Source organism: Megascapheus bottae, chromosome 5 (genome assembly GCF_031878675.1).
Source record: "Megascapheus bottae isolate mThoBot1 chromosome 5, mThoBot2.hap1, whole genome shotgun sequence".
In the NCBI taxonomy this organism is placed as follows: Eukaryota; Metazoa; Chordata; class Mammalia; order Rodentia; family Geomyidae; genus Megascapheus; species Megascapheus bottae.
Genome location: NC_143513.1, coordinates 59,598,709 through 59,742,887, shown reverse-complemented (window position 1 = coordinate 59,742,887; position 144,179 = coordinate 59,598,709). Strand labels below are relative to the sequence as shown.

Genomic DNA, 144,179 nt, shown 5'->3' with positions numbered 1-144,179 from the left:
ATAGACTATTTTAGGGACAGTGCCCAGGCTCAGAGTTCAAGCCCCATGATGCCCCCCCATAGACTATTTTTAAAATACTTTTACATTTATAAAAATGGCAGAGATTACATAGATTATTTCCACAGGCCCCGTACCTACTTTCTCACATTATTAACATGTTACAGTCTTATATTAGCATACTACTTTTGTTTACCAGTTAATAAACTGGTATCAATATAGGATTGTTAACTAAAATTAATACTTTATTCAGAATTCCTCATTTCCTTGCCACTCCCATTATTACTGAGGTTTGATCTCTATGCTTTGTATTTGCTTGACAAGCATTCCATCACTTGAGCAATGCCCCCAGTCCTTGTTTGCTTTTTTATACATATTTTTAGATTGGCTTTGATACATTTGCCTGGGGCTACCTTTAGCCTGTGATCCTCTTTTATTTGCTTCCCAAATAGCTGAAATTATAGGTATGTACTACTATGCTCAGTCCCTCCTCAGCTTTTATTTTAGCTCCTTTTCTGTTCCAAAATGTGCCTAGGATACCACATTCTACTTAGTCCTCATCTTTCCTTAGGTTTCCTTGGTTGTTTAGCTTTTGTAGACTTCCCTTGTTCATTTTGTAGACTGTCTTTCAAATAATGTTTGATATGTTTCCCATGGCTATATGGTAGCAAAGAGTTTTAGGAAGGACAATTATAGAATTCAAGAGTCATTTTGCTATATCATATCAATGGTACATGCTGTCAATATTACCTTTTTCATATATTTTTATTGTAATTAATAGAAGTGTTACATTATATTCACCAGATAGAAGGTGCATTACTTCACATACATTGATACCCTTTCTCATGTCTTGGTCTCCATTTCCCTCCCCCCCTACCCAGCTCCGCTCATGTTGTTTTCCCCCCTTCCCTATCCAATTTCAAATAACCAATCAAGCATATATACAATATATCAGATAACAAGGTAAATACTATAGCAATATGAGATAACCAAGGGACAGCAAAAGAGATGAGAGATAACAGTACATTAAGGACAGCAATCACTCAGTATATGGCTTTTGTTTCTATATCCTGGAGGTCCTGACATTTAGTGTCATACTATATGGCCTATGTATCTAGGTTTTGTTCTATTGTAAATCTCTGCTAGGAGAGCTCAAGGTTTCTACTGATTATGACAAATGAGGGAAACCATTGAGCCTATGTTCCTTTTGAGTCTGGCTTCATTTAATTTGATTTTTTTCTAAGTCTTTCCATTTCCTTACAAATGGGGCAATGTATTCTTTCTGACAGCAGCATATAATTCCATTGTGTATAAATACCACATCTTGTTGATCCACTCATCAACTGAATTTACTTTTTTTTTTTTTGCCAGTACTGGGCTTGAGCTCAGGGGCTGAGCACTGTCCTTGGGTTTTCTCAAGGGTAGAGCTCTACCACTTGAGCCACAGCACCACTTCTGGCTTTTTCTATATACATGGTACCAAGGATTCAAACTCAGTTCTTCATGCATGCTAGGGAAGCACTCTACTGCTAAGCTAAACTCCCAGCCTGACCATTGTTAATGTTGATCTTTTCACCTGGCTGAAATAATGTTAACAGATTTCTTCACTGCAAGTTTCTTGTTCTTTCATCTTTGAAGAAAGTCACTATGCTCAGATTACACTTAGGGAGTGGGGAGTTAAATTCTACTTCCTTGAGCGATGAACACTTACATAAATTATTTGGAGTGGGAAATTTGTCATTCTTTCCTTCCTTCCACTCTTCTTCCTACTCTTTCCTTGCGTCTTTCTCTTATTCTTTTTCCTCTCTCTCTCTCTCTCTCTCTCTCTCTCTCTCTCTCTCTCTCTCTCTCTCTCTCTCTCTCTTCTCTTTCTGTATTGATATTTACACATATTTAGTTTATATCTTAAATTATAGTACAATACTCCTCTGTTTATTGGTCTAATTATTCTACTTTTGGTCACTTGGAACCCTAGCTGGCTCTTACATTTTATATATTGTGTCTATATGAGCATGTATTTTTCATTTTCTTACTTTTGTATCTTTTTAAAACTTTTTGGTATTACACAATGCGCCTCTTGTTTAGTGGATGTTTTAATGACCCATTTCTTCCCCAAATAAATGAAGAATCTTCCTTCTGGCATCTGTTCATTTCCAAAGATTATCTTGTTTATTTCCTCTCACAATTGTAAATACATCAGTCAAAGAACTTCAAAAATTCACAGTACTGACATAGACAAACGATGAAACATTTCCTTCCTAAAAAGTAGAAACAAAGAGGAGTGTGGAACTGCCTAGGCTTGCTACCTCAAAGCAAGTAGAGAATCCATAGACAACAGACTCCAGAAAGACCAACATGAAATGGATGAGAAATGATGCAAGTTCAATATGGTATGCATATTAGAATTGGCCACTGATGGTCAGTCACTTCTGAAACAAGGGGCAGTGTAGGATGCAGAAAGTGAATAAAGGCTGACAAGCAAAAGTTGCTATATTAAATAAAGATCGCTTAGCAGGACAGGTTCTAATACAGGTATCAAGTATAGTCATTTACTGAAACTTCTATTTTACAAAGGGCATTGGGTAATTTCCTCTTTAGTTCTGTTTTATGAGTGTTTCTTAGTTTCTTTATGAGTTTTCTTAATTTCTAGTGTTTTTATGAGTTTTTCATAAAAAGGCAGGTGTAATAGAGAAGACATGGAACAAACCTACATGCCCTTTAGTTGATGACTGGATCATCAAGATATAGTATTTATACACAATGGAATTCTACGCAGCCATCAGAAAGAACGATATTGCCCCATTTATAAGGAAATGGAAAGACTTAGAAAAAATCATATTAAGTGAAGTAAGCCAGACTCAAAGGAACACAGGCTCAATGGTTTCCCTCATTTGTCATAATTAGTATAAATTTTTGAGTCTTTTAGCAGAGTTTTACAATAGGACAAAACCTAGATACCTAAGGCCATATAGGAGGAGGCTAAATGAAAGGATATAGAAAGAAGAGCCATATAAGGTGTGACTGTTGTTCTTAATGCACTGTTATTTCTCATCTCTTTGGTTGTCCCTTGGTTATCTCATATTGTTACAGTATTTTACCTTGTTATCTGATATATTGTATATATGTTTATTTGCTTATTTGAAATAGGATAGGGAAGGGGGAAAACAAAATGAGAGGAGGGAGTGGGGGAGGGAAATGGGGACAAAAACATGATTGCTAAGGAATGAAATTTCTATCTGGCAAATATAATGTAACACTTCTATTAATTACAATAAAATGTTTTTAAAAAGGCAGGTGTAGTCTGGTCTTAGACTGGGTCTCATATAAAACAATATAAAAAAAATCTCTCCCACCCCCTAAACTAGAAACCCTGTTTATTACTTTTACTCTTTAATAGTTTTGTTGGTCATTAACTTAAGTCATTGTAAGAGAAGCACAAAGCAATGATTGCCTTTACTTGGAAGACTGAAAATTTTTATGAGCTCTAGAGACTCTTGAAGCTGACTCTTAACCCTAACCAGAGGCTATGATGACGAGTTTCTTATGCAATTTTCCTGGTCACATTCTCGTGTAAAACTCAAGACCTGCCTGAGTCAAAAGTAGACTGAGTGTTTCTTCCTATCTTATGCTTCTCTTCCCTTTTTAGGCTTCCTTTTGCAGTTTCAATTTCCTGTTTTTTATCCTTCTAATATCCTGGATGCTGGCTTATCTTGAAAATGTAATAGACAAATGAAGCCAACAGAGTAATGAGAATTATTTTCTTGCATGAAAGAAATCTTCTGGATGCTTTTGTTTATGTGTGTGTATGTGCTGGTCCAGGAGCCTGAAATCAGGGTGTCCAGTCCTGGGTACTGTTCCTGAGCTTTATTGCTCAAGGCTAGTGCTCTACCACTTGTGTCACAGCTCCACTTACTTCCTAGATGATTTTAAACAAGAATTTTATAAAGATATATGTAACTTCAATGGAAAAAAACAAGTCTTCAGAGAAGAAAGGTAGATTTGTTTGGAGAAAAAGAAGGTATAGTTAAAATGTATATTCCAATTTAGTCTTTTAGATATTTTTAGGAAATGAAAACTTCCTCCCTTAAAATACAGAATCTTGTATTTATAGTGCTCTTCTCTTAACATAGGTACTCCAACAGTTCTTGCACTTATCCGCATTGAAGGTATTGTTAAACTCTCACTGAAGGCCAGCCAGCCTTGACCTTCCTTTTAGCATCTCAGTTGCTTACTGCATATTTCCAAGGACTATTGAAAGAGCTGAGCTGAGGGTTTTCAGAGCATCTAATAGTTACTTTTTTGGTAGGAAGGAGTGATGGTGATGGAATTTAGATAAAAGATATGCAAAATATTTCTGAGCCATGCATCCAACATTATTTTTCACAGTTATTTTAAAGATAGGGTCTTGCTTCCTGCTTTATGTACCTTAAAGCTTCCCATTATTGCTGGAAGATAATGCTACTGCTTCCAACTTCTGTTCTGGAAGCAGGAGCCTTACAGACTTTTTTGTCTAGAGGGCCAAGCTCCTCTGTCTTCTCAATCTCAGCTTCCCGTGAAGCATAGGATGACAGGCATGTGATACTGCATCTATCTATGGAGTGAGAATGAGCTTTACGAACTTTTGTACCCAGGCTTCTCTTGAACTTTGAACTGTCTCTTTTTCATCCTCTCAAGCAGCTACAATTACAGGTGTGAGTCACCAGCAACTGGCTGTCTTCATCATTTTTTTAATGGTAACATGATGGTGAAAGTGTGGCTTATATGTCTTTCATTGATACTTTTTAAAGGATGATCTGGATCCTTAACTTAGTTTATAGTACATATGTGGTGAGTGAGTAAATGCATTTATCTTTAGCCTTTTTATTTCTCTACATTAACAAATGTTTATTGGACTGCTTGATATGCAAGAATGTAATATAGTTCTTGTCATGACTGGAGCTCATACTCAGATATTGAACTAATAAATAATGATATATAGCATGTGAGGTAAACTGATCTATTAGAGAGACAGCAGAGAAAAAGAACCAAGTTAGTATTCAGGAGATGGTTTTATAAGAGAAGAGACCCTAGAATAGGGTACTGGAAGAGTGTAACTTTCCCATGAATAGGTGGGGGTGTAAACTAATAAGAAGACATTTACAAGCTAGGCACTGGTGCCTCACACTTAGTGTATAAACCTAGCTACTCAGAAGGCTGAAGTCTGAGGATTGTGGTTTGAAGCCAACCCAGCCAGAAAAGTCCCCAAGTCCCTGTGAGATTTTAAGTGGGGCTGTGTCTCAACATGGTAAAGTGGTAGAATGCTAGCCTTGAGCTAAAGAGCCTAGGAACAGCACCTAGGCCCCGAGTTCAAGCCTCACAACTGACAAACAACAACAACAATAACACCAGCAGCAGGAGCAGCAGCAGCAGCAGCAGGAGGAGGAAGGGGAGGAAGAGGAGGAGGAGGAGGAGGAGGAGGAGGAGGAGCAGGAAGAGGAGGAGAAGGAGAAGGAGAGGAAGAAGAAGAAGAAGAAGAAGAAGAAGAAGAAGAAGAAGAAGAAGAAGAAGAAGAAGAAGAAGAAGAAGAAGAAGAAGAAGAAGACGTGGAGGAGGAGGAGGAGGAGAAGGAGGAGGAGGAGGAAGGAAGGAAGAGGAGGAGGAGGAAGGAGAGGAAGAAGACATTTACAGCTAAAGGAACACTTAGTATCATAGAAAGGAGGTGAAAGCAAAAGAATATTTGAAGGTCATTTTTAAAAGGCTGAAGCAGAAGAGGATGAGAAGAATCTATGAACTGTACTGATCACAGACACAGGGAACTAGTCACAGAAGGCCTATTTCCCATGGTATTGTATAAAAACAGAACTTTGATGGTGAGCTAGAAATCTATGTATTAGATAATTTGGATATTGGATTTAGAAATGCTGAAACTGAAGAAAAGGAGGCCAATTAGAGACTATTTAAAATGTAAGACAGTAGGTAGGACAGAGGAGAAAGAGTAAAAGGTAAATGATATTTAGGACAGAGAGTTTCAGTATGTAGTTAAACCTTGAGCAGCACCTATATTTTAAATGTGGGTAGAAACTGATAAGCAGAAGAAAATCTGGCAAAATGCAAGGAACAGAACCAAACTGAGGCAGAGCTGTGCCTCTACAAAACTGAGAGATGGGAACTACGCATTTTCTTTCTCCTCTTTCTCCCCTTTCTCCTCCTCCTCCCTCCTCCTCCTCCTTCTCCTCCTCCTCCTCCTCCTCCTCCTCCTTCTCCTCCTTCTTCTTCTTCTTTTGCCAGTCCTGGGCTTGAGCTCAGGGCCTGAGCACTGTTCTTGGACTTTTTCAAGGCTAGAGCTCTACCACCTGAGCCTCAGCACTACTTCTGGCCTTTTCTATATATGTGGTACTGAGGAATTGAACCTAGGTCTTCATGCATGCTAGGCAAGCACTTTAACCACTAGGCCAAACTCCCGGCCACTTTCTATAAACTTTTATACATAAGGATTTCACTCATTTCTCAAAAATGATCCAGGGAAATAGGCGAAGCAAGTTTTATTATCCCCACATTACAGATAGATTATCTAAAGCCTTGGGAAGGAATGAAACTAGGGTTACTCATTTATAGAACTTTGATTAAGAGTAAGTTCTTAAGAGAAACACTACTTGTGTTTAATACCTGGTCTAGTTATTTAATAGAAATATCATCTTAGACAATTTGGAGAATTCTCTGTTCTTAGTTTCCTCAGGTATACAATGAGAACAACAGTAATGTGTGCTTACCAGAGTATTTTGACGATTCTATCTTTAAATTCATATGTGGCATGTTTATAATGTTTGATACAAAACAATCTCTCCGAAAAAGTTAGCTGCCAAATAATTACTAATCTAAACCTTGTACCTAGTCCATGGTTTCAAGTTTGTTACCTATTTAGAAGAGCAAGTTGAAATAAATTTATTTTGAAATGGTCTTTTCAAGAGCATATGAAGATAAGGATATCTTGCTTAGAGTTTTACTTAACTCCTAATTAATTGCAGAGTAAAGAAATCAGTATTTATTGTTGCTAAATCTTATGAAATAGAATCTTGGCAGAGAATTTGTTGAAGATTATAGTATCAGCATAAAGAACACTTCTTTTTTAATGTATATTTTCATTATCTTTAAACTGTTGATACAAAGTGGTTTCAACATGTCAGTTTCTGAGTACAATGCATTTTGATGAATGACTCCACTTTCATAATTCTCCCTTATTAATTTTCTTCTAGAATCTCGGTTCTTGAGCAAATCTGGCCAAGTGTTTTTGTTATAACACATGTTCAGACTTATTATGCGTTACAGAAGAAAGCATTTCTGTCAGCTGTAGATATTTAACGAGATATCAGAGACGGCATCAATTGTTATTACTTTTTCTGTCTCTTTCAGTTTCTGCACAGAATGTGTTATTCTGACATGTAGATTAATTGAGTCAACATATATGCAAAACAAAACAAAGCAAAGAAAAAAAAAGGGGAATGATATCAAACCTAAAGCCACCCTCCTGACACTCAAGAACTTATAGGTTATTGGGCTGTAATATTGTATTTATGTGTGTTGAGTTATTGTTATAAGTTATTGGGCTGTAGTTACAAGTACACACAAATAGAATGAATTTTTTTCTTTTTTTTGCCAGTCGTGGGCTTCTGCCCAGGGCCTGAGCACTGTCCTTGGACTTTCTCAAGGTTAGAGCTCTACCACTTGAGTCTCAGCACCATGTCTGGCTTTTTTTTTTCTATGTATGTGTTACCGAAGAATCGAACCTGGGTCTTCGTGAATGTTAGGCAAGCACTCTACCACTAGGCCAAACTCCCGGCCTAGAATGAATTCTTATAATGAAGTATTATATCTATACGATTTGTTCTTAAAGGGCTGCCTCCTTGAAATACAACATCTTAATTGGACAGACTCATCTTTCATCCAGTTTCATGTTTGCCAAATCTTTGCCACAGTTTTCACTTTCATGGAAAGATAGAAGTGAGATTCTTTTCACAAAGGAGCTTCATTGGTAGCTATTCTACTTAATTTGTGTTTATTTATTTGCAATCTCCATAGCTTAGTTGGGCATGCATCTTTCTAATTATTTCCTAGGGGATTGAGAAGTTAAAGGGAAAGTCATGTTTCTTAAAAGAAGTCATGAGTTGGCATTGGTTAATTTTGAGGTTTGATGAGGTTGATAAAACCACCAAGAAGTGAGGAGTGATACTGGAGAAAGCTGTGTCATTCTCCTATTTCTCCAAATGGAAAATCTTCCCAGGTGTGCAGTGATAGTTATAATTCTCAGTTTAATCCTGGATTATGTAGCAGTATTTGACTTGTAGAAGAATCTGATTGATTTGGAAATCAACAATTCAATATTTCACACAATCTGGAATTTTCCCCTAAGATCTTTTGGTCTATTCTCTAAAAATAGGAAATACATAATATCCCCTTCCACTTAGGAATTAGATGAGAATTGTAACATGATAATGTGACTATTCTATTTTTTTTGTGTGTGTGTGTGTGGGTCATGGGGCTTGAACTCTGGGCCTGGATGCAGTCCCTGAGCTTTTCAACTCTAGGCTACCGCCTTACTCCTTGAGCTATAGCCCCATTTCTCGTATTTTTAGTGGTTAATTGGAGAAAGAATCTCATGTTCTTTAGTGTCTGGGCTGGCTTTGAATGCGCTCCTCAGATCTCAGCCTCCTGAGTAGTTAGGATTACAGGCATGAGTCACCATGACGAAGAAATGTGAGTTGAAATCTTAACTCTGTTTCTGTCTGAGTGCATGTTTAATGCATTCTCAGTTTTAGTCTTCTCACTGTGAAGACAGGCATACAATTACCTATACTATGTAGTAAGATATTTTGATAATTACAATGATGCATACATGCTTGACACATGGCAATAGTTCAATAAAACCTTGAGCCTTTTGTGCTATTAGAAACTGAACTTTGCAGCAAAGATTCAAAAACTCATACTGTCTATCCTGAACAAGTTAACATATATGAAATTGAGATACTTCATGTAAAAATGTGGTTGGCCAGTTTTTCTTAGAGTAAGAGATAAAGGACAGAGTAACAATACTGGGCTTGAAATTATCAATAAGCCAATTTTGACTGAAGTTAAGTACTGTCTACTTCCTTTCCACCAGGTATGCAGTTTTATTACAGCTTTCCAAAGATTTGTATTTTTCTTATTTGATTGTTTCATCACTTACTAGTACTTGCTGGATTCTGGTGGGATGTGTGTGCACCGGGGCGTGCATGGGTGCATATGTGTGTGTGTGTGTGTGTGTGTGTGTGTGTGTGTGTGTGTATTTTGGAACTGTGTCTTGAAATCAAGGCCTGGGTATTGTCCCTTAGCTTTTATGATCAAGGCTGGTACTCTACCACTTGAGCATCAGCTCTACTTGCGCTTTTTGCTGGTTAACCAAGATAAGAGTCTTATGGATTCTTGCCCAGGGTGGCTTTGAACTGCAATCCTTAGATCTCAGCCTCCTGAGTGACTGAGATTACATTTGTGAGGCATTGCCTTCTGACTGACAGGTAATATTTTTTTAAAAAAAGATTACTGTGTTTTGGATCCTTAATGTTAAGAACCTGCCATCACTAAGTATGTATTTAAAATTGCAGTGTATTATAGAAGCATGGTGGCTCTCCAATCTTTAAGGGTAGAGGAGACAAGAAACCATACCACCAGAAAAGACAGATACATTAGACTGCATACAAATTAAACTTTTTCATTAAAGAATTTATTAACATTGATTTTTACATCATTTTTCAAATGACGTATTTAACAAACAAGTATTCAAGAAGGAAATCTCTATATACAATCACTGGCACTTAGATTTCAAAACATAATTGAAATTAGGCTGAGGGTTTGTATGTCATAGATACGTATTAATCTATGTAATAAAACATATCTATAGAATCATATATTTTTATGTCTATGTAGTTGTGTTTATATTTCCAATACTATGTCCATAGCATTGGGTATGCAAATATTGAGTCCTCGCTCTTTGTATTGTTAAGGATACCATGCGCCTTTTGCAGGGAAGTAGATGAATCTAAAGTGAATCATGTTGAGTGAGACAAGTCAGATTTTACATTTTTATTTAAATATTTTTCTTATTTATTGACAATTTTTTTCTATTCCTGGGGCAAATTAAACTTTTTATGTGGAAAAAATTATTAATAGATGACAATCAAAAGACAATCGATCAGGTGGGAAAATAATTTGTGATAAAATTAAGTTATTATTTGTAATATGCATAAAGGCTGGACAGTTAGGATGGAGCAGAGGCTCTAAAAATACTGTATTTGGGGGTGCTCAGAATGGAATTAATAGCTAACTGACACATAAAGTCAACATTCTTGGTAATTATGGAAAGGTAAATTATTACAATATTTACTTACTAAATTGGCAATAATTAAAAGAGCACTATCTCACGATGGCAGGGAATGCATAGCTACTCTTGTGCATTGTTGGGAGTTTACTTTCATGCTCTTTTGGAGGAGAATAATTTGCCTGCATTTAGGCAAACTCTGCATTTGATTTAACCAGCTTGCTTTGGGAACTCTGCTGCAGAAGAATAAAAGGACTGTGTATTATACTATAGATCAAAGGTACTTCTGCAGCACTGCTTATAATGGCAAATATAACAAAATAGACTAAAGAAGTGGGAGCAACCTGAATGCTGTTGAAGAGGCACTGTTTTTTTTTTTTTAACCAGATTTTAAGGCACCAATAAAAGAGAATGACTTATAAACTAGAATACTTGTGAGACTCTGTGAACAAAAACTTGTGAATTTGTGTACAGAATGATTTTATTTATTGAAAAAATTATAAAAATCAGCATAGATGTAGATATCCCCATTAGTATGAGACCAAGGACAGAGCTCAGACCATGGGTTCAAGTCCCAGAACTGGCAAAAAAAAAAAAAAAAAGATAATAATGATCTCCAAAATTATTTTATGCTTAGAAACACATACCATATACTAAAAAATCCAAAAACAGTGACTTTGATCATGATATATGTTTTATCATAACTGCTGCATTAAAAGACAAATTCTTTGTACAACTACTTAAAGATAATTTTAAATTTTTTAAAGAAGAAAAAGAAAGGAGAGAATATTTACAGTGGTCATTTCATATTTCTTCTCTTAAAATACTGGTTTGATAAAGTTGATAAGATGTCTTAAACTTTCCAACCCTGAAGCTTGTCAGTCTTGTTTCAGCAGTCAAACCTTTGACCTTGATCCCAACAGTACAAAGTTCAACTGGAACAAATACTCCCTGTTTGCACATTATCATGGCTAACTCAGAGACTGCCTGCAAATTATGCGAACACACCCTGGAACACATACCTTCTTAATTAACTTTGAGTTACTAGTATATCAGCCTTTTAATTCACCAAAATATTAAAATACTTAGTGAGAAGTGAAAACCATAACATCTGAGCTTCAGATACAATACATTTCATTCTTCTTTTCCCATTCACTTGCCTAGTGTTCTCCAAAATGTGTGTTTGATCATCCTTCAGAACCATACCTACTACAGTCACAACTGCATATAGGTTTTAGATTAGTAAGTCTTTGAAATGTGAGTCTCCTCAGCAGAATGGAATCTGCAGCACTGGCATAAAGATGATAATCTTTGGCCTTCCTGTGCAAGATTTACAGCTATGACCTTAGGCTCAATTTCTTGCAGAGGGCAGTCACTTTAAGTTACCAGTGATAATTGCTCAGTTGCTAGGTCAGTGTGAATTGCCTAATATAATGTCAGATTCGTGCTTCCCAAGGGATGGACAGCATTAGGGACATGAAATAAAGTGAGTTTTAATATCTGCAGAAGGCAGAACTCTGAAACTCTGATATATGATCCACCCAGTAACAATTTCTTTTCTTTTCTTCCTCCTCTTCCTCCTCCTCCTTTTCCTCCTCCTCCTCCTCCTCCTCCTCCTATTCCTCCTTCTTCTTCCTCCTCCTCCTCCTCCTTTCTCCTCCTCCTTTCTCCTCTTCCCTCCTCCTCCTTCTCCTCCTCTTCCTCCTCCTCCTCCTCCTCCTCCTCCTCCTCCTCCTCCTCCTCCTCCTCCTCCTCCTCCTCCTCCTCCTTCTCCTCCTCAGCCTCCTCCTCCTCTTCTTCTTCCTCCTCCTCCTCCTCCTCCTCCTCCTCCTCCTCCTCCTCCTCCTCCTCCTCCTCTCTCCTCCTCCTTCTTCTTCCATGGGGCTTGAACTTTGAGCCACAACTCCGGGGATTAAAATTGAAAATAAAAGTCTCACAAACGCTCTTGCCTGGGCTGGGTTTGAACAATGGTCCTCAGATCTCAGGCTCCTGAGTAGCTAGGATTATAGGTGTGAGCCACTGGTGCTCGGCTTCCCAGTAACAATTTCCTTGGCACATTTCAGTGCTAGTGCCAAACTTACTATTAATTAATGAAATACTATGGATTCAATTTTACTTGAATGAAATAATTGGAAACTACCTACTTAAAGAGATAAGTAGAGCTAGAAGCTAGATTTACCTTAACCAATTGGTTCCCATAAAAATGAACAAGAGGGGGCCGGGAGTTTGGCCTAGTGGTTAAAGTGCTTGCCTAGCATGCATAAAGACCCGGGTTCGATTCCTCGGTACCACATACATAGAAAAAAGCCAGAAGTGGTGCTGAGGCTCAAGTGGTAGAGCTCTAGCCTTGAGAAAGTCCAAGGACAGGGCTCAGGCCCTGAGCTCAAGCCCAGGACTGGCAAAAAACAAAAACAAAAACAAAAACAAAAAAAATGAACAAGAGTTAGATAAGGCAAAGGTGGGGGAGGGGAATTGGCAACGAATACTCTAATTCTGTTTATTCATTATGACTGAAAAGTTGAACCGGAATCATCTCCCTGCTTCCGACAAAGAGCGAACAATTTTTTTAATTAGTATTTATAATCAGATGGAAAATAAGAAAAGCAATTTGAAGTCTGGATTGTACTATGCAAGACATTGTGCAGAATGAATGGGAGTTCTCAGCATGTGAAAGCAGACCCTTCTTTCAACACAAGATGGCACTCTAGGGTTGCTTTTCCCATGTCCTCCACCAGGTCTCTTTCAATGTTAATTTCCTCCCTTAAAAAGAGCAAACATGCTGTTTAAACAAAGAGTCCCAGTAGTTGCTCTATAATTCTGATTTGATATTTATAGTCATTTAATCAATATGTTGGAAGAGTAATTAATTTTTAACTTCAATCCATGGGGAGATCAAATGTTAGTGGAATTAATGGATAGAACAGGCTTCATTATTCTAAAGTAACAGGAATGATACGGCTAAGAAGAAAGTTGAGGGTTATAAACAATTGTGTCATACAAGACAATAGTGCAACATGATGGGGACTGCTAACTTCTTGTCCCTATGGTGCAGCTGTAGTTTCTTCCATTGTAGTCAACCAGACCCAGGAATGATTGAAATCAAATCTTCTTTAAGTGACTTTTTAAGGACATTTTCACTTCTAACTCATGCTGCTGGAGTTATTATTCCAAATAATGATCCTGATTCCCCCCCCCCCTCGTTAGAAAGCCTTTCATCATTCATGCCTCCCTCAGTCTAGACTGTGTGTTGTGTTCCTCCACCACAGGTAACCATCTGAGTAGTCTGGGCACTGCATCATGCATGTGAGCCCTGGGACGTGAAATATGTTAGTGTTCCCAGAGCTAAGGGACAGAGGCCAAAAATATATTCTCCCATCACCTAATGTGATCTTCCAAACTCACTTCCAGATCATGAAGAAAGAAGAGATTTTGTTATAAGAGAAGGCTTACAGTCAATTACACACCAAGGTTCCTGATTTTCAGACATAGTACAACCCAGCCCCCCCAGGGTAGTAACTTATTCATGTTAAGCAACCTTGTTTCTAATCTGTTCTTGGTGCTTCCTTGATTCTTTTGCTGTCAGGATTCTGTCCTTGGAGAGAATCCCCACCCCTTCTACAGTAATGACTTGTTAAACATATGGTACTGCTTATATTTGTAAATTGTTTAGCCATTGTACAATTGTTAGACAAGATTCTCTCCCTCTCTCTCTCTCTCTCTCTCTCTCTCTCTCTCTCTCTCTCTCTCTCTCTCTCTCTCTCTCTCTCTCCTCTTTTCTCTTTTTCTCCCTTTTTGGTGTCAGAACTGGGGCTTTTATCTAAGGACCACCCACTCTCCCTCATCCTTCTTCTTTTGCTCAAGGTTGGTGCTCTACCACTTGAGACACACATTCAGTCCTAATTTTGCTGGCTAACTTTTCTGCTTGGACTGACCTCAAACCACCATCGATCGCTTAGGTTTCAGTCTTCTTAGTAACCAGGGTTGCAGGTATGAGCCTGATTGCCCAGCTGAGTCTTAATAGTTTTTAGGGAGGCACTTTAAATATTCTGGCTCAGCCTTTCTTCTTTTTCTTTAAAACTTAGAAAATGATCAGAACCATAAGATGACCCTGAGGATAGAAACTCTGTGTGTGTGTGTGTGTGTGTGTGTGTGTGTGTGTGTGTGTGTGTGTGTGTGTGTGTGTGTGTGTGGTGTTTGTATGTGTGTATACAGTTTGCATTTTCTAAAAAGCTAATGTTGGAAACTTAATCCCCTGTCCAAAAACAGTCATAGAAAAATTTTTGTCTAATAAACTGGGCACGGTGGCTCACGCCTGTAATACTAGCTACTCAGGAGTGTGAGATCTGAGGATCAAGGTTCAAAGCCAGCCTGGGCACAAAAGGATCTGAGACTCTTGTCTTCAATTAACTGCTAGAAAACAGGAAGTGGGGCTTGGCTCAAGGGTAGCCTTGAACTGAAGAGCTCAGGGACAGCGCCCAAGCCGAGCTCAAACCCCATGACCCACAAAAAATGAAAGAAAGAAGGAAAAGAAAGAAAGAAAAGAAAGAAAGAAAGAAAGAAAAAAAGAAAGTCAAATAAAAGACTAGGCCTGCCTTCATAAAAACATTAATCCCATCACCCAGGGAAAAGGCTCATTACTATGGGGATAGATTCTTTCCTTCTTTTACCTTCCCTCCACTTCCCTTCCTCTTCCCTCCTCTCCTCTGCCTTGCTCTGCCCTTCCTTTACTTTGCCTTCTATGGTAAGCAAGCACTTTACCAGAGATCTACACCCCCCAAACACTTCTCAATCTGAATTCGTAGTATTTAGTACTCAGATTGTAGATTATTTTGGATCACTATTTTCAAGAGACTATCTACGTTTGTAATTATATAAGCAGGAAAAGAGGAGAATGCAGCATGCAAAAATTTCCACATTAAATTCGAAGGCAATCTTAGGTATACTTTATGTCAAATTAGTGGTACAAACCTTAGAAGGATTTGAATGGAATGGAATTCTTTAGAGGAAAGGACGAGACCTGGGATTATTTTTGTGCACAATTGCTTGCTAATGTTTGTTCTTTGTTCATCTATTATATTTATGGGAGGGGTGTTAGATAAACTGAGCTAAAAAGAAGTGTGACTTTTTATTTCTTAAGGCAGCTAATAGTCTCTCTCTCCCTTTCTCTTCTCCAGGGTTAGTTATATGTACACAATAGGAATAGGTGAGAAGGAAGAAATGTTTTAAGGGAAGAAATTAACTTACATTTGCGTAATTTCTTTATCTTTCCAGATATTAATCTTATATTTCATTATGAGTTAAATAACTTTTTCTGGACCTCACCTCCAGGATCTTTAAATAGTGCCCTGGGATTATATCCTTGGCTCCCTCTAACACTGTCCCTAGGTGATCTCATTCTGGTCCCATAAATCACCAGACATTGATATTTCTCTGTCCATCTTTTATCTAACTATTTAAAGACAAAACGGAACATGTATTTTGGAGTATGTACCTCATGGAATCAATAGACATGGTTAGTGTCGTACCAAGACATGTGAAAGGGTATCAATGTATGTGAATTAATACTCCTTCTATCTGGCAAATATCATGTAACCCTTTTATTAATTACAATTAAAAAATAAACAACAACAACAAAAAAACATGGTTAGTGTCTTCCCTTATAATTATCCTTCCTTAGAACAGGCTTATCATATAGAACATTTTTAAACTAAATAAATGAGAAATCGAATGTGGCTGGGTGAACTGTCTCAAGTCTGTAATCCTAGCTAAAACCTCTGTCATCCCAAGATTCAAAGGGAAGCACAATGGCAGGATGTATTGGCCTGCACCTGTTATCTCAGAGACAAGGAGAAGCACTAATAGGATCTAAGTTCAGGCTGTTCTGGGGCATAAAATGAGACTCCTCCTGAAAATTATCTATCCAAGAAGAAGTTGTCAGAGTGGCTCAAGTGTCAGGGCACCTGTTTAACAAGCATAATACCTTGAGTTCCAAACCCCAGTATCACCAAAAAATCAACAAACTCATCTCCACAAAAGACTAAGTTTGTTTATATGCCAATGACAAATAGGTAGGAGAGCTGTGCTGGAACTTTAATCTTATGTAGATTCTAGATTCAACACTCACTGCCTCCCCTCCAGTTTAACTCACCAAAGGTATTTTCTTTTCATTCAAACTATGATCCTCACATCTCAGCCTCCTAAGTAGCTAAGACTACAGGTATGAACCACCAATGCCTGGCCTACATTATTTAAATAATTGTCTCAATCCTCATTTCCCTTTGCTTATTATTCTTTCTATATATGAAGAACCATTTCCTAAAAAAAATAACATTACTCATAACCTTTTGAACCAGTTAATTTTCTTTCCGAAGTTTTCTGTTGGCACATGTAGGTGTGACCCAATAGTTACTGCAATAATGCTGTTGTTTTAAAGCATAAAGACATTTTCTCTAATAAAAAATGAATGAGAAAAAATTTTAAAGTTCACCTCATACAATGTGAGAATGTCCGTTTTTGTTGGTAATATTTCATTTCCTCAGCAAGAATGTTTTCTTCTGCCTTTCATTGTGATCAGACAAAAAAGGTACAATTAGATCAAGGAAACCTGGCAGGGCTGATTTTTGGAAAATAAAATGAATTCAGTTTCTGATTTGAACAAAGAACAATTTATTATATTGGAAAAACACTGCCCTGATGAGATTCAAATTTCACATACCTCTGTTAGAGAGAACACCACCTCTGGTCTGCATTTCTGTTTGTCTTTGAGAATGACCAGCAATTTCACCCCAAACTTTGAACTCTGAAGCACACACAGGCTGTTTAAGGGTCAGGTAGAAATGAGCCCCAGAACCCTGGGACAAGGGTAATGTTGGATCAAGGCCTTCTCCAGCTGGCACTGTGGATTTGTGAGCTCAGAGGTATAGAAACAATTCTAGCCATTGTATTGGAACAAATGATGTGCTAGGGTTGATTAGAGGGAAATTTGTGAATCAGATGTGTTATGAAGAGAATTTTGAATTTTTAGTTTGATTACTTAATCCTAAAGGGAGGTGTACAGCATAGTATCAGCACTTCACAGGCAGCAGAGGATTCTTTGCACCTATAAGGTCATAGGAAAATCTGGGCAACAGAGCAAGACATTGACTCAAACAAACAAAAATCAAGGCAACACCTTATCAAAATATTTTCAGTCTACACTATGAGATAGCTTCCATTTTATTGTTGTTGTTTTTCTTTTGTTTGGAGATGAGGAAAGAACAACTTTAAAAAGATGAAGTGACAGGTCAGAAAGCTAAGCTTCACTTCGGGGCCTGTTGCAATGTCATATGGGTACTACTAAGAAGTGTAAAGAGAAGTGATGTTTCATCTCAAGACTTTTACCTTCATTCTTTCTTGGATGATGCCAAACTTGGAATCTATGAGGAAGCATTTTTTTTTGTAATTTTAGAGTCTTTCACACTGTTTTGTAGAACAAGGCAGATTATAATGGATTTTTTTAAAAAGAAAACTTAAGGAAAGAATGACTGCTATGTAGCTATTCCATCTTTGCAATTCTGTGAGGAAAGTCCCTGTTGTGTTTCCATATTGCAAAATGGAGACACTGAGACATAAAAAAGCCAAACAACTGTCAAGTGACAGAATCATTTGAAACTGAGTGTGTCTCATTCTGAAATATGTCCACTTAACTTCTGTGCTCAGCACATCTATCCAGAGAGACAGCAAAGGGGTGGGCCTGCCAGTCAGGTTACTTTGGGCACTGACTTAAGACAGGATAAGGTTAGTAATATGAAGGCAGACGATTCATGTTTCCCCATGTGACTTCTTATATAATGGATGAAATTAGGCGAGGTGTGTTCCTTGCCAAAAAGACACTTGGAGTGAAAGGAAGAAACTTGCCACACCAAATGACCCATCTTGGTGGTGTTTGCCACACGTTAAGTAGAGTTCCAGTCAGGGAAGAGTCATCCGTCAGCTGAAGTTCTGAAATAGTCTCTCATGGAATGCTGTTTATTAGCTACATTTAAAACCCTGTATAACTTCCAAACTGTCTGGAAACTTCTATGCAAATGAGAATGAGAGTATTAAGAGAGTGTATTGTTTTGCCTTTTCTGCAAATTTATTCTGGAAAATGTAAATAAGTAAATCTGTTTCTTTCTCTTTTTTAACCAAGAGAAAATAATTGCAGTTTTCTCTCTACTTAAAAGATTAATTGAGCAAATAATTTAAAGAATGCTGGTTTGAAGGAAAAGTAAATTATCAGCTATTGGGGGTGGGGAGAGATGATTCAAATACTTTGATCTAGGTCTGTTTAAACAGCTTCTATCCTGAAGGGGAAGTTTAGTGGTGAGAATTTGAAGTGAAGAGACTCCCCTCAAATGGGGACTCATGCCAAGCAATAGTTTAGTCAAAAAGATGCAGGCTATTGAAAGATGCTTTGACATGTCTGACTTTAGGCCCTTTCAGGGGAGACATTGCTGGAATACATAAGAGAATTTAGAGAAGAGAGAGAGAGAGAGAGAGAGAGAGAGAGAGAGAGAGAGAGAGAGAGAGAGAGAGAGAGAGAGAGAGGAGAGATTTTTCTGTCCACTTTATAGCTTTTTTACCTAGCTTAAAAAAATTTCCATGAGTATAAGTTTTATAATAGAAATAAACAAGATAAAATGATACTAAGTGATACAGGAAATTGGTAGGTATAAGTTTTGAAGCAGGTATATGACTTTGATGTCTGTTTTTATGTTATAAGGAGGTGGTGATGCAAAGAACAGAATCAAGAGGTCAGCTATAGAATAATCTTGGAAAAAGATATACAATAATACAATATTCTAAAACCAGTATAATTGGGAGTCAGTATTCTAGAGTCCATATGGGTTACATCTTGTTCAAATCACGATATTTAGGATAAAAGGACCAAAGTAAACATAGTTTTTGGAAATTCAATGTGCTTACACTAGAGGGAGTTGTGATTTTATTAACAGGTTGAGTTCTCTGTCGATTAAGCAATCTAAAGTGAACATTTTCTTAAAATAAAAATAGGGGACAGATGTGTGAAAGATAACTTAAAAATGATATACACTTTTAGAATCACACATAAATAAAAAAATAAGTAAGAACCTTACATGACACATTATTGCATTAGTTTTTTCCCCCTGTGAATCAACCAGTCATGACTTTTTTCTTTTCTGGCATTTTAGGTGTTTGTTTACTAAACTAACAGCATTTCAGTAAGCAAGACTAATCCCCGAGAGTATTACCTTAGCCCATTAGTTTCAGACAATCACTAATTCTCATGACTTGTGTTAGGATGAGATTATTGTTAAAATTATTCTTTTTTTATCAATTAAGCTCCTTTTTAGAAAAAATATCTGTGTATTTTTAACACATATTTTCCTTCTGATACTGGAGCAGAGATTTGCTTCTTCTAGGGAGAATTTCCTTAGATCCTGTAAGGACCACTGCTGCTACTTCAAATACTCTGATAACATTCAGTTTAACAACAAATTGAAGCCAGCCTTACAACAGTGACAACAGTGTCACAATAGGATTTTTGAGGGCTTTTTTTTTTTTTTAAACAGCTACAGAGAACATCTGAAATTATCTGAAAATCACATGACTGCAATACTGTCTCTGGAGGCAGGATTTCACAAAGGCTCTGCATTAGGGCACTTCTTGTTTACCAGAATTGTTGCTACTGGTGAAGATGAGGGCTATTTAGTCACAGATTTTCAGAAGGAAAGCCCCTGCCCGACTATAATGGAAAGAGCAGATGTCCCAGAACAAAGTGGCAAACTGCGAATTGAGGGCTCCAGCTGGCAAAATCCATTGTCATTCCCCAAACACTCAGTATCGGAGGGATGAGGAAGTAGCACAGTGATGGAGGGCTTGGGAAGCATGTGCCAAGTCCTGGGTTTATCCTTAGACACTGCGTGCGCGCGCGCGCGCGCGCTCGCACACACACACACACACACACACACACACACACACACACACTCACACACACACACACACACACACACAGATCGAAAACTCAAAACCATTGTGAGAATTATCAATAATTACAAAAAAGCTAATAAAAATGAAAAAGAAAACCCAGGCTTCCCAATAGAAATAGGAACTAATATTACAGATGCTATGAATCATAAATGAGGAATACAAATGGGCTGAGGAGAAAAACAGTTCTGACAAGTTTGGATGCCAAAGATTTTAGAACTGATCTCTTTTGGCCTGGTAAGATTTTATGCATTTTTGTCATTCCAGCCAAGAGGTCCAAGGATTACTGATGTTATTGCCAGCCTGCAATTCATATGATGAGAAGAATGCACTTATGTGACAGTGAATTAAGGCAAATGCATAGACAAATGAGCTCTTTTCAAGAAAGAGGTAACAATCAATTACCATTTATTGCAGTTTGGATCCAGTGCTCCAAAATAATGCAACGATGCTAAATTCATAATTTGTTTCAGTGTATTTATGCATCTGAAATATGATCCTCTTCTCTTCCTCTTCCTCCTCGTGCTAGTATTGATAAAGAAAAGCAGCCTGGACACTGTCTCTTATTTTATTTTGCTCATGGCTGGCACTCTACCACTTGAGTCTCAGCTCTACTTTTGGCTTTTTTGCTTGTTAATTTGAGAATAAGACTCTCATAGACTTTTGACCCAGGTTGGATTTGAACATGTCTCAGCTTCCTGAGTGTCTGGGATTATGGTCATGAGCCACCACTGTTGGGCTTCAGAATTACTTCTTCATAATATCTGGTTTTCATAATGCTGACCAGATAGATAGAACTTAATTTTTTAGGAGAGTAGTGTTTCACAAGTATTCTCAGTGATTCCATATAGGAAACTCTAGCTTTTTTTTTTGTTTTTTTGCCAGTCCTGGGCTTAAATTCAGGGTCTAAGCCCTGTCCTTGGATTTTTCTTAAGGCTAGAACTCTACCACTTGAGCCTCACCCCACTTCTGGCTTTTTTCTATGTATGTGGTACTGAGGAATCGAACCTGGGTCTTCATTCGTGCCAGGTAAGCACTCTACCATTAGGCCAAACTCCTGGCCCTGGAAACTCTAACTCTTTACAGAAATAATAAAAGACAGATTTGATGCTGTTTAGATGCTCAATTTTATATGCTGAATAATTCATTTTCAAGCCTATGGATTTTAGTGCTATAGTAGGAAATACATTAATCAGAGCAACTCAAGAGCATTCAAGAAAGAAAATGAAACTTGATTGTGTTTCTAGTATTTGCTTTGCTCTTAAGCCAGTACTAGCAGGAAAACGGGACAGTAACTCCTATTTCCTATTAATGATGGACTTTTCATTACTGTGGGTATGCTTTTGCAATTTTCCTAGATTTCTGCTCCAGGGTCACATGGTAAGTCAATAGTAGTTATAAACCTCTCAGCTGTGTGATCAATACCTTTGGCTGACGTAATCTAGACCTTTGGTATAATTTACAACAAAGGACAGCATGGACAAGGCTCCATTTTATTACCTTCAATTCACCAACTGAAATATTTTACTTGTTTATGACTGAAATTCTTTCCAGGTTTTTGATAGATGGGAAATTGAATTAGCACTGAGGGATAAAAAAGGTCAACTTTGAACAGGAAAAAAAACCCCAAAACATAACAAAAACAACCCAGGAATAAGTGTTTTCTTCCTTTGGGGTATAATGTCTACATATATATAAATACTTAGAAATGGTCTGAATGTCTCAATCTACATATTTCCCCATGTAGATCCAGTCCTCTGAGTAGATGAGAATATTTATGCAGCACTCCTTATCTTCCAAGCATAAAGCATGAATTAAAATAGTATAGAACTTAGCTTTTGTCTGAACCTGAATTGTCACTGAACACTTATTTGAGCAGAGTGAAGAACACTAATAATCTCTAGATGATTACATCAGCATCAAGTGGCGCCATCACTCCTGTCACTGCTCATTTATACAGAAAGAACTATGGCTGGCTGTTCTTTTCCCTATCTGTAGATTCTAGTTCTGAGAATAGAAAAGAAATAAAAGGAAATGAATCACTGGAAAAGCAACTAAAAGTATGGTAGAGAATTACAAGAAGAAAAAGCTAGAAGTACAGCTGGAGCTAGAGCTTTAGATATGTTGTACTCAAAGGAAAAGTGCAAATGTCATGTCACTGTCACTCTTCCCAATAGCCCCCTCCTGTCTCACCCATCAAGGATGAGGTAGATGTAAGAAAGGTAAAGAATTGGTTTTGAACATCTACTAGACCCTATTTTAGGATAAGCTGTCTTCGTGTGGGCTTCTCTTTTCCAAAACTACTAATGATAATAATAATAATGATGTCATTGAGGCACTGGGCTAATCCTGGTGCTGTACACATTGCCCACCCTCAACAGTGTGAGAGAAGCTGGGTTAGCCTGAATGACACAGGTAAGGAATTAGCTTTGGGGAGGTTCAATGTTGTCCAAAGTGAGTCAGAACTTGGTCTGTTTGCCAAAGACTACACTTTTTAATTTTATTGTAAAGTGATGTATAGAGGGGTTACAAGTTACATAAATAAGGTAATGAATACATTTCTTGTTAAACTACACTTTTTTTTGGCCAATACTGGGCTTGAGCTCAGGGCCTGAGCACTGTCCTTGGACTTTCTCAAGGCTAGAGCTCTACCAGCTGAGCCTCAGCACCACTTCTGGCTTTTTTTCTATGTAGGTGGTACCAAGGAATTGAACCCGGGTCTTCATGTATGCTAGACAAGCACTCTACCACTATGCCAAACTCCCGGTCCTAAACTAAACTTTTATATTTAAATTGTGGTACTTCCTCAAGATAGAAATCCAAGAAATGCAAAGTTCTAACATTTACTGATGATGTGATTTTATCTTTTTTTTTTTTTAAATTAACTTCCTTGAAGATGGTTTTACGCACCCACTATCTAGCACAGTATCTGGCTGGTATAGCTCCTTGATAAATATTTAGTGAAGTAAATATTAGTTTTGGGGTAAAATACCTTATATTTTCTGAACTAAATTGGGTAGGTTAACCATGCAAGATGGCACTATTAAAAGATTTGTTGTATTTTATAGGTTTTGTACCTCTTCACTTTATTTAAAGATAGAATATGCCCCCTAGTAAAAACATAAATAATACCTATGTCATATAATGAAAAATTCATTTTCACAAGATCATTAAAATGAAATAATGGGAATTCTATGTTGCCATCAGAAAAAATGACATCACCTCATCTGTGAGGATATGGAAACACTTGGAAACCTTGATACATAAGGCCATATAGTATGAAGCTAACTGAAAGGACCTCCAGGATATTGAAACAAAAGCCATATAATGAATGATTGTTGTCCTTAATGTACTATGTTATCTCTCATCTCCTTTGCTGTCCCTTAGGTATCTCATATTGTTACAGTATCTCACTTTGTTATCTGATATATTGAATTTATTTGTATTCGGTTATTTGAAGTTTGATAGGGAAGGGGGGAAAACCAAGATGGGTGGTGGGTGGTGGGTAGGGGGGAGGGTAATGGATACCAAGACATGTGAAAGTGTATCAATGTATATGAATTAATGCACCTTCTATCTGGCAAATATCATGTAACCCTTTTATTAATTACAATAAAAAATATTTAAAAAATCATATTAAGTGAAGTAAGCCAGACCCAAAGAAAAATAGGCTCCATGGTTTCCCTCATTTGTAACAATTAGTATATGTCTAGGATTCTCCTAGCAGAGGATCACAATAGCTCAAAAGCTATGTACATATGGCCATATAGGATGAGGTTAAGTGAAATGAAATCCAGGATATGGAAACAAGAGGTTTATCTTTTTGATTACTATCCTTAGTGTATTATGTGAAGTTATTTCTCTTCTCTCTTCTTTTCCGTTATGGTTCATCTGATATTGTTTCTGTATCTGACTTTGGAACCTGGTATGTTGTATATATATTTGTTTATTTGAAATAGGGAAGGGAAGGGGAACAACAAGATGATTGGGAGGGGTTAGGGGAGGAAAATTGGGAGAAAAACATGGGAAGGGTATCAATGTTCAAGAAGTAATGTATCCACTACCTGACGAATGTAACTATAACCCCTCTATACATCACCCTGACAATAAAATACAATTTAAAAAATCAAATAATCAAAAAAATATTGTAAAGGATATATATATATAATTTATTTATTTGTTTGTTTATTTATTTATTTATTTATTTTTTGGCCAGTCCAGTCCAGGGGCTTGAAATCAGGACCGAGACACTGTCCCTGAGCTTTTCTTGCTCAGGCCTACCACTGTACCACTTGAACCACAGCGCCACTTCTGGCTGTTTCTGTGTATGTGATACTGAGGAATCAAACCCAGGGCTTCACACATGCTAGGCAAGTACTCACTAAACCACATGCCCAGCCTGAAAAGGATATCTTTATAACCCTCTTTTCCTGGAAGATTCTTACCCCCTACTCATGTCAGTGTTTATCAAAATGTCATGTAGGCAGGCATTTTTCCTGTGGTTTTTCAGAGTGGTTGGTAGAAGAAATTAAACTGTTATTTCAGTTCAGGAATTATCTGAGCATTTTAATTGTCAGATATAGGAATACAAAGATGATGGGCTTCTTGTGTCTGTAAAGCATATAATACTGATCGAACTCCCTATGCAATGCATGCCTTAGCTGAGAGAGAGTTTGACCATGTAAAGTGGTTGCTCCATTGTATTTTGAAGTCTTGAATTTAAAAATCAAAGTTCTACCAATTCTTAGATGACTAAAATGTCATTTTTGAATTTACAATGCAAAATAATATATAGAAACCATATTGTCACTGGTGGTTCAGAAGTGCAGGCATTTGTGTAGATGAAAAGGGAAGTGTGTGTGTGTGTGTGTGTGTGTGTGTGTGTGTGTGTGTGTGTGTGTTGGTGGGGGATGGTATGGAGCTTGAACTCAGGACCTTTAGCATTATTGCTCAAGGCTGGCATTCTACTACTGCACTGCAGTTGTAAATCCAACATTTTTGATGGTTAATTGGAGATAAAATTATCATGGACTTTCCTGATCTGATTGGTTTTGAACCATAATCCTCAGATTTCAGCTTCCTGAGTAGCTAGGATTATAGATGTGAATCACCTGCAGTCAGCCAAAAAGGGGTAATTTTGAGGGGCAAGACTGATACTGCCTGATACCTCTGTGTTAATCCAGGATGCAGCTACACTTATATTTTTATACTCCAAGGTTATAACCTACTGGAAAAGCTAACTAAGTTAAAATAGAGACTGTTTTAACAGTTGAAAGATTGTCAGAAAAATACAGGAAGTTCAGTAACTCAAGACACTCCCTCCCTGTCCTATAAGAGGGAGATTTCCAGACACTCAGGGATGCAAATTCCTTTCAATACTGCTAGTGCATTAACCTAGCTAAGCTTGTCATCTATAGATGAGTTCCATGGAGCTGGGCAAAATCAATCTTAGGCTTCCTCTGTCATTATGGAAATGGGGTAAGCAATCAAGCATGACTAGCAATAACCAACTCTCCATCTACAAGACATCATATCACTTTATTTTATCTGTATGATTTTTCAGAACAACAACTATTAACATACAAAGTACCATTCAGCTCAACTGCAGGTATAGGCAGTGACAACTAATACTTAGAAGAATGACTCCCACAATCTGTCCAGACTCATTAACCTAGAAAAGTTCATAAATAGAAAACATGAAATTTCACATTGCAGCACTCTGGAACATGTATATACAGGTATGCAGTTCTGTTAGTGGGCTGTCTCCAGATTGGGTTTTTGTGTTCCTGTGTTGTATTTTGAGATGGAGTCTTCCCATATGGCTCAGTATTTACAATTATTCTGCTTCTGCTTCCTGAGTGCCGAGATTATAAGGAGACCACCATGCTTGACCTCCTTCTATTCTTGATGTGTTTTCTTTTCTTTCATTTTTTTGTTAGTTGTAGGGCTTGAACTCTGGGCCTGAGCTCTGTCCCTGAGCTCTTTTGCTCAAGGAATGTGCTCCACTACTTTGAGCCACAGTACCACTTCTGGTTTTCTAGTGGTTAATTGGAGACTTTCCTGCCTTGGTTTGATATGAACTGCAATCCTCAGACCTCAGCCTTCTGAGAAGCCAGGATTATAGGCATGAGCAACTAGCACCCAGCCTTGATGTGTTTTCTTATAGACAGTTATTTCTTTCTGCAGAGGAGTGAGTGTTTTTTTCCATCCATCAATACTATTGTCTCCAAATTAGTATTACTCTTCATAATTACAAGGTAGTAAAATTGCAATTCACATTGCAATACCTTTGCAATAAAATTCCTTGCATCTTCCTGATAAGTCCTACCATTGTCAAAGAGCTTTGGTTGGAATCATTTTCCTATAACTAGAGCCAGCTCAACTACTGGATTTCAGCATAACACACACTGGTCATAGAGTAAGCTCTATTAACCCTTGGCTTCAAGTCCTGGTGATGTAATGAGGGTGGGGTGTTCTGGCAATTAGGACATTTCCTTATCACTATTTACATCCATTTGAAATTATGCCACTATTAATCCCAGTCTGACATACCTTTTCTGAGATGTTCACAGTGCACCATTTTGTATGTGTGGCCTAACAAAATTTTATCTTATATCATAAAAAATAAACATTTCTATAAAAATATAATACTTTCACTGTTTACATTGGAAAAACTAGTTAGAGTAATCTATACCACATGCACTGTACAGTAGTAAGCACAAAGTCCACAGAATAAAACATCCCCAAATTTCTGTTCAGAATAACTACAATCCAGATTTCCATTTGTCCTTTAGTTGCGTGTGTGTGTGTGTGTGTGTGTATGTGTACTAGGGGCTTGAACTCAGAGCCTGGGCTCTGTCCCTTAGCTTTCTTACCCATGGCTGGTGCTCTTTTAGGTAGTTAATTGGAGATGAGTCTTATACTTTCTTGCCTAGACTGGCTTCAAACTGATATCCTCAGGTTTCAGCCTCCTGAGTAGCTAGGATTACAGGTGTGAGACACCAGGTGCCTAGCTAGTATGATTAGCTTAACAAAAAGCACAACCTGATACACAGTGGGACTCCCTAAAAGACTTGTTTCCAATTGCTTATGAAGTGGGTACCTGCCACCTGAGACAGTTACAGTGCATTAACCTTTTTCTTGTTCTACATACGAACCTTGCCTGGAACAATAATCCTTTTAGTTAGATGTAGTCTACTTTAGAAACATGCTGAGTTATCTTTAAAAATATTTGTCATCACAAATTGCCTATTTATTTTCAAAGTTGTCATTTATGAAAAACAAAACATCCACAGTGACAATATGTAAATGGCCACATTCATCCCACTGGGACAGTATCATTCTACAATGGTTGATTTTTAAATGACAAGCAAAGATTTGAGTAGACAAAACTGCTCCCAGCTATTTTATGAGCTTTTTAATGTCATCTATGTACAATACATAAATATCCCTGTTAATTTATAAGCACACTTGGGTCATGCTAGTTTGAAACTTTGAGTACATTGGCTATGGAAGGTCCTCCAAAGGAATGTGTATATAAAAATTTAAAAAGGAATGTCTGATAAATGGGTAAATGAAAACATTCATAAAGTAAAGGTTCATGACAATATAACCCATAAAAGTTATTTGAAACACTGGAATTCTGAATGAGTGTTCTGGTGGTAGGGCTGCCACATCTATCCTGGGTGAGATCAGCTTTTCTGCATTTTCTGAAACCATCATATCAGCTCCTCACATGAAATCAAGCAGGATTCTGATGTATAAAAAATCACACCCCAGAATTCAGATTTTGGACTCCAAATCTGACAGGAGTGTTCTCAAAGCTGTCGGTCACTCACCCAAGGACAAGGCCTCCTGTAGTTCTGAGGCTTTGTCAGATTCAAAGTTCCTTAGAATGACCATTATCAAGTCCCACACAAGTGCCATTTTTGGCAAAAATGAAGTACAATGGATGACCTTTCAAAGGCCAGGCAGTGAAGAATGTTGAACAAAGCATGACTGGTGGTTCACGCTTATACAAGGATGTTTCTCCAAGGTTGGGGGGGAGGAGCTGGTGGAGTGCCCATCCATCATGTGTCTACCTCTCCATCAACGTTATCTTCTGATGACAGCAGAGAAGGATAGGGAGCAACACATTTTATGTTCACATAAGTAGCATTCACATGGACATAGTGCTCGCCAATGAAAGTGGAGAAGATTGCTGATATCCTGGAGACCAGCTCAGAAAAGGATGGACGCATTTCAGCTTTAGGATGCCAGCATTTTAGCATTACTTCATACCTGTTTTGGGGCGGGGGGGAGAAAAAAATGTGATGAAAGACTTCTGAAAAGCAAGCACTTCTGCTAAAGTACAGCATATAAAAAAGAGACAGAGGATCTTATGAGGAATCCTACTCACAAAGGGTCTGGGCAGTATTCAGGTTGTAAGAGCCTTCTGCCTTGCAGCAAGTAAATGGTGATATCAAAGGTGTTCACATCGGGATAAGGGGGAGCTCCTCTTGTCATCAGCTCCCAGAGAAGCACACCAAAGGACCACTAGCAAAGGAAGAAGGAAAAGAATCGAGGTGAGGAGAGTGTGAGCATGCACGGATGAGAAGAAATCATTAGGTATTCACAGCTAAACTTCAATACTATTGTTATTGCAGGCAAAAATTTCCTGAAGGTCGTGCTTGAGTTACATATTTCATGGCTTATTTAAACCAGAACTGGAAAGGTTTGGATCACAAGTCAAGGTATGTTTTTTTCTTTTTCTTTTTTTTTTAAAGAATATGTTAAATCTACATGATGATTAAGATTTTATTTCTAGTTACTGGAGTACATTTTCCAAGTTTCCTTTTGTAGGGGCAAAGCCCTAACATGCTACTATCCTCTCCTTCAGTAGTTTCACTATGACTTTAGATTATTAGTAAGAGAGACCCATAAGGAAGCCTTCCAGAACATAAATTTGTGGGATTTCAAAAGGAATATATACTCTTTAAGAAAGGCAATCAAAACTAAACATAAATGTTAAAAAACTAAGACATAATCCATGTAAGTAAAAACCCATCATAAAAATAAGAAATAATAAAATTTCTAGGCTCCCTACAGAGTCAATTTAAATAAAATTATAATTTTATGTTAAAGTTACTAGATTACATAAATCACCCATATTAGTACTTTATAAGCAGGCATAAAAACAGGACAAGGTTAATTGATTTGCTAAAACTCCCTAGTATATTTGAATTCACACTGGGATAAACATTTAAGTGTTCTTGACCCTGAGGTCTTGTTAGGTCTACTGAACTTCACTAAGTATGCATTTTCTTGATTTAAAGCACTCTACTCAGAACAGATCAGGTCCTATACATTATCTCTCCCTGGACAAGTGCCAAGGGAGTGCAACAAGGACCGGAAGTCAGCATACACAGATCACCCTGTGCAGAAGATTCAAGAAGTCAGTTCTTTGGCTACACCTTTGTGCCACTCCAAGACTGAGAAGCACAGAGGGAGGACATGAGGCTCTGAAAAATAAAAAGCTTTAAGAGAAGGGGGTTAAAAAAAAAGGCAGATTGGCAGGAGATGTAGGAAAACAAAAGAGAAGCAAATGTAGCTCTCAATATTAACTCTTGGCTAGAAGAATATTGCAGGTAGATTCCATAGTTGATACAAATCTCCATTCACAGCTCTTTCTCTGTGGCCAAGTTGTAAAAAATAAAAAGCCCTTTGAGACAACTAAATGTAGAACTCAAAGTCCTTCCCTAGGTAGGAACTAGATAACTGTGTTGTCTAATCCAGTCTTTCAAAATTAAGTCTTTAGAGCCGGAGAATCTTATAAGTAATTCTGACAACTTTATTATATTAACGTTTAATTCCAGAATTTGCTTTAAAATTTAACTTAACAAATATCTATTGACCTTTGTTCATGTATAACAATTAGGTTAAGGTCCAAATTCCCAAGAGAGCCCAGGGCTAATTAAACAGAGTTGAGTGTTGTGCAGATAACTCACACAGAAAATAAGATAATGACTGTGTAAAAGGGCAATGAAACCAAAGAGATGAATTTTTTTGAAGAGTCTAAGAGATAATTGTTAGCATTGAAAAGTTTCAGAAAGAGTGATGGCCATCTGAGGAAGACCGAATTTGTTTTATAGGTTCATGTAAGATAACAGCAGCTACTCAGCTGGCTAGAACAAATGGGAAGTGAATAAAGATATTAATAAAAGAACTTGTGCTAAGTGTGAAGCACAGTTCAATGCTAGGTATGAGTAATTTCAAGAGCAGTCACTTGAATTTTATGGATTTAAAAAATCCCGAGAGATTAGTTGAACTCCTCTTGGGCTTTTGCCCAAGAAAGAATCTATCTTCAAGCAGGCAAGTTTTCACTTGCAGATTTCAACACAGGCACACAGCTTATTACAGGCTGTTGGGAGTGTTCCACGTCAACATTCAAAAGATTGCACTGTCTTTGAAGCAAAACTTTGTAGATGAATGCAATCAGTAACCATTTGCCAAAGTAGCATTGTATACAAATTACTCTGGTTCTGCCTTTATGTGGTCTAGTATCATTTAGTAAAAGGGAGAGAGAAACCATATTGCCATATCTACAAAGAGGGAAATTTAAACACCTGAGCAACTATTGCGATGTGGTGTATTTCTATGTCCTATGTATGACACAATTATTTATTGACCACCTATAGTCCATTAGCTGGATTTAATCTTGACTGTCTTCTCCAACTCCTTACAGGAACAGAAACTGACATGCTTTCACTGGAAGACTCACCAGTCAGTAGGAGACACACCTATCCCTCTTGCTGACTCACAGGAAGGAAAAAAGATGATACCTCACTTCCTAATATCACACTTTTTCATGCCTCAATAGCTGCCAACCCTTCTTCTTTGAAGTTCAGATCCTTTATGACCATTATATTCTGCCCACCTGGTATTCAGATACCATAGTTGTGATCCTGAAGGATGGAAACTTCAAATGTTTCTCTCCCTCCAGGAATCACAGTTGTATGGAACTTGCTCTTCCTCTGGTTTTCATAGTAGTAGTCTTTTCTCTTGGGTTTTTCTTTGTTCATCTCCTTCACTTCATGTTTGCAGATTCTTCTCAACAATTGCTTCTGAACTCTCAAAAGCCATTTCTCTCAAAAGCTAGGAGCCTGTGGCTCATGCCTATAATTCTAGTTCCTCAAGAGGATAAGATCTGAGGATTGTAGTTCAAAGCCAAACTGGGCAGGAAAGTCCATGGGACTCTTATTCTCAATTAACCACCCAAAACTCAGAAGCGGAACTTTAGCTCGAGTGGTAGGGAGCGAGCCTGGAGTGAAAAAGCTCGGTGACTGAGGAGTAGTGCCCAGGCCCTGAATTCAAGCCTTAGGACAGGTACAAAAATTTAAAAAAAAAAAAAAAGAAGAAGAAAGAAAGGAAGAAAGGAAGCAAACAATAAAATAAAGAAAAATGAAGTTTGTTCTTAGTCTTGAATTTTGCTATATGATGCTACTGGTGATGGCGATGGTGCCTTTAAAAGGATATGAAAGCTGGTGGCTCACACCTGTAATCCTAGCTATGCAGGAGGCTGAGATCTGAGGATGGAAATTCTAAGTCTTTGAGATTCTAATCTCTGATTAAACACCATAAAACTAGAAGTGTTGCTGTGGCTCAAAGTGTTAGAACACTAGTCTTGAGGGAAAAAGTTCCGAGGTAGTGACCAGGCCCTATGTTCAAGCCCTGTGGCTGACAAAAAAAATAATGAAATCCTGAAGATGCAGCTTCAATGTGGTGCTTCAGGTTATAAGTGCTTTTGGGATTTCATGAACATATACTATGGTTACCATTAGACATTTATCTCCAGTTTCCCATAGGAAGATAACTGAAATTAATGATGTTCAATTTTTTAAAATATTATTTTGCCATGAAACTATGGGTATAAAAGAAAAAGTAGAGAAATTCAGGAATGACAAATACATTACCACATCTGATTTGGTGGTAAACTTCTGGGTTTGCAGGCTTTCCAAAGCCATCCACTTCACTGGCAGTTTTGCCCCTGTTTTATTGTGTACGCTGTAGTATTCTTTATCATACATATCTCTGGCAAGACCAAAATCAGCAACTTTGACAGTGAATTTTTCATCCAACCTACACAAAGGGAAAGCATTATTATTGGTGACTGAAAGCTAATAATTTATATCGAGGCTAAATATCTATAGATCGGAACAAGGAGCTTTATTATTTGAAATTCATAACTTCTGAAACCAGAGTTTCATCTGGCCTATTGACTAGTACTAAATTATAGTGAAGTTCTTGAATAAAAATGCTTGAAAATTACATTATAAACTCAACAGGCTGAGGAGAGACATTCTGAATGGTGCAGGATATGAAAATACTTTTTGTGCCTTAATATGTATCTGAGGAAAAGGTACAGCTCCTAGCTTTCCTTTGTTGCAAATGGAATATCCAAATGCAAACACTCCTCTTCACTTGTCAACCTATTAGCAATACACAGTGTCATGGGAGAGACATGTTGTAGGACTGTTATGTTACTCTTCCTTCTCAAATAGGCTAGGACAGTCTATAAAATCCCCACTCTTGAGATTAGGATACAAAGTAAAGCATGTGTGAAACAAATCAGGTTTAATGAAATTATTTTCTGCTAATTGGGACTGTGTATCCTTTGTTTCAGTTGGCTTATGGGATGTTGTGTGTGTGTGTGTGTTTGTGAAACTAAGGTAGCAAATTAATAGCACAGCTCCTTCATTCACACATACCATCAGTCATGCATCAGTGCTATGCAAGTGAGAAAGCACTGAATCAATTACAAACTGTTGACTGTTGTGTTATACAGCCAGGCAGACAGACACAAATAAAAGTTCTTTGTATATTCATTCTCAAATACCATTTTTGGTAAGGCTGCTGCAGGCTGACTTCAAATCTGCTCTTGGGAAGTAGTGTGCAGTGGTATTTAGCTTAGGAGCCCCTCCCCTTTCACCATAAAATGCTGAAGATCAAATTCTCCCTCCCAAGCACTAACTCAGTGTGAAACCACAACACTGGGGGTTACCAGTGGGAAGGACAAAGAAAAGCAAAAGTACACAACAGCTGTGTAAGATCCCCTATAGAGAGCAACCTTTTAAATTCTGGGCATGGTCAATTCTAAAAGCCCCGCCCACATCTCCCAAGGTTTACAGGCATGCATTTAACTGTAGAGGAAATAAAAGATTTTTACATAAGAAGAGAAAGCACTTTCACTATCCTGGAATAGTGAGAAACACACTCTCCCATGCTTAATTTGGACTCTGGACACTGGGATTCTTATACTTACATACAGTTTCTTGCAGCCAAATCTCTATGGACAAACTTTTTGCTTGCAAGATACTTCATACCTTTGGCTACTTGGAGACCAAAGCCAATAAGGTCTTTTACAGTTGGATTCTGCAATCAAAGAGAGTTGGAAAAGAATAAACTGAGCACCCATTGTTCTTGTGCTGAGCTTCTAAAGTCAGAGCTTCTTTTGAAATGTTTATGAATTACTAGTTGAGTCCCACTATGTAGCTCAGATTGGCCTTTAACTCTCCATCCTCCAGCCTCTGCCTCCCAAGGGCTGAGATTATAAACATACACCATCACACTTGGTTAATAATAATAATACTTGTTCAAATAATATCCACAGCTATTTATTAAGTATCTATTATAAACAAAGCACTAGGCTAGATATTTTGATGAATTCTGACCATCTCTGAAACATTTTTGTAATGCAGATGATATGGGTTCCATTTTTCACCTGGAGAACTAAAGGTATGTTAAAACATAGGCTTTATAATTCTGCAGGTGTGATGAAGCTAACAGTATGTGGCAATCGCCATTGAAAAAATTATTTGCTAAAATTTCCAGGAGGAAGGGGACATCAGATTTTGCAGATTCATGTGAAGCACTGGAGACAGTGAGGGGATTGAGGGGGAAAAGTATCATGGCAATCTTTGTGGTGCCCTTGAAAAGAAAAGGCGAGGCAGGTTTAAGATTGACTACTTAGTGGGGATGGAAATGGGGACAAAAACATGAGAAGGGGTATTAATGTGTGTGAAGTAATGCTCCTTCTATCTGGAGAATATAACTGTAACCCCTCTATTAATTACAATAAGAAATCAACTAAAGAAAAGATTGACCACTTAGAATATCTTCAGCAGGCTCTGGTTTGTAGAGTGCTCTGTTGGCTAATTGTTAACTATTTCTAGGAATAGCTCTGCGAGGGGACATTCTCTCGAGGGTTCCCATGGTTCCAGGTTTCAAAATACCAGGCAGACAGTGACTACTTGTGTGTTTGTTTGGCAAGAGGGGGAATAAACACTTCAAGTCACTCAGAGAATAAATGGTGGAGTTAAGATTTCAATTTAAACCTAGTGGTCTCAAACCTACATTGCAGTGAAATCAGTCACATTAGAAGTCCTCCTACTAGCAGAGATGCATCTGTTCACAGCCCCTTGGGTTCTGGACCACCACAGAGAATGGGTTTTCCCATCCTTCACAAACTCCACCTCCAAAAGTGAATGGATAAAGGAATGCTGCGAGTACTATAAGGCTTAAATCTGAAATGTCACTGTGACTGACAGCCTTGACAAGGACTTGCCCATCAGAAAGAGGATATTTCTTCTGTGTCAGCCAGTATGAAGCTTGTGAGCACAAGAGAAAGGTGCAAGAAAGGCTGAAGCCCCTGCTAATTCACAAGCTTGTGGCAAGGCTGTGTCTTGGAGTATAGGTGTGTCCTTAAGATATCAGAGTTAGGGGGCATCATCAGTATTGATTTTCTGGGTTTAAAAAGCCAAGTAATGGAGTAACAATATCCTAGGGAAGGTAATATATTTATTTATTAACTAACTGGTGATGAAATGACAGGGATTAAAGTGAGATGCCAGGGCAGCTATGTGTTTTGCCAGATGAGTTCACCTTATCTGTAAAAACTCAGTGATAGGAAATGATTTATTCTTTTGGTTGAATGCAAACTATTTCTCTGTTATTCTTGAGCATATTTTCTTTGAGAACTTGATCCCACATTTATAAACGTTTTGATCAAGAACAAAACTATTCTGTTGATTCCACTGAGACTTGGAAGGCAGGTACCAAGGAGGAACCTAAGTCGTTCAAGTAAATCCATTGTGGGAACTTCTGTCCTCTTTTGCCCTGGCCTGACCAAAACTTGCTTACTTCACCCTTTAGATGTTGACATAAATATGGTGAAGACAATTCTTACTTGCAAGAAATTATGATCTTCTTTTCTAACCTTGAACTCATTAATCTCCCAAATACCTTCTGAACTGAAAATTACTGTATGTGTTGGAGCCATAGGCATAAATAAAACACATGCAAATGTCTCCCCTCATGAGTCTGCATTCTGATTATATATGTGTATATCTAAATCTATATCCATCTGTCCATCTATACATTCATCCGCATGGAACTATGTTTTATTTGTTTGTTGGCAAATGCAGCACTTTTCAGTAGAAAGATAAAGTAAACCACACTTAAAATTTAATTTTTTAGCTGGGTGTGGTGGCTCACGCCTATAATCCTAGCTATTCAGGAGGCTGAGATCTGAAGATTTCGGTTCAAAGCCAACCTGAGCACTAAAGAATGTCAGACTCTTATCTCCAATTAACCACTAGAAAATGGGAAGTGGGGCTGAGGCTCAAGGGGTAGGGTGGTAGCCTTGAGCTGAAGAGCTCAGGGACAGCACCCAGGTCCAGAGTTCAAGCCCCATGACCACTCCCCCCCAAAATAAATAAATTTTTTCAGTAACCATATTTAAAAAGTTAAATAAAGGTGAAAATTTTACATGTTTCCAACATGCAAACAATGTTAACAATTATTTATGAGATACTTAATCATTTTGTATCCAGTATTCAAAACTGGGATGTACTCTGTGCATACTTTGATTTGATGAAGCCACTTTTCACAGGTGGTTTGTGGCCACAGCATTACAAAGCTCAGACTCGATGTGATACTAAGTGTGATGGAAGAAGGGGAGACAGACTGAAATTATGAGAATGGGATAGGCCCATTATACTTTTAAACAGCTTAAGGGTACCTAGCTTTGATGAAAACACTGGGACAAATTGCTGAAGGACACGAGAGAGTAAGAGATGTGGATATCTAAGGGAATAGTATTCCAGGCAGAGGGAATTGCAAATATGAAGGTCCAGAGGTAGGAGAGTGAATGGTAAAGAATTCATTTGTAACTAGGTCTCCTAGAGTTAAAATTCCATGTGGATTATTGTTTTCTCTGTATCTGTTCCACTTCTGCTGTGTTTATTCTCTGGAACATAACAGACATTCAAAGATGACTTTAGGATATCAAATAGATGGAGAGCAAGATGAAGCTGTTTGCTGGGCAATTAAGAATTATTGTCCCAGAGTTCAGTTCTGGAATTTCATATCTGTATTCTTAGCTACTCAAAAAACAGAGATCTGGGGAATTGTTATTCAAATCCAGGCTATACAAAAAAGTTTGCTAGACTCCATCTCCAAAACAGCAATCAATTATCAAGGTTGGTGACAAAGCTCAAGTGAGAGAGAATTAGTCTAGCAAGTGGGAGACACTGTGTTTCAGCTCCAGTAAAGATAAATACATCTGACTCAAAGCTGGCATATCTTGAAGGGATAGCTGGTTTATTTATTGTTAGCTCACCAGTTTGTAAGCTTGGGAACTACTTACATGAGTCTCATTTCGAATGAAATTTCGAAGATCTCCATGTTTCATATACGGTAGCACCACCAGTGGAGACCCTTCACTTCGAAGGCAGATTCCCAAGAGTGAGAGAACGTTGGGATGGCTGAAATCTTTCATGATGATTCCTTCAGTCAGAAACTGGGAGACTTCTCCTATGTCAGTGATTCCTGAGAAACATAGTGGTGGCAACATTAACCTCATTACAGAACAATATTTTGTCAAAATTAGATAGGAAGAGCAATGAAATACAACTGAGGTTATTCCTTGTCTTGAAACCTCAACCTCAGAGTGTTTTATTCATTTATCTTTTGAACAATATTCTGGAATGAATGGTATTGTAGAGGTGGAAAGACATGATCAGTGTCATAGCTGAGAATCTTACAGCTAAAAACAGGTAAGGAAAGGAAAGCACAATTGAGAAGCAAGACATGTGAAAGGGTATCAATGTATGTGAATTAATGCACCTTCTATCTGGCAAGTATCATGTAACCCTTCTATTAATCACAATAAAATATATGAAAAAAATCTCTTTAAGCAAAAGCTTTGCAAGACAGAACAGGTTTCAAAAATGAAGACCTAAGCATACAGGTAACACCAATTGTGTTTTTATTTTCTTGTTCTTGTGTGTGTGTGTGTGTGTGTGTGTGTGTGTGTGTGTGTGTGTGGTACTTGGGTTTGAACTCAGGGCCTCACGAGGTGGCACTCTACCATTATGACACATTTTGGATTGGATGGAGAATGGAAAAATGGTAAGCGTGATTGGACAACATGTATATGATTGAACAGTAATGGACTGAGAGGGAAATGCAGCCAAGTTTGTTTGCCTTGATTCTTTTGGCCTTGTTAGGTTACATGGTAGTGCTTTTCCCAGAGTGTAGATAGGATCTCTTTTTAAATGAGGAAATTTCTAATCTGAGGTCCCTCTACTGTCCTTTAAGTTGAACCTATTCAACATGCATTAAAGGGCCACATTTTAGGGTACTATTTGAGCCCCAATAGTCTGCATGGTTGCCTTCAAGTTATCACCCACAATCCCTTAGGTAAAATAGAGATGAGCAATCAGTTGGTCTTGTGCATGATTGTATCATACAGAAAAATGGAAGCAAGCAGGCCAGTACATTTCTGTAGTGATTTTCTAGGGCACACACTGGCAATTTTTTTCTGCATGTGTCAAATAGTAAATACATTTGGCTTCATAGCCACGTGGTATTTTTCACAAATGTTCAGTTCTACTATTGAAGCATGGGCCATGAAAAAGCCATTGACAAGTGACTGTGTCTCAAAAACCTTTCTTATGAAAACAAACAGTAAGTCATACTTTACTCTTACAGCAAGAGAATTTAAAGACCAATTACCATAAGATAAGTTGTGTGTGTGTGTGTGTGTGTGTGTGTGTGTGTGTGTATGTGTGTGTTTTATAGGCAACTAAACCCAGAGCCTTGTATATGTTAGACAAGTACTCTATCCCCAAGATACATTTCTAGCTAAGTAGTTAAATATATATATGAGTGTGTGTGTGTGTGTGTGTGTGTATATATATATATATATATATATTTATGTAGTAGTTTCTAATCATATCCAGAGAGAAATACTGAGGATTTGCTACTTAGAAAGCATTAATGAAAAAAAAAGCATTAATGAAATGTTAACAGCATTCATTTATTAATTCAACTATTATCTCTTTGGCATTTATGACAGTATTGGCATTCTTTTTTTTGTTGTTGTTGGGACTTGAACTCTGAGCCAGGGCATTGTTCCTGAACTCTTCAGTTCAAGGCTATCCACCCTACCCCTTGAGCCACAGAGCCACTTCTGGTTTTCTGGTGTTTAATTGGAGATAAGAGTCTCACAGACTTTAGTGCCTGGACTGGCTTTGAACCACAATCTTCAGATCTCAGCCTCCAGAGTAGCTAGAATTACAGGCATGAGCCATCGCACCTGGCTAGTACTGGTATTCTTTGACAAATGCAATGCATTCTGAGACTTGGAAAAGACAATAGAAGTCAGTATGGACTGAATCCATGTATACCAAGAACAGAAATATTTCTTGGTGTTAGGATTGGCAGGAAAAGAGAATTCTTGTGAGCCACATTTATTAGCTATCAGCCTGAATTACTTATAACTTCAGTTAAACTTCATGTCCTTTTAATGACTTTGTGATTGGATATCAACAAAGTTAACTCTAGAGAATGGTGCTTGGCATGGAGATTCATAATATAAAATAGATGAAATGATATAGCAATAGTGTATCTCATGGTAAATATTTCTGTCTGTTCATTTAGTTATTCTAATGTAAATCTGTAAAATGAAATGCTACCTGCCTAATGATTTTCAGGCTGCTGAATATTGTAGGTAGAAAATTAGAAATGGGAGATCAGTCAACAAAAGTGGAGTCAGAAAATTATAGTTAGACTATATTAGTTGTGCAATATTGTAATTTATGGCCATAATTGTGGTTCTGTATCATTCATTGATAAAGACTTAGTGTGTGCTTGGAATTCCCTGTTTCTTAAATGAGTATACATTTCATATAAAAAGATTTTCTCAGTAATAGCTAAAATTTTAAGAAATACCCCAGCATCAAAAGGGAGAAAATTTAATTTATATGGAACACCTCATTCCTCAAGCATGTGGAATAAATGAAGTATTATCATGCTCATAATTTTATGCCAGAATATTTTTCTTCTGCCTTATTTTTTAAATCTTCTTAGTGGAAATTGTGGTTAACAATAATTACAGTAATGCCTCTGGGTAAAATGAGTCATCATTACTGTATATGGCAGCATGCTTCCAATAGTTTCTATAAATGTTATTTTCAAAACAAATATTATAGGCCCAATATAGCTAACTGATACACAGTTCACCCCAGATCCTTATTTTGCCTATACCCGAGCTTATAAGATCTCTGAGGGGGTTGTGAGTAATTTTAGAGGGAATATCTTAATATAGGTTTAGATCAAACAAATTTTTAGGATTAGACCCATAATTGAAGCAATAACTCTTATTTTTTCTATAAGGAAAAATAGCAGTCATCACTTTTATTTTAAACTACTTATTACTTTATAGATCACAAGCTATCCTTCATTGTTTAGGAAAGTGGAACTTACTATTCAAGGATTTCACTGCACAGTGAATTTTCTTGGCATCATTGTCTAACAAAGTCCCATGATAGACACAGCCAAAATGCCCTGCGTAAAAGAAGAAACTTGATTATAGCTGGATAATGTTCAATCATTCAGTAATTATTTATTAAGATCTTTACCTGCATCTCTTTTTTCTGTATAACAAAGATGCAGGGGTGGGGAGGAAAAGTGGGACAGCTCAATGAGGGAAGAAATAATACTGTTCTAAAAGAAATGTACTCATGGACCTTACTCATGTAACTAACTGCTCTGCAGATTACCTTTACAATAAAATACAAATTAAAAAAAAATGTATTGTTTATGATACTTCAATGAACTATATCAATGTTTTTATGGAGTTCTTCTTCTTTTTTCTTTTTGGCCAGTCCTGGGCTTGAGCTAGGGCCTGAGCACTGTCCTTGGACTTTCTCAAGGCTAGAGCTCTACCACTTGAGTCTCAGCACCACTTCCAGCTTTTTTCTATGTATGTGGTACCGAGGAATCAAACCTGGGTCCTCGGGCATGTTAGATAAGCACTCTACCACTAGGTGAAACTCCTGGTTTGGAGTATGAGTATTTTTATATGCATATTTTATGTGTGTATATGTGCAAGTATTTATTTATACACATTTGTTTCAATGATCTATTCAATATCATTATTTAATATACACCAGGATCTGCAACTGATACATTGATTATGAAGGGCTATTATAATGAAGTATTGAATCACAGCAGAAATAATGAAAATAGGAATTTGAAAGTATTTTTAGGGATCAAATAATATATATATATATATTTTCTTGCCAGGCTTGGGCTTGAGCTCAGGGCCTGAGCACGGTCCTTGGTCTTTCTCAAGGCTAGAGCTCTACCACTTGAGCCTCAGCACCACTTCCAGCTTTTTTCTATGTATGTGGTGCCGAGGAATTGAACCCGGGTCCTCATGCATGCTAGGCAAGCACTCTACCACTAGGCCAAACTCCCGGTCCCGAATAATATTTTTTAAGTATGAAAATGTTTAATAAAAGAAGCTCCCTATATTCCAGTAAACTGAAATGAGAAAATATTATAAACATTAGAAATAAGATTAGTATTATAGAATAAGGATTTCCTGAATTAGTCACTGGTTAATATGTAAGCGAGGTTGGCAGAAACCAAAAAGCAGTTGCCTAAATGAAGCAAATTCACTGTGACTCATTTCATGCATTTCCCTCTGGCTTTAACCACATCATTTCCCCAATGATAGCCTTTCATCCAGTGGCAATAATTTTTTTCTTGAAGGTGCCAAATGTCTGGTTGCTGTGTAAGTCATTCAGTTAATTCTCTCATCTAGCCCAAAATGCCTCAGTGCCTAGGATGAGTGTCAGGCGTTAACCTGCCCTCTTCCAACACAAAGATGAATAAAGTAAAAGTCATGGTTATAAATGTACACATTCCCCTGAAGACAAACATAAAGTAAATGCTAGTTAATATTTTGAGGTTGTTACTGATTATTACTTCACCAGAGAAGTGATTTTTATTTTAGCACCTTTCCTGATTTAAAAAAGTTGTAATTTTACATCAGATATTATAAGTAGCAAGGCTACCCCCTCTTAAACTGGTGCAGTTATTGGAACTGTTAGGCAGATAGAACAACTGTATGTTACTTTTATGTGAGATATGGAAACAAGCTTGTGAACAGCAAAGTGTCTCTTAGAAAAGAAGCCACTTGCTCAGAATCAAACTCTGGAGTGTGAGATGGGAAATACGTGCACACAGCCACAGGAAAAGAAGATCTCCTGTTCATGTAAGGCAAATAATTCCTTCCATCTCTCCTGTATCAAGCTGGCAGATGCCTGTACAATCTCTTATAGTACATATAGAATAATGGGGATCAGGGGTCAATTGTTAGTAAGGATAAAAAATGTTTGGAAAGGGGGAAAAAAGAAGTGTGGAGTTTAGTTCTTGGCTTCTGGTTAGTTTCTTTCCCTGCTAAATATGTCCTCAAATATTGTTTATGCTAACTGTTATTGCTGCGTTGGCTGGCTATTACAAATACTCATTCCTCTTTGTATAAAGAAATTGCAGTGGATCATACAGATGATATATGTTGTTTCAGATTAGGGGAATGCTATAAATTCTTCTCTTGATGCTGTCCAGTGGTGTACACACTGGTTTATAAACCAGGGATTCAAAGAATTAAACACTGTTCGTGGGATAAAGAAAGACTACAGGGAGTTGTGAAAATGTAACTCAAAAAGGAAGTAAATGATGCATTCTATGAAATTAGAGTTCCTAGTATGAGGCAGAAGAAGACATGGTGAATTTATTTCTTATATGTGTGGGAAGGAATCCAGTTGCTTCCATATGCAAGGGCAAGTTCTTGTGGATGTGATCTGCAGGGCTGCATTTCTGCAGAACAGAAACCAAATGCACTCATTATCTGTGCTGTTATAATAACTCTCACCATTGTCTACATCCCTAATCTGCAAAGGCAGAAGATAAAATACTTACTGGACAATGGCACTTAACCCGAAGCTGAATGGAAAGACTTACCTCTTCCTATGACTTCATTGAAATGCACAATCAGACTGCTAGGCCCAATCACTACGTGTTGGACAGCTTGGACCAAGTCTGGATTTAGAGCACTGAGGTCAATGTGGACAGTGTTTTGCAGTAATGGACTGGATATATCAGAGTCCCCACTATTGAGGATGGGGGACAAGTCTGTCAGAGGATACTGTGCTTGTCTGCAGGATCCATTCTGGGAGGAGTTAGGAAATTGTTCTGCAAGATAAAGCAAATAGAAAAAACAATAGTGAAAATGCAATTGCACTTTACAAACATACTGAATTAATAGGGAAGCTAGTATTTTAAAATTAAAGAAATAATGCTTATACTATGGAAAGGGCCAGAAAGAACCTTTACAAAGAAACTGGTTGGTGAAAAATGGTAATGATTCAGGAAAAGATACTGACTTACTCATACAACCATTTTAGAAAATGTTTACAAATTTTCTTTTAAGTAAACTGACATTTTGCAATCTTGCTTACCATAATTTTTCTTAGTTTTTAAAAAATTAATAAATAAAAGGCCAAGCTTAATATTTAGTTGTGACTATAGTATATCCTTAAGACTGGAAACTAGTAAAGTTGAGACCAAATAATTGCCTAGTCTCACAACAACCCAGCTCAATGTGAGAAAATGAGAAAGATAATGTTTGAGAGACTAGTATTATGCAAAACACATATGGATTCCAAGATAAGGAAAAAATATGTCAAAATGGACATGAGTACTTATAGATCCAGCATCTTTTATTTAAAATACTTGAGACAAGAAGTGGTTTAGATTTTTGGATGATCTCAGATTTTAGAGTTTCTGCACAGGAGCCACTAGTTGAGTAGCTCTGATCTGAAATATAATTACGTAAATGGATTGAGAACATTTGATGCTCCCCCCCATCTGAGATCTGAAATGCTTCAAAACCTAAGATATTTTGAGTAACATGAGCAGCGTGTTGGACTTTTTATGTATGTGCTTGTACTGACTTTGAATTGAGGAAGGACCTCATGCTCTTACTTGGCTCTCTTGCTCATATCTGGTGCTCTGGCACATGAGCCAGATCTCCAATCTAGCATTTTGCTGCTGATTAGTTGGAGATGGAGTCTTGTAGACTTTTCAGACTGTACTTCAATGCTTTCTTATTTTTATTTCCAAAAGGTCAGGTTCTCCAAAACCACTTTGGAGGATTGAAAAGTAAAATGAGCTTCTTGATAGGAGGAAGCTTATCTTCACTTCCCAAATATTTGCACCAAGAGTTCCTAGCTAGGAATTCTCAGAGGTGCAAGAATTGATAAAAAATCCTTTGTCAGATACATGACTTACATCCTCTGGAATATTCTATTCACACCTTAGCTAAGTCCAAAAAAAGGCACAGAAACTAGTTTAGATCACCAGTATGTGATGCTGAGGTACATGAGTTTCTATGGGAAAGATTGTCAGTCTGATCTACCAGCACGAGAGAGAAAAGTTCTTCAGTTGCCTCATGGTTAGGTTCTGCCTATTAATTTTGTTATTCTTCTTTCCAGGTCACTTTCTCTCACTTTATTCACATTTCCATGATTAAAATAAGTAAGAAGAAGAGCTTGTTTTTCTTAGGCATAGTAACAGAAGTTGGGTAAGGAATTGGAAAGATTAGGACAGCTGTTGCTTTCTAAAAGAATATTTGTGAGTTTTCCTTGTCTCAAGTTAGAATGACTAATATGAATATAGAATACAGAAATTAGATCTAAATTCCAAGATAGTAATCGAGATTTTATTTGCCCATATTTTTAAAGGAATGGATTTCGGATGGCAAATGGAGCAAAGACAATAAATGTCTCTAGAAATAAGTAATCTTCAAAAATAATGAGGACACAATCATTAAAACAATGTTTAAATGTTCAGTGCTCATTACTCTTGCATTTGTTTGGATGAGCAACTTCTAACTTTCCAGTATCCAAAAGTGTCTGTGACTCATTTTATTTGTCCAAAGGTAAATATTCAACTAAGGAAATGCTTGTACTTGACTCACATCCGGTAACTTCTAAAGATAATGGAGCTGATACAATACAGACATGCTGCTTTGACCAGGAGAGTTTTAAATAAAACAATGTGAACTGCTCTGGGGAACCTGACCATTATTAGCCTTACTGTTTTACAAAGCAGATGATGTTGGCTCTTTTTTCTTTAACAGCACAACTTAAGGGTTTTCTCGAGTAAGGCTCAAAATATATTCAAGTCCCAGAATGTTATAGGTAAAAGGCTGTGTTCACAAAAAATGCTTCAAAAGATTATTAATGGTTATTTTAAATATGTGGGAGTCAATGATAAAAATGTAGCAGTTATGCATTTAAGTAAAATATAGTTTGAAACTTAACTGTTTCTGAGTTGCTGAAAAGAACTTTAGAGTTCTTCAACATCACACTTAGTAGTCCTTTGATCAAAGGGTTATAAAATTAAATTTTGTTGGTGAGAAGAGAGGTTACAGACACTAAAATTACAATACAAACATGGGTTCATTCTAAAATAAGAGCCATGCAACTCTGTGGCAAAATAAATACTTCTTTGTAGAGACAAATACTTTTCTGTTTTTATAAAACTACACAAAGCGAAAGCAAAAACAATCAAAAATGCCAATATCATGGTGGCCTAGATGTAGGTAATCAGAAGCATACCTTCTGGAAAAGTGGCTCGGTAGTCTACAGATGCATCAGAAACCATCTCTGTAGTCGGGCTTACACTTCGGGCACTTACAAGCCTATCCAAATGAGGCGTGTGGACTCTTGCATCATAGCGAACTAATTCACTGCCTAGATCTTCAAACAGAAAGAAAGAACTTGTTAAAAGACTTGGCTATCACAGTTTTAGTAGACTTTGACCCAAGGTCTAGAACTCAACATCTATCTATCTATCTATCTATCTATCTATCTATCTATCTATCTATCTATCTATCTTTCTATCTTTCTTTCTTTCTATCTATCTATCTACCTATCTATCTATATTTATTTATTTATTTTTGCCAGTCCTGGGCTTGAGCTCAGGGCCTGAGCACTGTCCTTGGACTTTCTCAACGCTAGAGCTCTACCACTTGAGCCTCAGCACCACTTCTGGCTTTTTTTTTCTATGTATGTGGTACCGAGGAATCGAACCTGGGTCCTAGTGAATGCTAGGCAAGCACTCTATCACTAGGCCAAACTCCTGGTCCCTCAACATTTATTTTTAAAATTTTATTGTTGCGATAAGGCATAGAGGGGTTGCAGTTATATTCATCATGTAGTAGGTGCATTACTTCTCGCACATTGATACCCTTTCTCATGTTTTTGTCCTCGTTTGCCTCTCTCCCCCACAATCATCTTGTTTTCCTCATTCCCTTCCATATTTCAAATAAACAAATAAATATATATGCAATATGCCAAATAACCAAGTCAGGTACAGTAATAACATGAGATTAACCATAGGGCAAAAGAAGAGAAGAGAAATAACATAGGTCATTAAAAACTTCAATCACACAAGATAAATCTCTATGACTGCATACAAGAGAGCCCACAGGAGTTTACAACAGTATTAAGCTATATTGTTCATAACTTCTTAAGACAAATAATAACACATGTGCACCTTTAATTTGTTTTCTCTTTTTCATCCACAGGAAAAGTCCGAGTACTACTAAAAGTATTATCGATATTGAGACAACACCAACGATCAATCCTGTGAAATTCTGATCTGGTTGAACTATCACTTTTCCAAGGACAGTTGAAGAGATGGCTTGTTTCCACTAGAAATAACAGATAAAGAAAAGTCAGACTTCAGCCAGGACAGATAAAAGATATGCTTTGCAGATGAAATTACAATTTCTCTGTCCCAAATCCCACCCACCAATCATCATTCTGGAAATGGGATGACTGCCTTCAGAGTAATAGAAGATTCCTCAAGTCTGCCTTAGTATTCTAACAATTAGGGAATATTGATACTCAAGGTACTTCTATGACATTTAGCTATTTATTTTTGTTCCTAGGTATTAGTTGGCAGAAAATACAAAACAGTCCCTGATCTTGAGGAACTGGGGTATATTAGTGAGATATGTAATTATGGTGCAATTTATATTGTACCACAGAATTATGAATGAATAGTAAGGTATTAATTCTGTCCCATGGCCAAGGATGGAATGACTTCTCATAAGAGACCAATAATCTTTTAATTATGTGACAATCAAGTCTCTTAATATCGTCAATTGTTTTGATATACACAAGAAATCTCTTGGGTCACTTCTAGCTCTAATATTTTGTGATGTTTAGTATATGTGGTTCATTCTGAAATATCAGTTTTGATTACACAATTCAGTCCTGAATTTTCATATGTTTTTGAACATTCCCATTTTCCAGCATCAATTTCTAGATTCCAGCATCAATTATCCTTAGATAAACAATGTACATGGTGAAACATTACTCAGGTGTAGAAAGGAAGAAATCCATGGCTACAATGGAGTTGAATCTTAGAGACATTTTGCTAAGTAATATGAACCAAATGCTAAATTACAAATATTGTAAGATTCCACTTACATGGAATACTTAGAAGGGGAAAATTATGATCATAGAGACAGAGTAGAGGTTGCCAGGGACAAGGGGAGGAAGAAAATGTGGACTTATTGATTACTAAGTTACATAACTTATGTTTTGGGCAATGGAAAAGGTTTGGGATTAGACAGTGATGATAGTTATGCAATATTATGAATGAAATTCATGCTACTGAACTGTGCATTTAAAATGATTAACATGGGACTGGGATATAGCTCAGTGGCAAAGTGCTCGCACAACATCCTGGGTTCGATCCCCAGTACCAAAAAGAAATGACAAGAAAATACAGTTAAAACCCAAATAAAATGATGAACATGGAAAATATTATAAATATATAAGTATAATTTAAATGAATCAATAATATAATATTCCAGTTGAATTATATTCTTTAATTGGGTGGTATGTGAGTTATATCACAATAAAGCTGTTAAAAATAATGAAAAAAATCATTCTGGTATTAGATTTTCTGGTTTAGTTGTCTAAATGGCAGCAGTTAGTATAAAAGGTCTAATCTTTATTTTACTTTATTTGGTGTATATGTCTTCTTTTATTTATAGGGTTTCATGTGTTTGTGATCTCTGTAGGTGCAGGAGAACCTGAGGTCCAGCCTCCTGGACTGGAGAGGGGCAGGGGAACTGACATTGTTAGATGTGTCCTGATTCCTTATGTAGGCTAGTGTGAGTAGAAAGGCCTTCTGAAACCTACCTGGGTAAGCTTGGGGAAGGAAACAGTATTTTTAAAAGTCACTATTTCTAAAATAACCGCTAGGAATTGAGGCTGAGCTGATGAGCCAAAGCCAACACACAAATGAGCTTTAATGATTTATTTTAAGCCTACAAGTGACATAATTACACTGGCACCTTTATTTACATCATGAGAGGAATTCAGGAACCCCACCTCTATATTTAGCTCACTGTTCAATTTCAGCAGGTCATTGGGGACCGTACATAAGACGGCTTCAGAATGTGAGTGTATATTCTCACAGCTCTTGTTTCCAACTTTTAACACTTCACCTTTAACTGCTTCAGGATCAATATCATTTCCCTAGAAGGAAAAAAAAACAAAGAAGTTTTTAATCTTCACACTTCTTCCAGAATGCTCACAATAGGGAAAGAATATAATATGCTGTAAACACAGACTAAATTATATGCCAAGGCATGAAGTTTTATGATACTCATTATCATGAGAATTAGGATGTCGAAAGGGAATATGACAATTTCAAGGTGTTGGTCAAGAATTATAAGATAGACTTTCTCATCAAATTGGATTTTAGAGTAAAAAAGAAGATGGCTTATGTTGTTAAGTTGGAAGACATAATATCCCTAATCATCTATTGTATTTAGTGGTTATCAAACTTGGCAAAAGGAAAGCACTTCATTCAGTGGATGTACAATCTAAAACTGTCTAATGTCATGATTCTCAACGCAAGCTCCACTTGCAGAATCACACTGAAAGTCGAAGAAATAAAAATACCCAAGACCCATCCCTAGAGATGTACATGCTGTATGTCAGTACATTTCAGTTTGAGTCGGGCAATTTTTTTAACCTTGTTGCACATTTGCATCCTATACATAAACAAATACATTTTCAAAGGAATTCCCCTAACATGCCAGATGCTCTTCATTAAGATTTGGGAGCACGATTATATTAGTTTGAACAATTATATAGTCACATAAGAACTTTTTTAAAAAATTACTCAATTTGACATATTCATTTAACAGAAGTTACCATCAGGAATTTTTAAATTATCAACATTTTATTAAAGAGACCAATCATTAGCCTTGGGAATGAAGTACAAATACAAGTACAGTTTCTCATATCAAAACTTAATGAGTATGGTTATTTATTAAACAGACCATTACCTTGACAAGAGATCTATCAAAACCTATTACTATTTTTCTTATGGACAAAGAACAGCTAGTAATAACTACTGTCCTGTTACTTTATTGTACATAATCTTTTATAGTTGGCAAATCCCCACAGATTGGTAGGGCAGACATTATTCTGGGAAAAGGAATAGGAAGAAGATACTTCTTTTTTACATGAGGCTGGGGTCTGAGAAAAAGAGTGAACATGAGTAAATCCTATTCTTATGGTATTTCTAAAGGCAGTATGAGCAATCCATTGATCCAGGTCAGCCACACAGGGCAATTCAAAATAGAAGCACATAAATCTAGAAGGTCACTTTGGGGCTTCAAATGACAACTTGTTGGGTAAGTTAGAGGAGGGCGAAGGGCTTTACTCACATATTGGAGGGAATTCAGACAATGACAGAGAGAAGAGATTAAAGAGCTGGAGCATTTGATTTATGAGTGAAGGACTAAAATGTGTCTTGCTTGCTCAGATAATAACTAAAGCTGGGGGAAGGGATGATCACATGACATTTACATCTACAGGACTCATTCTTTTCAGCTTAGGATCTCCTTGGATTCTTAAACAAAAGCAGATTTTCACAACCACCCACCAAGGAGCATGTGAGGAACACAGACTTCCAGAATAAATCACTAGCAGCTTTGTATATATCATTATTCTAAAAGATTAATAAATAAATAAAAGGTAACTGTCACTAAAGTGATGTGGCAGCCAGGACTGTATGTGTAAAACTGTAAGTATAGGTTACTTTGTGTCATGTAAAGTAGATGTAGCTTCATTGAGTGCGAAAATATATGCTCAAGACCTTTATGATTTACTTTTCACTATTATCTACTATCAACCATCATTAAATAGAAGAACATAATTACAAAATCAGCTTGGTTCTTCAGTCACTAAAACCACAAAAGATGTACATGTAAATAATACATTGTAAGGCTTTCTGATCTTTCACTCTTTACATGTGTAGAATTATAATGAATCCTGCAGAGATATCCCCCTCCTAGGTATTATTGTCATCCCTGCTTTAGATATGGGAAGCAAAGGTTCAAGGAAGGACTAGGTCATGAAGTAGAGTTTATTCTACTTGATACAAGTTAGATGTAGGTCTAGTTACAGAGAATGTATGGATTAAGAGTTTCTTCCTCTCACTGTAGTGTTCAGATGGATGCATTTCTAAAGTGAAAGCCCAAGACTTCCAATGTGTCACATCAAACTGTATGTTTCTCATCACTTTCTTCTTTCACTCTGTCTTGGCATGTCATATGTTTCTAGACAGGATTCAGGCCTGGAGATGCTGCATGTTTCAGCTGGCACTAAAACGGTTCAGCTAGGAGTAGAAGGAATTAGTCTGAAAAATGACTTTCTAATAAAAAGGCTCCAGGAAGTTCTCATATCTAAGTGGCCACCAGGTAACTCTACGAGAGGCAGTGTGACCATTCAGTCCATTGAAATTTGCAGCAGAAAATCAGTGAGTTGGCAAAGATGGTGCTAGTAGTGACAAGGCAAGGTTAACACTTCAGTTAAGGACCTAAGTCCCTCTGCTTAGAATTTAGACCAAAGGATCAGGCTTGAAAGCATTAAAAGTATCAATAGGTAATAAAAGGAAAACTTTGCTGAATATTTGGGAAAACCTTGACAGACCAAATTTAATTTGTTTTCCTTACTGTCTACTTGGAACTCTCTGCTTCTTACTTATTTAGAGAAATGTATGGAACCGCAAGTGCTATTTATGGGCCTGAGGCATATTGTTTTATAGAATGCATATTAAAATGTGCAGATTGTGCACTATTCACAACAGTCAAGCAATGGAAGCAACCCAGGCGCCCCACTACAGATGAATGGATACAAAAACTGTGGTACATATATACAATGGAATTCTACATAGCCAACAGACAAGATAAAATAGTGGCATTATCTGGGAACTAGAGCAAATCATGTTGAGTGAGATAAGTCAGGACCAAAGGGACAAAAGGCACATGGGTCTCCTTGATATGTGGATATTAGATCCAAACAGTACAAGAGCTATGACTCAATAGTTATATAAATATAACTATATAGATGAAAAATCTATGATGGGATATATACTCTATAGATATAATGTTATATAGATGGATATGTATCTATGACATACAAACTCTCAGCTTAATTTTAATTATGTTCTAAAATTTATGTGCCAGTGATTGCATAGAGAGATTGCCTTCTTGACTTCTTGTTTGTTAAACATGACATTTGAAATATGATGTAAAAATCAGTGTTCATAAAATCTTCCCATAAGAAAAAATAAAACAACAAAGTACACCAGAAAAAAAAGTGCAGCATGGAAGTGATGCTGTGGCTCAAGTGGTAGAGTGCTAGCCTTGAGCAAAAAGGAGCTGAAATAAGAAGTGCAGCACAGGGTAAGACTAGTTATGAATAAGATACGAACACGATCAGACAAGAATAAGTCTTGATGCTTAGTCAAATGATCCCTAATGATGGAATCCTTCCCTTCTATCCTAGCTGGGCTAAGAACTGAACCTAGGGTAGATGTGATTACTTTGGAGTCTTCAGTCACATGAAAATTTAAGGAGATTTAAGCTCCTTCTGAGCAACAGATGAATTGTAATGTCTCAGAACAATGTTTTTGGTGTGTAACCATTGATACCTGACTTTACAAGATCTTTTAGAAGTGTGTTCTCGCGATCACAAAGTCACACCTGAGTGTCTGATTTTCCTGCTCCCTGCTTTATCTCGTCTTCCTGCCCCCTTTTTCTATATGAGCTGAATTTACCAAACTGGATGTAGGAAACATATCTGATATGACAAATACCGACATGCTTCAGGATCAGACAACTAGTAGGGTGAGGCTAGGCAGTCCTTATTTAGGGATTAAATATTGTAATTCTTGGGCTGAGAATGTGCCTAGCATGTTTGAAACCCTGGGTTTGATTCCTTAGTACCACATAAACAGAAAATCCAGAACTGGTACTGTGGCTCAAATGGTAAAAATGCTAGCCTTGAGCAAAAGAAGCTCAGGGACAGTTCCCAGGCCCTATGTTCAAGCCTCAGGACTGGATATATATATATATATATATATATATATATATATATATACACACACACACACACATATACATATATATATATTCACACACATATATACATATATATTCTCTGCTTTTCATAAAACATGCTCATGCATAAAAGAACAAAGCAAGCAAACAAGGAGCTCATGCTCCTTTTTCCTAAGGCTAGTGAGCCATAGGATCACTTCCATGCTGCATTTTTGTCAATCCTGGGGTTTGAACTAAGGGCCTGAGCACTGTTGTTGGTCTTTCCTCAAGGCTTATGCTCTACCACTTGAGCCACAACACCTCTTCCAGCTTTTCTATGTACATGGTACCAAAAAATCAAACCCAGGTCTTCATGCATGCTAAGTAACCACTCTATGACTAGGCCAAACTTCTGGCCCAGTGCTGCACATTTTAATAGACATTCTATGAAATAATGTGCCCCAGGCCAATAAATAGCATTTGTGGTTCCATACAGTTCTCTGATACGATAGTGGGAGGGGGGTTCTTTATCTATAATCAGTTTTTGAATGTTTGTAAAAGTTTAGAGCTATTTTATTTAATGAACAGTATAGATATTGACATATAATATAATCAGTTTCCTTATTGTGAAAAGCATTTGAAAGTTAATATGAGAGTGAATATAAGATGCATTGCAGTTTACTGGAATTTGGCTTGAATGTGAGCCCTAAGTTTGTTGTTTCTTCCCTAGGTGACCCAAAGAAAGTAACATAATATTCCTAAACCTATTTATTCATCTTTAAGTGGGTATAGTCATTACTGATCTCTTAACCTCATAGAGGTTAAGAATGCAATGGATAATGCAAATGAAATAATATATGCCATTTAACTGTGTTAACTATAAAATTCCTTATGAATATAAGGAATTGATAGGATAATTGTGCACTACTAGGCTAAGGGGTATTCTCCAAAAGATGTATAAGCTGATAACCATTGGCTGCAGCTGGTTCTGGTGAACTCAAAACCTTGGTCCTAACCACATCTTATATACTTAGTGTTTCTGAAGCACTCTGAGAAGTCACTTGTCTTTGGCCCCTGTTGTCTTCATTGTATTCTCTTGTTCCAAACTTGGTTGGCTCTTATCCCCATGAAAATAGTCACTGAGCACAATTGGTCATTGAAGCTGCTCTAACAAGAGGAGCTGGAAATAACCATAACCAAGAAACCTTTTTAGCCAATAAGCCTTTATAGGTAAAGCTGATTGCAAAGCACAAACTGTTGCTGGTAGTGAAGAGAAAAGCTCACTGTAAATTTATGATTCTCTCAGCACTTTTATTGATGGAAGACAATGCTACATTCGTATTTTGAGTGATAATGGATCAAACATCATATGAAATGAAAGGACTGCATAGATTTTGATTAAAAAGGCAAAAAAGACCCCACCAAAAGTAAAAACACATGCTTGTCCATTTTTCTATCATCATGCTTCATTTTCCTTTGTTTCTGCCTCCAAAGACAGAGGTGTAGATGTGATCAACTTTTGAAATTGCTAAAAAGTTGCTGGCACAATAGTCTTTTACACTTTAAGATTTCCTCTTAAAGAATAAGAAGTATGGGAAAAGAATAAATCATGATATTAAAACGACCATTCTAAACTGTGAAATGATAGGTGTTATTTACTTGTTAGAGAAAAGCAAAAGGGTAAGATTTTAATAAAAGGAACTGCTTTGTAATGATAATTGTCTGGCCATGTGGAAAAACCATTCATTGCCTGAGATTATGTCAAATCATGATGCCTTATTTTTTTCCCAACTATTTTGCATGCTGTAGAATAATAGAATAATTTATAGAAGCTTTCTCTTCAAAACAACAATATGCTTAGAAGGTTAGATAAAGAAGCATTTATCTGTAATCAATTTATCACAGATATAGCAACCAAACAGTAGTTTCTTTGGGCATGAAACTATTTGCACATAAACCTCTGTTTTCAGTACAAACTATGTGCACATAAACCTCTGTTTTCACTAAGAAGCAGTGGAAACTTTAAAACAGCAAACACAGTCATTGTTAAAGGGAAAAGGTCACACTAGATTAGTTTTTATTCGGAGGAAAAAAAGGAAGTGATAAAAGCTCTTTCTCCTTTCTAAAACTAATTAAAGAAGCAGATGAAAGAACTTTGCTGTGGTAAACATGCTGTTCATTGAAGCAGGCCTCCATTTAATTTCATGCTGGGTTTGCTTAATTATTGTACAAATACAATGGGTGTGAATGTGTGCATGGGTTGTTTCATAGGTAAAAAGCAGATAAAAGTCCGGGGGAAACATATTCTTTGGATAGAAATGGCCTGCAGCAATCTATCTTGCATCAAATAAGGATGGGCTTATTGCATTGTGTTTATATTTATACTAACGTGATCTTTCAAGAAAACAAACCTGATTGTCTAAAGAAGAAGTATACTGATGTTTGGAGAACAGATTGTGGAAGAATAACTACATTTCTGTTTCTAATGACTAGTGCTGGAAAACTGAAGTCTTAATCATTTTGCCTCTTTTCTTATTTTTTGAAGTAGAAATGACTTAAGTGACATCAGAGCTGAATTCTAGTCCTTTTTTCCCCCTGCAATTAATCTATTGGCTTAATCACTTTGGTAAAGTTGCAATAGGCTGGCATAGAAAAGGTAATCTGTTATTATCTATGACATTATTTTTTTTACTAAGGTAGTAAAAAAATCCAGATTCATTTGTACATCAGCTTATAGATGACCATGCCTAGATGCAAAACTCCATGTGCAGAATTACAGTTGTTACATTTACTTTCATGGCCTTTGCTATTTGTCTTATAAATGAGCACATTTAGGTAAAGCATACAGGGAATGTGTAATTTCATCAGGATAAAGTGTCATTGCGAGTCTCTTCAATAAATTTGTGTCCAGAATTTGCTATTTAATATATATATATATATATATATATATACATAAAAAAAGGAGTTTTAAATGCTCCATTAAAAACAATCCAGACTTATTTTTTAGTCTTATGCCAAAAAGGATTTGCTTTTCGGAGCTTAGGTATTTGCTGATGTAGATGATACAGTGACTAAATACAATGATTCTATTCATATTGCTATGGAGTTAATAGCGTTCAAGTTGATTTAAGAGAACATTTTAAGGAATTCTTACCTTAATTTCAAGTACATTTTCATTGCCCATTGAGATCATCACTGGCTTTTCAAAAGGCTTAAACACTGGATTATGTACATAAATGAGATCAAAGTTGTTGGAAAGGATCCCATCTAACATGAAAAAGGCTTTGGTCTTCAGGGGGAGTTGCAGGTTCAGCTGCTCTAGTGAAGGAGTGGTGCAGCAGATGATCTCCAAATTAGAGCGGTGTCGACATGCCTGGAGGACAACACAATTATCCTCTGTCAGAAGGACAGAACTTGACATGATTCATCACAACTGCTGCATTTTACAGCTTCAGCCAACCATGCATATATCATATATATATAATATATAACATATAATGTCATAATAGATAATAACCATTGCTACTGCCACATTTTACAGTTTCAAAAAATCATGCATATGTCATATATAAAATATGTGTGACATACATCACATATAATATACATAGCATACTATACACACTACAGTATACACATAGCATAGTATACACACACACTATATTTATATATATATATATATATATTGAGAGAAAAGCCTATTTTTAAATCCATAAAGTTAATGACAGATGCAAAGTTTTCCACAGGACTCAATCTTCAAAGGAACATAGAGTTTCACTTGTCCAAAATGAATTCTGGTACTCTATCTTCATTCCATCATCTTACTCTCCTTAAGAAAACAAGGCAGTCACTGTGAAGAAGTGCTTTCTGGTATTGTGAAGCAGCTTTGTGGGATCCCAGCTCAGTGGGAGCTGGGCTTTGTGGGGTCAGATGCTAGTCTTAACTCATGCTGTGAGAATGAAAGCAGACATGTGATTTCCACATTTAGGAATTAAGGTTAAAGTGTTATCACAGTGTAATATACTGCATGGTAAAATGCTGTGTAAGTCATCATATGGTTAGTATTATAACTAGGTTATTTCCTTCATGTGTGTTAAGTATCTGGTGCTAGTTTTTGTGCAGAACACTACAGGGTTGGTCTCATATATTTATTTATTTTTCTGATAATCCTCCAAGTTGGTGCCATAATTATTCTCTTAAAAATGAAGAAACTGGGGCCAGGAGTTTGGCCTAGTGGTAGAGTGCTTGCCTAGCATGCACGAAGACCCGGGTTCAATTCCTTGGTACCACATACATAGAAAAAAAAAAAAGCCAGAAGTGGTTCTGAGGCTCAAGTGGTAGAGCTCTAGCCTTCAGAAAGTCCAAGGACAATGCTCGGGCCCTGAGCTAAAGCCCAGGACTGGCAAAAAAAAAAAAAAAAAAAAAAAAGAAACTGAGCTTTGCAAACATACTAGACCAGGCCATATTCTGGAGAAGAAGAGTAGGGTGCATATATCCCAAACCATTCAGTCAATACTCATGTTTTAACACCCATACTATCCTTAAAAATTTTACATTTTCTATATTGGTAAATATTTCCTATACACTCTATTTATAATAGAGATTCTCTCTATAATAATGCTCTGCTATTATTATTTCATGTCCTTTCATCTCACATTTCAAATCTTCCCCTTTGAAATTATGATTTATGGAATTTTGGAAAATGTGATTTCCTCTTTATTGTACTTAGGCTAAAACTAGCAATACAAAGTGGCACATTTACGGTTAAATGGTTGTATTTCTTCCCCCCCAAGGAAAAGACAAACAAGTAACAACATCCCTTAGATTTCCTTTTCTTTGACAAGCATACTTGGAGATAAAACAATTCTGTCTGCCCACAATAGCAAATGACCTCAGGATGTACATAAAAAGCACAAGCAGAGTTTTGTGCTTGATACTTAGAAAAAACTAAAAATTATTCTGCATTTAAGAATCTATGTTATAAAGAAACAAAATGGATGAAATTCTGGATTATTTAGTCTCACATAAAATTCATATTATAATATTAAGCAATATTTATTTTTATCACTTTTAGCACTGGAAATGAATAATTCTACTGACAATAGACTAATTCTCTATGTAACATCAAGAACTTCGAAGCCACATAAAAAGCTGTAGGATTCTGAAACCCAATGTGCAATAACAAATGAGGGCACATTTAGTGAAGAAGGCAATTATATTTTAAAAGATTTGAGTTTATTGAACTTAAAAATTATTGTGGCTTGATCTTTGTGTCTAAATCAGACCTGATCAAAGTTTGTATTTATTAAATAATAAATAATAAATTTTAAATAGTTTATTAAAATAATAGTAAACAAATATCATTTATTAAATAACAAATTCCATTCATCATGGTAAACTTCAAATTCTATAAGCAAGAAGGGGCATGGGAGAAACATACATTTCTTTACCAAGTGTTTTTCACAAATAGCAAAATAGTGAATAGTGACATAGTAAATAATAAAAAAGTTCCTTGTAATGTTCCATCCCATGCGTAGTTCTATTGTATCAGCATGTTGTGGCTAAAACAATAGAAATGTACATTTCCAGATAGGTAAACAGATAAGATTTATTCCTCCATTGTTTGACTCTTTCTGGGGAAATGCTCCTTTTATATTGGACACCTGGATGGTTCCTAATAAATATTTGACTACAAATAACTGAAATAAGCTAACTGTTGTTTTATGGATCATAAATGATGGTGAAGGAGATGAACACAAATTTAGTCATTAACTTTAATAATGGAGATTCCTTGTTAAAAAAAATAGTAACCTTTTAAACTTTTACTCTAAAAAAATCACTTGCCAAGATCAAAGAGGGTTATTTTTATTTGCTTGATGAAAAATTGTCTCTTGGTTATGGAGAACTGATTTCCTCTAAACTAATAGTAGTGGTTATTTTAACTTTGTTTGTGGCCATGTATGAGGATTGCCTTCAAAGCCCTTTACTTCATGTGGAGAGACTCCCTGGAGTACCATCTCTTAGGAATATGATATAAATCTAATAATACTCCTTAGAGGCGATGTAATGTGGCTGACTGAGAAGGTCAAGAAAAATCTCATTTGAGATGACCTTATTGTTTGGTGATTTAGCTTGACATTTTTAGCCCCAAATTGTTTTTTGTAATTAAAGAACACTGTGGTTTTATTCTTCAAGAAATATTGGATGGAGAAACTCAAAGAAGTGCTGTAATTCAATCTATCATCTGTTCAATCAAAACACTGCTTGAGCACAAGCACTTAGAACTCAGTAGTTCTAAGTTAAGTGCACACTTCCAACTAGATTATGGCATTTTACAGTAGAGAAAGCATTGGTGAGAAGTCTGACATGTTTGGAAACTCATCCAATCATCTTGAAGTCTAAAGTAAAAATATAATTTGAATGTGACTTAGTGAAATAGTTACAGTATAAAATAGGACAACTCCTTAAAAGAGTTTGCCGATAATTTTTAAGGAGCAATTAGTTAGTTAAATTCTGATGTAGAAAAATAACAAATACCATTCATATCTAAGACATGATAGTATTTGTTACTTGCTAATGTGGTAACCATGGGACATAAAGAAAGGTAAGAAGAAAGGGGATGTAAAAAGACATGTGTGCCGCTTTAGAAAGAAAAGTAGGTGGCAGAAAGATTATAGGCTTTATCCAAGAGTTTTTTTTTTGCAATAGTATCCATAGTGTACAGTACATTATAAATAGACTAGAGAAATAATATGATGTCCATTTATCTGTTGTCAGTTGACTTTTTACATAGTAAGGGGATTCATCATGACATTTACATACATGCATATTCAGTTTACTTCTCTATTACTTTTTTCACCCTTTTTATTAATGCATATTAAAAGTGCAAAGGTTTTTTTTCCTACTGTGATAATTCCATACATGCATGTAATGTATTTTTATGGAATTTACCTCTCTCTTGAGAATACTGTCAGTTCTATTCTTTTTAAAACATTGTCTCAAGTTGGTCTTTGTTTGTACTAAACATTTAGATGCTTGTATATGTTTATAACATTATCCCAAGACTCTAAGTAGTTTTTGTTTGATGTATGCCACTAAGAAGACAATGTTTAACAAACATTAAAGACAAAAACAAATGTCCTATGTGCTGTGGAAGCCACATGACAGAAGCAGAGTGACAGAAGCTCTGAGTAGGCCCATCATTTCAAGGACTTACCACTGTGTAGTTCCTTCCTGCTTCATACACACTTATTACCAGCTTTGAGATACTAACTGAATTCAGATTTTTTCCAATACCTGTTATTGTACTTCCACCACTGAAAAAAAACACAATAGAAAAAAATGAGAATACTGAGAATTTTCTCCCTGTCAAACATTTTAAAAGGCAGGTTCTATTTTTTCACATGCAATGAATTCATGTTAGAAGAAAAGTCATAAATCAAACAATTTCAGGGATAATTCTTCTTTGGATGTAGCTTAACGTGAAAATACTTTTTTATATTTCTATTTCATTAGATGAAGAGAGATCTTAGTATTTTTCTAGGGATTTTGGGTGTGTGTGTGTGTGTGTGTAGGGGAAGAGAATTGTTCATAGGGCTTGAACTCAGGGACTGGGTGCTGTCCTTGAGCTTTTGTGGTCAAGGCTGGTGTTCTGTCACTTTGAACTATAGCTCCTTTTCTGGTTTTCTGGTAGATAACTGGAGATAAAAATCTCAGAGACTTCTGCTCAGGCTGGTTTTACACTGTAATTGTCAGATCTTAGTCTCCTGAGTAGTTAGGATTACAGGCATGAGCCACTGTTGTTCAGTACCTTAGTACTCTTATTCATAAAATATACAAAAATAATCCAGCTGGGCATGGTGGCTCACACTTGTAATCCTAGTTACTCAGGAGTTTGAGATCTGAGGATCAAGGTTCAAAGCCAGCTCAGGCACAAAGGGACCCAAAACTCTTATCTCCAATTAACCTCTAGAAAATGGGAAGTGAGGCTTGGTTCAAGGGTAAGGCAGTAGCCTTGAGCGGAAGAGCTCAGGGACAACTAGCTTTGAGCTGCAGAACTCAGGGACAGCTCCCAGGCCGAGTTCAAGCACCATAACCCCCACAAAAAAATCCTTTTCTGTCTATAAAAAATAAACATAGACAATATTGTTGTTAAACTGATAGAATTAATGGAAACAGAGCAGACTGAACTTGGTCCAACACGATACGATCTCAAAGGGAATCTGGTATAGAGAAAAGTTGAATGTACAATAAACTGAACAGAAAAATATGCTGAAAAACGGGCAAGAAAAGTTCACCATTTTTTTTTTGACAAACAGTTGTATAGCATTGATATATACATCAATGAAAACCTCTATGGTAGATCATTGAATTGCTCTGTCACAATATGCTCAAAACATAACAGAATGAAATGCTGCTTATCATTAAATAACATAGATAAAATCAAATTGTATCTAGTATATAAGTACAGTTTTCTCCACTAAATTAGAAAGATAGGCTTTAGAAGAAATGCAACAGCCTCAAAGCAGGGGGTAAAAATGCAGTTCATTTGAGTATTTTATAGTGATATGATCCATTTTTTCTTATAGCTATGGGAAGTTTGTACTCACCTAACAAATGATTTGGTAGGGTGAATTTCATAGACTACAGGATCTTCCCGATAAGTGAAGCTGCTGGTCTCTCGGTTGGCTAAGTCAATTTTCAGTTTAACAGGAAATTCTGCTGAAATGGTTTGGGCTGGGGTGTAACATTCAAGAAGAGTATTTGACACACTGAACAACAACAAGAAAAGCAAGAAGAGAAAGAAAGAAAAAAAGGGCCTTAGCTATTAGAGATACACATAACTTAGAATTATATCCATAAATCAAAGAGTATAACTCAATGGCTCCTAAATCAAAATTTCCAGAGATGGTCTAGAAATAGCCTTTTAGTGCAGGCTATTTACATCTTACTGGATCTCCAACTTAGCTTGGCTGTTGAAGGACCATTCTTTACTTCAAAACATTTGACATCTTAAGCAATCTTTAAAGAACTGAGCAAGTCGAATCTTTCAAGTCTAAGAAGCAGAATCACAACTCCTTCCAAACTGTCTCCCCCCATTTCTTCCCTCCCCATGTGTGATTATAGTCTAATGTTAAACCCTGATGGAAATGTTTGATTGTTATGTATGGAAACTTACATTTGCAGTGTAGTTAGGGTACTGACATGATCATAGTAGGAAGAAAAAACTCAGAAGAGAAATTTTAACAAACATATACAGAAAGGAAGAAATAGGGAGCAGATTAATTTGGGGAATGAGAGAATCTTGTCAATAGGATAGTAAAAAATAAAGAAAAAGATTTTTCATTACAAAAGATAGTGTACTTTGATTTCCTAGATACAGACATCATTAACCCATCTCAGCAGATGCAACAAAATATAGTGTACCTTTTTGAAAATGATAAAATGAAATCCCTTTCCTATGACTAATGTATTCCAGTAGAATGCAATAAAATAACATAAATTTACAACACCTTTTTAATGTACATGTTTTTCCACCAATGGAAATGTGTCTGGAGTTCCCACTGTCCAGGTATTTTCCAGTTAAAGTAAGTAAAGTACCTCCAGCCTTGGGACCATAACTTGGAGAAATACTTGTAATTATAGGATCCTGAAAGGGAGATTAAAAAGAAAGAAACTTCTTAATTTTATCATTCTATAGGCATTAGGTAAAAATTCAATATCCTAATTTGTGGGAATAAGGATACTTGGACTTACTACATAAGTAAATGTACTGTACTGAGTTGCCCCTCGACCATTTGAAATAATTATGGACATATTGAAGTGCTCATTCATTGCAGGACCAACTGTGCATTTCAACCTGAGGGGGGAAAAAACAACATTAATATGCTACAAATCCACAAGCATTTTCTGGTTTGGCTGTTGTTTATGATGGGATATTAATTCCAGATTCTGAGCTGATGATTGAACAGTAATGAGAGCTTCATGGTAAGCATTAAGGCTGAAAATTGCCTAATTCTACTTTGTCCTGTTATGCCAAGTTTATATTGACTGTAATAGATTATTTACATAGACCCAATAGGAAACATTAAGCCTCCCCTGTGTAGACTTTTCCCAATAAGAAGAGTACAATAATCTTAGTTTATAAAATTGCAGGGACAGTATTTGACACACATAAGGTAAATAATAGCATTTTAGTAGTATTTGGAACAACAATCTAGCTACAAATAATTAAAATCTCTTCATTGAAGTATGTCAACAGGTACATTTCTATGATTGTACTTGTAATATATTTAGTAAATGACTTAAAGGCAAACAAAATTGTGATAGGCTTTGCATCAAATTGCCATTAAATCAATAATGTTATAGTTCTGAAAATTTAATTTGTAATTAAATTTGAAGAACAGAATGAATTATTTTTCATTTTCAGGTTTTAACCTTAATGCAATAATTAAGTCTTGGAAAACTGACAAGCATTATTTTCAGAAAAAAATTGTTTTGCCATTGAGCTAACAATTATAACACAAATAGATTCTTTGGTATATGTGAAATTAATACAATAAGATCTTTTATCATTCCAGAATACCAGAATATTATATTACATGCAAAATAAATTCATCCATAAAAGATTCAACCAATAAAACTTTAATCACTGTTAGCACACAGAGATCTATATTTTCTGAATCGGTTGCTCAAGATGGACCTTATAACTTTTATAAAGCACACATGGGAAGGTATTTGAATGAATATAAATATAAATTTAAGTTCATTCAAAAAGTCTCAAAATGTGACTGAGAGGCTTCATTATACTCACAGGAACTTTTAAATGAATTTGAACAGAGGATCTGTATTGAGTATCTTATTGACTTTTGCAGGGAAAACTTTTGGAGATGCATTTGAAGATAGAAAAATGGAGTGCCATTCTTTCAAATCTAGCCAATTTCTGTTGGGTTATAATGGCTGCCAAACTCTGGAAACCAAGTTTTTTTTTTTATTCTTCATCTAGGCCATGTTATTTTTCTCTTTCCCTAATTCTCATAAGTAAATCTGAACAAAACAAGTCTACAAGTGGTACATCAGGCCAAGGTCCTAACTAATTCAAGAATGAGTGTTTTGAGCATTTTAAAAAACCAATATTAATTCCAAAACAGGATCCATCTTCCTTTCCCAGCCCAACAAAGCATACACTTTAAAAGCCTTACATATTTGTGGTGCTTTCACTCAGGGTCAAGGTACAGCTCTCGTTGCCAAGGAGAACTTTGGTTTTCCTTAAATCAAATTTATTATTCCTCTTGAATCCAAAGTCCCAGCCACATATGGTCAGCATTGTTCCTCCTTCAAGGGGTGCACTAGTTGGGAAAACCTGTAAGGTCACCATAAAACTTAAAAAACAATCCAATATATCATCATCTTTCATATGAGTAGAAAGCAAAAATAACTACTAGTAAATAGTAGGAAATTCTTCCATTCTCTCACAATCTAGTAAAAGTTGAACTTTTACTAAATGAAAATGGTAAGAAATTCCAGAGCATTCACAATGAGCATTAAATCTACCTGACATGATGATACACAGCTCTTCAAGGAGCACCAGAGGTGGGATAGAGAGCCAGAGTTAGTCTGGGTGGTAAAGAGGGGCCATTGGGGCCATCCTGGAATGAAGTCACTTTTTACTTCTAGGGTTCTTTTGAGCAGGAGTAAACATTCTTTGGCTCAGACTCTTACTGGCTTGTAACAGATTGCAACTTCTCCTTCATGAGACTCTACATCAAACTCTCATCCAAATTACTCCTTAGGCCCTATAAACAAAGGTCCAGTAAATGCTCTGTTGTGTTTTCTAGCTGTGTGTGTGATATGCGTATTGCCACCCAGAGAAGAAAAAAAAAAGCCATATATACACTGATGAACATATGTGTGACTATATTTTTTTTATCTTTTTTATTGTGATTAATAGAAAGATTACAGTTATATTTGCCAGATAGAAGGTGCATTATTTCACAAACATTTATGCCACTTCTCATGGTTTTGTCCCACTTTCCTCCCCCCACCCTCTTCCCTCCTGTTTTCCCCCCTTCCCTTTCCTATTTCAAATAAATATATGTACAATATACCAGACAGCAAGTTGAGATTCTGTAACAATGTGAGAATAACCAAGGCACAACAAAAGAGATGAGAAATAACATAGTACATTAAGAACAACAATCACACATTATATAGCTCTTGTTGCCATATCCTGGAGGTCCTTTCATTTAGCTTCATCCTATATGGCCTTTGTATCTAGGTTCTGAGCTATTGTAAACCTCTGCTAGTAGAGTCCAAGGTTTGTACTAATTTTCACAAATGAGGGAAACCATTGAGCCTATGTTCCTTTGGGTCTGGCTTATTTCACTTATGATTTTTTCCAAGTCTTTCCATTTCCTTACAAATGGGGCGATGCCGTTCTTTCTGATGGCACCATAGATTTCCATTGTGTATAAATACCACATCTTGTTGATCCAGCCATCTACCGAGGGACATCTGGGTTGGTTCCATATCTTTGCTATGGTAAATAGTGCTGCAATGAACATTGTTGTGCTAGTGGCTTTAGTATGTCCTTGTTTCTTGTGCTAGTGGCTTTAGTATGTCTTTGTTTCTGGACTACTGGGTAGATGCCAAGTTATGGAATTGCTTGGTCATAGGGGAGCTCTATGTTTAGTCTTTTGAGGAACCACCATACTGCTTTTCATAGTGGTTGAATGAGTTTATGCTCCAATCAATAATGTAGTAGTGATCCCTCCTGGCCACATCTGCCTTTTGGCTAAAATCAAGTGTAGTATCTATTCTTATCAGTATATTTTTATCTTTATAAGTGGATCTATGTCTTTATATCTGTCAACTCATATTTATTAATGATGAGATCTTTCATTGTCCTTTAAATGTGGTCTGCATTTGCTGTATAGCATGTATAGGATATGTAATTAAAATTATGTAATATTTAATACATACAAAAATCCAGAAATAGACAGGATCTCACATCAATGCTGAGGCAAATTTCTTAATTTATCCATTGGCATTATATTACATTTCATTTTTTAAGATTAGCTTTCCCAGCACATGTTTGATAGTCAATCAATAATAGGTTTATTTCATTACTGCAGGCTCACTTTTGGTGTGGTAATGTGAAATTTGAGGTTTTTAATAAAATTTTATCAGCCATGATATGAGCATTAGGCACTTACCAGGTCTGTAAGACAACTGTTCTGAGGCTAAAACTATTTAAGCAGACCACATTTCCAAGTTAAAAATAAGTTTCTCCTACAGAACTGTGTGACAATTGAGAAAGGAAATGCTCTTTTTTGGGGGACATATTGTAAATTGTGCTGAAAAGTACAATGGTGGGAAAGCTTAGCATGAAGATACCGACAAGTCAGAAACTGGCAAGGGGATTTGCTAAAGCCCAACTTATGCAAGTCTTATAGAAAAGCTTTTAGCAAAATTCAAATTTACAAACTTTTCCATTTTTTCTAAGTAAATAATCACAGACCTAAGTCTTAACTTATCCTTGTTACAAAACCCATAAAGTCTTAACATAATGCTTTTCTGATAGCCATTTTACCCATAAAAATCCATTACACAGTTGTGCCTTTCATGACCATTTACCTCCTCTATGTGGAGCCAAATGAGAACTACTAGGGCAAAAATAAAATCTGTTTATTATTATACTAGAAATCCAGTAGGAGAGAACAAGACATCCAACCCTCCCAGGACACTCTTCAGCCTGAAGCTGACACACAGCTGCTGTTCCCTCTTCTAATGAGAAGACTCCCCCATCCCAAACAGCTGCCCGAGGCTGATGTGGGTCTGATCTCTCTGCCTCAGTGCTATGGAAAAACTGAAGTGTGTCCCTGGACACATGTCATTACTTTCAGTGCAAGGGCAAGGGCCTGAGAGATGACTGAAGAAAAGGCATTGAGAATTATTTACCTGATATACCAGCAATAGAGATGATGCATAGTATAAACCTCCTCTAGATTCTGAGGCTTCAGAAGGCCAGCTCTGTATAGTATTTTTCTCTTTGGGTTATTTTCCTCTCAGCTTATGGGGCGATCTTACTCTTCTATGGGAAGAGGAAGGAAGCAGTTTTGGACCACACACCCTTGAATAGCCCCAACAATGGGCTGGCGAACTCTGAGTTATCCCAAAGCTCAGAGAAACTCAGTGAGCAGGAAATGAGTGTTGGGCAGAAAGCCCCACAGAGGCTTTCTCCCACCTCTCTGGATGGGGAAGATACAGCTGTCATTCTACTATCACTGATGGAACAATTCCAGTAGTATTTAAGATCATGTCTTTTTAACTCATTAAAATAAGATAAAGATTATTTTATTTTATTTTTTTCCAGTCCTGGGCCTTAAGCTCAAGGCCTGAGCAGTGTCCTTGGGCTTTCTCAAGGTCAGAACTCTACCATTACGACCCACAGCACTAGTTCTGGCTTTTTTCTATGTATGTGGAATCAAACCTAGGTCTCTGTGCATGCTAGGCAAGCCAAACTCCTGGCCCGGAGAAAGGTTATTTTAAAGAGTCTTTGAAAGTTAAAATTCAGAATGAAAGACTCCTATATGCCTTAACAGGACAAAAACGTCACAGATGCTTTTGTGGTTGCATATAATATTGTCTTACTGGTTTGGATAACTGCAAAAAAATTTCAGCCACTGATCAGCATGTACCTTGAAAAGCAGGTTAACTATATATTGGAAACTGAAACTCTATATATGAGCTGGATTTTATGCATGTAGAGTTTAAGAGAGATAAGGAAAAGATGAATAATCTGTCCATTTTGTTGCAGTAAGAATGTTAAATGTCACGGTCTAGTGCAGCATGAAATCTTCCTAACAACTATGAACGGAGAGGGATTTATGGACTCAGCTGACTCCTTCTGACTCTGCAGCCCATGCCTTATAGATTGGGCTGGAGACAGTGCAACCTTTAAAAAAAATCTCCAAATGTATAGGGATGGTCTTAGAAGAGGTGAGAAAAGAGGAAGAATCAAACATGTAAAAGATTCTCTGGTTCCCAAATTCTCAAATATTGACTCTATCTTCACCCAATTTTGTTTTAATATAGCCCTCATGACTAGTGAACAGAAGTACACTGGCTGTTTTTTTTTGAAAAAAGAAATTGCTGTGATTTCAGTGTACACACAGACAGACAGACAGACAGGCACACACACACACACACACACACACACACACAGACATATACTCATACATTCCATATTTCTTTTTATGGAATATGAAGAGTTCAAATTTCTAGTGCCTCATGACCAAGGCTCATTGAATATGAGTTTCAAAAGTATATAAAAATACATAAATATTTAGTACATAAGTATACAGATTTAAATTTGTTTTCTTATTCTCTCTTAGCTTTTTTCCTGACCAATCAAGCTGAGTTTGGATAACTATGTCAAAGCTAATGGAAAATGATTAGACTGAAACACAGTCAGCCTCTGAAAACCTTGAGCTAACCCGTAACTAAATGAAAACAGCCACCTGCTTGGAGACAGCTCTTATCCTGATCCACATACTTTGTTTACTTAGGAATGAATCAGGTGAACAAGATCTTTACCTTAACTGTTTCACAAGAGCTATTTTCTTTCTTTCTTTCTTTTTTTTTAAACATTTCTCTAGACAATATTTATGGGAATATTTTACTTAATGTGACACTGAAATGCACTATTTTGCATTATTTCCAAGTTTAAAACCTCTTTAGTGATTAACAGAATTTTAAAAAGTGGAATCACATCATCATAAACAGCAGAAAAGCTAGATACTCACAAGTCAGTACTTTGGAAATAAACTTTATAACTTGGTGTGGGGGGGTCAGGAAGAGTGAAAGTAGGAAAAAATGAGGGAGTGGTTAATAATATCAGACAAGAAATGTACTCATTACCATACATATGCAACTATAACCCCTCTGCACATCACCTGGACCATATAATTAAATTAAAAACATGCTCCTCAAAACAAAATACAGAAAAAATAGTATATTAATAATTGGGGCATAGCACTAGTAATCTTCACAAGAACAATTTTCTAAAGTCCAACACCTGTTTTACGTGCAAGCAGAGAAAATATATAATGGGTCCTCATGTGGGAATTATTTTAAAGAAAAATAAAATCAGTCCAAGGAATTAAAGATTCTCATTGTGCCAAACACAAGCTTAGGTAAGTAAAGACATGGAGTTAGTGTGCATAACTGCAACGTTGACTGAAATCCACTGTAAAAGCTAATCCTCAACAGCAGGAGGCGCCTTTTTCTCCCTGTGGACTGAATATCCGTAGTGTCTAGGAAAGGCCAAATAGTTTATAAGTATACATATGTATAAGTATATATATATATATGCACATATATACATACACATATATACCCTGTATATATATGTAAATATGTACATATATACTTATATACTCTATAAGTATTTTGGGAGTAGTTTAAAGAATGAAATGGTCCACAAAAGATCTTAGTAATCAGGTCAATCTTTATAAATACATCCAGGTACATGGAGACAAGATTCGCAGCCACTCATGGGTGATGCCCCTTCATTACCTTCCACATTGTCTGGAAAACAATTTCTCATCTATGATGGTTCAGGGTTTCTATCAAATGGTTAAACAGGAAGACACCTTTCCTGTCTTCCCAGGGGTGGCTGGCTCATCAAGTTACATGGTGTAGCTAAGGGGCCAGGATTTACCATAAACGGATTCTCCTCATGGTGACAGAGGCTGAGGCATGAAGGAAAGGATGAGGACTCAGAATGGGTTGGTCAGGTGGGAAAAAGATACAATCCCAGGGTGAAGAAATGAGGAGCCATGCTGCTCTGTTTTACATACAGCATTACCAGAGAGCAGACTACAGAGAGTGTGCCTAGTGAATGAGAAACAAGCACTTCTAGGACAGGACTCATGAGTGTTCCAGAACTATCTTAGGGAAAAGCTAGAGTGACAGAGGGACAGGTTGCTTTGGATGATGCTTCACCCCTAAAAGATAAAAGATTAATTTGAAGTTTGGATCTTAAAAAAGATAGCTTGTACAAAATTAGGAAGAGTGAAGGAAGGAGCGGATAGGGAAGTGATGAGTGAGAATGTTGAAGGGGTGACATGGACAAAAACATGCTGTATTCATAAACTGGTTTGTTAAATGGCTACTTCTTTGTACAACTACTTAAAGAAGATCTTAAAAAATTAAAAAGGATCAATTGGTGTTTACCAAACACTTGATGGGTGACATAGACTCTGACCTTATAGATCGCTGGTAGGCAGGTCTCCTGTGTCCATGTCCCACTGGGGCATTCATCTGATCGCACACACTGATCATGGCACCAGCCACACTGCACGAAGGAAGGGGCGGATAGACACTGACTGCAGGACTGAAAATGTCCACAGCCCAAACCATTTAGGGGGATTTTGGTGATCTGTGACAAGAAAGGACAGGAAGAGTTTTGGGTTTGCTTAAGTAAAAGAATCAAGTAAAAGAATATAATATACATGTATATTTACAATTTTAGAGACTCTATTAGAGCTAGAAAATAGCAAATATGCATAAACTATGTAACAATTTTTAAGTGGTTAAAATGAAAAAAATGTAAATTCCTTCCTTTCGTCTATTGTGGGCACATATATGATCGAGGTGATATTGTTAGACACTGATGCTAGCCAAGGACAGAGGTATATGTTTGGAATTCCCAGCTACTTGGGAGGATAAGGCAGGAGAATTGCACATTCCAGGCCAGCTTGGAAGCCATCGTAAGTTCATATTTCAAAAAATCCCCAATCCATACCAACGCAAAGTATTAACATAACAGTACCGTTCAGGTACATAAGCATCATCATTAAATGTTAGAGGTCCTAGACAGTGTGAACATTTAGGTCAGCCTGAAATGCACAAGACAAAAACCACAGAAGGCTGGCTATAAATATCTCTTCAGGTTAAAAACATGTCCATGGAAACTTTGGGTAGAAACAGGGCTTACCTTCTTTCCAGTGACAACCAGAGTGTAGCCATCTTGGTTCAATGGGTGTTCTACAATCACTTCCGGAGATACAGGGTGGGAATCCAGTTGAAAATTCACATGGGGGGTGAATGATACTGTTCGAGAAACCACAACCTGAGAAGCAAAAAGGAAACATCCTCACTCCCACAAGCCCTGTTACAAATATAAAGGGAAATGTGAATGATCATGGTAATCACAGATAAGGAGAACTCATGGGTGTTTGAACTAGAGACCCAACAGTTCATCTTGCTGTAAAACAATATGACATCCTCTAAGCTCTTGCCTTGAAGCCAATTCATCTGACCTCTCAAGACAGACTTTTGCTATGATCTTTTAATGGTATCTAAGGAAGGAGATCTTCCAATCACTCAGCCAGCATCTTCATACAAATCCTCACAATTGTGTGGGGGAACTGGAGGAGCCAAAGCTCTTCTCAGAAAGAAGACACCACATAGGCTACAAGGATCCTGGATTACTTTTTTAATCTATCCCCTCAGTCCTCCCCACGGGGCAGTTTCCCTTGACGTAATGGTAAGAGTAATGGAAGGGAAGTCTGGAAACCTGGAACTGGTTCCGGCTTTATCACTTTTAAGTCCTATTTATGGGTCTTTTGAGCTCAAACAGGCCCTTTGCTACTTGGAAATGATGTAGTTACTGTATTTAAAAAAAATATACCATGGTCTCACGATATGTTATTACTGCTATTAGAAATGAAGTTCTACTTTTTGCACCAGCTTCGAAATAAGGCCTGCTGCTATAAACAATGCCAGGGAAATGGGGTTTGAGAACTGGTGTCACTGTGGCTTTCAGGTATTTCTAGTTGGGGAACTTTCCCAGCTATATAAAGTTCTTTAACCCAGGTATGAAATTCAGAGATAGCAGTCAACAACAACTGAGATAAGATCATGAGAATTATTTTAGCTGAATGCAGATTTTATGAGGGTTTAGGAGTGCTTCAGACTGTCACTCTTCAGTAGTCCATAGTTTGTATATATGCGAGGGTGTAGGAGGCTGAGGCAGATCTGGGCTTGAAATCTGCTCTGCGAAATTGCTTGACATCTCTAATAATTTACATTCTACTAAAAGTGCATCTGTTTGGCTTGGTTCTGAAATCATGGGACAGACAGAAGCATCTGAGAGAGAAGGCTTAAAAACACACTAACTTACCATGTTTGTCATTCATTTTCATAAAAGGGAGTGCAAACTAGAGGAATAACTAACTGCTTGCTTTTCTAACAAACATACAAAACATAAAAATGTTCTGAGGGGGAAACAACAGGACCCCCTCCCTCCTGAAAACAACCTGAAACAATTTAGGAAGATTTTCAAAGTACCTAATTTGTTCTCAGAGTAGACTGCGAACTGAGAAACTAACCAAGCTCACACCAAGCTGTAAAATTTTAACATCATGCCACTTTGGTTCTAACATTTGTTCTACTTCAAGCCAACACTTTCAAAACATCTCCATTAAGCAGGGTAGCTATATTTGTACAGAAGTTAAGTGATGGCTCAAAAGCCATGTGTTCAGGATGGAAAGTACTGTTACTTCCCAAATTTGGAGCCCAATAGGTACTTGTAACCTTTGCAGGCAACTGTAAAAAAATTAAGTTACAAACTCTACCTCTCTCCCTGTGCTAGTTATACATCAGGCATCAGAATTTTTTACTTTCTCACCTCAATTATCCAGATTTCAATAGTCTAGCTTTTTTTTTTTTTCTCAATTGTGGGGCTTGAACTCAGGGCCTGCGCACTGTCCTTGAGCTTTTCAGCTCAAGGCTACCACCCTACCCCTGGGCCTGAGAATTGTCCCTGAGCTCTTCAGCTCAAGGCTACTGCCTTACCTCTTGAGCCACAGCACCACTTTCCATTTTCCAATGGTTAACTGGAGATAAGAGTCTCACTGACTTTAGTGTCAGGGTTGGCTTTGAACAACAGTCCTTAGATCTCAGTCTCCTGAATAGCTAGGATTACAGGTATGAGCCACCTTGCCCAGCTGGTTTAGCTTTTTAATTTCTGATGCTTAGCCACTCCCATTTTGTCTTTCTCACTTTGCTCCACATTTCATTGTAAAGGTGAAAAAAACCTTTTCTTATGCGTAAGTCAACACAAACCCAAAACACCGGCCTGCCTTCATACTACAATTCTATTCTGCACTTGTTCTGTGTTTTCCTCTTCAATGAAGATTATTTATCATTATGAACTGCCATTTCCATGAATATTTGTGTTTTGTCTCTATCTCTTTGTTTTCTTCCATGCTATTCAAGTATCCCCAGAGTGCTTTGAAATGATGTTTTGTGGTTTGTTTTAAATGTTTTAACATGATATGTCATTTTGAAGCCTAGGTTGTCACTCTACACTTAACCTTCTTGTTTCAACCTTCTTGGTCTCCCATAATTATAACAGGTAGTTACTCTTAATTACTAAGTTACTTTCTTTGACTTTATCAAAGTCTATACCCAAATTTATTTTTCAGAAAGTGAGTAATAACTTTCTTTATTAACTCTTCTTTTACATAAACAAGCTCTTTACACCTTTTCCTCGGATTGATTGTTTTTCCCATCAAGACTTTCTGTCTGGAGATGTCATACATATGAAAATGTACTTTCAGAATAGGAAATCTAATCAAGCCAGGCTAATCTAGGCTAAGTGATTTAAGTAGAGATTGCATTGACTCCCCAGATTTACCACGCAAAGTAGATATCATTACCTGCCTTAAAGAAAATACCCAGAGAATTTGAGAGAGAAAGAGTTAAGTTTGCAAGTTACTTTATCCAGAATCCTTGTGTTTGACTTGTTCTCAGCCACTGGATTCCTGGAGCACCAGAGTAAATACCAATAAAAGGCTTCAACTCTGAACTCTAGTGAGCTGAAGCACTCAAACTACTTTCACAATATATTTGCCTTGCCAATTACTCCTTGTTTCAGTAATCTTGGCTACACAAGTTAAGTCTGCCGAAGGATAAAGCCTCTCCACCTAAATGGTTTTAGATGGCTCAAAGGAAATGTGACTAGCTCAGCAGGTGAATTTCTACTTTTAATCATGAGTGTTGCTTGGTATAGAAAACAAGCAGGGAGGGAAGACAGGAAGGCCTTGTGGAAAAGGGGATGAACCTTTGGAATGCAGAGCAGAGATTGTACCACAGATGTAAATACCTGTTCAGTTGATCATTAGCCCTTTCTCATAAAGACATCTACTGCACTAAAGTGCCAAGAATGCTGTTCTATCATTAACTCCTCTTTTTCGGTCACTGCCAGTATCCTAAATAATTGAGTAATCATTTCAGCTCTTAAAATACCCCCAAAGCAATTCTTGAAGGATTTAGGAGTTGCTTTTTGTTGTCATGGAGATATTTCTAGGGACAGAACAAAATTTGGCATGAAATTTAATTCTGAGGATAAATCACTTAGAAATCTCAAAATAATTACTGTGAAATAGTACATTGGCAATTATCTTTCAAGTTTCTATTGTGTCTTTCATGTTTAGTTCATAAACTCTCTTCCTTTACTGCTCTTAAGAGTGCAGGACAAAGACACTGTATTGGGAGAAGAGGGAGGAATGTGAATTTACTCCATTGTTGAGTCTATAATCTCGCACGGTCTCTTCCCACAAAGACAAGATGATGTGGCAAATATGTGATGTGGTCCCAAAATTTATAAGTTGAAATTCTACAAATAACTTAGAGAATAGATCTCCTTACCCTTCATAGCATTCTATTTTTAATTAAACTACTATTTTTCAAAAATTATGAACACAGTTTAAACGTACAATATTTGAATGTGGCTGTCTGTGTTCTTCAGTGGATTTTTTTTTGCTGTTGTTAAGCAAACAATCCACTGGATTTTAGTATATTTATTGATTTGTTGAATCATTATCATAAGAAGCTTTGGAACACTTTTACTACTCTCTTCCCCCTCAAACATCAGACACTCTTTAGTCATTATCCATCAATTTTTCCCAAATCCTCTAGAAATTGACACCTTCTATTTTCTATGTCTATATAGGAGTTTTTCTTTTCTAAATGTTTCATATGAACTGAATCTGGGTAGCTGGAATTCACCACCACACCCAGACCTGGTGAAAACCTTTTTGTATAAATGTATATTTTAATTTCTCTGAATGTTTATTTAGGAATAGAATAATTATCCTTATATTGTAGTAACTGTATTTGACCTTTTAAGGTAAGGGCAAACCATTTCCCACAGTGTTTTGCCAGTAGTATTTGAGGATTCTGATTTCTCCAGCAGCTCACCAACACTTGTTATTTTCCATTTTCTTGATTCTAGCGGGTATGAAGTGGTACTTCATTGTAGTTTTTGCTTGTATTTCTCTGCCAAAATGTTTTCTAAAATTAAGGGAGTTGTAGTTCTGGAAGTTCAAAGTCTCCTGTTGGAGAAGGAGTCTGACCATGAGTAAGACTGGACCTCTGTAAATGGCATCCAAGAGATAGGGCAAGGAGGAATGGGAGGATTCTCAGTAGGCGAAGAAGTCAAAGTAGGAGATGATGCACATGTCTAAAGGGCCTGTGCTTGGGAGAGGTGGTGATGGTGGGTCATAGGTAAATTATATGGTAGGCTGTGAAGGAGAGGGAGGGGCCCTCGGAAGTTACCAGAAAATAGCCAGTCTGAGGGTTTAACCTCAGTTGCTGTGCAACAAGGATATTTTATATTCCATCATAGTCTTCAGAAGGTCTGAGTGACCACTACACTTTTTGTTGGCATTTCACTTCTTTCCTTTCCTTTTCCTTTTTCTTTTGAGTTTGAATCTTAGTATATAGCCTTGTCCAGTCTCATTTGGATATTCTTGCCCAGTGCTGGTGGCTTACACATACAATCCTAGTTACTTAGGGTACTGAGATCTGAGAATCATGGTTCAAAGCCAGACAAGGCAAGAAAGTCTATATGACTCTTAAGCTGGAAGTGGACCTATAGCTCAAGTGCTAGAGTGGTAGACGTGACTTAAAAAAACAAAAACAACTCAGACAGTGCTAGGTCCTGAGTTCAGGCCCTGGGGTCGGTCGGTCTGTCTGTCTGTCTGTCTGTCTGTCTGTCTGTCTCTCTCTCTCTCTCTCTCTCTCTCTCTCACACACACACACACACACACGCACGCAAAGATAGACACACGGACACAGACACAGAAACACAACAGACACACACAGACACACACAGACACACAGACACACACACACAACTGACTATTCTGCCTCATCCTCCAAGTCCTGGGATTACAGATGTGTGTTATCATACCCAGAGGGTAGTATTATTTTCCTCCTCCTCATCCTTGTCCTCGTCTTCTTCCTTGTCCTTATCCTTCTGCTCATTCCTCCTCCTTCTCCTTGTCCTCCTCTTTCTCCTCCTCCTTCTCCTCTTCCTCCTCCTCTTCCTCCTCCTTCTCCTCTTCCTTCTCCTTCTCCTCTTTCTCCTCCTTCGCCTCTTCCTCCTCCTCCTCTTCCTCCTCCTTCTCTTTCACCTCCTCCTCCTCTTCCTCCTCCTCCTCCTCCTCCTCCTCTTCCTCCTCTTCCTCCTTTTCCTCCTTTTCCTTTTCCTCCTTCATAGCTTTGAGTTCTCAGGCAGATGCTCTAGTGCTTGAGTCACATTTTCAGCCCTTAATTTTGGAAGTTGAGACTCAAAGAGCAGAAATGTGAGAAAAGATGATCACATTACTAATAAACAAACTGGGTTATATGTGAATGTGAATGTAGAGCTTCTGAAGTGTGTCTGCTTCTCTGTGGTACCCAGAGCAGAGCACACTCTGACACACACAGATCTGCTGCATTAATGTATGAAATTGGAGGCTCACTTGAGATTTGATGAAGGCCTTGGTTAATGTTTCAATTAATCTTCAAGAACTTAAATGTTTTCAAAGTATGGTTTCTGATACTTCATGCTTCTGAACTGACTGGACTCAATATTTAATAATAACTAGTTTATGATAGAAATTTGTGATTATGTGGAAAGAAAGCAGAAATTTAAAAAAACTTACTTATTTCAGTTGACACAAACATTTACTTTTATGAAATAGGAAAAGATGAAAATAAGTAGAAATAACTCAGCTCAGATTTAAAACTCACTAATTCTAATGCTGATGGGTTTTAATTCTTTGAAATGAGCTAAAAGAGGATCTAAAAATATGAGCCTCTAGAAACTATATAAACTAGAAAAAAATCTGCAAAAATTTTAAATAACCAATGTTTGAAGTCAATTTTATTGTTATATTGACTGTAGCATACAGAAAATACCTGTTGTTAATGTGGAAAAGTTCAGTAACTATAGGTAAATACATTTCATGTCTTACACTGTCTTTTGATTTTTGAAAATGAATCCATGCAAGAAACCCTAATTCCTCCTTGTTACCCAAAAACAAAACAAAGAAAAGCTACACATTATTCTCCTGCTTTCAAATATTTATGGTGTTTTACATTTCTATGTTTGTGATAGTGTAGAAAATATATGTCCTTCATGAGCAAGTATTTAGTTGTAGATGTAACCCTGAAATTATGATTACTTACAGTAAATTTTGGCTGTTGTATTATTATTATTATTATTTTTGTCAGTTGTGGATCTTGAACTCTGGGCCTGGGCACTGTCCTTGAGCTTTTCAGCTCAAGGCTACTATCCTACCCTGGGCATGGACATTGTCCCTGAGCTCTTCAGCTCAAGGATATCGTCCTACCCTTGAGCCATAGCATCATTTCCTGTTTTCTAGTGGTTAATTGGAGATAAGAGTCTCATGGACTTTAGTGCCCAGGCTGGCTTTGAACCTTGATTCTCAGATCTCAGCCTCCTGAGTTGCTAGGATTACAGGCATGAGCCACTACGCCTGACTATTTTGTTTGTTTTTTACTTTTGTTCAGAAGAAATTTCAGAGCTCATGAGAATCTATTTTTTTCTGAAAAAGTGGATCAGCAGTGTTCCTCTGCAGGAACACAACTGATCCAGCTATGTCAACTTCTTTTTTTTAAAAGGCAGATAAAAGTTTTATCTGAATGTTTTATAAAAGAGATGGGTGAATTACCAACCCCCAAAGAGAAATGATGTTTGAGTTTAAGGTTCATTTGCCTTTGTCTCTGCCTGATACTCACAAATATTGCTGAATTCATGATCTGTGTCTACATAGTGTATAATAACAGCAATTCCAAATGTGATGTGTTTACCAGGCTTACAATGAAAATATGTCCATATTATTTTATAACTGACTTGTCATATTGGTGGCACAAACAGCAAGTCAACAGGTGCATGAATTCTTAATGGGTAGGGGTCATTTTCCTCAGGTTCATGGATTACAGGCATAATTTCTGAAGCAATGGTCAGAGAAAGGATGTCTTTTTAGTAGATTCTTATCTCTGTTTATTTCTGGTCTCTACTTGTCCAGGTAAGGGCAGAAGAGAGAGGGTATTGAATGTTAATATCTATTAAGGAATTGGGAAACAAGGAAAAAGGGAATGGAGGAAGAATGAAGAATGTACCATAGAGTCTACTGGCAGTGGTGGTTGTACCCAGGCACAGAGTGGTTGCTGGTAAATGTCTGTGAAGCTGAACTTGAAACAAGACTTAGAAAGGCTTCCAGCACTCTCGCCCCACCCCCATCCTGGACCCTTTCACTTTCTATGGCCTGATAGTCATGCACAAATATTTTAATAGCAAGGCTTTGCATTTAGAGATTAAAGGCCTTATAAGAGTTCTGTAAAGAAAGACAGAAGAAAAAAAGTCAAGCCAGCATTGTTTGGATGTAGATTAGCCAAGGAGCTCAGAAGAAGGGACCAGGCAATCCTTATGATTAGTCCTGTGATCTTCATGAGAATCCCTCCTCCCTCTCCCACATAGTCCTGCAGGCTGCTCAGCCTCGCTCATTTCTCCACTCCTTATGCTTTGCAAGAAGGCTCATTCTTACTGTTTACTCATACTATCTCAAACATCGCTCATCGTATTATTTTACTTCAAAGCATCCCAAGAGAGTGATCACATAAATCAAACCCGTTCTTGAAATCTATATTGACACAGTTCTGCAGATAGAGACTCACATGTATGTACCCTCAGTGTATTTAGAGTAGCTGCACCTGGATGAGATAAGTTACACTTGTATAAATGTTAAGAACATGTTAAAAATGTCTTCCTTGCCATGCTCACCCTATTGTTAGCTAAACAATATAATTCTTTCTAATCAAATAACCACTGTGAAATACCTGATTCACTTTGCACCCAACAGCTGGGGCTTCAGACTCTGTTCCCAGCCAGAGCTGAACTCAAGCACAATGGGAAGGGCAGAAACAGCTGCAAATCTCTTGGGGAGGGGGGTGGGGGGATACTGCAAAGCAACTTTGCCATTAGGCTGCAGCGTAGGAAGGAAGTAAAATCATTTTTCTTTTCCTTTTCATGTGTGGCAGCTGTCTTTGGAGGAGGAAAAAAATATGCTCATGCTATTTTGTAACAGAAACGCTATAGTATTTATTAAAACCAGAGTTGTAGAAATGCAGCCTGGCTGCAGACTTAGTGTTCTAACCCAGACATAACATTGACAGAACTTGGTAGGAAGTCATTGCTCTGGAAGAGCTCGCTGGAGGGTCCACTGTCTTGGCTCTATTCCTAGCCCTTCCCTATCACTATTATTTGCTGTAAACAATCTGGATTTCAGAGATGTTGACTGTCTGCTTCTTCAAGTGCTTCAGGTTTGTTTATATAAAACTTAATGGAGTACTCTAGGCAAGTGTCTGATAAATAATCCTCTGTGCTTCTCTTGTGCGCTGCCCCCCCCTTTCTTTTACAGGCACTATTGTCTATTCTGCCAGCATTTTATTTCTTTAAAGGCAGGTCCTGTGTTTCCTTTGCTTCACTTATTTAGGCCTAGTAAAGCAAAGTTCGGCTTACAAAACATATTTATGGCTTAAATGTCACCTATTTAAAAAAAATTAGTACCACCAAGACTATGAAGAAATAAAAGTCCATTTATTTTCACATTTTGTTTTAGATGCTGGTAATGATATTTTATAGCTTTTTAATATACCTGGTAGTAGACAATAATAAATTGTTCTAATAAAACTGATCTATATATCTTGGATAGAGTAGACTCTTATTTATTTAAGAAATGGGATGTTAATGAACTTTAGCATCTGGAAATAGACTAGGAACATTTGGATGTTAAAAAAATTGAACTGGGGGTGGGGAGTTTGGCCTAGTGGTAGAGTGCTTGCCTAGCATGCACAAAGACCTAGGTTCGATTCCTCAGTACCACATACATAGAAAATGCCAGAAGTGGTGCTGTGGCTCAAGTGGTAGAGCTCTAGCCTTAAGAAAGCTCAACAGTGCTCAGGCCTTGAGTTCAAGCCTCAGGACTAGCAAAAGAAAAAAACAAAGCAAAAACACACAAAAAACATTCAACCTTAGTGATTGTAGAAAGTATGTTAGCATGAATCTGAATCGGTGAGAAAAATGGACAATTTAGAAAATCAAAAGCAGAAATAAAGGGAAATAAGTCATAATTATGAGCACATTATGTAGCTAATACAAGGCAGCTTCTCTCATGTTTCTGCAAATTCTTTGTAATTGTATAGGTCATTAACTATAAACAGACAACTAACTATAAACTGACTTTTTCCTTTTACCAGAAAGTTCTTCTATTCACAGGAATCCACCATTTCCATCAATGTCATCATCATTCACTTTAAAGTACCTGCGAATGAACTTATGGAGAAAGTATCAATAACTGCTAAAGCAGTAAAATAAATCAAACACCTGAACACTTGAACTTCTGCAAAGTGCTATTTGAACTGTGTGGTTTTTTTTTTTTTTTTTTTTTTACTGTATAGAAATCATGTTGTTAGCCATGAAATATATTTCTTGATAAGACCAGGTTTTTTTTTTAAGTAGTTGAATTTTTTTTCCAGTGCTGGGCCTTGAACTCAGGGCCTGAGCACTATGCTTGGGTTTTCTCAAGGCTAAAGCTCTACCACTTGAGCCTCAGCACCACTTCTGGCTTTTTTTCTATATAGGCATCTGAGGAATTGAACCTGAAACTTTGTGCATGCTAAGCAAGCACTCTACTACTAGGTTACACTCCAGGTCATAGGTGAACTGCTTTGTGTTTGACCCTATCGCCTTGCAGAGTCAGGAGTACCAGAGTCACTATGAGATTTGGATGATCACGTCCCTTATTACTAACTCCTGCCAATGCTTCTCAATGATGTGAATGTTTCCTCTCATGGAGACGCACGGTTCATACAATAGCTCTCCTTTGATCCACAGCTTCCCTTGGAATAGGAAAACATCGCCTGGAAATGCTTTCATTGTTTCATTTTTACTTTCCAATCATGTGATACAAGTTATGAATGGAAAAAAAAATCCCAAACTATTCCAGACAAAAAAAAGTTAAAGCAACCAACCACAAACTGAAAGCTTCAAAAGCTTAGCAAAAATAAGCCATGCACATACAAGTGGATGAGGCTGTATTGTTCAGTTTTTAGACTGCATCTCTAGCTTCAGCTGTAATTTTTGTGTAAGAACATACAAACTCCGGACTGCAAAAACAAAACCAAATTAACTGTGTCATCACAAACAAAGGACAGACACCTAGAAAACACTCACCTGCATGAAACGACCCTCCGATGTCCCAAGATTGGCAATGGTGAGGTCTCCTTTAATGAAGGTCGAGATGGATGTTAAGAGCACCCGGTTGAATTGGCCCATGAATAAGTCAACGCGCTGCAAAGCTGTGGTAAACTCTGTCCGATATTCATCACTGTGCACTTCACAGCCTGACGAATTTCTCAGAAGTGTCTGGAATAAAATATGGCCATAGTATTCATGAGCGTCCAGATGCAAACAAGCTGGGAGCAAACTATTCTCTGTGTCTTTTTAGAGCTTAGAGGGGAATGGCAAACAGACAAATAGATGCGGACAGACATAAATATTTCTAGTGACTGAATTGCTTCCAGTTTTCTGAGAACTGTTGTGTATATACACACTGGAAAACTGGAGACAAACCTTACTACCACAATTTGCACTGTGGCTCAATATGTGCATATGAAAAGATGGACCATAGCAGGTGCTATTAAAACTACTTTAAATGTTTCATCCACTAATATTGATTGTAATGTTTCTAGCAGGCAGGTCTTATAAGATGAATTTCAGCTGGAATAATAAACACTAGAGTCATATGATAACCACATTTTGAAAATGTGTGCCTTGTGCATTTTCATGCAGAGAGAGCATAGGGAATGGAGATCAGTAAATAATTGATTGGTAGACAGAGAATAGCATAGACTCAAGGATTCATGTCACATCCGGGTCCCAAATGCTTAAATGCTGTGTGTCAAAGACCATACATTGAAGAGCTGTAACAAAAATTAAATGAACTTTCTTTATACAAATGTCTTACAATAGAAAAGAGCACATATTGAATGCAATTTCTATATTTGTTATCACTTAGCAAAAGACTGGCCAAAAAACAAAAGAAGTTAATCATATAATGTCTTAGTACAACCTTTTTGAAAGCCAAATAGTTCAATTTCATGTAAAAGGAGTCGAAAATACTGTTCAGTGATACACGATAATTAAACATTTCTTTAACTTGATGCTCCAGTCTTCTTTTTTTCTGTGTCTCCCTGTCAGACCGAAGTGTTTATGTCTTTTCTGCATTATTTGGCTTCCATTGTCTAAATTCATGCAGCCTTCGTGTCTCCTTGCCTGGCTATCGATGCCAGAATTTCTTTTTTTCCATATATTTTTATTGTAATTAATAGAAAGGTTACATTATATTCACCAGATAGAAGATGCATTACTTCACATACATTGATACACTTTCTCATGTCTTGGTCCCCATTTCCCTCCCCCACTCTCACCCCTCATCTTGTTTTCCCCCTTCCCTATCCGTCTTCAAATAACCAAATATGCATATATACAATATATCAGATAACAAGGTGAAATACTGTATCAACATGAGATAACCAAGGGACAGCAAAAGAGATGAGAGATAACATAGTACATTAAGGACACCAATCACTCATTATATGGCTTTTGTTTCTATATCCTGGGGATCCTTTCATTTAGTGTCATACTATATGGCCTAGATACTATATGTATCTAGGTTTTGCTCTATTGCAAATCTCTGCTAGGAGAGCCCAAGGTTTGTACTGATTATGACAAATGAGGGAAACCATTGAGCCTATGTTTCTTTGAGTCTGGCTTACTTTACTTAATAAAGTCTTTCCATTTCCTTACAAATGGTCAATGCCAGAATTTCTTTTATTTATTTCTTTTATTTTTTTCCATATATTTTTATTGTAATTAATAGAAAGGTTACATTATATTCACCAGAGAGAAGGTGCATTATTTCACAAACATTGATACCCTTTCTCCTGTCTTGGTCCCAGTTTCCCTCCCTCCACCCTACCCCTCATCTTGTTTTTAATGCCAGAATTTCTTAAAGCCACACCTAATCACCACTCCTCCACATGCTCTTCGTTCTCTCCCCTGGATTTTTCTTTCTCTCCTAAGATGTCTTCTACTTAGCCAACACACACACACACACACACACACACACACACACACACACACACACACACACACGGTATCTCCACTCATGTATCTAAGAGATTTCAGGCTCAACCTGACCAACCTTCCTCTTCTTGGTGTTATGGTTCAGGCGCACAAGTCAAAAACTAAGCGTTATCCTTTATTTTTCCTTCCACCTTAACCCCCATAAGCAGTCCATCTTCAGTTCCCATCAGTCTCATTTCCTAAATATCTCTTCCTCTACAATCTCACTACAATTATCACCTTAGATACCACCACCTTTTATTCTGGATTACAGTGCTGGCTTCCACCATCACCCCTGTCAGATGATTTGTTCTCTCCTCTGTAGTAGGACTTTTTCCCCTGCTCAGTACACATTTGATTATAGCCTTTCTACCTAAAACACTTATAATGTTTGCCATTGTTCTTAGGAAAAGCAAAAGCTGGCTAGACTTCACCTTATCTGACCTCTACCCAGCTTCTCCTGCTCTCTGAGCCTGCTTTCTGTTTTCAAAAAATGCCATGTATCCTTTTATTAAGAGCCATAGCACATGCTGTTTCCTCTTCTTGGATGAATGCTTTCATCTGCACTCACCTTATGAACCCTTACACTTCCTTTAGACTTTAGTTTACCATCTTCCAGGAACCTGCCCTGATGTTAATATCAGAGTCAAATGCTTTTTTTCTGCAGTTTTCATGATATTTTTTACTTATGTATCACAGACAGATTAGCATAGTTATGGTGAAAACTTAATATTTCTTCATACAGTTATAAGACAATGGGAAATTTCCCCTGTGATGGCTCTTTGCAATAACAGCCTCCATTCTCTCACTGTTATATAGGTAGTAGACTAAATGCCACATATTCGTAGCTAGTTTGTAGCTAATAAGTATTAACTGAATGAATAAATAAGTTATTCAATTGTAGTTTGATGAAGACAAATATAAAGATATGAGCAACATCATTTGAACTTTTAATTTTCCCCGCAGAAAACTGGGGTAGTGCTTATGAGGGACAAATAGAGTGATTTGTCTGGAGGCTATATTAAGTAAAGGAAATTTATCTCTTGGAAGGAAAGTAGAGAAAAAGTTCATTTACATACATTTTTGAATAGAGCAATAATTCTGGGAAAATAGTAAGTTACAAATTCTCCATTATTCTATTATGTTATAATAATTAAAAAAATTAACATAGTATATCTCAAGCTACCTTACTGTTTAAGAACAAACCAATTTAGCTTGTCTTCTGTACAACAACCTCATCATCTGTCACATGGTGGAATGTGACTTTCATGATTAAAAGCCACATAAAATGCTCTATTCTACATATCAACAACTATTTCTTTATTTTGAATTGCTATAATTTAGCCAATTATAAGTCTTAGAGTTGGTAAGCCTATTGACTCTTGTTAATGTTTTAGTCCTGGATATTTATTGGGATGTATTAGTGATGCCAGTTTGCTATTTAATTAGAAACTTACTTCACTGAAGTGCTATGGATTGCTCTGAGGAGCAGCAGATAACAGGGTCATATCAGCAACTCAATAGTAATTGATTAATTGATAATTAAGTTTCCAAAGGTGATCAGTGGTCCATTTTGCAGAGACAACCAGCGCCAAGGGAAACAGCTTAAAGGAGCAAAGACTGATATTAAATCTAAGGCTATCAAGTTGCTCCATGGCAGAAGTGGCCACTTACTTCAGGGCTAGGCTACTCTAGGAGCTTTACTTTGTTTCTTGTTAGTTCCTAATCTTTTCCTCTAAGTTGAGGAGGCAAACATGAAACTAGAATGTCTCAAAGTTGACTTTGGGTACAGTACCACTTGTTGGATTCACAACAAAATAAAATAATTTGCTATGATATAAAAGAATTTGTGACATAAAATAATCACTAAACCAATTATTTTAATAATAATTAAATGATAATAAAATAATTGGTGATATAAAATGATTTGCTGCAATACAAAATATTGGCTGTGTGAGAGTTGTCTTTGATTATAAAATACTGGCATGCTACTACCCAAAAGGAAGAAGCTGTCTTATCATTTTTTCTGCATGGTACCTGGCACACAGTAAATATTTACTAATACTTGTGGAAAATAAATGTATCTGCAAATGCTAATAGACATTGAGCCTATTCCCTATCTTTTTTTTTTTTCCAATCCTGGTGCTTGAACTCAGGGTCTGGGCACTGTCCTTGGACACTTTTTGCTCAAGGCTTGTGCCCTGTTAGTTGAGCCACAGTGCCACTTCTGGCTTTTGCTTTTTTTTTTTTTTTGCCAGTCCTGGGTTTGAGCTCAGGGACTGAGCACTGACCTTGGACTTTCTCAAGGCTAGAGCTCTACTACTGAGCTTCAGCACCACTTCCAGCTTTTTTCTATGTATGTGGTACCGAGGAATCGAACCTGGGTCTTCTTGCATGCTAGGCAAGCACTCTACCACTAGGCCAAACTCCCAGCCCACTTCTGGCTTTTTCTGTGTATGTGAGAAATCAGACCCAAGGCTTTGTGCATGCTAGATAAGCACTCTACCGCTAGGCCATGCTCCTATTCCCTACCTTATTTTCTTTGAGATCTGGATTGGTTTGAGGTCAAATGATGACTAAGTGTTGTGCACAGGGCCTCCAAACTCATTGATTTTTTTTTTTAACATGGGAGAGACTGATACAACTAAGGGCTTTAGTCTCTGTATAGCTCTTCCTATACAGACCAGGCCCAAATAATAGAAGTCTAAGTCAAGGTTAATGCCATAATTGTATTTTTCACTTTATGGTTTTTTTCTTTGGGAAATACAGACGTGTTCATGTAGTAATTTTTAAAGGATGAATAGGACTAGTTATGCCATTTACTTTCCAATAAAATTCTCAAGTGTGAAGGCATTGCACAATGTTGGTTAAGGATCTACTGAAATTGCTGATTTTTTTAAATTGTGCAATTTGGAGCTAAAGAAAACACACCTCATGCCAAGTTCAAGTGGCAATCATAAAGTGAGAGGTTGACATCTTTTACATTTTTATTTTCTCCACAGGAAGGTCTGCAAAGGAGAGTTTGGGAACAGTGCAGGAGAGGGGATTTTCTTAAGATCCTTCTGCTGTGAATCCTGATCAACTCAATGTTATAGGCCAGGGCAGCAAGTACTGGTTTAAATATTGCTATGCTCTTTGGGCTTCAATAATACAGTTGAATAAAATTAAGCTTTCCACATAGCAATGGTGGAGCTGTGTGCCAATATGGCTAGATCTTAGTGTGATGCACAGTATCTCTTAAAGCTACTACCATTGGTCTAGGGAAGATGCCACAGTCTAGCTTTAATACTCTAAACATAGTTGCTGGGGCTTAGCTGGAAGAAGAGACATTTGCTTGCTACTTATGCATTCTTCAAAGTCATTAGGCCTTCTGATTTGGGCACAGATGAGCATAGCTGGCAGAAAGTGGCTGGAATTGAAGTTGCTTTGGGGAACTGAAGAACTCTACAGAAATTTTGGACTAGAAGGAGGAAGGAGCCAGAGTGACTCTGTACAGTAACAAGGAGATACAGAAGGAAAGAATGGAGGACAGAGAGAAAAAGATTAGGGAGGAGTCAAGGGAGGAAGGGAATCTGTCTTTACTCCCTATATAGGACATGCTAAGAACTGAGTCAGGCATTTGCACACAGATGAATAGCAATGTATTTTTTTAAATATTATATTCAGGACTCAGTCACAGGACTCAGTTCACACTGGCCTCAGAATACACCTTCCTCTGCTTCTTAAGCTCATAAATGCCTTTTGTAAGTATTTACTATTCTGGAAGATGTTCTGAAATTTCACTATTACAAAAAAGCCCTCAAAATTATCTTATCATAGAGGCTGTGGATATAATTCACTGGTAGAGTGAACTGGTAGCATGTACAACTAGTCCCAGTGTGTGTGTGTGTGTGTGTGTGTGTGTGTGTGTCAGAAAGAGAGAGAGAGAGAGAGAGAGAGAGAGAGAGAGAGAGAGAGAGAGAGAGAGAGAGAGAGAGAGAGACTCCTCATTTTAGGACTGGAATTATCATTATTTTCTGGAAAACAGCTGAGATAATTTTGGGATATGCTAATTAGCTTGGCTCATATATCTAGCTCTCCTTATTGCATGTTTTGGTTAATGAATATGACCATGTGTGCATTCAGATTACTTTAAATTATGATCATCATTAACACATCTTTCTATGACCTTTTCCATTCCAACTAGTGGTGAATTCCTGCTGCACTCTGTCTAGCACTGCTCCCAGCAACCCTGGCCCTTGCATCCACACCCAAGCCCTGCTGAGGCTGGGATTTTCTCCTTCACTCAACTTCTGCCTCCTATTTCTTTTGCATGAAAGCTATCATGAGATGTCATTCTTTAAAAAAAATCATAATTGCTTTGCAGAACCCTGTGGTAGAAATACTTTTCCTTTTATTTTGTTTTCTTCTATGTAGCCCAGGCTGGCCTGAAACTTGCTATATAGCCCAAATTTGCTATATGGCCTCAAACATGAGGTTCTTCTGCCCCTGCCTCTGCTTTCTGAGCATGTGTGCCACCATATATGACCTATCTTCTCACTATAGCAGTCAACTCTGCTTCCATATACATTTCTTTATTAAGGTACAAGGTATAGTTGACCATCTAGTACCAAAATAGAACTCAGAGTGGTTATCCTGACCCTGGTCTGATCCCAGTCTTGTGTCTTTACATTGTACTATCTACTTGTCTTGGACACCCATTTCTTGCTCGAGTAAACCAAATTCTATCTTCTAAAATCACCTCCCCCTTTTGCTTTCAATAAAACATGTTGCCTATGTCATTTGAAATGTTTTGTAAAGAAATGTGACAAAGAATAAAATAGATAATGTAAGACCACAGGAAAACAGCATGTACCTTGAGGTATTTGAGTCATGAGGGAAAAGAAATGAGGGGAAAACCTTACTCATTCAATAAAATATATTATTTAGGCACATATATACACACAAGTGTAGTGCAGTGACAGACAAAGGGAAGATAAATGCAGAATTAACAATCATTTACCTTTTTTTCTGAGCCAAAGAGCGATTATGGTGTGATGAGATACATGGGAGGCATCAAAAAAAAAAAAGGCAAAGTTCAGCAAAATAAAATACTAGGAAGTGGGTACTTGAAAGGGGTGCAGTGGGATTAGCAGGGAAGGGGTAAGCAAATGAGGAGGAGAGTGAGCAAATGAAGTCAAGAATCAAGTATATATCCTGCAGAATTAAGAATGAGGGAAGGACACCACTCTCACCTATGGACACATCAACCAGGCAAAAACTCAACAGAGAAACCTTAGATTCGAACTGCATAGACCAACTAGAGCTAACAGACATCTGTAGATTATTCCACCCAGCAACAACACAATATACGTTTTTTTCAGCAGCACATGGAACATTTTCCAAAATAGACCACATTTTAGGGCATAAAACAAACCTGGGCAGATTCAGAAACAGTGAAATTATTCCCTGCACTCTCTCAGACCACAAGGGCATCAAATTGGAACTGAACACCTATCTCTACCAATGAAAACCCTGTAACTCATAGAGACTGAACAACATATTGTTGAATCACCAATGGGTCATCAAGATCAGAACAGAAATCCAACAGTTTATGAAATTTAACAAAAAGGAGCACACAAAATACCAGCTCCTTGGGGAGACGGCAAAGGCAGTACTCAGAGGAAAATTTACAGCTCTGAGTGCCTATAATAACAAATTAGAAAAAATCACAAACCAATAATTTAATGTGTCACCTTAAGCTCCTGGAAAAAGAGCAACAAACCAACCCTAATCCCACTAGAAGGAAGAAAATTATTAAAATCAAAGCAGAATTAAATGAATTGGAGTAAAAAAAAAACTATAGAAAGAATCAACAAAACAAGGGGTTGGTTCTTTGAAAAAATTAACAAAATTGACAGACCTTTAGCAAATCTTACCAAAAAAAGAAGGGAGCATACCGAAATAAACAAAATCACAGATGAAAATGGTAATATCACGACAGAAATTACCAAGATCCAGAGTATCATGAGGGAATACTTCTCAAACCTTTATGCCAACAAATTTGAGAATCTAGAAGAAATGGATGAATTTCTAGCCAATATTAATATACCCACACTGAACCAAGAAGAACTAAACCAACTAAACAGGCCTATTTCAAGCACTAAAATAGAAATGGCAATAAGAGACCTTCTACCTAAGAAAAGCCCAGGGTCACATGGATTCACAGCTGAATTCTATAAGGTCTTCAAAGCAGAGCTCACAACAATACTCCTCAAGCTCTTTAACAAAATTGAAAATGAAGGCTCTTTACCAAACTCATTCTATGAAGCCAGTATAACCCTCATCCCCAAACCAGACAGAGATTCATCAAAGAAAGAGAACTATTTCTTTGATGATTATCGATGCAAAACTTCTCAACAAAATACTAGCCAACCGTCTACAACAATTCATCAAAAAAATTATACACTATGATCAAACAGGATTCATTACAGGGAGGCAAAGCTGGTTCAACATACGCAAATCAATTAATATAATTCAACACATCAACAGGAGCAAGGACAAAAATCACATGATTGTCTCAATAGATGCAGAAAAGGCATTTGACAAGATCCAACACCCCTTTATGTTAAAAGCTCTGGAGAAACTAGGAATCCATGGAACATTCCTCAATATAATAAAGGCTATATATGACAAACCCACAGCTAGTATTATACTTAATGGTGAAAAGCTAAAGCCATTCCCTCTAGGGAAGCAAGCATAAAGGGGATCCAAATAGGGAAAGAGGAAGTGAAACTTTTCCTCTTTGCAGATGACATGATCCTGTATTTAAAGAATCCTATAGACTCCACTCCCAAGCTCCTTGAGCTGATTCAAAACTTTGGAAAGGTAGCAGGGTATAAAATTAGCCCTCAAAAATCAACTGCCTTCCTCTATGCCAACAGTGAGAGGAATGAGGCAACAATCAGGAAAGCAACTCCTTTTGCAATAGCCTCAAAGAAAATAAAGTATCTAGGAATTAGCTTAACTAAGAATGTAAAGGACCTTTTTGATGAAAACATTAAAACCCTGAAAAAGGAAATTAAAGCAGAACTGAGGAAATGGAAAAACCTCTCATGATCCTGGGTTGGTATCCCTTGACAATCTTGCCAAGGGATACCTACAAATTCAACACAATACCCATCAATATCCCAATGTCATTCTTTAAAGAAATAGAAGAGGCAATCCAAAATTTCATATGGAATAATAAAAGACGCCGTATAGCAAAAACACTACTTAGCAGAAAGAACAGCACAGGAGGAATTTCAATACCAAACTTTAGACTCTATTACAGAGCTATAATTATCAAAACAGCTTGGTACTGGCACAGGAACAGGCCTGAAGACCAGCGGAATAGAACTGAGGACCCAGATATTAAACCACAGACCTATGGCCACCTAATCTTTGACAAGGGAGCCAAAAAATAGAATGGAAGAAAGGCAGCCTCTTCAACAAGTGGTGCTGGCAGAACTGGTTAAGAACCTGCAGAAAACTAAAGTTGGATCCTTCTTTGTCACCCTGCACTAGAATTAACTCCAAATGGATCAAAGACCTCGAGGAAAAAGCCGACACACTGAAAACTTTACAAGAAGGAATAGGAGATACACTAGGCCTCCTTGGCACAGGTTGACGCTTTCTTAATAAGGACCAAGAATCACAACAAATCAAAGGCTGGATAAGTGGGACTGCATTAAACTGCAGAGCTTTTGTATGGCAAAGGACATAGCTAGTAAATTAATTAGGAAGCCTACAGAGTGGGAGAAGATCTTCACCAACCAAACAACGGACAAAGGCCTCATATCTAAAATATATCAACAGCTCAAAAAATTGAATCACTCCAAAACTAATCTCCAACTAACAACCATCCCATTAAAAGATCGGCCAAAAACTTAAAAAGAGTCTTCTCTGAAGAAGAAATAAAAATGGCCTATATAGACACATGAATAAATGCTCAACATCTCTGGTCATAAAAGAAATGCAAATCAAAACGACTCTAAGATTCCACCTCACTCCAGTTAGAATGGCCAGGATCAGGAAAACGAATAATAGCAGATGCTGGAGGGGATGTGGCCAGGAGGGATCACTACTACACTGTTGGTGGGAGTGCAAACTCCTTCAACCACTATGGAAAGCAGTATGGCAGTGCCTCAAAAGACTAAACATAGAGCTCCCCTATGACCCAGCAATTCCACTACTTGGCATTTACCCAAATGTCCAGAAAGAAGGACATACTAAATCCACTAGCACAACGATGTTCATTGCAGCACTATTTACCATAGCAAAGGTATGGAACTAACCCAGATGTCACTCAGTTGATGAGTGGATCAACAAGATATGGTATTTGTACACAATGGAACTCTATGCTGCTGTCAGAAAGAATGACATTGCCCCATTTGTTAGGAAATGGAAAGACTTAGAAAAATCATATTAAGTGAAGTAAGCCAGACTCAAAGGAACTTAGGCTCAATGGTTTCCCTCATTTGTCATAATCAGTAGAAACCTTGGGCTCTCCTAGCAGAGATTTGCAGTAGAGCAAAACCTAGATACATAAGGCCATATAGTATGACACTAAATGAAAGGACCTCTAGGATATAGAAACAAAAGCCATATAACGAGTGATTGTTGTCCTTAATGTACTATGTTATCTGTCATCTCTTTTGGTGTCCCTTGGTTATCTCATATTGTTACAGTATCTCACTTTGTTATCTGATATATTGGATATATTTGTATTTGGTTATTTGAATTTGGATAGGGAAGGGGGGGAAACAAGATGAGAGGTGGGGGGGAGGGAAATGGGGACCAAGAAATGAGAAAGGGTATCAATGTATGTGAAATAATGCACCTTCTATCTGGAGAATATAATGCAACCCTTCCTTTAATTACAACAAAATATATGAGAAAAAAAGAATGAGGGAAGGACTGGGCAGGGGAAGGATTGGTGAGAATGTTGGAAGGGGTAACATCAAGATATATTGTATTCAAAAACTACTTTGTTAAATGGTAACTTTTGTACATCTACTTAAAGATAATAAAAGTATTTACTAAGCATTATAATATATTCTTTAAATATGTGAGTGTTGGCTTTATACTTATCCACATATGTGTGTACATATAATCTATACTTCTTTTGCATATGTAGAGTATACATCATAAAATTTTAGAAGAAAGAAATGGGACATGAGAAAGTAGAATGAGCCATTCAAGAACTTCCCCCTTCTTCACTCCTTAATGTCCTTAGTGGTTTGAAACATTGTCATAGGGTTTCTTAGCTTAAAATAATAATGCCAATAACATTTGTGCAGTGGATTATGGTTTCTAAAGCATACTGCTTCATTTTTTGACCTTTCCACAAGTCAATGAGCTGTGTTGGTTACTGATTTCACAGCTTATATCCCTGCATTACATCCCACTTCTAACTCCTGGGTTTCTTCAGTGTTCTTGTGGCAAACTCATGATCTAGGAATGCCTTAAGCACCTGACAGAGTAGAATGGTGATACTGAGGGGACAGGATTTGACCTACCCCGTTAAGCTTTGATGGCTTGCCTGATCTTAGGCACTTGATCTCTTTGAGACTTAGTTTTAGTTCAGTGATTTCCAGCATTTACACTACATGAAACACTATTAGAAGCATTTTACAAATATTCATCTAATTACACGACAGCAAATCTAGGAGGACATCAGGCATTGAGTGGTCATGAAGCTTAACCATAGGCCTAGACTTCTATCAAACTTGGCTCCTTATCTGAACATAGATGAAACTGACTTTAGTTTTCTTCCAGTTCTACATGAAAGTTTTTCAGCCTGGTCATTTACAGTCACCAAATTTCTGACCATCCAGTGTCAAATGACATCACAGCCTGGGCTATTCAGGCTACCAAATAAGTCAACCATCATTGACCTTCAACCACCATAACCGCCTTCAAAATTTCCTATATGGAATTTTAAAATATCAGGCTTTTTACGTACTAGTCTCTCACAAAATAATTATGTAAACCTGTGAACCAATGACAAACACCCTGTTTTATTTTTAAAAGTATCTGTTGGCAAACATACTTTGACCCACAATCTTACATGTTGACAGAGTTAATAATAGGAAACATTTTATAACTTATAAGACTGTATTCAATACTTTAATTAATTTCATGAACTTTTTTCTGCCTTTTCATGAGTTTTGCCAAGTATTTTTTACCTGACTCACACATACAGTTTTTTTTCATAAAAAGAAAATAGAAGTGTTATATACTTTAATACATTTGACTCCAAGTGTTTCCTCTAATTAACACTGTGATGTATGCAGTGAATATGCAATTATATTTAATTTAGTATAATTATGGATGTGATAAATTTAAAATAGTGGTTCTTTTAATTGATCTATAGGATGGATTTAGCTCATCTATAGATAGTTTGAATCAGTCTTGCAGATAAACTTCTTTGTTTTGATTTGTTTTTGAGATAGGGCAAGTACAGTGTCACTGAGGCTGGCCTGAAATTCAGTTGGCTTCAAACTCTATATTCTCACATTCAACCTCTTCAGAGCTAGGATCACAGGCACGTATCATCATTGTGATTGCAATTTTTTTTTGTTGCATTGTTTGTCTTTGAGCTAGAGCAGGAACTACATAAACTAAGCTGGCCAGGTTGGCTTCAAAATCAAAATACTGTCTCTATCTCTTTAAGTGATAGGATTCTAGGTGTGTACTGCCAAGCCTAGCATTGCAGACAAGTGTAGTATTTTGAAATACCACTGCCAGATTGATCATGACTAAACTTGCCAGAAGAATTTTGATAGCCATGCTTTGTAATCTAGTAATGATTTTCTGGGAAATGTATACCTCAAACTAGAAGTTTTTCTGTTTGTAGAACTGTTCATATAGATGGTTAAAAACTACTTCAATAATGTTAAGAATCTCACTTAGTTTTCTTTCCTAAATGCATTCCCAAAGTCTCTTCTCTGCAGGACTGGAGAGGGGTGGTGTGGATCTGACTGAAAGCAGAGGCAAGGGGCTCTGGACTTCAGTGTTTGGTTATGTTTCCTACAAACATAATTAAATTTACTCAGTCACTCCAAGGTCTAAACTGTTGACACTAAAGCCTGGATTCTCTGTACAGTGCAGAAGGCAGTTTGGGGACAGAGTGGGCCCTTCCCTTCAGGGTTTTTAATGCCTGTGAAAGGATGGTATGATCCAGCCCTAACGATCTGACCTTGTTTTGTACTTTGAAGAGCACTCAGTCTGATGTGCTCAGGAGAAGACAAGCACTCTAGTTCTTCCACTGACTCCCATTGGTTAAGTAACCTTTGATGCAGTAACCCTGCCATGGCTTTCACAGCCCTGCGTCAGACCCACTTGAGACCTCATCTGAAGTATGAGAATTTGCTGTGGAGTGAAACTGAAGGAAGGAACTGGTAGGAAGATAGGGCTGTACGCACAACCTGGAGAGTCACGAACACAGCATAACCAGGCTTCTGGTTCAGCGTCCATGATACGCGAGGTGATGAATGTGACCGCTTCTTCCCTTGCAGCTGCATGGGGATTACCTAGATTTATACCATGAAAATTGTCCTCCTGAGGAGCAGCCCAGATCTACAACAAGGCTATGTCTGAATAGGCCATTGCTCACATCCAAACTCATTGTTTTCTTTCCCAAATTAAAATTTTTCTTCTTAAGTTCTGTTTTCCATGGTGCCCCTGACACTTCTAAGCTTGAGTCTCAGCCATTATTATTTCTTTTCCTTTGTCATTCATATTCACTCATTGATTCCTATTGAATGAAAAGGAAACATATTCTTTTGCCTCCCATAATCTAATTTCCTTGATTCTTGAATTTCCTTCCTCAGGCTCACTTTTCTGTCTTTAAGTATAATGCCCTTCAAATAACTTGTCATGGAAATCACTAATCTAAAAGAGACTAACAAGGCTCAGGAGTGGCCCTGTCTTTACTAGCTCAGTAGATTTAGAACACATAGCTCCCCAAGACTCAGTAATTCATTTGTAAAGTGGAAAACATACATGTCTATACATTTTTTTTTGTAGGTTTTGGAGCTTGAACTCTGGGTCTGGGTGTTATTCCTGAGCTCTTCAGCTCAAGGATAGTGCTCTATCACTTAGGCCACAGTACCACTTCCTGTTTTCTGGTCGTTAATTGCAGATAAGAGTCTCATAGACGTTTGTGCCTGGGCTGGCTTTGAACTACGATCCTCAGATCCCAGCCTCCTGAGTAACTAGGATTACAGGTGTATGTCACCAACGCCCAGCTTCAAAGAATTTAAATTTCAACTTGAGTGAATTCAGTACCACACATTTATTTAATAATGTATTTATGGAGAGTCCTAGTAAGTTAGTATTTGCCCAATATTCATGTCTACCTGGAATGTTAAAATGTGATCTTACTAGGAAAAAAGGCTCTTCGATATATAATTAGGATTATCTACCTAGGATCTATCCTGGATAGATCCTTAATTAATTATATGTAGTGAAATTATCCTATATTTAGTGTTGGGCCCTAGGATCAATAACTGTTCTCCTTAAAGGACACATGGTGACGTATACAGAAGATGGCCAGAAAAATGGAAGCTAGTGTGAAAGTGACACTGTACGAGGAACTCCTGAGACGTCTGAGCTATGAGAGGCAAGGAAAGCTAGGTAAGCACTCTATCGTTTGAGTCATAGGGCCATCTCCTTTTTATTCTGACTCCTTTTGTGACAGTGTATTTTTTTTGTCACCAGGATGGCTTGTTCTACAATCCTATTTATTATTCTTAATGGGATAACAGGGATACACTAGTATGCTCAACTTTTAGTGGTTGAGATGGGGTCTTGTGGACATTTTTCTTTGACTAGCCTGGAACTTTGAGCCCCTAATCTCAGCCTACAGTGCAGATGACAGACCTGAGTAACCTTGCCCAGCTTTGGGTTAACATGGAGTCTTATGACCTTTCATTTGAGTTGGTATAAATCATGGGAACTTGGCTAGATAATTTTTTAACAGATAGAAAAATAGTATAGTCTTTGTGGGCCATATGGTGCTTGTGGCATGTTTCATTTTTTTCCCTGTGGATTTGTAACCCTTTAAAAATGTAAAAGTCATGCTTACTTGCAGAAACAGATCATAGTTTCCAACTATCATACACACTTCTGCCTCAATTCCATTTTTGAAGGCACTGTGCTCACAGGGAGACAAGAGATCATCACACAGAATTCCTCATAATGCAATGACAGGTACACTCTGAAGACATTGCTCAGATAGATAGTAAATGGGACAAGATGAGAAAAATTATAAAATAGATGTGGCTGACGCAGTTGGAGCAGGCTCATGGCAGGGGAGGAAAGTTGCACCAGGTCTTGACAGAAGTTGTATTAATGAAGAGAACATATTTGGAGGAGAATATAATTTTGTGCTTGAATTTACATGCAGAAAAATATAAGTGCGTAAGTAAATATATAATCACCTTCTTCTCAAGGAATCACTAGCATTCCAAAGACTTAGAATTCCATGTTGACATTGACTTTAGACTTCCAAGTGTTAAAACATTTGTTCCTGTAGCATCATTTCCTAAGGTGAATCAGATGTAAGGCAGGCTGAGCCCATGTGGTTTCAGTTACCAGTCTTCATATTGCACTTCAATCACAGCCACGAGTGACAGTGATTCATAAAGAAAATTGTTTCAACTGAGGCAAATTTTAATGCTGACTGCAAAGAGATTTTCTGCCTATCTCTGTTTAGTTAACAGAAACCAAATTTTAATGCACTTACTCATAGAAAAATAAAGAGATATTCTGAAGATACAACATAGATCACTCTGCGCTAATTCCCCAAAAATGTTTTCTTTTTTTTTTTTTGCCAGTCTTGGGCTTGGGCTCATGGCCTGAGCACTGTCCTTGGACTTTCTCAAGGATAGAGCTCTACCACTTGAGCCTCAGCACCACTTCTGGCTTTTTTCTATGTATGTGGTGCCGAGGAATCGAACCCGGGTATTCGTGCATGCTAGGCAAGCACTCTACCACTAGGCCAAACTCCCGGCCCCCCAAAAATGTTTTCTGACCGTGGTAAGAACCATAGCTAGTTTAAGTGAATGAGTGTCAGGCTTGGTAGGAACAAGCTGATGAATGTGAGCCAACGAGAGCTACAAGAGTTCTTCACATGTATTCTAATATAGTGTTCAGGATCCACAAGTATATTCTAGAGCATCATGAGCCCAACTGTCAACTCTTATCCCTCCTTTCCATTTTACCATCATGAGACTGTTATCTCTCTGTTTCTGAGCAAAACTGCTCAGAACCTTCCATCTACAGGCAATATAGTCAAGATCTCTGAAGTCTTAGTTCACTTCTCATCTCACTGCACTGAGGTCATTGAATTGTAATCTATAGTGAAAAATGTGTGGACTTAAAAATGCAGATTTCAAAGGTGGTCCCTTCTCTTACTATGACGCTTGATGTAGTAAATACAAACCATGTTGTCGCAAGCCCCTCTTTGGGGCACTATCCCTCACTTAACATAAACTCTGGGCAAATGCTCGAGAAAGCATTGAGGAATGAAGAAGCACTCTGTCTAAAGCCTTTCAGTGGCTTTAACTTCATTTTCCTGTTTTCAGGAAAACATAAAGCTCATGAATCCTTGTCAGTCTATCCTCCGTGCTCCTATCCTTTCTTCTCCTTTATTTTTTCTTCTAATTTGTTCATTAATTTTCATTCCAAACTGATAAATGGAGGTATTTGAGGTGGAGTGGGGGAGCAAGAGGCAACTGGGAATGGAACTTTCCAGCCTTTCCTCAGAGTTAATTTAAATCTTGGAAACTTCCCAAATCTGTAAATTAGTTTTCAGAGATTTGGGGGAAGAGAATTGAATACTGTCTTATCTAAAGTATTTTTTAAACTAATTGACTTTTTATTACAGTAGTTAAAATATGGTTTCTTTATCCATCTATTTATCACTGTATTTTTCTTTTTAGTACATTGTATGGAACATCAACTAATGTTTATTCATCTGATAAATATATAGTTTGAGGTACGGTGTTAGATAATGATATATGGAAATAAGATATGTAGTCCAAACCTTTGACTGGGCTGATAATGGAAGTGGTGAATGTATTACTAATGAAGGAAGTAAGAGATATGTAGAAACACGTAGAATGCCTCTGGTATACATAGCAAAATCTACACTATGGTGGGAAGGAACCTAGAGAATATTTCCTAGAGGAGAGAAATGTTTCAGAAGAGTTTTAAAGAAGAAAGTATAAACTGTATAAACTGGACAAAAAGAGGGTTTAAAGAATTCGAGAGCAACCAAGGAACAGGCGTGGGAAGGTAGGGCTAGGTGAAGAAGATTCCTGGACTCTGGGAATTAAAAGTCCTGGGTAGGCTAGGTGCAGAGGCTCACAACTGTAGTCCTAGCTACTCAGAAGGCTGAGATCTGAGGATCCCAGTTCAAAGCCAGCCTGGGCAAAAAAAAAAAAAAAAAGAAAAGAAAAAAGAAATTCTGTGATACTCTTATCTCCAATGAACCACCAGAAAAACCAGAAGTGGCACTGTGGCTTAAGGGAGAGGGTGGTAGCCTTGAGCTGAAGAGCTCAGGGACAGTGCCCAGGCTCAGAGTTTATGTCCTATGACTGAACAAAAAAGAGTCCTGGGTTGGGAGTCAAGCATCTGTTCAATGTGCCTCAGACACCTCATACCAGTGCTCAGAGCCTCTTGTGCACATCTCTCTACAGTTGTTCAATGGCAAAACCTGTTTCAGTGACAACTCATTGACTTGCCAGAAACTGGCAAATAGAGAGAGGATGGATTCTGCCATCCTCTCTCCAAAGTTAATGATTTGCTATTATATCACTTCATGTGAGGGAGAACCAGGAATTCATCAGGGCCACAGCAAAAAACTCCTTGAATAATCATACTAGCAAGGAAGGATTTTACTCTGAAACTCTTGAGGTGATATCAAAATATTTTAAGGGATACAGTTACATAAATAGGTTTGCTTTTGAGAAAGATTAATCCAGCAATGTTCTGGAGACAAATAGACAGATGAGGACAGAGCCAGTGTTATGTGGCTCGTATTGACACTTTTTAAAAATACACTAAAAGAAACCCCTCTGATTGTAATAATAACATTTTCTGTTTCTGCTTCTTGTATATGTAAAAAAGAAAAGAAATACTTTAAAAAACATATTTACCAGGGTAAAAATAGGTTTTATCTTGAAAAACGGGTAGAAGTAGACAAGCTGAATGATTCCTTGGGACTATTAAATTTCTTGGTTAAATAGATGGTGTTTGTACCCATACCAGCAGCTGGATAAGGTGCTTAAAAAAGTCCTAAGTAAGACTACAGCATGGAATGAGAATGTCAATATGGGTTAATGAATAAGAGAGATTGTGTTAACTATTACTTAATCCCAACTGAGGGTTTCCTAAGCCACTGGGGAACTGTGTTGGGATTGGCATACAAGAATAAGGTTAGAAGGAAACAGAGCATTAAGCAAACAATAGTTCACTTTTATTTGTGATATGCCTGTAATTTAGAGTATTGGATGAAAGCCTGGCTAAAAAGCAAGAAAAGTAAAATGAAGCTATTCTATCTCTGCTGTTAAAATAATTGTCTATCTACTCATGGGAACAGAGATTTTTATTATATAATAAACAGATTTGTTTCTTAACGAGTTCTTGAGATTTCAACACACAAAGCAGTATCTAAGGCTTTGGGAGTTCTAATAGCTAGTTTTAAGGACTAAGAGAATTCAGGGAAAGCCTTAATTACTATTCATTTATGAAATATTAAGAATTTTCTTGCCAAAGAGTTCATAGTCCTTTGCTGTGAGTTGCTGTGCATTCAATTGGATTATCCCTAGAGTCATAAGGTATTCAGTTGTGCAAAGTTTAAAACATAGTGTCCTAAGATCCTATAATAATGTGGAATTCTTTTTTGTTTGCTTGTTTGTCTTATTAGGAACTTAAGTTTGTGAGGTATGATGAAATCCTGGCATACTTTTTTCTTTCTATAATCTATAGTTGTGCACCAAATTTTGAATGCGAAACCTTCAGTACTAAGATGAACATGTCTTTCTGTACAGACTTTACTGAAAGTACATTAGGAGAGAAGGCATAGCATCCACTATTAAAATGTTACACACCCTACATGAGAACACGTAATTGATGTTCCCATTTTCAAAAAACTTTTTATTCTAAGACAGAAAATATTAGAATTAGTAGAGTCTATCATAAATACGATATCATTTTAAGGGAAGCATATATTTTAGTCCTCTTTGTGTATACAAGACATATACTTTCACCTATTAATTTTAATTGTATTTTAAAACTGCTTGCAGTTGCATATTGCTCAGTATTTTATGAATACTAACATCCTCAATATTAAGCCAATACCAGAGTTGACATTGCATGTTATATGTCCAATCTGACTTGAATCAATAGTTGATAACTAATCTGAAAATGAGTGTTCATTTGAGAGGAAGAAACATGCTTATATATTTTTGACATGATCTCTAGATAAACCCAGTATAAATGGTGTTTCCAAAGCTATTAATACTTTTCAATTTGCTCTTGCTAATGAAGTTACTGATTCTTGTTTATCATGATGCTGGAAACACAAACAAGCTTATATTTAATCAATCATCAGACATTATATTCTATTAAAAATTCCTCTTTACTTAATTCAGTTCTGTAAGCCCAGGGTCATCTAATTTGACCTCAGATTCACCTCTACAATTGCACTTCAGGACATTCCCAGAGTCTTGAATCCTCTGTTACTAATGAAAATATGAAGGAAAGCAATCTTTCTTTCTTCTTTTTTCCCCTGGAGATTTTGTATATATGGTATATACACTACACTTTTATAAAAAATTGGTTACAGTCACGATTCTGGTTGCTTTACTGGAAAATAAAGTCCTTTACCTGTAATTATAGCCTTCAGGAAGAGGCAAGCATGACCTCTCTGACTTGTAGGCACAGAACAAGCTCTGAAGATTGAATGCCTTCTATTCCCTTGGCAAACACCACTTCTTTCTTAGCCAAACAAAAGTAAACAGTGAACACACACAAAAAGGATGAAGATTTCTTTCTGCTCTGTTAATATATTTTTACACCTGCATTTCAAATCTTTAGAATTTGTGGTGATGACAAAAACAATATTGTTTATGACCCATTCATAGAAGTACATTTGAAAACTTTACCAGGAATTTTTAGCCAAAAACTCTCATGATTCAGATGTTTCCTGTGCAAGTACATAGATTTCTTGTGGGTTTTTTTTATATGAAATAAAATCAGCACAATTTATTGTCTAAAGATCTATAAAGCATATGCTTTGGTATAAAAAAGCATGGCAAAAGGCCTGTACTTTGACAATTGAAAATCATTTAGATATTTGCATAATGAAATAAATGTGAATGAATATGATTAATGCAAAAAAGAAAGACAAATGTGTATGGCTAGAGATGAAGACTTCCAACAAGATACAGAGCACATACTTGCACACTTACTTAGTGAGCCCTGAAAACACTTGTCTCCCATTTGGCCTCTGAGCCACATGATTATCATGAGAAGGAAATGGACTATAAATGGATCCAATTGTGGAGAGTACACTGTACAGATACAGAAAGATAATGTGGCTTGAGGCATTGCATTCTCTTGCTATCTTATGATAATCATGGTTTCAAAAGGACTTGTTTTGTGTATTTTCTGATTTGTATAATTATTTCTCCTAGGATTTACAGATAACAGGATGATTCCTGCTACTCCCAAGAAAAACAGATTCTGACAAACAGGTTGATGGTGCTGATACAGAAGAAAGAGGCAAGGAAGAAAAAACTTGGCCTAGTAGAACAAACAGCTGTTTTCAAAGAAGCCAGTTAACTTGATGGTCTAAAAGAGGCAATGATGTTAGGAAATGATGTTCTAGCTTCTACCAACCTATCTATTATACTAAATATCTATCTATTTATACTAAATATCACTTAATGGAAGTAAATTAGTTCATTTAGAAACCAGACAAGCAAAGTTTAACACACAAAACTATTTTTTAAACATGTTTAATATGTTAAAAATGATAGGTTCTCCCACATAGTACTTCTTGTGTGTTTTTCCAAAATGCTATAACCCATTCTAGAAAGCAAAAGGTAAATACAGCAGCTTGTACTTAAAGTATAAAATTTATAAAATGGGTAATGAGTGCTAGTGTATCCAATATTTGCCCACATATTAAACATATATTACTTCTAAAATATTAAGCTCCATGTATAAGCTAACTCACACCTACTGAAGGCAGTCTTTTATGATTAAGCTACAAAATTTAGATACTGCTTCTCATCTTTCTTTCCCTCACAGTGTGTGAGCTATCATGATGCTGTTTGTTTATCTATGTGGCTACTGTCATTTCCAATATTCCATCTGCTTCGTAAAGACAAATAACATCCATGTTTTGTTGGTTCACCATTGTCATACCAGTATGGTTAAGTAGTCAATAAATAGCTGTTGAGTTTTTTGTTGGGTCTTGGTTGCATAAATTAATCCTTTCATCTGTCTCATGCTGAAAACAATGATTATAAGTAGTTTTATGCATTAAATAAAATGGTTAGGCTTCTGGCACTCAGCTTAAACTAATAAGATGAAAGAACAAATCTGTAATGTAATTAGCTTAAAATAAATGGAAAATATTGCACATTTTATTGTCAAGATAATTTTTAGAGATGTTCATTCTTGCTATTGACGGCCACTGCATTAGTGCTTGTAATCTGTTTAGTGCATTAGTGCTAAATACTATTGATTCACTCAGAGCAACCAGACCAATTTAATTTGCATTTTCCTATTTTCTGAGTGCCACACTTCACCTATAGTTTTATTAGCAGTCTGGCTGCAAGATGCCAAGTGTTAATCAGGTATTTTAAACTTAAAATATCACAAGAAAATTAAATCTGTAGATAGACACTTTTTTGCAATGTAGGCATAAATTCTAGATAATCATAAAAACTATATTTTGAGACAACAACAGAGCAAACTTAATTTTCTTAAATATCAGCTCTTGAAAAGAATGCTTTTAAAATATTTTACTATCTTTAAGTAGTTGTACACAGGAGCTGTCATTCAACAAATCAATTTATGAGCACAATGCATCTTGATTAATGTCAGCTTTTTCAGCATTCCCACCCATCCCTCCCAATCTACTCATTCCTCATTTTCCTTAATTTTGGAGGAGGCATTGGATTTTGACTTCAATATCCTTCCCATTCTTTTTAAATCCAAACTGACCTTAATTCATTCATTTTATCCAGGGAAAACTTGAAGCAATACCATTTCAATGTCTTTGGATTGGTAAGTGTTTTAGTGATTTGTGCAAACAAGAAAATTGAAGTCAGATATTAGTCTGAATTCACAATATATCTTCCTGTGCTATATTATTCCTAAACCATCTTTCCTAGGTGTGAACATGAAGAATGGTTAAAACAAACCTTATCTTAGACTATCATGCATTTTTAAAAGACAGTTTCTTTCTTCTTATTAAAGTACTGAGGAGCATTAATAAACTGTCTTTGGAAAGACACTTTGCCCACTTCAACATGAGCTTAGTTTTGGGGTGAGGTGCAATAAAATGCTTCTCTGAGGCAGCCCTTGGCTTTTAGAATAAGGAGTCAACATTGCTCAGTCAATTATTCAAATGCAAATGTGAAATATTTTAGCTAGGAAAATATATAATTAGCAAATTGAAATATATCCAGGAATTGAGAGTCACTTAACATCCTTTCTCACACTCAAATCTCCCCACCCAAAAAAACAAGGGAATTTTAATGGAAAAAGTAGTTAAGCTTTTGGTTTCATTCATTTCTCCAATAAATGAAAACTTCATCAGTCTTACTGGACAACGGAGAAGTGCCTTAGAGCACGTATATGGGCACTTAGTCACTCTAGACTACATGCATGTGAGTCATTATCTGTGCCAATTCATGCATAAGCAACTGCAGAAATTCCTGGGGGGTTGCCTATTTCATTTTAACACATCCTTATTTTTTGTGTGCGAGCAAGGAGATTAGAACATAGGCCACTGATAAGACTGAAATCTGAAGGAAGGATGTCAATGCCCCAAATCCGAAATATTACTTTGAGTAAAAAAATGCATTATTACAGTTTTATCAAAATGTAGGATCCCACAAATCTCTAATGGTGGAGTATATCTATGAAAATACGTGTCTGTGATTAAAGTTTTGTTAGCACTTGGGCTTTCCAAAAGGTAACAGGAATTGGTATGTTTTTTGCACAAACTCCTCACCATTTGCATCAGTTTTACCTATGAATCTCCATGTAGAAATCAGTAAGTTAAATAAAACATAGGTCATATGGCCTGCTTTAAAAGACACTAAGAGGGTTGAGATATAGCTTAGTGGCAAAGCCTAGTAAGTGCAATGTCCTGGGTTTGATTTCCACAAAAGAAAATACAAAAAATATACAGTTTAAAAAACCCAAACAAATAAAAGACACTAGGAAAAATGAAGGTCTCATCTAAAATGTGGCATGGTTAACTTTTAAGTATTTTCACAATGGGACATACTGTCAATTGCATATTGAACTAACAGAATCCACAGGTAAACCCCACCTATATTTTTGGTGAGTTTTATCTTTGACTACACTTTTAGCTTATAAAAATATTCATTGTCCCTTTGCTCTCATCTTTCTTGGGATGGACCTATGAATGAGCCATGTAAGTGCTGACAAGAGTTAGCAGGAGGAAGGTTAAATTAAGGCCAGAGGTACTCAAGCATTCTCATTGTGCAATGTGTTTTCTACAAATCTTAGGGCGGGTTTAGTGATCTCAGAGAGTATTACAAAACTGTGGAAAGAAATGGATTTTAAATTTCTCTTAACATAATCAATGCAACAGGGATGGATAGCATGGAGAATTCAAATAAGTCTCAGCCAAAGGTGAAAATAAAGTCCATAAAGGAAAAAAATTCAAATGAAAATTAATAAATTTCTACTCAGATTTTTCTTTTGGTGTAGAACTGTATCAAATTCTCCTCCCATCCTTTTTCTCTCCTCCCATCCTTTTTCTCTTTGGTGAGAATTCACTTTTCCTAGCAATTGTATTTGTCATAGCCCAACATAATTAGTGTATGGAAGTCTCATATCAAGAACAAAGACCCCTAACATTCTTCATATTAATTCCAGTCCTGAGCTTGAACTCAGGGCCTGGGCCCTGTCCCTGAGCTTCTTTTGCTCAAGGCTAGCACTGTACCACTTGAGTCACAGCACTACTTCTAGCCTTTTCTGTTTCTGTGGTACTGAGGAATTGAACCCAGGGCTTCATGCATGCTAGGAAAGTGCTCTGCCACCAAGCCACACTTTTTTCATTTCTGAGCCCAGGAACAATAATAAAAACAAATACCTTGCAACTTGATTTCACATTTTTCCTCTCTAATACAAAATACAATCTCTTGAGAGTGCTAGATTATTTAAATAAGACATACCTAATCAGTCAAACATCAAGGATTTATTTGTAACATTGATTCCACATTTGCAGTTTAAAGAATGTGGGAAATTATAGATATATGGCCTATAAAAGGTTATAAATCTCTTCTTATTCTGTTAAATACTACAAGGCATTCCCTAAAGATGACAGATCAATAGTGATCCTTGTGGTTTCCCAATGGAAGGCTGCAATTATTTTCTTCCATTACAACTTAAATGTAACTCAATTTTACTCATCTATAATCATTATAGTAGTAATAAAGTCATATCATTCCATGTTACTTTTCTGCCTATTTCTATTATTCCTTGTTTGCATCTTATTTGGAATTTTGTTCTTATTGGGAAATTGCTCTAATCACTCTGCTTTCTTACTTTCATAACTGTTAATCTTGTAATTCTGAAATGGAAATAGAAAATTATTACTTTAAGTTTCCTTTATTTTGAGAATCACTTGGCTACTCTTTGAATTTGAGATTAGATGATACTTAAAAGCAAGGAAGCTTGATCCAAGCAACCTATTAGGTTGATTTCTTCTAAAGCTGCATTTTCTTAATACAAAGTTTGCATTTAAAGTACATAACCCTAACTTCTTATAGTGCTACAGACAGTTGGACTTTTCAATCAGGACATGAAATAGAATATCTTTCTTTTTGACCATAGTATAATTTTTATTTGATTGTCTTCTTCCCCTGCCTCTGACCTTTTAAATGAATCCATCTTTCTTTTTGGAAATATTATATCTTGAGAAGTATTAACAAAAATTAATCTCCCAGCCCTCATGACCAGTAGAACCAGAATATGCTCCTTGTAGGAAACAATCAGAATTGTTTTTGTTTTTAAACACAAGAATTCCTTATAATATTAGCTGATATTTATTAAGTACCAAGGACTAAATTAGGAATTTCTGTATTACTCCTCACATCTACAGAAAAATGAAAGAAGAGGGATTAATAACATAACTAATGCTCTCATGACCACCTAGGTTGAAAATGGTACAATGTACAATGGAACCTAGATCTCACACTAGGTTTACATTTAATGGAACAAGTGAACATCCAAAGAGCTAAATGTAGAGTTACATATTCTACCATATACTTCATAATCATCATCTCACATTTTTGCAATCCTTATAGGTAGTTTTCTGCATGTCACATATGAAAACCAGTGCCCAAAAGTTGGATTATTATGGCAGAAATCACATAATAGGTATGCAGCATCCTGGCCTTATGTCTTAGAGTGTCTGATTCCAAATGCCATTCTTTTCAATCTCAGTTGATCCATCATTGGTCATTAAGATGACCAAAACGTAAAAATACATGCTACAACTTTGTTTTTCTTTCAAATAGCTACACAGTACAGAAAATTTTTGATAACAAGACTGCAAGAAAATAACATTATTTGTTAACTATATTTTATTTATTTCTTTTCCAGTCATGGGTCTTGAAATCTGAGCCTGAGTGCTGTCCCTGAGCTTTATCAGCTCAAGGCTAGCACTTGAACACTTGAGCCACAGCACTAGTTGGTTACCTGGAGATGAGTGTCATGGACTTTCATGCCTGGGGTTGGTTTTTTGAACCACTATCCTCAGATCTCAGCCTCCTGAGTAACTAGGATTACAGATGTGAGCACTGGATCTTGAGTCATTTCAACTTTGATGTAAACTTACAGACTATAGTAAATATTCTATAATGTAGGGAACAATCTCCTGGAAAATTGGGGTTTAAAAATTCCCATGTTAACATATTGGATCAATATTGATTCTTTGTGTGAGGTTGATCAATGTGTTATTTTTTTTTCCCTTGGACTTACATCTGACTTGGAAATTGCAGTCAATCTTAAGAAAATTAATTGACTAGTTAACACCTGTCCATGAATAAAATGAGTGATTATTTATTCACTTATTTCTCCTCTGTCTCTCCAAAATTAAGTCTTTACAAAATTTCTATATCATAGGGGTATTTTTCAACTGTTTTATTTTGCATAATAATGTGCTGGATAGGCAACACAGATTATCCTCAAGACAAACTCCAATCAGTACTAATTTAGGATGTCTATGGAGATTCACAATGAATGGGTAAAGTCAGGGAAGAGGCTAAAAATAAATGTAACAACTATTATGAGTGTATGATTTTACAATACTTATAAGTTATTCTTTTAACGATCAAAGCAACATGGAGAATACCCCCAATGTGAAAATCAAGAGTATATTTTTACAGAAGTACTAATATATTGAACAATTGTATAACATAGATGGGCACCCATAGCTTAAATTTTATAAAAAGCACATATAACATACAGTGTGGATGATGCTGTCTGGAAATTATCATATGATTCAAAAGAGAGACCTATGTACTGTCATTAATGTAAGTTGAAACAGATAAGAGTTTGCATACATTCATGAAGTGCTGAGGGTAGAAAAAACAAAAAATAATCAGACCTAAGTAAGGCAGGCCTACCTGAGATACCTGTTGGCCCTTTACAATGTAAAGTACCTTCTCTTGGCACTCAGTGATCCTAGAAAGAAACCCATTTCGGATAGGGTAAAGAGCTTAAAGGCTGTTAGAAAGCTCCTCTTGGGGAGTTGTGCTCATACATTGAGCTAAGGTAGAAGCCCAAGACAAATATATTGCCAAAAAGTTCTTAAGCTTATCCAAAAAACACAAGCTTCTCTATGCATGTGTTAGAGAAGTTAATAACAAAACTGCAGCATTAGAGTTTAGTCTCCCAACTTCACTCCCAAATAAAACTCAGTTCCAGGTTATTATTAGAAGGGCCATCTGATAGGAAGCCAAGTTAATCTGCCAAGACAAAATGGAGCCATTCTCACTGCTTAGAAACCTTGTAACAGGTTCAGTCTTGTAAATCATTTTGTTTTTGTGTGATGAATGTTCTCGTTGCTTTTATTTTAAGACAAAGTGGAAAAGGTCATATACTGATTATTGAAACATGTCTAGATCTTCCTGTGGATCTGTTATAGGAAAAGGAGGCTAGACATTGTCTCCTTCCCAGAAGAATGTTGATCTTCAGTAACTAGAGAAGACAAACAGGCAAAGAAAGAAAGGACGTTTGGAGGTATTTGTCTTTATGGAATTTGGCCAGTGCACAATTTGGCTTCCCTTATAAGAATACTGGGTTGGCAAGTTTCATCTTGTTTCCCACAAGAATTTTTGTGATTGGAGTGATAATGGTTTCAGGTGTGGCAGTTTGGGCATTTTTCCCCCTCTCCTGATGGATACAACTGGCCTGTGATTTACTGAATAATCCTGCCCCTTTGTTTCTCTTTGGAAAACTAAGAAAGTCAAAGGGGTAAGATAGAGTTCACACAGGTTTTGAGGGTTTCTAGAGTCAACAAGAACTTCTACATCTGTGAGCTGAAATATATAAAATAAAACAGTGATTTAAGGTATCAAAAAGCCTTTGTAAAGCCAAATCTTCTTCTCATGTTTTGTACATGTAAAGAGCAATGTCATGTATTCAGGATGCTGTGGTAGAACTTCTGATGGGCTTTTTTGAAGTCAGTGTTCCAGAAGTAGCTTACTGGTTTCAGGAAAAATGTTTTCCATAAAATGCTATTAATATTACACTTTTGTTTCCTAATCTCAAATTTATGAAGGTCATTTTGCTTCCTTTCATTCTTTTCTATTTTCTAATGAAGAAGGGGATAGTTTAATGCAGAACTCTACTGCATTTTTGCAGTTTGTAGCAAACATAGGCAGGGAAAGGTCTTAGTTGAGATATATGTGAATGGATGCTATGTATATTCATAGAGTTTGCAGGGGAATAGGAAAGTTTTGTGTTTAGTTTATCAAAAAATATATTGATGCTCAGAAGTACTTTCTTAGCTTCACAAAAACATTAATTGACATTTCATTTTGGGGAAAAACTCCAGATATTTCATCAAAAGTCAACCACATTTTTCTGAATTTATATGCCCTTGAGATGTCTCAGAAAAAAAATACACACTTTATCTTATGGAGGGAATTTTTAAAGCTGGGTTTAATGTTTCATACTTGTATTGTCAGCTACTTGGGAAGAGGAGGCAAGAGAATCATGAAATTGAGGCCAGTCTAGGCAAAATTAATAGGGAACAAGGTTGATGGTACAACTCAAGTGACAGAATATTAGCTTGTGCAAAGTCCTGGGCTCAACTTACAGTATTGGTGTTTTTTTTTAAAGCATACTTTTTCCTGCTGGTAATATTAACCGTTATTTCTTAGATTAGAAACTGCTAAGGTGAGACACATTTCCAAAGTCAAATCATCTTTGTAAAAGTGGCAGTGTTTCTTCATTTAGAATCACCAAAGGTATAGACCTTAGGATAGACATTAGGAAACACAGCCTGACCCAAATGTGTTAATCTGGGTTCAAGATAACAATACTCAAGGCCACAATGGAGTATACAGATTGCTGCTTTTCCTCTGGTACCAGTGATCAAATGATAAACAAGAGAAAAACATCCTTTGGATCTAGATGGTAGACTTTCCTACATTTAATTCAAAGCACCAAGAGTTTCCCTAACACTTCCTGTGGAAATAATATTTCATATAAGTGCAAACAATCATCAGTCCCATAAGGTAAAAATGTACATCGCAGATACGCAGATTCAGATTGTAAAAATACTTGTTTTTTGTTACCATATTAATTTCCTAGAATACAATTTTAGTAGTGAATATAAATCCAATCGCTTATTTTCTTACTCCTGATCTCTTTGAACTTCATAGCTTGTAACTGGAGAACAGTGTGACTTACCCTATTAAAGCAGTGCTCATGGTTGGGTCCATAAAAATGCTGGAGACATCTCACATTGTTTTTGTTGACAATCTTGTTGAAGAATTCATTGACATATTTGATAGGAAATGCACAGACGGCAGATCGATTCATTGGTTCAGCAGAATCTGGCTTGCTTTGTGCAAACACGCCATACAGAATGTCATCATTGGGGTTGGCTCCTATTTGCTTTGCAAGATTGGCTCCAGGTTTACTAATATATGCAGCTTGAAGGATATTAAACACTTCCTCCCTTGTGGATCTCTTTCTCCTCTTTTCTGTGAGAATGCACTCCAGAGGCATCTCCATGTAGGAGTGCAATCCCGAGTCTACAGAACAGAACCTGATTATTCTTGTGTGAAAAGTCTGAGCATCCAGGGTTTCCTTTTGCACAGTCAGAAAGTAAATAAAATGGTTACTTTCGAAGGCATGTACATACTTAATGGGATAAGAATCTCGAAACTCAGGCAAAACATCAATATAGGACTGGTCTGTCAAAAACTTAAAACCATCTTGAGTTTCTTTTAGTCTTCTAACTGATATAGAATGCAACAAATGATTGGGAAGGAAAGAAGAATTTAAAGTATTGCCCACAAAGAAGTTGATGAACCTTTCCTTTACAGACAGGAGGACTTTGGCTCCCAAGGGGCTCACCACACAGTCTGGACACTTGCTGGGCTCTTCAGCCCCTTGTGGGGAGAACATGCAATGGACCTGGGATTGTATGTCGGCAGTATTCTTGGGTGGAAGGACATGTCTCTGGCAGGTCCCTCTGTGGACACTACCACAGCTAATGAGTTGGTCATCATAGTATGTGTCCACAAGCAAAGCCATGTTGATGTTATCTTTCCAAATGCCCCCTGATAAATTGGTTTGGCTGCTGCAGTCTTGACAAGGAAAACAATCTGGGTGCTCCAACACAGGCCCAGTTTTGTATTCAGCCACCTTCTGAAGGTCTTTGTCATTCAAAACATAAATGTAGTTAGTGGCCCCAAGGTAAATATGATGCCCATGCAGAACAACATTCTGTATGGACATTTCTGTCGTGAAGTTGGGAAGCTGGTACTTCATGTTCACATTCATCTCAGACTTGACTAGGGCCTCTTTACACTCCCCAGTGCTCCTCTGCACCAACGTAACCAGCAGCACAAGGATGCCAGGTGCAAGCACAGCAAGGGTCTTCATTGTGACAAGTTGATCTGCCAAAACACGCACAAGGTGAGAGCAGTTTAGTTACTTGTCATTAGAAACAAAGAAGAAAATATGGAAAGAACCACTCCAGTGAAACTCTCAGAAGTAACACTTCCTAATTGGAAGTTTTATACAGAATGCAAACAACAACTTCTAGCTAGCTTCACATAAAGATGCATTGTGTGGCTGGGCATGACTCTACATAGTTTAATTTTAGAAGTCAAGCCATGAACGAGTAATTTTAGAGAACCATTATGAGATGCAAACAATGTTCTGTATTAAGGTCTATGAAGCCACTAAGTGAGACTCATTCAGCAATGAAATAAGAAACTTAGCAGGGAACAATAGAAATAAGAAACATAGCATAGAAAGAAATTCTTAACCCCTTGCTGATTGTTTAATGTGGATTCATATCTGTGGTTAATGACTGGGTTGATATTTAAAGTTTCTTGGTTAGTCAAGTAAAGGAACTGTGGATCAGATTCATTTATTCTAGAAATCACAGCAGGCATTGTTTCCTTGGGAGCATGTAGAATTACCAGGCTAAATTTAGCTTGCTTTTGGAAGAAAACAATCATAAATTCTAGAAGCAATATGATCACATGCTGTTTATAGGATTTTGTATGCAGAGGAAAGGTATGGTTATGATTTGGCCATAGTTAACCTATTGTTTCAGATGGACAAATGCCTAATGAAAAATTACCAGGACTTCAACCAGCAGGCTCAAAAAGATATAAAAAATATGTAAACTTCAGAACTAAAGTCTTAGACATACTTCTCAGTAAAAAAACAACATATTGTTGATTACCATTACTATTAGTGAAAAGAACATTAGTATAACATTCCATTGTATGAACATGGACAATGTTTCTACTAGGAAACATGATGTTATTCTGCTTTAAAAAAATTTAGGAGAGGGGACAAGAGTTGGGTCTAGTGGTAGAGTGCTTGCTTAGCATGCACGAAGACCCAGGTTCGATTCCTTGATACCACGTACATAGAAAAAAGCTGGAAGTGGTGCTGTGGCTCAAATGGTAAGCTCTACCTTTGAGAAAGTCCAAGGACAGTCAGTGCTCAGGCCCTGAGCTCAAGTCCAGGACTGGCAAAAAAAATTCATGAGAAAGAGTAGCAATGTTTGTGAAGTAATGCACTTTCTATCTGGCGAATATAATATAACCCTTCAATTAATTACAATTAAAATATATGAAAAAAATTCACGTGTACCGAGTTCTAAATAGGTGAGTTCTTCTAAGGAGTGGCACACAGGGTAGTATGTTGAAAAAGAGAGATCTGAGAAGGAAGGGAAATAGCTCTTCTTTGTTTTCTTTTTTCTTCCTTCCTTTCCTTCCTTCCTTACTCCCTGCCTCCCTTTTTTCCTTCCCTCTCTCCCTTCCTCCTTCCCTCCCTGCTTCCTTCTTGCCTTCCTTTTCTTCATGAAAATCATTTTGTTGTCAGTCCTGGGGCTTGAACTCAGAGCATGGGCACTGTCCCTGAGATTCTTTTGCCCAAGGCTACCACTTGAGCCTCAGAACTACTTCTGATTTTTTCTGTTTATGTGGTACTGAGGAATTGAACCCAGAGGTTCATGAATGCTAGGTAATCACTATCACTAAGCCACATTTCCAGCTCCATGAAAATCATTCTGTTAGGACAAAGTGATCCTCTAAAATCATAGTAAGCATCAGGAGGCTACTGGCCCACTCTGTAATCTTAGCTACCAAGGGAGCTGAGATATGAGGGTTAAAGTTCAAAGAGAGCCTGGAAGGAAAAGTCCTGGGGACTACAACTAACAAAAAAACAGGGTTAGGAACATGGCTCAAGTAGTAGAGCACCAGCTGAGAAATCAAGCTCAGCAAGTGTGAGGCCCTGAGTTCAAACCCTGGTGCCTACCAAACTCACGTGCCCTAAAAACTGAACATGTTAATTAAGAGGTCATGTAAAGTCATTGAAGGGGCCTGAGCTAGAGAGTCAGATATACTATGAGAAGACTGATTTAAAAGCAAGATGGCAGGGGCCGGGAGTTTGGCCTAGTGGTTAAAGTGCTTGCCTAGCATGCATGAAGACCCGGGTTCGATTCCTCATGTATGTACCACATACATAGGAAAAAGCCAGAAGTGGTGCTGAGGCTCAAGTGGTAGAGCTCTAGCCTTGAGAAAGTCCAAGGACAGTGCTCAGGCCCTGAGCTCAAGCCCAGGACTGGCAAAAAAAAAAAAAAAAAGCAAGATGGCTTGGCACAGGAATCAGACAATGGAAATACCACCTACCCAGCTCTTGTTATAGCTAATATTGTAGTAATAAGGAGTTAGCCCATTAGAACAAAAAGAAACTGATGAACGAGAGACATATCTAAATAAGCAATATTTGTTCCCCAATTGGGTTGCTACAAGAGAAAAGACAGTCATCCGAAGACAAGGAATATAAACTCCACCACTAGAGTAAGTCAGCAATTTGAAATTAAACTGAAGTTACAAATTTTAAGCATGTTGAATTTGATAGGCTGGCAGGAAATGAGTGAATGATTTACTACAGGAATGGTGAGTAGACTTCATATTATTTGCCAGGAAGCAGGTGCCTGGAATAAATAGTGAAAGAAAATAGAGAGTAGACAGCATTTGTGCCAAGGACTAGAGTTGAATAAAAAGAAGGATTTTGAGGAGAAGTTTGCTTACTGGGAACATACATAACAAAGCTGATCCTGAATAAGAGAACATCTGTTCTGGGTAATACACTGACAAGTAGAATTCAACCTCAATCTTCGTGAAGTAATTAGGAATCTGGTTGGAGTAGAAGTAAATGTTGATCCATTTTGAATTGATGCTGGTGCAAGGTGATATATAAGGATCTAGTTTCAGTTTACTGCATGTGGATATCGAGTTTTGCCAGCACCATTTTCTGAAGAGGCAGTGTTTCTTCCAGCCTATATTTGCTGGGTCCCTTATTGAATATTAAATGGCTGTAAGTCTGTGAGTTTATTTGTGGGTCTTCTATTCTGTTCCATTGGTCTTCAGGCATGTATTGGGGTCAGTATTAAGATGTTTTCATTACCATGTCTTTGTAAAAGAGTTTGAAGTTTGGTATTGTTATTGCTCCAGCACTATTCAGCCTGCTGAGGATTTGCTTTGACTATTTGGTTTCTTTATTCCAGATGATCTTTTGGATTCTTTTCTCTATATCATTAGAGAATGATAGTATGGGAAACACTCACACTATGGAGCATAGGTAGAAATCTTCTGAGTAAAGATCCAAAAACATAGAAAATCAAAGAAAGGATAAATGAGACAGCATCAAACTTAACTCTCTAAAAAACCAACAACTCAATCAGTAAATGGGTTAATAAGCTAAATAGAATATTAAGAAGAAGTAAAAATGGCCAATAGACACATGAAGGAATAGTCAACATCTCTGGTCATAAAGGAAATGCAAATTAAAACAACATTGAGATTCCACTTCCCAGGTAGAATGGCCATTATCAAGAAAACAAATAAGGGTGTGTGTGGGGGGGGAGGGAAATGGGTACCAAGACATGTGAAAGGGTATCAATGTATGTGAATTAATGCACCTTCTATCTGGCAAATATCATGTAACCCTTTTACTAATTACAATAAAAAAAGCATACATTTACGGAAAAAAAAAAGAAAACAAATAGGTGCTGGTGAGGGTGTGGCCAAGAGAGAACCTTAATACACTGTTGGTGGGAATTTAATCTTGTTCATCCATTGTGGAAATCAGTATGGAGATTTCTTAAAAAAATTAAAAACTGAACTACCCTGGGATCCAGCAATTTTACTCCTGGGTATTTACCCCAAAGACTACAAACCAGAATACAATAAAGCCATCAATACAACCATGTTTATTGCTGTACTATACACCATAACCAAGGTTGTAATCAGCCCCTCAATGGAAGAAGGGATTAGGAAAAAGTGATATATAGATATAGATATAGATATATGTGTGTGTGTATGTGTATGCATATATACACATATACAATAGAATTTTATGCATCCATTAGATTGAATGATATAGAATTTGTAAAGAAATGGAAATAATTATGTTAAGTGAAATAAGTCAGACTCAGAGAGACAAAGGATCTATGCTTTCCTTTTCATGTGTAAGTTAGCTTACAAATTAATAAGCAAATACATTGGGTAATATGCAAGTACATACAGATATATGAATTGAAATATGGTAGATTCAAGGGAGATCTCAAATAGTGCAATTCCGTAGAAAGGCAAAAAAAAAAAAAACAGAGTTCAGCAAAATAAAACATCAAGAAGCTGGTGCTTGAAAGGAAAGCTGTGGGGTCAAGAGGAAAGGGGTAGACAAATGAAGAGAAAGAGGGGGGGAAATGCAGGCAAGAATTCAATGTATAGCATAAAACATTAAGAAGAGTGAAGAAAAGAGTGGAAAGAGGAGGGTGGGTGAGAATGTTGAAAGAGTGACACTGATAAAGATATATTGTATTCACAAACTACTTTGTTAACTGGCAAGCACAACTACTTAAAGATGATAAAAAATTAAGAAAGATGTAAATGTTGCATGTATGTGTATAGATTTGATGGCTAAAACCAAGAATATGAATGTTCATTAAGTAATAGGTGAATGAAGCAGCAGCAAATAAAATAGGATCTTGGTGAACACACACATTAAAGAAAACAGTGAAAGAGAGAAGATCAGTTAAGACCATTGAGACATCAAGAGTCAATATCAGATAGCATCTTAGAAAAGGGTGGAGGCCTTAAGAAAGAGAATATGATCCATCCATGTGGAAGTTTTTTGTTGATCTTCAAAAGAGTTCCTGAGGATTTAATCATGTTGCCAGATGTTCAAATGCAAAGAATTTATTGATGAAGTAGAATATTTGCCAAAGAAAACAGAAGCACAAGGTAATAACATGGTTGCACAGAATCTATTTTTCAATTGTAGAAAGGACCTATGCTTACTTGCAGCACTGCTCTTCTTCTTTACACTCATCTGGGATTTACATGGTACCTGGGATCTTACCTCAGGAAAACTCAGTCACTTAATAGAGGCAATGGGTGAATATACAGCTATAGGAATACAGATGAAAGGAGACCAATAAAATTGGAGATGATGCTAGCACTGAATTTTAAAGAAAGGTAAAGATACTGTTGGAGGGAGTGCAAACTCGTTCAACCACTATGGAAAGCAGTATGGCAGTTCCTCAAAAGACTAAACATAGAGCTCCCCTATGACCCATCAAATCCACTACTTGGCATTTTTTACCCAATCTTCCAGAAACAAGGACATATTAAATCCACTAGCACAATGATGTTCACTGCAGCACTATTTACCATACCAAATATATGGAACCAACCCAGATGCCCCTCAGTAGATGATTGGATCAAGAAGATGTGGTATTTATACACAATGGAATTCTATGCTTACACCAGAAAGAATGACATCACCCTATTTAAGGACATGGAAAGACTTGAAAAAAATCATATTAAATGAAGTAAGCCAGACCCAAAGGAACATGGGCTCAATGGTTTCCCTCATTTGTAATAATTTGTACAAACCTAAGACTCTCCTAGCAGAGGACTACAATAGCTTAAAACCTAGATACAAAGGTTAAATGAAAGGATCTTCAAGATGTGGACCCAAGAGCTTTGTATTATGTAATTGTTGTTCTTAATGTACTTTGTTATTTCTCTTCTCTTTTGTTGCTCTTTGGTTAATCTCATATTGTTATAGTATCTGACTTTTTACCTGGTATATTATATATACATGTTTATTTGAAATAGGAAAGGGAAGGGGGAAAAACAAGATGACGAGGAGGGGGTGGGAAGAGGGAAATAGGGACAAAAACATGAGAGGGGTGTCAATGTGTGAGAAGTGATGTACCCTCTATCTGGCGAATGTAACTGTGACCCCTCTATACATTACAATAATAAAAAAGAAGAAATTATGTGTTGTGACTTCATCTTCCCATTCATTAAAGATAGAACTAACCCAGGCAGGCAGTTGAGGCCATAATTGTCTTAGGATATAAAAGGCATTCAGAAGACTTTTATTAAGACTTGAAAGAGTATCTAAGGATACGGGCTCTGAAGTGATAAATAATCAAACAAGCAAACTGAAGATGAAGCAGAGGGCAAAAGAAAGTTTCAGTAAGGACAATTATCAGAAGAGGTAGAAACCATATAATAATAAAAATAACAATAGAATACAATGAATGCTTACCACATGCTAGGCATTCCACTAAACCCTCTGATTTGTCTTCAAAAATAACCCTGTGAAAAAGGGTTATTATTTTCCTCTTCTGGATGAGCAAGTTTGTCAGGAGTCAGAGTTAGATCCAGAACTCAATTCCATGTCTGACAGACAGGAATTCATTTATGCTTCTAAATGCTTCACTAGTGCAGGACTAGCTTTCTGAACTCAGACAGAATACAACTGGAGCAGAATTTAGACAATCAGACCTCTGACACTCACTTTTTCCACTCTAGCTATGTGACTTCAGGTCACAGTCCTTATGTTCAATATTCTCACATGATTGTTGTAAGCATGGAAAAGAGATCTCAAGTCTGAAAGCATTTCAACTGATTTAGATTGGATATAAATGCAGGAAATAGTTTTTGCTATTTGTATACATAGTTCTTATTTTAAAAAGTACTGAAAATTGTTTAGCGCCAGCAAGAAAAAGAGAATAAAACAAAAAAGAATTAAGGATAAATTATCCTAGTATAGACTGTGTTATGTGAAATGCCAAATGTTCTTGTTAATACGGTATAAATCAGTCTATCTTCCAAAATAAGGAACATTAGTCTAATTAATAATTTATTACCATGTTTTTCCCCTAGAAAATAGAATAAAAAGGAAGTAAATGAACCATTACTGCCAAAAGGAAGTTATAAAAACATGACAACCAATTTGCATCTCAGTTGATACCTATTAATACAGTTCAGACTGTGAATGACTTTTATTTTTCTCTTCTAGGGTCTTGATGGAGTGCTCAAAATGATCTTTTAAAAATGTGCTATTATAATAAATTATGTCTTAAGATTGATAAATAAGTTACACACTGCAGTAAATCTTAATTAGCTAGAATCCAGGAAATGTACAGTTAAATGGTCTTTCATTATTTCCCTTGATGTAACAGTAAATCATATTAATACCCTTCTTCATTTACACAGGTATGTGTTGATTAAATCGGGTATTTTTAAGAACATGTTTGTGTCCTTTCTAAGGAACAGAAGGAGACCCTGAGTTGTGGCAGTGAAGTTAATTAGTAAATGACTTAGCAAGCCATCCTGTTTCTTTGGCCTTAACTGATTTCTACTTTTATGTAAAGTGAGTATTGAACCAGTCACTTGTACTCTGGTATTAGCTGATGCCAACCTGTTTTTTGCATTCTTTCTCAACTTGCATGCCAATGACCTTATCTTAGTTTCTTGAAATCAGCCATGGTGGAGATATTTATTTCACAGAAATGGGAAAATACTACAAGTTGGTGCTTTTTTCCACCCCTAAAGAGTAAACTGTTTAAATATGTTCAAGCATTCTAGGGTTGAAGTAATGAACTACCAAGTGTTTTCCAACTCCCAACTCTAATAATTTTCATCTCTAAGATTGTTTTCCTACAATAACATGTTACTCTAACGCCATCCACTTGGCATGCATTTCTATCATTTTCCTAGCTATACGCCAGATTTGGCTTGTGTTAGCGATTTCAATATTTATATTGGTAGTGTCTCCAGAAATATTTTCACTTTTATATATTTTTGTCTTGATACATTTATTTCTGTGATGTGTCTAAATCAGGCTTCCTACACAGAATGTCTCTTTACTGCTTCTGTTTTTTTTTCTTTCTGAAATACTGCTAGCCATTTAACTAACTTCAATTTCTTAACTAAATGGAACATATAAAGATGATTCAAACAGATTGACTAATTTGTCCTCTTAAAATGTGCACACATCAGGTGAAACTGAATCACCCATAAAACATTTCTTTAATTCTTTTTAGTTGATAGTAAAGATAATCTCACTGACCAAACATTTCCTGGGAGTGATCATCTAACAGCACTCTGACCATTAAACTTTTGGCACTCAGGAACATTTCCTTAAAAAAAAAAAAAAAAAAAAAGGTTTCCCTGGTAGTTATGAGTGTTGGCTCAGACTAATTTTTATACCAGGCACTCAACTCCTAACACCTATCTATCTACTTCTAATTTTCTCATCAAACTAGATTTTACTGGTCCTTTTATTCCCTAAAAATCTAGCAATATATTTAATTACCCTAAAAGTTTGGTAAGGAACTATTTGTTCTAGCAACACTTTCAGCCCTCTTACCACTGTCATAATTACCTGTGCCTACCACATAAATGTTGTATTCAAGAATTTTATTTGTTGGGGGAAAAACAGCAGGTATAGTGGAATAAAAATGTTCAGAGACTTTTAAAACTTGATATAAGTAATTGTTTTCTTTAGGAATTTTCTTAGAGATTATAACAACATAACTGTAGAAAACACTTTATAAGCTAGTGAATCATATTATCTCTTCTTGTCTTCTAATCACAATTACAAAGTAAGCATTCTTTTCTTTTTGATTTTATTTCAGACCCTGAAACTCATGTTCAAATAATACCTTCTGTATACTAATCATATCATTTAGGTCTTATCAGTATTTCTAAGTTTAAATGTATCATGTTTATTTAAGCTGTTTCAAATTATTTGTATTTGCTGGAAACAATTTATTATTATTATTATTATTAAAAAGGTAAAGTAGCGCCAGTGCTTCTACTGGCAACTGCCAATCAGTCACATGCCTCACCTCTCATCAGGCTTGCCTTTCTGTGAGTGAGATTTTTGCTACTCTCTTTAGCGAGAGTCAAAGGAGACTGAATCAAAGGAAGGCTAAACAACCTTTTGGAGATTTAACATAAATGTTGGCAGAGGACCTCCAACAAGGAGTGTGTGGGAACCACCTTTGTCAGTACATGGGGAAAGCCTGGCAGAAGCAAGAGGGAGAAGCATGGGGAGGCAGAGGTTTTGGTGACACTGTCTGAGCAGGTGTATCTTAACAGTGTATCATAAGCTAATGAAACATAGGATTTTTTTCCTCTTCTTTTTGTTTTTAAATCAACAGATTCTTAGCATTTCATTTGTTTCTCCTCAGAAATTTCCTAGCCTTGTACAGGAGAAAAATACTGTAAATGTGTATGTTCAAACATAAAATCAAGTGCATCAAAATAAGTTTACATAAAATTTCAAACAATTGCTAGGCACTGGTGGCTCCCACCTCTAATCCTAGCTACTTGGAGGCTGAGATCTGAGGATAATGGTTTGAAGCCAGCCTAGGAAGGAAACTCCAGGAGACCCTCATTTCCAATCACAGAAAAAATCAGAAGTGTCACTGTGTCAAGTGGTAGAGCACTAGTCCTGAGCCAAAAGAGCCAAAGGACAGCACCCAGGCCCCAAGTTCAAGCCCCAGAGTTGGAAAAAAAATTCAAGCAATTGAAGTAAAGGTAGTTTCTTTTTTTCCTTACTTGAATAGTTAAATATTTCACTTGGCACTTGGAAACATATTTATTAGTTAAGGTTACTGAGGTAGTGTACAATGTCTTCCTACTTTATAATTCTAAAAGCTTTAAAATATTTATAGAACATAATCTCAAGATGATAATAATGTATCTAACTGAAGAGTCAAGATATAAAAACTGGAAAATATTTCAATGTTACCTTTAAGTGTATAAAAGGGATTTATTATGATGGAAAATTGCCAACTCTCCATATTAAGGAAATCAAAACATAACGAGTCACATCTGAATCTATAAGAAGATTTGTCAGAGTGAAATCTAAAGGAAAATGCTTAGCCTTCTCTGCATTTATGTTATTTCCATTATCTTTAAGTAGGACCATAAAAACAAAAGCAATAGAAGATTCCAATAAAAGAATCCCAATGACATTTAAAATATTGTATTTATAAACACTAATTCTGAAGTCACATTGCCTTATATCACAATTATTGATTGGATACTGTGACCATCAATCTCATGCTGAGCATCTATCTGAATACCGAGAATTTCAGCCACTACAGTGTACAGTCCATTGAATTAAAGTCAGCAGGATAAACTCTACAAATCTGTAGTTGAAATTGAAAAGTAAATGGGGCTGTTGAAAAAGAGAACTGAAATCATATTTTGCTGAATATTTCTTATGCTTATAGGTTTGACATTTATTGTTATGATATAAAAGTTTTAAGTTGATATTAGAAAGATAAAACAGTAAAGCATATGCTCTGTCAAAAATACTTTTCAATATAACTGATACTGTTGTTTTCTTTCTTTCGTTGCTATGCTAGGGGTCAAAGTCAGGGCTTTCCATGTGCTAGGCCAATGATCTACTAATAAGCCTTCTATTTAAGATACTTTTAAAAACAATTTCTAGCCAAAGTGACAAAGGAATTTCTTGGACTTTCTGGCTAGTCAAACTACTCTTTTGTATCACCACATTGAAATGTCTCAATTCCCCCCCTCCCCCATGAAAACTTTCTCCTTCTTCCCTTTTATCCCTTTTCTCTCTCCCTTCCTCCTTCCCTCCCTCCCTTTCTTCCTGTGGTAATGCTATTTGCACTCAGGGCTCTATGCTTCTTATACAGGTACTTTACCACATAAGCCACAACTCCAGTCCAATCATTTTATTTTTAACAATCACATTTTAGCTTGCTTTATTTACCACACATTCTTTACAAGAGCTCATAGGAACTTCTGGAAAAGAGGTGAGGTATGTGTGGATTTTGGTATCAGACAGACTTAAATGTGACCCTAACTTGGTTTGTACCATTTTCATACCTTCTGGATCTGAGTGTATCTCTTTCATCCACACCTTTTTTTGTGGGTGTGGCCAAGATATTTGGATTGGCCATGATATTTAAAAGCTACATTATGAATTACTGACATTCAATTATGCAGCACCTACTGGTATCCAATAGATATAGCCAATTAGCCAGTTTTTGTCTTCTCTCAAGACAAGCAAGTAAATTGGCCAGTGTCCTGGGTGGACCACCCCAAATATCTGCTGGAAGTTTTCTCATCACTCCTCTTACTTACAGTTTAAATAGTGGTATGTGTTGCTTTCTTACCGTTTGGTCTATCTATGGTTTTCCTCTAATCCTATGTCAAATTCTCAAAGTTCCTCAAGAGTTTACCTCCAAAACTGAGGTCAAAGTAAAGGCTTCTCATATGAGGTGGAGGAATACCCAAGAATCATTAGTTTACCTCTTCAAAAAAATGAATAAGCTCACATCCCCCACTGAGATTTTAATTTAATTTAAATTTCAAACAGTAAACTGTTTTAGGTTGCATGTGTCTCCTAACTGTATTTAAACAGCAATTTTAGTTCAAAGTAAGTAGATGAAATTTAGGGACATTTCCTTTTCTTTTTCTTTTCTTTTTTTTTTTTCTTTTTCTTTCTTTCTTTCTTTTTTTTTTGCCAGTCCTGGGCTTGAGCTCAGGGACTGAGCACTGTCCTTGGACTTTCTCAAGGCTAGAGCTCTACCACTTAAGCCTCAGTGCCACTGCTGGCTTTTTTCTATGTATGTGTTGCCGAGGAATTGAACCCGGGTCTTCACGCATGCTAGGCAAGCACTCTACCAATAGGCCAAATTCCTGGCTCCTCTTTTTCTTTTTTCTTATCAGGAAAACTCAGATTGAAAAGATTTGCTAAAACCTTTCAACAGATGTCTTAAGGTATTTGTATTATGTACATACTTCAAACTGGATATAATTTTTAAAAAAGTCTTTTGGTTCTAGTACTGTGTACCTAAAACATGCTATTTAAAAAGTGATCATAGGTTTACTGATCCTTACAGGTGGTTATCAATCTTATATGCAGGTAAAACTATGTGAAATGGAGTAGAAACCATTTATTCTCTTTATATATCCTATTTATTCTTTATTATGATTGATTTATTGTTTGAGACAGGGTTTCATTATGTATCCCAAGCTGGCATCAAATTCGTGGCCTCTTGAGTGTGAGGATTGTACCACCAGAACTGGCTCAATATTCTTTTATTTTTACATTTTAAACTGAAATGTGTACTTTAGGTAGCAGCCTGTGCATGCCATGGAGTTTAAAAAACAGAAAAAGTGTTCTAAGATTTGTAAATTTTATTGGTAAGAACAAATTTTCCTGCATATTTATTTTCTTCTTTAAAAATTCAGATACAGGTTGCTATAGAAGAAAATAAGTTAAATTTGGTAGTAGAATAATTTGCATGTGTTATAACTAATGCTCTTGCAGCTACTTTAAATACTGCTTCCTGAAATGTTTCTTTGCAAGAGATAATGTTTTACTTTGTTTATCCATGTTGAAGATCGAACTCAAGGCCTTGTACTAGCAAGGCAAGCACTAACTTGAGTTACATCTCCAGTTCTTATATTTTTCAGATAGGATTTGGAGTGCACTTTGCCTAAGCCAGCTTCCAACCATAATCCTCTGGTCCCACTTTCAAATAGCCAGAATTTCAAAAGTATACTACCATGCCTAGTTTTGAGATAATGCTTCTATTCAGATTCTTAACTAGTATTGTAGCCTTTTTCTAATAATGTTTAAATTTGAAAATGTAAGGATAAAAAAGCCAATTGTACATTTCCAGCTGTAATACACGATTAAGATCATCATCCAACTCTGATACAATAAGAGTAAAAATAAGAATACAATGCCGTTATATTCTCATGATTATGTTTCGCAAATACATGATGTGTTAGCAAACATCTTGCCCTTTTAAGAATGGTGAAAACACTCAACTTCCAGTACAGAAGGATAAATGGACATTTGTTTTACTATTGTGCATATTGTAAAAAAATACCATTCAGAGAATTCATTGAACTGTCAACGTTCTGATTGATGGACAGGCATTTGCTCCATTAATAAATTGCATGTCAGACAAGAATGTTTCGCTACCCTTGAAAATGTGAAGGTCGAATTTGCCTCTGCTAAGAAAGTGCTAAAATGCTTGAAATCTAAAGCATGTTTCCAGCCTAATGGATAAGAATAAGTTTATAATTCAGTGTGTAGAAGGCCTGCTACATGATTCTGTTCAATTAAGCCTAAGATATGGAAGACTATAACCTCCAAATCACATTTGAGAACCATTTTCTATGTATGTAAATTAAAATAAAATAAACCTAGCAATCTTTTCCTGTTGCAGTCCAACACAGGGTTTGGATAGGATAAACTATCCTGAACAGTAAGAATGTGAAACACTAAAGGAGACAAGTTAGAGAGGAAGCTGACACATTACTCACTAATGAATCAGACATTTTCTCCTTAGGGAACAAAAATGTCCTTGGCATAAGGCATGCCATATTTCCAAATGGGAGACTGTGCTCTCGACTGGGCAAATCCTTTGTCTTCTTTTCTGTTGATTTGAGACAGAGCCTAGCTATTCATCCCAGGCTAATCTGAAGGTCTTCCTGCTCTGGCTTCTGAGTATAGGATTACAGATGTTTCTCTCCACATCAGGATATAGACTGATCCATTTCCCCAGGGTTACCTAACACAGAAGCCAATGACTGTGAAGGAATGCGGAAAGTGAGTGAATCCTATTATTATCATGGTGGTTATTACATAAATAAAAAGAAATTGACATCCAGGGAAAGATAGACTTAGGGGAGAGATGTGAAAGGCCAAAGTTTGTCTCTGCTTTTTCTCTGAAGCCTAGGATGGTTGAATGAGGTAGGGCCTTCCTTGTAACACCATTTTCACACGTTTATTTTTTGGCCAGTCCTGGGGCTTTAACTCAGGGGCCTGAGCACTGTCCTGGAGATTTCTCAAGGCTAGTGCTCTACCACTTGAGCCACAACACCATTTCTGGCTTTTTCTGTATATGTGATACTGAGGAATCAAACCCAAGGACTTCATACATGCTAGGCAAGCACTCTACTACTAGGCCAAATTCCAGGCCCCTTCACACATTTTTGAAAGTTATTTTGCTCACACCTATTCTTTGCTTCTGAAAATGAACTTAGTCTGTCTTTTTCACTCTCTGTTTTTTGCTTTTAGTGCTAGCACTGAGGTTTGAACTCTGGGCCTTAAGCTTGTACCAGCTCTGCTGGTGGATCTTTATCACTCAAGTCAATGTTCTAGCCCTGGCTTTTTGCTAGTTACTTTGAGGATAGTAACTTACAGACTTTTCTGCTAGTGTGGGCCTTGAATTGCCATCCTCCCTATCTTAGACTCTTGAGTAGCTAGAATTTATAGGCAGGTGCTACTGGTGCCTAGGAAATCTGAACACTTTTTGGAAGTTAATTCTGTCAGTCTACATTTTTTTTTTCATTTAGGTAAAGTAAATGGGAATGGTTAGCAGTCATGAGAATAACTGGAATGGTGGCAAATGTCTGTAATTCCAGCATTTTTGAGGCTGAGTTAGGAGAATGTAGGTTTTGAGACTAGCCTGGGCTATTATTAGGAGTCCCTTCCTTAAGAAAACAAAACAAATCACATGAGCAAGCAAAGAAATCATGAGAGTACTGTGAATGAAAGGGATTGCCATTCTCTATAGATGAGCAATCCTGGATGAAACACAATACAATTATGTGGGAAGAAAACTACAGGTGCATAAACAGCAACTGTGCTGAGATCAATATGTTAATCAGAAAATGAACAAAATGAAACTTTCTACAAAAAATTTAAATACTTTCAAATCCACAGAGAATGACCAGCCATCTAATCCTCATGAAAATAAGGTAGTACAGAAAAAATAAGTACAGGATCCAATATCTTAAACTCAGTAAACATTCCTAAACTTTGAAAAAGAAATCAATAATCCAAAATGTTAGCACAACTTGAAACCACTGTGCTCAGCATTGCATTTATATAACTGATCATTGAAGGAAAGATAACTCAGGGCACTGTGTGTGTGTGTATGTGTGTGTGTGTGTGTGTGTGTGTGTGTGTGTGTGTGTGTGTGTGTGTGCATGTGTGCATCTGTGCCTGCACATGCAGGGTATATGTGTTGAAGGAAGTGAGTTTAAGAGGAGAAGCAAAGACAAAATGCATTACCCTTTGACTGGGGGCCTCTACCCCCCACTTTCCACCTTCCAGTGGCTGAGAGGATGTGGAGCTGAGAGGCTGGAAGAGCTAGCTGAATAGAGAGAAGAGGGTCTAGGGGGTATTTCAGAGAGGAAATCCAGCTGGAGCTGAGACTCATTGGTCACCTGGAATTCCTCAGCTAAGTCTCAGGCACTTTGAGTAAGAAGCACTCATACCCCGGCCCTGCAGGGCAATGTACAGGGGTGTCCACCAAGCAACACTGGCTATGAAGGCTATGTTAGCTAGGCTGGTATGGATGAAAGTACAGGCTGAGTTGTGGCCACATCACTGAATCACAGCAAATCTTAAAAGTCTGGAAGAAGAGTCTGGATTTTATTTATCCTGAGGAAATTTTAAGAGAGGCAACATCAATCATGTGGTGAGCATATTGGAATGGGGATTCAGAAGGCAGAAGACACTACATAGCCAAGAGTCCCCTGCACTGGTCCATGCAAGAGGGAGAGGATTAACTGCAAAATGAAGACTCCTAAATGGATATATCCTCCCATCTTCATCCCCAAGGTGTAAAGCAATCGACCTTCCCAATATCAGTTTTGTCAAGATATTAAATTAAACTCAATAAAAGTTTATTAAAGCCCTACTCTATGGCAGATGCTTAGAATACATCACTAAACAAGACAAATATTCTTACTCATATGAAACATACTAGCATGGGGATGCATATGACATTACACAAAAGTAAGTCAGTCATGTAGTGTATAAAAGTTGGTAGGTGTTGTTTGGGGGGCAAATCAAGGTTAGGGAATCAGAACTGTCTGGAGGGAAATGTCCACAGCTTTGAAAAACAGGGCAGGTATCTTTGAGGCAAGAGTTAGAGGAGGGAATGACTCAGTTATCTGAGATAGAAAAAGAGATTCCTAGACCTGGGCAAGAAGAACAATACTTGAAGCATGCTTGGAGAGTCTGAGGCACAATAAAGGAGCAAGTCAGCCTGGACCATGAGAACTGATATCTGAGTACAGAGAAGGCAAAGAGCCAGAGGACTTTGTGAACTACCACAAGATTATGCCTTTTGTCTGTGTGAAATGGGTAGGAGGGTATTTATGCTCGAAGGAATCGCCTTAAGTGTATGTAGGAAAAGTGCTGGTGGCATAGAGTTAGTACGTGCAAATGTGAATATGTGAGGCCTGCCTGCAGGCTTCAGGAACAATCTAGGTGAAGGATAGGAATGGCTGAATTCTGGTTATAATTTGAAGACAGGCAATCCAATTTGAGAATTGGATAGAAGGTAGGAGAGAAAGAAAGGAATCAAGCTTAGTTCAAAAACTTGGAATTTTTATTGGTTCTACCAGATACTGCTGAGAGAAACTGATGGAAGAACCATCAATAGGGTCTTTTGAAGACCCAGATATCTTGGGGGATGTGAGGATGCCAGTTTGGTTCTATTTGGGGTTGGAATATTGCATATGCATCCAAGTGGAAATGGAGAGTGTCTAGTGGGTGTTTGAGTCCTGGAGTTAAGGGAGGAGATTGGGAATAGGCTTAAGAAGTTATCAGCATATTAAGATGCAATGAAAATGCATGAGACTAGCTGAGACCGTGAAGGAAGAGTCCGGAGAATAAGCAGAGGAGAATAAAGTACTGGGGCCATCAACACGCTGGGAGAAGTGGATGAATGAGATCAGGCAAAAAGAGAGTAATTGGACATTCCTCAGTTTTCATTCATGAAACCTGTGCTTCCATGATCAGTCTCTTGTCTTTCTCAGATATCCTCCTAGAAACACCTACAAGTGTTTGGATATAGCTACTGTTTATCTGCTTTGATACCCATCATTCAGAGCCCCTTGCCTGGATAATTACACTGTTCCCTAGCTGGTCTATTTCTGCTCTTGATTTGATAATCTGTTCCACAATGTGCCAAAGACATTTTTCTAAATTAAAAACCTGATATGCCATTTCTTTGCTGAACAAAAAGTCACCTACTTAACAAAGTTTAAAAGTTCTGCACAATTTTTTTGTGTAAATCTTTAGACTTACTTACAATTATCTTACTAACAACTCTGTCCTCTGAGAGTTCCTAGGACCACAAACTATGTGCCTACCCTTTCTGGGTGTTAGTACATATGGATCAATTTTGGGAACATTCTAGCCCTCCATTCACCTAGGTATCTCTCTTCTTTAGTTTCATATTAGATGACCCTGCTGGGAAGCTCTCTTCAATGATTATAACTTCTGGGAGGGGAACAGGAACTCTCCCACATGCTTAGCCATTAAACTGGCTCTTTTTACTTAGCCACCATCACACTGTTTTGTAATTTACTTACCTGTATCTTTCTCCAAATTGAGTTCCAGTTTTAGCCTCTAGATTGCTGCCATTACACCGTACTTGGAAAGCATCTGTTAAGTGAATAGCCATCAAAATGAATACATGGGAAAAGATCTTGATGAAGACTTTGACCATATAGATAGAAAGAAATAGCCAGTGTGATGGCTAATGTCTTTAATCCTAGCTACTCAGGAGGCTGATATCTGAGGACCAAGGTTCAAAGCCAACCCAGGCACAAAAGGAGATGAGACTCTTATCTCCAATTAACCTCTGGAAAATGGGAAATGGGGCTTGGCTGGAGGATAGATTGGTAGTCTTGAGCTGAAGAGCTCAGGGACAATGCCCAGGCCCAGAGGTAGGGTTGTAGCCTTGAGCTGAAAAGCTCAAGGACAGTGCCCAGGCCAAGTACAAGACCCATGACCCACAAAAAAAGAGAAAGAAAATGTCATGATGAAGTTCTTTGAACACGCACAAAATTAATTTTAAAAATATAAGGACAGAATCTAAATTTTATGCAAGTTAAGCTTTCCCAATTTGAAAACCTCAAATTCAAAAGAGTCCAAAATCTGAAAAGTTTTCAGCACCAACAAACTCAAAACAATTCAAAGTATGGAGATTTCAGATTTGAAATTTTTGGATTAGGAATGTTCAATAAGGAAAGCGTATGCATTATTTCCAAAGTGGAAATTTTCTGAAATATGCAATAAGTATTTTATATAAGGTATATTCAACTTGTATTCTAAAGCATTAATTAAAATACCCTAAGCAGAAAATATGAAAAAGTAAGAGGAAATGTTTGAGCTGTTTTGCAAAATATAAAGAGGATTTTCAAGAAGGGAAGAATCAGAAATATAATGCGGAATGTAGTGTGATTTATGGGAGAACTCGGCGAAATCAAATATCTATCAACTGTATCAATGATGAAGTGGTGATTAGAAGAGAATTTCTTGGATGAAGATGGAAGGAGACTTGAATAGAATGACCAAGAAGTGGACAAGAGTAATGAAAGTTAGGAGACTTGGAAATTAAGTGGTTACATGATTATGATCTTTCTAGAAAATTCTTTGCAATGTTTATATAATTCATCAGGTCTATGGGACTTTATTAAGAGGAAATGCCACTGTTTGATTATTTTTATTCCAAACTCAGTCTAAAGATGTTAAAGAAATAAATCAGATATAATGATCATTTAACTGAAAATTAAAACCAACTTAGGAATTGTGAGAGTGCCTTGATCCTGAATACCAGAGTGGTTATTCATTTATAAACTTTAATAACATTTGAAAAGTAATTAATCAACATATGACATAGATTCAAGAGCTGCCACATTTCATTGTCATTAATGAAACTGTCTGAGGTTTTATCTGCACTTTTCCTGATGATTTAAAGAACAATCTGTAAGCACTGCAAAGACCAGAAGAATATTCAAAATCACTGGACGTTGGTGTATAAATTTCAAGGGACAATCCAAGAACGTGGTAGTGAGACTGAAATAAAATCTAGAATGAGGGCCGGGAGTTTGGCCTAGTGGTAGAGTGCTTGCCTAGCATGCATGAAGACCCGGGTTCGATTCCTCGGTACCACATACGTAGAAAAAAGCCGGAAGTGGTGCTGAGGCTCTAGCCTTGAGAAAGTCCAAGAACAGTGCTCAGGCCCTGAGCTCAAACCTAGGACTGGCAAAAAAAAAAAAATCTAGAATGATATTACTTTTGACAAGACAGAAAAGGTATTTTTGAAAAGTCAAAATGCATATTCATTTATTTGGAGGGAGCACGTAATTGTCAAAGTTGACAGTATCTGTCAACCATCAGCTTTGACAGTCTATATATTTCAAAAGAATTTAAAAATTTATTACTCTATTTGACATCCTTCAGTGCAATAGCTAAGGTAATGTTCTGAACCTTGCATACTGCGTGGTTTTGTTTGTTGTCTTTGAATTAAGTACATAGCCATAAGACTATGCACTCCCTTTGGAGAGTATGGCTTCTAGCTGGCGTAAGAGAGGCTCATGCTTAAATATTAGGCTGCTATCACATGACAGATGCTTAATTCTGACACTTGGAGGAGCAAAAAGGCAGGATGTGATATGAACTATCTTCAAATCCTTAGATAACTATGTGAGTTTGTGTTTAAATATGAACATATTTATATAATATATAATAATAATTTATATGTTTGTCACTCTGTAGCATGAACTCTGTGCAGTTGAAGCCCAAAAAAAAGCCTCAAGATGATATCCTCAAAGAAATCTTAATTCACTGTGACAAATATATGATGTCTCAAGGAACAATCATTAAGAATCTAGTATTTAGGGGGTTAAATTTTGGTCCTAACAGTAATGTATACATTATAATTCTAGTCATGAAAGTGTTGTAAAAATTTAGAAATGTGTCTGGTTTTTCTTTTAGCAATATCAACTCTTCTGAAAATTAAAATTTCATATACAGTGAGTGAGAGGCAGATAATAAAGACTGCAAATATTACCCAGTAAGATCAAGGCTCTGAGTTCAATCTCTAGCACTGCCAGAACAAAATTGGCCCAAATAAACAAAAAATAGTTCATAGAATAGACAATAAGAGTGCTTAAGGACATGCTACAACACATAAATGTGCCTTCTCTTTCTGCTTCATACTTTTTTTGTTCTTACTAATAGCTAAGATTAGGCCAGACTCACAGATCCTGATAGACTGTACTAATCTGATTTGCATTACTACAAGAAAACACAAGAGTCAGCTAATTGGAGGCTCACAGGTATGGTGTCTATCAGTGTTAGTGATATTTTGTGGTGAAGGACAGATGACAATTGGAAGAGCAGGTGTTCGCGTCTCCAGCCAGGAACCAAAGAGATCCTGGCATCCCACAGTGTCTTATGAAGGGGTAACTCCAATAACCTCTGACCTTTCTATGGGGACATAGTATCTCTCTGTACCACTATCTTAGAACCAAGTTCCCTACTTGTAAACTTTTCGGGGGATACTCCCTTCATTCTCCATTTTGGCTTTGTTCTCACTTAGAAGGTAGGCAGTCTTGGTCCTCATGGGATACTCTATAATCTACATGGGCTTAACCTTTCACACATCCATTCACCTTTCTTCCTTTACCTACCTATCCATGCACCTCCTCCAAACCTGCATGGCGTATCAAGTATATTTGTATCTTTGTACCCGCGGCAAGGGAAGTTATCTAGAACATTTTTTTTTCTATTTTTCTTTTAGGGAAAAAAAAAGAAAATGAGAAAAAAAAAAGAAAGAAAGGCTAAGGAGATATTTTTACATAGAACATTAAAAACAACCCCCACAAGGATAAATCTCTTTTTTTCCCTATCCTGAAGTTCATTTCAATTAAATTGAACTACAGTTTCACAAATATACAGATAAGGAGGTATTTGTTCATTTATCAAGGTCTGAAACTTTTTTGATTGGAGTATGAAAAATCATCTAAACATGAATCTATCCAAGCACATGGTTGTTACTGACAGTGTAGTAAACCGTGGGAATAAAAGTTAGGCGTGTTTAAGTTCTGTAAAAGTTACTCCTTATATAATGCTATCTGAAATGAAATGTCAAAACAAGCCTAATGATGATGTATGTATTCAGTAAAGCCTTAGAGTCAACTAAGAAAATATCTTTTTCAAGACCATAATAATGTATTTTTTCCCATTGTCCTCTAGCTCAATAAAATATAAAAGACTGTCAAATTCCTTTTTTTTAAAAAATGGATGACCAGGAATTTGGCCTAGTGGTTAAAGTGCTTGCCTAGCATGCATGAAGACCTGGGTTCAATTCCTCGGTACCACATATAGAAAAAAGCCGGAAGTGGTGCTGAGGCTCAAGTGGTAGAGCTCTAGCCTTGAGAAAGTCCAAGGACAGTGCTCAAGCCCTGAGCTCAAGACCCAGGACTGGCAAAAAAAAAAAAAATGTTGATTGTGGGGCTTGAACTCTGAGCCTGGGCATTGTCCCTGAACTCTTCAGCTCAAGGCTACTGCCCTACCCCTGGGCCTATGTACTATTTCTGAACTCTTCAACTCAAGGCTACTGCCCTACCTCTTGAGACACAGCACCATTTTCACTTCTGGTTTTCTGGTGGTTAATTGGAAATAAGAATCTCACCAATTTGGGTTGGCTTTGATCCATGATCCTCAGATCTTAGCTTCCTGAGTAGCTAGGATTACAGGATTGCGCCACATGGCCTGGCTAAGACAACTAAATTCTTATGCCTCACTAAAACAAGTCACTTTTTTTTTTTTTGCCAGTCCTGGGCCTTGAACTCAGGGCCTGAGCACTGTCCTTGGACTTTCTCAAGGCTAGAGCTCTACCACTTGAGCCTCAGCACCACTTCCCACTTTTTTCTATGTATGTGGTACTGAGGAATTGAACCCAGGTTTTCGTGCATGCTAGGCAAGCACTCTACCAGTAGGCTAAACTCCAGGTCCCAACAACTCACTTTGGTCAGGAAGGAGTTGTAGAGGAAAAGTTTTGATTTTCTAAGGATGACATACGATGAGCAGTTAGGGAAATCTACAACATGGGATCAAGAAAAACATGAACACTTATGCTTCAGTGGTATGCCTCTCGCAGTCTCCAAAGCAACTTTGTGTTCAAATCATGTGCATTTCCACATTATTTATTCTTTTTTTCATATATGTTTATTGTAATTAATAGAAGGGTTACATGACATTTGCCAGATAGATGGTGCATTAATTCCCATACATTGATACCCTTTCACATGTCTTGGTCTCCATTTCCCTCCCCGCCACCCCCACTATTTAAAACAACCTATTTGTGCTAAGTCCACATAGGAAGTTCACTTACCAGAAAACGCACACACACACACACACACACACACACACACACACACACACACACACGAAGTGAGCAAGAAGGTGCTTTGCTCCTCACAATGGAATTCAAAGGTGTGTCATCCATATAATATGATGCAAAACTCAGCACCAGTATTCTTGTTGAGTATGTTTCTCTCCCTTTTCCCATAGTATGGCAATTTAGGATTATAGCATTACGTTTTCTAAGCCTGTTGGAATTTGATTCGCTTGCTTGTTGATATAAGTGGCCTTCTCTCTCTCTTTTTTCCTCTATGATCTTATGAAAGGCCTTTCCTCCATCTACCAAAATGATTCTGTAAGTTGTGCCTTTGTTTCAGCTGATGTGTGGCAATTATTGATTTCCATACATTGAACTAGCTAGCCTTGCATCCCTGGGATGAATCTTTTTTGCCTAATGTGTCTCAGTTTTCTTTAAAATTTATTTTATTTTATTTTAAGGGTAATGTCAGGTAATGAGTACATTTCTTGTCGGACATTGTTACCCCCTCCCTTGTTTTTTCCCACTTTACATCCCCTCCCCGTCTCTCCTCCCCCTCCAGAGTTATAAAGTTCACTTCCAACATATTGTCTTGTGGATATCCCTGCTGCATTGATTCACCCTTTGTCTTTTGTGCTGTCCAGAGCTTGCAGTTAGTGTGTCAAGGTGGGAGGAAGAATGACAGGAATAGTAAAAAGGGGAGGGGGATAAATTTTCAGAAAGCATATGGTAACAACTGAATATTTAATCAAATTAGACTAGAAATTCCTTCCTATTTTCAGAATTCTTTGCAAGGCAGTTGCTTCTTGGTGCAAAATGAATTTCAATAAATGTCATATATTTAGTTAGATGGCTTATTCTGAAAAATTGTTGAAACAGGTCACTAGCTCAGAATAGATATTAATCAAAGCTATAACAGATGGATATTGATACTGAATAAAAAGACTGACATTAGCTGGAGGGTTCTGAGCAGAAGAAAATGTCATTCATTGAACACTCAAGAAAATATTTACTGAGTACCTACTATGTGCCAAGCAAAAAAGGATAAATATTTGTGCATTACATTTTTAGTGCAATAAAAGCAGGAAGGAGGACAAAATCATTTCCTTGAAGTAAGGATTTCAACTAAGTGCCAGATAAATTTATTCAGAGAGATACATTGGATATAGGTGTATTTACTTATTTGAAATTGGATAGGGAAGGGGTAAAACAAGATGAGGGATGGGGATGGGGGGGGAGGGAAATGGGGACCAAGACATGAGAAAGGGTATCAATGTATGTGAAGTAATGCACCTTTTATCTGGCGAATATAATGTAATCCTCTATTAATTACAATAAAAATATATGAAAAAAAGTATCCAGATAAATCAATTGATTTATCCTGATGATTTCAGGATTTTATACCTAACTGGATTTCTGAAGATGCTAGTGACCCTTTAAAAAGACTAACTTCCTAGTTTTTTGGAATTTTAAAGAAGGCCTGACATGGTTTCAAAGTTTTTTTTTTCAACATCAAAGGGCTTAGACAGACATACAGTTTATGGATAATGGTTTAAGACTTACTGAATCAAAAACACATGGATTAAATTTCCCTTAGACCCCTCCAACCCCCCTACCACCACTAGGTTTGGAACTAAACAGGGAGATTGCTGTTTGATCCCAAGCAAAGCCAAAATTTATTTTCAAAACTAGTTTGAGTTGTCTTAAGTACCCAAAACTTGACTGGGCTTTTTTTTTCTCTATTGAATAAGCACCAAAGGAGGTGACCTATCTCTGATAGACAAATTTACTCAACATCTCAGTCTTGCAAACAGCCCCTTATTGCAAAGGTTTCCAGCCTTGAAAGCTCTTTTTGATTTTTTTAAATTTCATATTATAAGTTAGAAATTCTGTATTCTCTGTACCCTCAAGTACAGCTAGAGTACTTTTGGAATTGAAATGCCATCCTTCTCTGTTTTCTTCCTTCATATGTAACTTTAAAACTGGATCTGAGAGCTTGAGGTGACATCTCCAACTTTTTAATTGGGGAATGCGAGAGTATTCCAAAACAGGAAAAGGGCACCAATCTGATTTTGGCAGTTTTATGATATATTATTATATTTTCATTTAAAATCGTAAAAAGAATCTTGGCAAAAAAAAATACCAGGAAGAAATATAGTACATGATCTTCCTTTTTAGGACAATAGCTTTCTGGTGACAAGCCATTAGCCTGAGCACTTCATTGAGTTTTTAGGATTAAAGGAAACAAGTTAGCACACAACCTGTGAGGTTTTATTTCTTTTGGAAAATAGGTCCTACAACTAAGCTGATTGCTAGAGAAGTTTAGTCAAATCCAAATTTTTAAAAAGAGAGAAAACATAGAAAAGCCAATATTCCATAGGAAGAGTTTATTTTGAATACGAGAAGATGGAAATAAACTTTACACATAAAGTTAGAATGGATTCAGGTTTCAGAGAATGATTGCTTCAGTGTATGGATGAAATAGGCAGATGATTCTTTAGTTTAGAAACACATATTGGTGCCAAGCATTGTAGATAAAGACACTCATCTCAGCTACTTAGAAGGCATAAATAAAGAATAGCTTAAGTTCAAGGCCAATATGAGCAAAGTTATTGAGATTCATTCTCAATATCAAAATAAAAACAGAAGAACTACTGAAAGGCTCAAGTGCTAGAGCATTTGCTTAGTATGAGAAAAGTCCTGGGTTAAACCCTTTCCAGAAAAATAAGTATGTGCTAATAAACAATTATAAAATATCCTTTTAACATGCCCTCTTGATTAATTTTCCAATGAGGTGGATTGTGAGAATTATAGAAAATAAGAAGTTTTGTACATGTGGCTGAATTAAAGAATTCTTGAAGGTGTGCAGAAATCCAGGGCAGAAATGTTTGAGGCTTACAATATGACCGAGTCTCTTGGAGTCTAATCAGTCTGTAGACTTTCTGTCTCTAGGATGTTCAGTGTTTTAAAACATTGAGTCAATATTTCTAAACTGGGTAATGTCTAGCTTCTCTTGAACATTTAAAGGATACCACTACATGGGATCATGCAGTACCCTGGGCCTCTGGGATGTTGCTAAGGGGTGACCGTTCCTGTGTGTCAGTAAACTGGTTAGTTTTAAGTTACCTGTTTGCCAATAATCTTTTGAGACATAGCTAGGTCATGATAGAGAAAGGAAGCAAAGGAGGAAAGTCTAACATGGTGTCTTAAGACTGGGAAGGGAAAAAAAGAGGCAGGCCAATGACTCCTTTGCAGTCTCTAGTTTGACACTTCAGAAGGAGCAAAAAGACCGCGAAGATAATTCTCAACAAATCCCACTGGGTCAGGGAAATAAGGAAAGTTGTTGAATGATCTCTGATCAGGAATGAAGTTGCTGAATTCAGAAATACATGGAATCTCCTTTTATACCCCATAAACCAAGGTGTGTGAGCTATCTCTCTGTCTTCATCTATGGACTCTAGCAGGCCTTGCTCAGAACTCACACCCCAAAACAAGGATTTGGTAGCTAGCTGCACGAGCGGTTCATTCTACAATTTTATAAAACAAAATCCCCAAGTCAACAAACAAACAAAAAACAAGATGAGATGAGCCCTCTTCAGGTGTCCTCCCAATAGCTGCATCATGCCTTATATCCTCATCTCCTTCAAGACTCTAGTTTGAAGGTCACACTGTCCTGTGAGGCCTTCTATGATCTCACTCACTACTGAAATCTGACTTTCCATTCACCACCCTCTTATCTTTGACAGTTTCTAGTGCTTTATCCTTCTTCGCTGCAGCTCTTTGCATTGCCCAGCATTCACTTTGTTTCTGCATTTCTTTATTGTTGCCCTCCCTCGGAGAGCTCTCCACCAAAACACCAGAGTCAGAACCTAAGCTTAGTAGGCACTCAACAAATCATTCTGAATGAATGACTGCATTCTCAACTGCAGGAAGCTGGCTTTTCCTCAGAACCTGTGGTTCCTTCGTCCCATTTCATACCTATTAGCCATATCCTTTTTATATCAGAAACACATTACCTATTAGATAGGGTCCTATAGGCTCTATAGGTCCCTAGGTCATAGGGTCCTATAGCTACCTAATTTATTACAGAAATTAAAGTCAACAAAAGCAATCTACAAAACCCTACATTTATGCTCCCATAGAAGAAACTACATGCATGTGTCTGGTTGTGTGATCTCAAAGTTAATTGTTCTTCATTGAACAGGACTCACACACCTCCTGCTACAAATCCACACGTGTGATTTTTTTCTTAATTATGTTTTACAGCTTATAAAAACACTTTCTTCATTTTGTTCCTTGAAAAGCAAAGTAGTCAGATTTTACTGGATGTTTTTATTGAAACAAAACCCAAGGGGACTATATTAAACTGTTTTAACACAGCTGAAGAGATATCTGAGAACAGGCTTTCTGATGGGAGGGCAGATTACAAAATTACTCACAGCTCTCAATCTGATAACAGCAGCAGAACACCCCACACATGAATGAAACCCTTCTTATTTTTTATTTTTGGCATGTGTCACAATAAAAAGTGAGAAAGGCCAAGGGGAGAGCAGTTAGAAGAGGAAGAGATAAAAGAGAGAAAAAGAGAGAGGGAGAGGGAGAAAGAGGAAGGGGAGACTCGAATGTAACTTGAAATGTTACATTATTTACTCTATCCTTTCCTTCAGTGAAAGATTCTTCCAAGACTCAACCTTAGTGGATGGCTGGGGACAGATATGGATGGCCTGAGCCAGACACAAGCAGTTTCCTTGTCTGTAACTTAAGAAACATTAATATATGACATTAATATTAGTTACATCCCACTTATTGTCCCACAAAGATGAAACATGCATGAGCAATATTAAAAGTCCAAGGTATTTCTTTAGGTTTCCACCTTTCAAAAATCCTATTACTTAATGGCAACTGAATAATTTCTATATAATTCTTTTTTTTTCTTTTGCTAGTCCCAGGTTTGAACTCAGGGCCTGAGTACTGTATGTCAGCTTTCTCAAGGCTACTGCTCTACCACTTGAGTCACAGGACCACTTCTGGCTTTTTCTGTATATGTGGTACCAAGGAATCAAACCCAGGGCTTCATGCTTGCTAAGCAAGCACTCTACCAGTAGGCCACTCTCCTCGTCCTTTTATATAATTTTTTTTTGTCCATCATGGGATTTGATCTCTGGGCCTGGGCATTGTCCCTGAGCTCTTCAGCTCAAGGCTAGTGGCCCTATCCCTTAAGCCACAACACCACTTCCGGTTTTCTGGAGATAAGAGGCTCATGGACTGTTTAGTGCCTGGGGAATTTTGAACCTCAGTCCTCAGATCTTAGCCTCCTGAGTAGCTAGGGTTACAGGCGTGAGCCACCTCACCCAGCCCCTTTTATGTAATTCTTAATAACTTCTATAACTTCTTAATAATTATGAACCTGAGTTTGACCTTACATGAGAGATATCTGGCTGCACAAGTAGAGCATCAACTCTCCTAGGGTGGAGATTTAAATTTCTTCCTTTAAAAACAATATTCTCCTTGTACCCAGCACATATGATGCTCAAAGTACAGTTCTTTGCTATTTTCGGTAAAGCAAATGTGAGCCTGGCAGCAACACCATGTCTGTTAAGAACACAGAATCACAGTGATTCTGAGTTAGTATTAGTAACTATACCTAGCCCTTATTACTGATAGGTGACTAGCTTGAACTGAGAAAGCCCAGGAAGTAAACCCTGCCCTTAGGGTTTAGTGGTAAAGACACAAGTTTCAACATCCACCAGTCAAAGACAAGAAAACCAATTCCCCAGCAGGTGAGTTGCTGTATATGTTTTCTTTCTCAGGGGAACACAAGAAGGAAATTAGGTATCCCTTGAATAAACATAGTAGACTAATCAAAATCTTAGGGGCAGGGAAATGTGGCAGAGATGGCTCTGCAGAAACTACTGAGCTCAGTGACAGTGAAAGAACCAGGATAGTAGCCTGGAGAGGTCAGAAACAACTGTGTCCAAAACAAAAGAAAGAGATAAGGAAAAAGGAGAGATGGGAAGTGACCTGAATGGGTGACCTGGGTGTGTCACTGTGTAGTGACACTTCATATGTGTGTTAGGGCATGACAATCTTTCTTACTCACTTTGCTTGGAGATGACCACAGTTGAGGAAATGCTTATTAGGGGGTATTTACATAGATATATAAAAGAAAAAAAATAAACGAGTCCTATTTTGAACTACTTGCTTGTAACAATAGTGTTGGATAGTGATTTCCGAAAGGTGCTTCTTAGCCTAGGCCTCATTAAACAGATTTTAAAAAATTGGGAATAATGTGGGCATTTGAATTATAAATTATGGGCGTTTCTTCTGCTTAGAAGATTGCCAGTTTTTCTTACAAGAGTTTTAAAAGTAGTGAAAAGATTGGAATCTTTCATATTTACTAGCTTATGTTAATTTTCCACACTTTTATCCTGGAGAAAAACCTCATTCTCTAATTCTGAAAGTGTTTAGTAAATATCTATGGGGACCTCTACTACAAATTATTTAAAAAAAAAAAAGCCAAACCAAACAAACCCCAAAGCAATCTTGAAAAAGGCAGTAGGTGCCAGGTCATCTGGTAGATGCCATAAATCTTGTTGATAGCAAAGTAGGTATAGGTGAATAACTACTGGCTAATGCAATGTTCAGTTTTCAAACTGAATGCTAATTTTAAAGCCCCCATATCCTCTATCAGCATCAGAAAAAATTTCAGTACTACAAGAAATTCTGACAAGCTAAATCTGCTTTGTTATTAATCAGTTACAAGAGAATAAAACAGTAAGTGCATACACTCTAGGTTTCCCATGACCCAGACTAAAACTCTTCATTTATATTTCAAATATAGAAGTTTACTTATTCAGAACAAAGCCCAAATGAGCTTCCAGCTGGAAAGGAAAGCTATATACCTGTAAATAATCCAAACATCACTTGCACTCTTCATACAAACCCACAATTTATGACCCAATAGCAAAGAGAAACACGATGTACATCATTTTCAGATCGTCTTCATGCAGAAAAAATTCATTAGTCAGCTATAATACTTTAGCTGTAAAGGAAAATATTTTTTTCTGAATCCATTTGCTGGGCAATGTGCATGTGTCTAGCTGACAGAAGTGACGGAATAAACCTCCACCCAAAGCTACAAAATATGAACAATCTTCTTAAAATTCAGTGTATAGTCTCTCCAGTATCCCTTCTTCCAATCTTCTCATATTCACGGACCACTGGCAATTACAGTATCCTGATTATTTTACCAGAGACAGTCCAGCGATATTTCATCTTGCCCAAGGGCTCCTTTGAACATAAGCCCGTGATAAGGAAAGTCCTCTGGGCAGCTAGCTATTCATGCATGCGTCTCTGGAACCCTCGCCAACGGCCAAATCAGCAGAATGCTCTTTGAAAACATAAAAGGTAGGAAACGGGAAACCACACTTCAGAGTAAATTCTGCAATGTACTAACACGGGGTGTTTTAATTCGAGGGTCGTCGGCACACGCACTAGCCAGACGGCTGACATCGGGTTATAATCTATTTCACCTCGACTGCGCCCCAGGAAAGAGATAAAGTACCATAGAAAAATGATGGATCACAAGCCCCAGGAGTTTGGCAGAAAGGAAGAACTCAGACCGGCCCCACAAACACCTGCCCTCTGGGGAAGACCTCTACGGAAGACAAATAAAGCGGGCCGGGGAAGAGGACACGTCTCGCCGGCTCGAGCCCTGCCCGAGACCTCACCCCGGACAGGGTGACCGATCCCTTTCCGTAAGGGCTGAGTCAGAACGCAGCCTTGAAACTTGCCTGGGGAGCCGTAAGAGCCCCCACGGGGCCCCAGTGCGCCCCGGAGTCACACAGGTGGCCCTCAGAACCAAGTACCAAAGCCACGCGCCCGAGGCCACGTCCCCCCGCCAGGACCCCATCCCTCCGTTTCCGAAGCCCTCCAAACTCTCACCCACCTCGGCGGTCTCGTCCTCCGGAACAGCCGCCAGGTTCTCTGAGGGGAACAAAGAAAGCAGAGGCGCTGAGCGCTGGGGACAGGGTGGGGTGCGGGATGCGAAGGCGGCTGGAGTTTCCACCTTGCGGTGCCCAGGACCCCGCGGCGGCTAAGCCCGCCCCGCAGGGACCCCCGCGCGCCGCGCGCCTCCCCGCCTGCGCGCCGCCTCTCAGCTGCCGCCCCGCATCTGGCTCGCGCGCTCCACCCGGCTCCGCCGCTGCTGCTCACAAAGCGCGCGGGACGCGGCGGACAGCCCGGGTCACCTGCGGCGGCCCCGCCGAGCCCAGGCCCCTCCCTCTGTCTGTCCGTCGGTCCGTCCCGCCCGCCCGCCCGCCCGCCCTCCGCGCTCTCTCCGCCCCTGGTGACTCAGCCGGGCACCGGTGAGCACAGCCCCGGGCGCGTCCTGGCGGGAGGCAGCTCGAGCCAGGCCCGTAGAACCGGGCGCCCGCCTGTTCCCAGCACGTGTCTGTCCGTCTGTCTGCCTCCCTCACTGTTCGTCCGCCACGTCGGAGGACTGCTGAGATGGGTGACTGGCACCACCTAGAGGGAGAAACCGGCACCCCGCCCTTCCTGCCGCCCGGGCGCCACGCCCGACCCCCGTGGGGGTCGCGTTTCCCTCCCCCGCCCTGACAACGAGGTGAAACTTTCTCAAGTGCAGAAGTTTTCTCGTCCTGGCTGACAGCTTTCTCCTCCCTCAGACTCGGGGCAGGCTGAAGCCAGCACCGCCCGGGGAAAAACGGGATCTAGTCTCCCTCTCCTGGCACTCAAGTAGCAAGTGTCCCCCGGCCGGCTGGGCGGGTGGAGTTCAGGACGCGCACCCCACCCCGGGCACCCCTAGGGCACTCCCAGTTCAGTCTCTGTGGACCCCGGGCACTGCCCGCAGCCTCTCCCACGCCTCCAGCAGCCGCTGGGCACTCACCCGGGTGGCCAGGGATGTGAGCCGTTGCAAACAAGGAGCTCATTGTCACAGGCGTGGTATGGACGAATTGTCCCTGCGATTTCATTATGCAACCATTATCCCTTACTATAATAACTCGGATTTCTGGAAGGAAGCACACAGAGGAGGTGAACCCCGTGGAGGCTTCAGTTTAACTTTTTCTTTTTTTTTTTCCACAGGCAGAAGTAGACTGATTAAATAACTGGGCAAATAATCAAGCAAGCCTGACACAAAAGTTTAATTCTTGAATAGCGGTGTGTGTGTGTGTGTGTGTTTAAAGTTTGGGGCCTTGTTGAATTAGGATTCATTTGTCAGGGTAATTTTATTATGTATTTCATATATAAAATTAACACTGACATCCAAAAGTAAATATTCAAAAGTAATGAGGCCTAAAATACAGAATTGCCTTGTTGGAACTTGAGAGTTTTCCCAGTTCTCATCGAGGTTTGTTCAGTAATGTCAAAGTCTGGGAAGAGAATTTGTTATTGTTAGTTGCTGTGCGGGTTCATTACTATTTATTACTACATGAAGACTAGGAAAATGCAGCAAGAACCAACCAATGTACCCAACACATTGCCAAATACCAAAAGGATTTCAGTTCTTAAAATCCATGACCAGAGTCCTCCATCTAATCGTTTTGCAGATAAAGATACCTAGGATGATAAAGAGTCCATTAGAATCACCAAGTTCTCAAAGCCCAACCAAGTCCATCATATCACCTCAAATGGCCTCATCAGGGGCATGCCTCAATAAACAACGGTGTCCAAGGAAGACGCCTTGACATTGAGTGGCATAATTAATTGAGGGCAGTCCATGAGGTGCTAATCTACTGTTTATAGGCTACTGAATTTATGTTTGACAATAACAGTGGTTCAGTAACAGCTTTCAATAAAAGGTGAACTATTTAATTTTTATGTATATATATTCATGTGGTAAGGACACACACACACACACAACATGCACAAACACAGAGCTATAGTTGTCTAAATGAATGATTAGAGTGCTGTTTTTATTTCCTGGTTTCCATAGCAACGTGTTAACTGGATTTTTACATTGCATTATGTAGTTGCCTTAACAGGTTTTCTGAGTTTGAGTGTTGTGATAAAAATACTTTTAAAAAATTACAATTAAAGTTGTAGAAAGACTTAGAGGAGCAAACTGGAAAATGACAAATTATAAATGAGAACAATCCATTATATATATTTATACATTCTCCTCATTTTTAATTACTGACAAATTGCAATTCACTTTTACAACTGGATTGAAAAGTATCATTTTGATTTATTAAGTAAGGAGATATCAGTTTACCAAAGCAAGCAAGAATAATGTCAGTAAAAGAATGAGTGTGTAAATGTCAAATTATGGATTTTTTAAACTATCTAGATAATTTTGACCAGGAAAAGTACTGAGATGATTTCACATTTTTGGAAATGAGGCTAAGCAGGCATTTATAAGAGAGATTATGAGTCTGCAATTCATTTCTGGCTTTGTGGTGAACTCTAACTGCTGCTGTTTAACTCTCCTGGGATCCTTGGCATAGGTGACACATTGTGTGATGAAATTCTGTTGGTATTTTCCTGATCAATCCAAACCACTTGTGGCTGATACTGTTGGCTGCTTAAGCCAGCACCTGTTCCCAAACAAATTTTTCACTTCCCTCTTAGGTCTGGGGCAAAAAAAAATCTCTTTTCCCAGACTCCTTTGCAGCCTGTAATGGCCATGTGATGTTGTTATGGAAATGAAGTTAGAAGGAATCTTTTAGACAGAGTTTAGTTTAGTTTAGTTACCTGATTAAAGGGACCTTAGAAAGTAAGGCTACCCCAGACTCAAAGGAACATAGGCTCAATGGTTTCCCTCATTTGTCATAATCAGAAGAAACCTGGGGCTCTCCTAGCAGAGATTTACAATAGAACAAAACCTAGATACATTAGGCCATATAGTATGATGCTAAATGAAAGGACCTCCAGATGTAGAAACAAAAGCCACATA

General features: G+C 37.3%; 1 protein-coding gene across 1 annotated transcript; it reads right to left on the bottom strand.

Annotated features, from left to right (window-relative positions):
• Nucleotides 1-25,830: 25,830 nt before the first annotated feature.
• On the bottom strand, nucleotides 25,831-141,325 carry Met (MET proto-oncogene, receptor tyrosine kinase). The gene is made up of 21 exons (XM_090333188.1): nucleotides 141,216-141,325; nucleotides 109,900-111,116; nucleotides 80,719-80,910; nucleotides 70,123-70,257; nucleotides 69,391-69,564; nucleotides 63,323-63,483; nucleotides 61,878-61,980; nucleotides 61,634-61,770; nucleotides 60,731-60,892; nucleotides 59,338-59,437; nucleotides 55,279-55,497; nucleotides 48,118-48,264; nucleotides 46,265-46,421; nucleotides 45,325-45,465; nucleotides 42,665-42,895; nucleotides 40,118-40,198; nucleotides 36,996-37,177; nucleotides 33,612-33,721; nucleotides 32,263-32,428; nucleotides 28,710-28,846; nucleotides 25,831-28,591 (listed from the first exon to the last, which is right to left on the bottom strand). Exons 2-21 carry the CDS (start codon nucleotides 111,100-111,102, stop codon nucleotides 28,381-28,383), a joined length of 4,149 nt encoding a protein of 1,382 aa, XP_090189314.1. The 5' UTR covers nucleotides 111,103-111,116; nucleotides 141,216-141,325; the 3' UTR covers nucleotides 25,831-28,380.
• Between the last annotated feature and the right edge of the window lie 2,854 nt (nucleotides 141,326-144,179).

Bases quoted from the DNA above. Each gene is read 5' to 3' on its own strand.
- Met (XM_090333188.1), bottom strand. From the start codon at position 111,102: ATGAAGACCCTTGCTGTGCTTGCACCTGGCATCCTTGTGCTGCTGGTT. The intron at 46,422-48,117 runs GTGGGGTTCCTG...TGTTATTTCTAG, and splicing joins ACAGTGAGCTAAATATAGAG to TGGAAACAAGCCATCTCTTC. The intron at 40,199-42,664 runs GTAAGTCTTTCC...TCTTTTACGCAG, and splicing joins CAATGAAGTCATAGGAAGAG to GGCATTTTGGCTGTGTCTAT.